At 43.2% G+C, this 109,705-nt stretch overlaps 7 protein-coding genes across 15 annotated transcripts in view; 3 read left to right on the top strand and 4 right to left on the bottom strand.

Moving 5' to 3' along the window:
* Positions 1–4,753: 4,753 nt before the first annotated feature.
* On the top strand, positions 4,754–12,585 carry oxnad1 (oxidoreductase NAD-binding domain containing 1). 2 transcript variants are annotated; one of them, XM_084032526.1, is made up of 8 exons: positions 4,754–4,889; positions 5,388–5,505; positions 6,016–6,082; positions 6,180–6,283; positions 8,234–8,375; positions 9,753–9,998; positions 10,157–10,265; positions 10,457–12,585. In XM_084032526.1, the coding sequence occupies exons 2-8, from the start codon at positions 5,399–5,401 to the stop codon at positions 10,612–10,614; spliced, it is 933 nt and encodes a 310-aa protein (XP_083888652.1). In that variant the 5' UTR covers positions 4,754–4,889; positions 5,388–5,398; the 3' UTR covers positions 10,615–12,585. The 2 variants fall into 2 exon arrangements, with proteins under 2 accessions (XP_083888652.1, XP_083888653.1); XM_084032527.1 differs by lacking the exon at positions 4,754–4,889 and adding an exon at positions 5,801–5,857 and having other exon boundaries at positions 5,458–5,505.
* A 112-nt stretch (positions 12,586–12,697) lies between these two features.
* On the bottom strand, positions 12,698–32,391 carry rftn1a (raftlin, lipid raft linker 1a). Of its 2 annotated transcripts, none has more exons than XM_084032325.1 (10): positions 32,236–32,391; positions 26,620–26,771; positions 20,206–20,389; positions 18,376–18,484; positions 15,970–16,714; positions 15,657–15,860; positions 14,891–15,000; positions 14,590–14,693; positions 14,067–14,142; positions 12,698–13,756 (listed from the first exon to the last, which is right to left on the bottom strand). In XM_084032325.1, the coding sequence occupies exons 2-10, from the start codon at positions 26,765–26,767 to the stop codon at positions 13,316–13,318; spliced, it is 2,121 nt and encodes a 706-aa protein (XP_083888451.1). In that variant the 5' UTR covers positions 26,768–26,771; positions 32,236–32,391; the 3' UTR covers positions 12,698–13,315. The 2 variants fall into 2 exon arrangements, with proteins under 2 accessions (XP_083888451.1, XP_083888450.1); XM_084032324.1 differs by having other exon boundaries at positions 15,967–16,714.
* An 813-nt stretch (positions 32,392–33,204) lies between these two features.
* On the bottom strand, positions 33,205–38,561 carry dazl (deleted in azoospermia-like). 2 transcript variants are annotated; one of them, XM_084032147.1, is made up of 10 exons: positions 38,486–38,561; positions 37,508–37,630; positions 37,158–37,249; positions 36,554–36,605; positions 36,395–36,461; positions 36,137–36,276; positions 35,821–35,901; positions 35,370–35,420; positions 34,879–34,938; positions 33,205–34,343 (listed from the first exon to the last, which is right to left on the bottom strand). In XM_084032147.1, exons 1-9 carry the CDS (start codon positions 38,486–38,488, stop codon positions 34,894–34,896), a joined length of 654 nt encoding a protein of 217 aa, XP_083888273.1. In that variant the 5' UTR covers positions 38,489–38,561; the 3' UTR covers positions 33,205–34,343; positions 34,879–34,893. The 2 variants fall into 2 exon arrangements, with proteins under 2 accessions (XP_083888273.1, XP_083888274.1); XM_084032148.1 differs by lacking the exon at positions 35,370–35,420.
* A 2,353-nt stretch (positions 38,562–40,914) lies between these two features.
* dnah3 (dynein axonemal heavy chain 3) lies at positions 40,915–63,521 on the top strand. The gene is made up of 60 exons (XM_084033069.1): positions 40,915–40,970; positions 41,133–41,172; positions 41,280–41,448; positions 41,545–41,737; positions 42,100–42,295; positions 42,657–42,782; positions 43,695–43,890; positions 43,990–44,169; positions 44,301–44,431; positions 44,521–44,626; positions 44,708–44,886; positions 45,058–45,242; positions 45,434–45,557; positions 45,919–46,072; positions 46,196–46,340; positions 46,477–46,688; positions 46,838–46,929; positions 47,380–47,494; positions 47,654–47,770; positions 48,312–48,491; positions 48,579–48,715; positions 48,901–49,102; positions 49,244–49,336; positions 49,575–49,685; positions 49,778–49,892; positions 49,984–50,182; positions 50,359–50,467; positions 50,605–50,718; positions 51,400–51,576; positions 51,728–51,819; positions 51,899–52,118; positions 52,221–52,355; positions 52,517–52,628; positions 52,774–53,015; positions 53,243–53,343; positions 53,443–53,548; positions 53,670–53,799; positions 53,887–54,114; positions 54,216–54,313; positions 54,400–54,694; positions 54,789–54,968; positions 55,058–55,181; positions 55,280–55,436; positions 55,525–55,668; positions 55,818–56,484; positions 56,569–56,734; positions 56,840–57,056; positions 57,148–57,330; positions 57,501–57,699; positions 57,829–58,342; positions 58,449–60,076; positions 60,156–60,381; positions 60,466–60,710; positions 60,865–60,981; positions 61,127–61,284; positions 61,900–62,067; positions 62,168–62,310; positions 62,414–62,618; positions 62,909–63,046; positions 63,162–63,521. The coding sequence occupies exons 3-60, from the start codon at positions 41,386–41,388 to the stop codon at positions 63,513–63,515; spliced, it is 11,643 nt and encodes a 3,880-aa protein (XP_083889195.1). The 5' UTR covers positions 40,915–40,970; positions 41,133–41,172; positions 41,280–41,385; the 3' UTR covers positions 63,516–63,521.
* A 2,882-nt stretch (positions 63,522–66,403) lies between these two features.
* LOC311027997 (inactive phospholipase C-like protein 2) lies at positions 66,404–87,756 on the top strand. The gene is made up of 12 exons (XM_084032245.1): positions 66,404–67,114; positions 75,982–76,083; positions 76,201–76,350; positions 76,878–77,038; positions 77,388–77,856; positions 77,966–79,189; positions 79,279–79,528; positions 79,627–79,913; positions 80,448–80,651; positions 82,459–82,534; positions 86,174–86,283; positions 86,462–87,756. Exons 1-12 carry the CDS (start codon positions 66,869–66,871, stop codon positions 86,585–86,587), a joined length of 3,405 nt encoding a protein of 1,134 aa, XP_083888371.1. The 5' UTR covers positions 66,404–66,868; the 3' UTR covers positions 86,588–87,756.
* Positions 87,757–89,312: 1,556 nt separating this feature from the next.
* tbc1d5 (TBC1 domain family, member 5) lies at positions 89,313–101,397 on the bottom strand. Of its 4 annotated transcripts, none has more exons than XM_084032997.1 (21): positions 101,285–101,397; positions 100,384–100,441; positions 100,104–100,212; positions 99,832–99,921; positions 99,556–99,630; positions 98,876–98,943; positions 98,679–98,781; positions 98,129–98,217; positions 97,969–98,019; positions 97,750–97,819; positions 97,187–97,359; positions 96,937–97,079; positions 96,003–96,109; positions 94,633–94,718; positions 94,060–94,373; positions 93,845–93,907; positions 92,679–92,887; positions 92,420–92,519; positions 91,775–91,854; positions 91,276–91,650; positions 89,313–90,619 (listed from the first exon to the last, which is right to left on the bottom strand). In XM_084032997.1, the coding sequence occupies exons 1-21, from the start codon at positions 101,382–101,384 to the stop codon at positions 90,332–90,334; spliced, it is 2,751 nt and encodes a 916-aa protein (XP_083889123.1). In that variant the 5' UTR covers positions 101,385–101,397; the 3' UTR covers positions 89,313–90,331. The 4 variants fall into 4 exon arrangements, with proteins under 4 accessions (XP_083889123.1, XP_083889122.1, XP_083889125.1 ...); XM_084032996.1 differs by having other exon boundaries at positions 92,420–92,522; XM_084032999.1 differs by lacking the exon at positions 93,845–93,907 and having other exon boundaries at positions 89,314–90,619.
* A 7,256-nt stretch (positions 101,398–108,653) lies between these two features.
* satb1a (SATB homeobox 1a) overlaps positions 108,654–109,705 on the bottom strand; it is an 11,645-nt gene continuing 10,593 nt past the window's right edge. For all 3 annotated transcript variants that reach the window (XM_084032032.1, XM_084032033.1, XM_084032031.1), the window contains exon 11: positions 108,654–109,705. This exon is cut by the window's right edge and continues 970 nt beyond it. The gene's annotated coding sequence lies outside the window, so the exon portion shown is untranslated.

Below are 109,705 nucleotides of genomic sequence, written 5' to 3' on the forward strand. Positions count from 1 at the left end.
TAATTGATGGCATCTTTTGAAATAAGACAAAACTCAGTGATACCTTTTCTAATAATCTATTTTATACAGTGATATGCAAATAAGTTAATAAGTGGTTATTATAATAACAGGTAAAGTGCTACACTTAGCTCCACCTGGACCAGCTAGTAAAGTGCTACTTACACATGAATGCACCAACATTAATAAAACAACAATGTATTGTTTGTTGTATATGTGATACTCTCACAGGGGCCGTATTACTGCACAGCTGCATTTTTTAATATTGTACTCAAGTTATTTGACAGTTTGAATTTGTATTTAAGTGAATTAGTGGTACAATGTAAATAAAATGCAAATAAAAAAGATGAGATAACGTTTGCGCCAAAAGTTTTATCAGTGCATTGATTTATAACTTCTATAACTACTGTACATGTTTCACATTGGGGTTAACACGCACCACAAGTGGGACAACATTAATCTCAGACTCTCTATTGTGTTGAGGGAATGACGTCTCTGAGATGTGGAATTACGTTAGCAAGTTTTTTCTCGGTGTGCCTTTGAATACCCAAAAGGTTTCTGTGTGGACCAGAGCCAACAAGGAAGACCTGGTCTGAGTCTGAGCAGCAAAGAGAGAGAGAGAGAGAGAGAGAGAGAGAGAGAGAGAGAGAGAGAGAGAGGGAGCGAGAGAGAGAGAGAGACAGACAGACAGACAGAGAGGAGGAGGGAGGAATCAGGGAATGCTTTTTGTCTCCCTCCAACGTTTAGAGTGAAAGTTTTTGTGGCAACAGGAATGTGATCCGTCTCTCTCTCTCTGTGTGTGTGTGTCTCTCTCTCTCTCTCTCTCTCTCTCTCTCTCTCTCTCTCTCTCTCTCTCTCTCTCTCTCTCTCTCTCTCTCTGTCTCTCTCTCTCTCCTTCAGCAGCCGGTGACCTGCATACCTGGGGGACTCCCTCTCCTCACGTATCTTGTCCCAGTCGAAACTCTGCAGAATAATTTCATCACGTATCACGCCTAAACAGAATGCTCCTTCATTGCACTTGATACTCACACACACACACACACACACACACACACACACATGCAGGTTACCATGGATGCAGTTGACACACATATGCACAAATACACACTGCAGATGACTCTTCGGATTAACGTTCTTCATCTAATGATTGTTTTGATCATGAACTAATAGGTCGTATCTTTTCTGATTACTATAATACCTGAAAATGCTAATGATGGTGATGGTTAGTTCTGTCCAGCTAAGATATACTACTTAATGAGAAAAAAGGAGGAGATCCTTACATTTAGGAAGCTGGAACAGGTTCATCTTTACAGTGTTACAGTTACCTAATAAATGAATTAAAAAATTCATAAATAATTGTTCCATCATTTTGACATGCCCTGCTCACCCATAACACACAACAGAGACAACGTCTTCTGGACTAAACATCATAATCTCAGCGCCTCAGAGTTTTAATCTGCCACTGTTCCATATCTCCCAATCTGCTTTCCTCTCCACAAACCACAGTTAGTCTCACTGAAAGTTGAACAATAACTTCCATCAGATAAAGAAAAACCTCCTTGCAGAGATGGTTCAGATAGAGCTGCAGTAAACGCATCTCTCATGGAGTTCTGACGGAAGGATTTCCTCAGGGTGAAATCTGAGCGTTTGCCCACCGAGACTGAGAGGCATGTGGAGAATGCACGACACAAATAAAGTGAAGACGTGGAGTGATATTGAAACAGTGATCGGTATCTATTTCTGTCACAGCACTGGATGACTTTCTTCCATTACAAATGATCAAGCAGTGAGGGAGAAGCAGCCACACACACGGAGGGAGACGTTACAGTTGCTTTAGAATGGAAATTAATACATATAACAAGCAGGTTTGGACCGGCAGGTACACAAATTACTACATTATTTCTGCATTTATGGCTGATAAATGCATGCATGCATTAGTCACAAGTTAAAGGGAGGAACATATAAATAGGAAAATTAAAGCTAATTATGTAAAAAAAATTGTTATATAATATAATAGGATTTATTGTCATATGCACAAAGAAATGTATTTCCCTGTACAATTAAATTATTCTTTTACTGTCCACAGAATACCAACGATGCAACATCAAAGTATAAAACATAGATAAAAATAGTATAAAATCAAAGTAATTTAAAAGGCAGCACGTGAGACATAAAAGAATAACAATAAAACAGAGCAAACATAGACTGGATGATTCATTAAGTACAGAAGTCAAATACTGTAGAGTGTGGAAGCTTTTAACAATGACATGTAAATATTTAAAATCTAATTCTGCATTAAAAACTGTAAAATGATAATCTCAGCAGTGATTTGGTGTTCGAGTGTTCTTGACTGTGTGATTAATGTTGGCCCGTGGGAAGACACTGTTCTTGTGTCGGGTTCTTTTGGCTGCCTTTATATTGTTTGTACCTGGAATTGAATTACCATCAGCACATAGTCATTATTTGGAAATGTCATATCATGTATAAATAGCTTCTGTCTGTATGTTGAAAGGCTGAGACAGATTCAGAGACACTTTAACACAAAGTGACTCACACAACCATGTATTAATATTCATGTTGACTCAGATGAAGAACATTGTCTACGCTTGTGTTTTCTTTTCGTTGTTGCGTGTGTGTGACCACGGCAGTGTGCTGCTCGCATCAAAGCATGTGCTTTGCCAGTCCGGTAAGTAATTGGGACACGATAAACCTGAAAATATCTGCCATTGTGCAGCATTGAGCAACAGGTTGAGCCGAGGCACGCCAACCCTGGGAAAGAGAGCAGGGAGGCAGCCAGTCGGACTGGTAGAGTCAGCTCACAAAAACAGCTCTCCAAGGAAGTGAGCGGCTACTGCATCTAAGGATAGTTACAAGCCGTCTACAACAAACGCTCAAGGGCTCCTTAAACACTAACAGGTACACAGACCAACACACTGCAGCCCACAGCTGATGGCTGACTGGCTCAGGTATTAGTGTGACTAAACAAATAAGCAGAGCTTTTGGGTGGAGCCGGTCAAATTCTGTTCCTGTGAATGTAATGAGTTTCGATGTATTGCATTGTGTGCTTGATTTTGGGGATTGCATTGTTTGTTTTCCTCTGTGCCTTTTTGAGTTATTAAACAATGAGTAAAGCATCTGAAACTCACCACATGAAACCGTCAGGAATGCAGAAAGGAATCCTACAGGGGATATTTTCTTTGTGATTTTTGTCTGACTCTTAAGTACTTTTCTTATAACAGACGGCAAACTGGCAAGCACACAGGTTTATTATTATGTTTATTAGGTACAGGAACTGTAACATTAACCGTTTGTGCAGCCATACCTTAAGTTCACAGAGACTCTGAACAAGTGTAAATTTGTATTGGTGTACAAACACTTTCCACCAACACCAAGCAACATTTAACCTATTAAAATAGAAAAGAAATGACGAAACAAAGAAGCATCTTCAGAGAAATGTGGCATCAAGCTACTTCTCACATAACAGCACGCTTTCTGTTATTTGACCACCAGATGGAGCCAATGTAATTCTTGATCATCTGTTTTCTACACAAAGGCTTGGTGATAATCAGTGAAATTACCATATTATTTGTATATTAGTTGTAAGTGGTACAGAGTTAACACAATCACTTTTGGGTTGTTTTTTTAATACATGTCCATTTTATTGTTTTAACTCCTGAACAAAGAGCTGACAGTTGAAAAAGCATCCAGACTTCATCAGTGCATTTAGACGGACACATTCAATTTCAAGATGAAACCAAATTAACATCATTGAATCACAACAGTAAAATCAAACCAGTGAGCTAAGGGCAATTACTGCAGACTACCTTTAGTAATTTGATTTGGTATTAAAATGAAAATATAGATTGGTACAACTTTCACAAATATGAATTTAAAGTGTAGAAAGGAATTCTGAATTGGGAACTGAGTCGCCAGCAATAAGCTGGAGCTGAGGTGGTTTGAGGATTCGAATTCCAGGTTTTGACAAGCTTGTGATCCATGCAAGTGTCCTGCAGCAGGGAGCTGCTGCAGTTTTCACTTCCTCATAAAAAATCAGCAACAGAGTATTTTCTATCCATCCACACAACATCCCATGATGAGTCGCTGGTCCTGCATGGTGGTCTCAGGGAGAAACTCTGTCAACTCTCATCATCACTGGGTGTCTGGGTGGGAGTGGATTCATCTGCAGACTTTACCTTATTCAAGTTCAATATTGCAGTTTTATTGTATGGTATCAATACAAGTTCAATAGTGTGCCATAAGAATGTGTGCAGAGATATAAACATCCCCACAACTGTTTGCAGTTATAATTCAAACAACGTTAAAGAGGATTTCCTTTAAAGGAACACAACTCATTAAATAACCTAATCACGCAGTGTTTTGAATTGTATTACATATAAATCCCTTTAAGAAATGTGGTGTTCACTTGATTTTATTTTTTTCTTGAAGCAAACAAAGACTGTCCTACATGATGCATAATGCTGCCAAAAGAAAGAGGGTTACGTTGATCCGTGAAATATAAGACAGAGAGATGAAAATTCCCACTGAAAGCCAGAAAACAGTATAATCATTGTATTTAGAATGCAAAAACTCTCCAATATTTGGTGCGGACGATTTAACCTGCTAATAAAACGATTTACCAAGGAAATGTTTTGAGCAATCACTATTTGAAAAGAATGCTATTGTGGCACATGCTCTTATGCACCAACCGTCCAGAAGAGGGCGCTACTGCGAAACACAGAATGCCCCATATAGTAGAAGAAGACGCTGCAGTACAGTTCAAAGTAGAAGAAGACATCAATAGTGTCATGTAATCATAATGACCAAGGTTACTCTGAATATACTGGGGAGAAAATGAATATCACTTGACAAAAACAGACCGTCATCTTATCACGGTAAGAAAAGTAGCTCAGCAGCTCGCTGTTTGCTGACGTGTTACATGACTGTGTCAAATTACCTACCGGCTAGCAAGCCGGCTAGCTGCTTTAGCTAGCGTGCTAACCATCAGCATGACGAAATCACGCACAACAATCACAATAACACCTCGTGTTATTACTTTTTAATCAGTGTGTGACGTTTTAGGATACGCCGTCATCGTATTCCTGTCGTCATCATCCACCAAAAGACGCATCATCATCAGTAACTGCGGTGTTGTGGCACGTTGTGTGATGTAACAGTTGACCAACTAGGTGGCGTTTGGCTGATGTGGTGTGTTGTGGTGCTACGTTACTAGATGATTCCGTGAGTTTGGCGTTGAGTGCCCTCCCACCCAAAGGGGTGAACGCTAACCTGCATTGTTGATGGCCTCAGCTGTTGAGAGGATTTATCGATCAGTGAGAAACCAGTTGGTGATTTGCCAAGTTAACGCCAGATCTTCTCTTCTCTGAAATCAGCCCAGATCGCGATGGGCGTCCACTGTTTCCTGTCCTCCGCCGCCCGAACCTTCAGCCTGCCGCGTCCCGTCGCAGGTCTCCTCTGCCGCCAGCTGCTGGGCCCCAGATCCGTCACAAGGTGCTTCATCCTGAATGTACCGGCACTGTTTACTGTGGTCTGCCGTCATGGCTGCTCGCTCCTCACACACGGTGGACACTGACAAGAAGGAATCTATTGATCTGTTATCAGGGAAATGCTTGTCACTTTATCTTCCATGTATACAAACTTAAAGAAGCTATTACCTGTAACATTATAATAGCCACAGATATTAGATCAGACACAGCTTTTATGTGTTCATATATGGTCTACTGACATGTTTGTTGCCACCCCGTAAAATGTAGTTTTCTAAAAATGAGCTGTTCAATTCTCGCAGCACCACAAAAAGCAACTTTCCTCTGGTATAATGGTCCGACAGCAGAAGTGTCGATGGGCAACAAACCATGAAGGGCCCTTTAAAGTGTGCTGTTACTTGTTGGTCCACCTGCAGTTTCTGAATATTCACTTGTCTGCTGTAAAGCTCTTTTTTCACAACTTTAGAAAATAATTGACATACAAGACAAACACAAAAAATTTTTTTTTCTGTTTTAGAAGAAATATGTCGTCCAAAAGGCAAATGGACCATCTAGAGAGAACAGAGGGCAACTACAGACAAAATGTAAGTTGATCATTTTTAGTTGACTACATTCATCTTTACTGTATCCATGTGCCACTATTTGACAGTATCATTGTGTGTCACTGGTTGCCTAACACAGGATCTGTATCCAGCTCAAGTATGTGGCATCATTAACGAGTCGGAGACGGTGAAACGTTTGAGAATAGCTGTCCACCCAGAATTCAGCTTCAAAGCAGGACAGTGGTAAGTAGACTTTTCACCAACTCGGTAAACATGTTTATCTGGTTAAGGAACACTGTTCGCAGTGTGTTGTGACACCATTGTTGAGGGGCTCAGCTTTGGTACAAGAGATGTATCAATCAACAAAAAAAAACTTGAAACAAAAGTAAATTTATGAATGGCAAATATTTACATATGTAATGCAGTGTGTAAATGACTTATATTGCTGCATGTTCTCTGCTCTTTTCTGGTGTGAGCCCAGGTTTCTATGAGACATGAGGAAGTTACTCCGATGTGTTTTTAAACCAAATTTTGACCAAATTCATACAGTCAGCTTTGGAAGGACCCCTATGTTCTTCCAATCTTGCTGTCCTTAATCCAGTCCCTGGCCAGTTAGCCTCAAAGCAGAAGTAACCATCGTAAAACTTTATTCATGAAATATAAATAAGCAGATTCTGCGAAACAGTCCTGTGGTGTCCTTTCACAGTACCTGTAATGCTCAGAGTTACCACAAGGGGGTAGCATTGTGTTTGATTTGTCCTACCACCGGTCTGCTGGGTTTCTTTCCTCACAGAACATTTACAGTAAAAACAAGCTTACAACCTGACAGTCAGCATACACTCCAGCTCAAGCGAAGAAAATAAGCAGAAATAATTGTTGTTAAGGAATATATCACACCAGCTGAAGGGAACATCATGTTTGTGAATTATTTAGTGTTTTCTCAAATGAGGATGAACCAAATAGTTGGAGCTGCTTAATAAGCTCAAGTCTGCTAATAGATGTGTGTAGGACTGTGTTATGCACTGGGTTTCAGGCTTGCAACTTTGACACAGAGGCTTGTTTTTGACTGCTGCATAACATCGGAACTGCTTTAGCTGTCGAGATAACTTTCAGTGACTCTCTTATAATCCTAATAGCAAGTTAAGTACTTCTATAATGGAGGCAGAGTTTTTATTCTGTCAAGCAGTGTTGCCAATGGTAATTAGTACTCTGCACATGCAGGCTATGTACATGAGCCCATACTGTAGGTGGGCGGGGGTGAGACATAAAACCGACAGCCAGTTGCCCTGCAGCGACTGATAATTAATGTAAATGGATGGAAATCCGGAGTTTCAGTGTTTTTGAGAAACAGGACTTTTTAGTTGCGCGTCTCCAGGTGGGAGAGGAGGAGGAGGAGGAGGAGGAGGAGGAGGAAGAGAAGGAGGTGGGTGGAACATATGTGCGTGTCTTCAGAGCGGATCCATATTTATGATGCCTTCGAGGGTTTTGGAGTCAGTGTTTCTCTCTAGTGTAACAATGGGTCATTGTGTTGTTTGGAACATTAGCCAACTGTTAAGCATTGCTGTTCTCCTGTGGGGCTGCTCTGCTTGTTGATGGACAAATCCATCCATGTTGGGTTTCAGACCGGGACTTTACATTTGTATAAACTAACTAGCATCTGGTTTGTTTTTGTTCAACTTGGTTTCTGGAACAGGCTGCCACCTTCACCGAGGTCAAAGGACAACCATTCGTACTTCATTCACACTTTGACCCTCACCTCGGCACATTGTAACCCTTGAATTAACTGTTGTTTAGAAATCTGAAACGAGAGCTTTATTTCCCAATCAGAATAACACGACTTCTGTGTGAAAACACAAAGAATAACAAATTAAATGACCATTTTTTTTATAATGCCATGAGTTTTTTGCAGTGCAATACAAATAATAAAAATACAATAAATCATACAGTAATTCTAAAACAACACATCCATGGTCAGACTAAGAATAGCCATATTAGAGTAAAGAACAGGAGCTGATTTTCAACAACTGGGAATACATATTTCTTATAACCCCTAATAGTTTTAGTCTCTGCAGGGGTTTAAACATAACGTCACAGATTTTAGTCTAGATATGGGTAATCATGTAAACCTCCACTTGTATTGAATACATTAGTTGACTAATTCCTCTGATAACCATTGGGTGGTCATGGGTATAGGGTGGATTTCTTCATCCCCGGCGTGGAGACGGTGGGAGGGTTCTCCATGTGCTCCAGCCCGGGTTTGCTGCAGAGGGAGGGTGTCATTGAACTGGCCGTCAAATACACCAAACACCCGCCGGCACACTGGATCCACACCGCGGTGAGTAGGGCAGACAAGTACAAAAATACAATGAGTGGTCATTTTCCTTATTGAACGTTCTTATTTAAAGTTACTTTGAAAGATCGCTCCCTGGAAGTTGGAATTTCAAAAGAAGTAGGTTTGATCATCCGTGTGGCTGTCGCGTGGAAGATTACATCGCTGGTGTGTGCATGAGGGAGATAGTGAGGGCACGAGAAAAGAGATGCAGAAAGAGAACTAGTGGAGCGATGCAGGTGTTGAGAAATGGTTCGGGTGTTATAGACTTCGGAAATGAAGACTGCCACATGATCACACCGTTACTCTAAAAAGTGAAGCGTGAAAAGGAATATGGCAAGTCGGGTGATATTTTAAGATTTCTTTATTTGTTGTGGACCTACAGAAGCAGTGTGCACTTACCTGTACTAAAAAAGTTATATTAAAAAAATTGATGACGGATTGAAAGTTTGGTTCATTAAACCAATTCAATCATAATCTGTTTCCTAATTTTCTTTTAGGTGTAGTTAGCAAATATCCGTATGACCCCTGATGTTTTTCAATCATGTGTAATTGCTGCCAAGGGTTAGTTAAAATGACTCAGCAAATGTGCCTGCTTAGTAGGTCTGTATTATAATTGTGATAATGAAGCTTAAAAGAAACTGTGTAGAGCGAGCCGACAGGGTGCATAAAGGTGTGAATACAGAAATAAAGGTAATAAGAATAAATCGTTTCCGTCGACGTGCTCCATATGGTAGCTTTTTTTAACCAAGTAAATATGAACAATGTATCCTGCTTAGCTTTCCCTTCAGTTTCTGTACTCTGCATGTTTGTTTGCAGCTTCTGTGTTTGATGATGGGCCTTAATAAATAGCTTTGAGCTACCACACCTTGTAGAAATAAGTATCAGAAAACAGTGAGATGTGTTTGCGCATTCTGAGACTTACAGCTCTCTGCTCTGGCATCGTTTGATGATCCATTTGTTTGATACCGCGTTCTGACTCCTCTGTAAGCAGGAATAGTGTAGGGACCAAAACAGCAGATTAAGTGTGTGTGTGTGTGTTTGTTTGTGTGTGTGTGTGTGTGTGTGCTCGTGTGTGTATTCGCATATACACAAAAGCAGATGAAGGTGTATTTACTGCTCTTTTCGACTTCAAAAGACCTTCTCTGCACAACTTGTGAAGTCTCTTTTCACCCATAACACCGCTTAGGTTTGTTGTGTGTATGCACGCTGATCTAAAAGTGTCTGTTTCCTGGGGCTCGTTTTCAATGTAGTTAAAGCGATGTTGTATTTTTCATGGAATTTATTTCAAAAGGTGCATTTCTGCTGCAGAGCAAAGAGAGCCGTTTCTGAATTACCCGGTCGCTCTCTCCTGATTGTTCTCCCTCCCCTCCTTCCCATCAGTGCACGGTGGGCTCCCGGGTGGCCATGCGTGTTGGTGGCGACTTCTTTTTCAACCCCTCGCCCTCTGACCCCTCTGTGGATTTGCTGCTGGTGGCCGGCGGTGTCGGGATCAACCCCTTATACTCAATCCTGTTGCACACCACAGACCTGCTGCATCTCAACCGTGCCTCTGGTGGCCGGGACTACAACATAGGCTCTGCCCACCTCTGCTACAGTGCCAAGAACACCCAGGAACTGCTTTTTAAGGTGTGTTCCTGTGCTGCTTTCGACTGTAGGAATGGATTTTCGAGGAAAGGCAATCAGCTGATTATTTAACTGTCCACGAAACAGCATCCATGTGTATGTCTGGAATATATGGGCAAGTGTATGACCTAAAACTCCCCTCCTACCGTCTGTGTTCCCAGAACTCCATCGTCGAGGTGTGTCGGGAGTTCCCTGACAAGCTCTCCTGTGAACTCCACGTCACGCAACAGAGCACAGATGTCGACTCGCACCTCCAGCCATTCATCAACGGTAAGTAATGCCCACACACGCACACACTTCTCTTTGTTTAGCGGGGATGATTAATGAATGACACGTTCTACAACAGTCTGTCCGTGTTGATTTATCTCTGTCGTCATGTAGAACAAGTTCTATCAAAGCACCACATGGGATGCAAAGAAGGACTTTTGATTAATTGATCGACTTCCCTTGTGTCCTCCCAGGCAGCAGAATTACAGAGGAGGAACTGCGGGCTCATGTGGACCCGCAGAGGACTTTGTGTTTCCTGTGTGGACCCCCGCCTATGATCGAGGCACTTTCAAAAACCCTCATGGACTTCGGCCTCCCAAAAGACAGAATCATCTTTGAGAAATGGTGGTAGGACATCTTTGTTGTCCTCCTTTTTGCAGGGGAGGACGTATGGTGAAAATGGAAAGCAAGTGAAATATTCCAGTGATGTGGACAGTAACATGAGGAAATTCATCCTCCCATCACTGCTACTGCAACCTGTGCCTGATCTGCAACAGACCGTTGGGACCACCCACTCTTAAGCAAGCAGCTGACTCACAATAGGCAAGAGATGCGTTTTATTTATTGTAATGTGAAAACAAGGACTGAGCAGACTGTAAAATATGTGCCGAATATTGCAACAAATCTGTATGATATCATAACACAGCTGTTACACATCTTCATGTCGCATCTCATTTCCAGCCAACTGTATATTTATCTGACTGAGGTTCAGCCTGAACAAATTAAAAGGTGACGTTTTAGTCTTTCCCCAGATGTTCACCTCGATGTTAAGGCACTAATGTTCCTATGCAAGCATGTCTTGAAGCAATAATTTGATATTTTTGGAAATACACTACATTTGTTTCATTGGTAGAAAAACAGTGTAAAAAACTACACATTGTGGTTTTACAGTAGAAATGGTCCAGCACACAAGCCTCCGTTCTGAAGGATGAAACGAACAAGATATAACATTTATAAATAGATATATATATTTATAGTGAGCTTGAGGCAGATTTTGTAAACGACTTCTGTAGCAGACGGATGTGAGAGCGATATTAATCTTCTCTTTCCAAGAAATCAAATTACTGCAATTTCCAAAAATGTCAAACTCTTGTTTTAAAAGTTCCCAGGATACAAAAGCTAAGCTTTCATTTTACATAATGTGTTATACTGATTTGTTTTCTTCCATCAAAATACCTCTGATAATTTTTATCATGTGATCTTAGACGTGCTATACTACGTGTATATATAACTCAGAGCTGTTTATTTGTAGAACTGAAGATTTTAGAGTTGCTTGGTTGATGCGTTGGACTGAGGTACATTGGCGTGATTGTTTTTCACAAGCAAACTTCACAAGTGTATTTTTAGAGTTAAAAAAAACCCTCCCACATATTGGCCAGTGTCCCTGCCTCAATCACACAGTTGCATGCATACACGGTTCTATCTCACATACACTTTTACTCAATCACACACATCCACATACCCATAAACGACTCTCATCCCAGGGTGGCGGGAGTATCCCATGGTGCTCTGTGATGGAACCTCTCGGTGGTCTCTGATTGGCTTGGATCACTGAACATCCCTTGGAGATGGTTGGAAGCTTCTTGCTGTCGTCTCTCAGCGGGAGTCACGCTGTCGAGACTCATTTTCGAGTTGTTTTTGCATTTCTTCCTCATACGATGAAAAGGGTTTACGCTGGTAACGTGAGATTTAAAGAAAATAAAAGAAATTGAAAAGATCTTTTTTTGAAACTTTATTGACGGCTTCTTTTATAGAAAGACTCACATGTCACACTACTTAGACACGACACAGGTGGTCCAGGAAATAAGGAATAAATAGTCGATTTCCAATTAACACATTTTTTTTTTTTAAATAAAGGAGCCTTTTAAAGGTCAGTTCTCCAAATTACAAAAAGCCTCTTGTCGTATCGAACCAAACCCATGTTTTTTGTTTGAGATTTCTCCCTCTGATATTTCAATGGATGTGAATGGTTTGTGATGCTCCCAGCATTTTAAAGTAACAGCAACATCCCTGTTAACTCCAGATAATCTACAGTGTTACATAAAATATCTGGGGACATCCCCCCCAAAAAGAGATATCTCTTTCTTTTTTAATGCATGTAATGACCAAAAAAATGAAACAAAATTCCTTTCACCTCCATTGAAGTAAAGACTACTTTTTTAATTTACATGAACTGACCCTTTAATGCTGAGGCCAAATAAAACGTAGCATTTAATATCTCAATGCTGTATAGAGCCTGGCCGATACCAACAGAGTATTTATTTAAAATCTGATAGCTATGTAAATGGCTGATATTCATTTTTCTATAAACCAAATTTAAGGGATCCTTATCAAAACATCTTTGCGTAGGATGTGACCGAGATACTGCATTGAGTGAAATCTTCAAGACTTTAAAAATAAACTCTTCTAAAAGAAACTTCTATCAATGACAAATTGTGTCCATATTATCTCAAAAATATTTGGCATTTCTGTAATGCAATTTCTTAGTTAAGCATTTAAGCTGATGCATCTTTGATCGGCTAAAATTGGCCGATGCATTGCTGATGTATCGGTCAGGCTCTGATGCAGTGTACTACATATTTTGTGTCTATATTTGTGTTTCCCCCTTTTGTCTTAAATTATATACTTTTACATATAAAAATACAGCGAGCCCAGTGAAATCAGTACTCCCTTTAAAAGTCCTATAACAAGACAGTAGTAAAAATACAACAGTGGACAAGAAAATAACACTTAATGCTCGGACTGGAGACTCTCGGTTGTACTCTATTGACCTTGTACAGTTTAATTTCACACAAGGATACATCAAATAGCAACACTGACCCCAAAGCAGAGAACCGCACAAACACCTTTCCCATATATGTGAGCTACAACCTCAAAGACCCGCAGCAGAGTTCATGTCCTAAACACGGCAGACTGAAGCGAAGGGAACGGTACGTGATGAACAGTGTGACTAAATCTGGGTTGCAACTAAAAAAAAGTTATTTTATAAGGCATTTTCTTAAAATAAACTAAACAGGCCGGCTCCCCCCCTCGCCCGCTTTGTGCCCAATGTGTCAACAGACGCCAGAAAACAGCTGCTGTTTGATCCGCTCCTCTGTCTTCACCTCCTCTTTGACCTCCCCGTCATCCCTCTGACACACATCTGTCCATCTCCCCGAGCTTTCCTGCTCGGACGGCGGGATGTTGTCCACGTCGGTTTCCTCTTCCTGTTCCTCGACAGAAGCGCTGCTCCCCGACAGGAGCGAGAAGCCCCTTTGATGCCACGCGTCCTCCTCCCTCTCCTGCCCGCCCGTCTGAAGGCTCGCCCCTTCGCTCCTCCCGCCGTCCCTGCCCTCCCTCCCCTCCCTCCCCTCGGCCTCCTCTTCCTCCTCCGTTGTGTTTCTTCTCAACCTGTCCATCTCCGTCTCCAACAGCGGGAACATGTTCTCCCTCTCTTCCTGCGTCCCCCCGGTGGATTTCTTCTTCGCCTTGCTGCGACCCCTGAGGTTCAGCATCTGAAACCAAACAGACGCGTTTGAGACAGTTCTGCGCTTTGTGCCGTGTCTTTTTCCTTCCATCTCTCCAGACGCCTGCCAAACCGCAACAAAGCCTCTTTCATTGACGCCTCTCTCCTGTAACACTTCAAGTTTGACTCTTTGCCTATTATTAGACTTCTCCTGAGTGTTTTCATGTTTGCTGTACGTCCCATATTTAGCAACACAACTTTTTAATGGCACCTTCTGTGACATAAAGCACGTACCCTAAAGGCACGACAGACAGGAGTGACAGATTGGCTGCGGAGATGGAAGACAAAGGGGAACAAACCTTGAAGTCTTTTCTCTTGCGCTGCAGAACGGGTCTCTGAAGGAAGAGGATTTGCTTAGTCGACAGACTCCCATCGCTGCGGAAAGAAAAGAACAGCACTTTTTTTTTTTTACTATTGTTGTGTTACAATCCGAGGAGCTCTTGCGTTTCTCGACATGTATTGAAATCCAGTTCCACCACGGTTTGGTAAAGTGACAGGTTACAAGACGGCGACGCATCAGCCACCTTTTCTTTTTTTCTTTTTTTTGTTCACAGCTCCCATCATATTTCAAAAGCGGCTTCATGTTGAGATGAGCATACGACTGTGATTTGTCAGATCTGGAACCATCTGTCCCGTGTATCCAAGCTACGCTGTCAGTTCTAATCCCAAAAAGGCAACGTTTCAGACAAAAGAATAGTGTCTCTAAAAATCAACAAAGCAGCAATTAGTCCTCAGGTGATGTTATTTAAAGTGATGGGACATAAAGAGGAAGCAGAGGACAGGTAAGTGTACGGTTGTAACAGTGGGGGTGTAGTTCTGTACCTGTTGGTTTTCACGATCGGCGTGGGTAGCACACACATCAGCCTCCATCCGTACGGAGCCAGAGACTGGAGCAAGGGGATGTAGTCGGTCTTCACCACGACGCCCTGGACACGAGACAGGAAGTCACTCAGACAAATACCGTGCAGGGAAAATCAAAAAGCTCACACATCGCTTTCCTTCATCTCCACTCTAATGTAATGTTTGACAGAAAAACAGTTTAAGCCTTCAGTCACAAAGGATTCCTCAAAGTGCACATCTTCACCAGAGTATTACAAAGAAAAAAAAAGCTCAAAAGACCCACATCAACAACGGTCCACTGCTCCACCACGATGGCGTCATAGGAGGCGTTTGTGGTCTCCTCTGCAGAGCTCTGGAAGATGAACACGCCGTCCGCGGATGAAACCCCGGTTTCTGGAGGATAAATCAGAGACGGGGGTCAGATAAACAGAGGAGGATGTATATGAGTCAGACAGGAGTTACAAGCTCATCTTCACTCTCCAACCTCTCACTATTGATCCCCCTCCGTTCCCTTTGGCTTAAGCCTACTTATTCCATGGGTGACTGAACACTGACTTATGCCATAAACCTGCGGATTTATGGCATGTCACTCCATGCATGTCATCCATTAGCCGGCAGTGGAGGAGAGATCTACAGCGTGAGCGGCTTTTTCCCTCTTGTGAGCAGAACCGGTGAAATGTGAGGACTTTATAGCTAGAATCAATACCATCATGTTATTGGATCAAATGTCTGTGTTTAATGTGAAAGTGCATCGTTCTGGTTTTATGGTGAACAACTTCACTGTTTTGTTTCAGTCTTACTGTTCTCATCCAGGTGCAGCAAGCAGATGTTTTCAGGATAATTACCATTATGAGCTAATCTGTGAGGATGCTGTAATCAATTCCTGACACTTTGTGCCACTTTGTGCTACTGGCACTTGCCTAGATGAAAGTTGCACACCTCATGGTATTTGCATTATTATTTTCTGAGTTTAGATGCTCCTAATTTTTGATGGCATTTCCAAAATCACCTAATCAGCAGTTTTTCATTGCCGTGGCCATGTGACATACCGTTATCGTCCCCGAGGTGGAAAAAGCCGTCGATGAGGTGCGCCCCACTGGTGAAATGCTGAGTCATGTGGTCCAGCCAGTGAGTGTCGACGTCTGTGACTAGCCCCGCCTCCTTTTGCACTTGCAGCGGCACCCTGAGTGAGTAGAACCTCAGAGGCGTGTTCAGCTCCCCTGTGTGGTTGTACAAGGCAAAGAGCTGCATCCCTACAGGAGCAAAAACAAAGAATGAACAATGGGACACCAAATAGAAATTTACATAATGATGATTGTATGTATTTTTTCTTTTACAAACAGGAAACAGATTACTTACTACCTTGCGCTGGCGGTGAAGTTGCATTCTTCTCTTTCTCGGAACTCCTGAACCGAACATGGTTGTTGTTGTTTGTCGTCACTCTGCTTCGCCCGTCCGAGCAGCTGGACTTTCTTTCGTGGTTTCGATCCAGTTCTGGAGAGCTGGGCCAGCTGTCAGAGCTTGAACTTTGTCTCTCTCTCTGGTTGGAAAGGTTCTCGCTGTATTCTTTGACATCTGGCAGGTGCCCCTTCTGCTGTCTGATTATACCTGCAGCTTCTGGAGGGCTGGGACATCGCTGGTTCCCTTGGGTGTCTGCCAGGTTTTGATTGAAGCCCCACTGAAGTGTGTCCACACCGGGTTTGCTGTGATCTTGAGGCCGGTTTGTAGATTCTCGTGACTCCTTAAGGCTGATCTGAAGGGTCTGGATTCGTTCATTGGACCCGCCTCGGTTAAGCTCTAAACTCTTGATCGGCTTCAACTGACTGAAATCCGGTTCTCTTTGCTGATGTGTGTTAGGTTTTACACCTTCGTGATCCAACTCCTGAGATTCAAAGTGGTGATGGTCAGGTTCCTTGTCATTATGAAGCGGTTCAGTAGGATCTGTTGGGCTGCTGTTGGCGCTGAAGGGGTGTCGATGTATGGGCGAAGGGCTGGAATGCAAGGAGGACAGCTCTTCGGGATCCCAGTGCCCCACGTAGGAGGGTCCTCCGCCCGGCTGCTGAAGAAAGCCCACAAACATCACCCCTTGCTCCGCTACGTCCTGGATCTGTAGGTGCGGCAAGCAAACACACACACACAATGAGCCCCATTGGAATCAATTTGAGTGACACCCAAATATAAAAGGACGTCATTCACAGCAGCCGCCTGCAAACAAAGCCTCATTTACACACAAACAAAAGGGCTGACGTACGCAGAGTAGATATTCCCCGCAAAAATAACAACCTACCTAATCATCTGCAAAGATCAAATATTCAAATGACAAAAGGACCTCATTATCTCAACGCACCCGTGTGTGTGCGTGTGTGTCGCTCCCTCCCATGGAGCTGTGCTGGTTAATTGTCAGTTGATATTTGGGCTGACGGTTTGAGACGGGCTCAACGGGAGAGAAATCAGATTGCAAACTACCACCAAACAATAATGAGACGCATCACCCCCCCATCACCCACTACTTTTGACACTTCACTCATCCACACACACACACACACACACACATTTATTAACAGTGTCTCTGTTACCATCCAACACACTCACAGTTACGCAAAGTCGCACAGTTTTATCTGATGAGTATGTCCAGAGACAGATTGGGAGTGGGTGGGATATGCGAGTGCTGGAGAAATCGAAGTATAGAATTTTCCAAACTGAACACACACACACACACACACACACACAGAGCCAGCCTGTCACTCTGCCTGGTACCGCTCCTGGGTTCTTATCTCCAACTCTCTCCGGCAGCTTGTGATCCGATTGGTTATTCATGTCACGCCGCCGAAGCCTATCACATTAAATTCAGTGATGTGCATTTCCATCCAATCAGGTTTCCCTTTGTGCTCTATGGGTGTTCAGATGCAAATCTATTCAATAGAGCACATTTTCATTTCCCATTGTAGGACTGTTGCAGAATTCATGAGCACGGAGACTAAAAGTGAGTTTTACAGCTGATAACTGCCAGTGATGACGCCGCGGTTTGGCGGGGTTTCTTAGGGTTAAGTCTCATTATAGTTTACCATAACTTCTGCGACCTTCCACTCATTATGTCGCTCCTCCTTCTGTTTTCCCAGCTACAGGAATCGTGCGGGGCAGCACAGGGGATGCAACTAGTGGGAATGTAGGATGTTTAAGTGATTTATTTTCCTCCTCCATCTATTTTTTAAAGGCAGGGTTATACCATGTGGCACAGACAGGCAATTATAGGCAGTCGCCTGTAGCCCTTTGAGCCCCATAATGTTCCCTTCACTGTCACAGCAGTGTTCCACCAACGAGAGAGGCACATACACAAACAAGTACGGAGAGCGAGCCGGGGGGAGGGGTGGATTCCACACAGATTGCTTATTTAAAAAGGTCGCCAACCCTGGGCTCACGTTACCTTATAAAACAGAAAAAGGGGGCACTGGTATCAGGGCTGGACCTGCAGATAACCAAAATTGAGGCATTGCAATTTGAATATTTTGTTTTCAGACACAACCCTCTGTTTATTCCTATTTAAATGCATCAGTTATCACTTCTGATCAGGTGCAATGATTACATTATGAATCCCAATGCATAACATTTGTTCGGCTCTATAAAAGACAAGACATTTGTAAATTATTTCAACTTTATGGGCGACCCTGTATAAAAATCATCTATGAGAAATATTCAGTTGTAGTTTCATATTTCCTTGAAGTAATTCTAGCAATGTCGAGAACATTGATTGCAAAATACTGAACTCACCCGTTTGACATAGCTCTGAATCACCTCGGGGTCAGCGGCTTGGTGACCGGCCATGCACACATCTGTCTCCAGACGATGTCTTGTCCACCTGAGTTGGCTTTTCTCTGAACTGCAGGGTGAGAAATGAAAACATTTAAGCAAATATTCAGCACAACGCATCCATCACACGTCACAGTTCAATCCGGCTAATTCAAACCACAAAATATCAAATGTTCCCGTACTGTAACATTACATTTCCTTTAGGGTCATTTCCTGTCCACATCACCGGGGCAGTTCCATCACGCAGTAACATTACAGCCTCAACGACATTCTGGCAGACGTGCTCATGTTCACCAACGCTCATTGACCCAGAATGATCACAGCCGAAACATAATATGAATTCTGGTACAGGTTTGAATTTTCCATTTAAAGTGAGCAGACATTCACCACCATCACAATGGACGCATTAGACGGAGAGAGGGACTGAATTTCCTTCTGCTCCCGCTGCGAGACACCATCATAAAAGGAGGATTCAGATACGCCTCTTCAGATTTGGATTGGGGTCAGTGGGAAGGCCGTGGTAATATATTGTGCTCTGAGGCGTGAGTGACATTCTCAGCTAGATTTGGAACAGTAGATCTGTCAGATTTTGTTTCTTTCATTTTTAGGGTTTTTTGATGAAAGGGGACGGTGGTGATGGGAAGATAAAAGGCGGAGTTACAGGGGGCGGAGGGGGTGAGGAGGACAAAAGAAAAGGGGGGGGACGACCATCACTGAAGAAAACAGATGAAAGGATGGAGAGATGGCTTCTCTCTTTCACTGTGCCGTTCCCCTCTGGCGAGCGCTGATGATGCAATCAGCCATCTCCACGGTGACAGGTGCCAGGAAGCAGCAGGACCACTTGGCAGGAGGGGCATCAAAGGAGCAGCCCGGCACCTGCCTGTGCACTAGAGTGTGTGTGTGTGTGTGTGTGTGTGTGTGTGTGTGTGTGTGTGTGTGTGTGTGTGTGTGTGTGTGTGTGTGTGTGTGTGTGTGTGTGTGCGTACACGCGCATGTAATAAGCTATTCCTTAAATTACCACAACAAACAGTATACAGAACACAGGAGGAACAAAGTAACTCCTTTAATTGCACAGCGTGACAACATATTACGTATGTAACCATGGTTATGTGAGTGAAAAGACTGATCCACAAGTGTCCTCATCTCTATATAACGGAGAGACATTTCTTTTGGAAAACATGATACATGTCCTGAGAAAAAACTGGGGCAAAATGTGATTTTCTTCTTTTTTTTTTTTTTTTACATAATTTAAGACCCAAATAGGAATGAAGCTCCAAATTAATCCACCAACAGGACTAAGGATCTGCGTAGAGTATATGGTTTCTGTTTGGAGCAAATCCGTCAGTAGATGTTGAGAAGGAAGCTCAGCATGTATGTTGTACCGGAGCTCTCCTCATATATGACTTTGAATATTGGAGTTCTCACCAGAGAATAACTGGGTTACAGCAGAGATATCCCGTATGCAGTGTAGTCAGACAGTATAGTATCATGTATGTCAAAAATGAAAGAATTGGGACAGTGAGCTAAAGTTAGACCCTTTTTTTGTGGCTGACTCATCTGCAATTAATTCTCCATCAACAGAAGGAGGCGAGGGGCAGAATGTTGCTTGTGTTAATGGGTCTCAATTGGCTTCATTTCAAAACAATGAAGTTGCAAAAGCTGCTAACAACTCCTGTCTGAATCTGCAAATGAATCCTCCATTTACCTTCATCAATCTGCTACTCATAGTGAAGTTTTATTCTATAAAGATGGCGCTCATGCTGAAGACAAGGGTGTGTTTCATTCGCGTACCTCGGCGTCTCTCGGACGAGCACGGCCCGGTGCAGCTGGCGCTGGATGTGTGCATGATGAGGGCCGCAGGGATGGACAAACGGGTGGACGGCGACCAGGACAAAACCCTGCGTGTAGAGTTCCCTGACCTGAACCGGCAGCTCTCTGACCGAGGAGAGACAGAGCACCGATGACACCGGCACCTCTGGAGGGAGGGGACAGGAAATATATGGGAAATGGTCAAAACATGGACACAACGGTTCAAAAGAGGCAGGTGATAACAGTAGAGAGGTATTTTGAACTGGAGGAAAAAGCTGGAACAAAGAGAGGGAGGGGGAAAAAGGAGAGGGGAAGAAAGGAGGGACAAAGGGAGTGAAGAAACAGAGCATGTTTCATTATGATAATTCCCCGTGAACAACAACACATGGCATCTTCACGCAAAATCTGAAACTAATTACACCAGAACAATTAGCCTCACTGTCACCAGCAGTCTGGCTTTTGGAAAACACATGCAAAGAGACGCATGCATATGCATGCTGGGAAGTGCTCTTTAGAACACACTCTCATCCATATCACAGACCCAGACTAACACGCTTCTCCAGCCTCCGCTCACAGGCAGTTGAATACAGCAAATCGTACACACATACATCAAAAGGTTGGAAAAGACAATGCTATCACATCTGCACGCTAACACAGAGCCGGTTCCCTTATTACCAAAAAACACAATGGAGAGAAACCCGCCTTTGCTTCAGTGGGGAATGGTTTGTTTGCGAGAACCGCCCTCTCGGGGTCGGCGGCATTGTGGTAAAGCCCCCTCTCTGTTCACGGGGCTTTTAAGGGAACACGTGCATGTGTGGCTGTGTGTTTCTGTATCACTGAGCGAAGCCAGGTGTGTGTGAGGGGGGGGGGGGGGGTAAAAAATTAGATGAGAGAAGTGAAGAAAAAAGGAGACAGAAAGAGAGAGGCAGTTAGCAGAGCGTTGCTGGGGAAGGAGAGGGAGAGAGAGAGATGAGGCTGTCTGTTTGTGCCTGAATGCTTGTCATCCTTTCCCATTCAATCTCATTTGCATGGGTCTGGAGAAGAGAAAATAACCTGAATAAATTAACTCGACCCACACACACACACACACACACACACACACACACACACACACACACATACACACACACACACACACACACACACACACACACACACAGAGAGAGACACACACGGGTAAAAAAAGATGTGCAAGCCATCTCATTTTCAATTTGTTCTCCATCATCTGGCATGTTCACACGTACACACACACACACACACACACACACACACACACACACACACGAGAGGTTGGCCTGCATGCGAGGATACAAGCACATGAACACGCTCTCCTCACTCCCATCTCAGCTAAACAATGGTCGAAAAAAAAAAAAATGCGACCATCACATCGTCTTGGCGTGACTGCTTGGAAGCACGAGAGCCTTTCATCGAGCAAACACTTAAACGGGTGTCTGCTGGGACTTATCAAAAAGCAGTACAGTGATGGTTATAATAATAATAATAGGAACAGCTGGAGAGTGGGGCAGGGTGGATAACAACGATCCCGTCACCGTAAACAGTCATTAGCCGTCATTAGCTGTGCACGGCTGGCGCTCACCCACCGACAGTACACGCGGGCAAGGCATCAGCTTATTCAGTGCAAGGCACGCAGAAGCTATTAGGGTGTTATGCAGCGCTTTAGGCTGGGAAGCGACTTCATTTATACTGTCTGACACAGTGGGATTTAAGGGGAGGCTGCAATTCCGGCCCAGAATGGGAACATGGAACGGCTCAGGGCAGAAAGAGCCGAGTGGAGGTTTGACAGTGCCAGCTAGTGAGGGCATGGAGGTGTGAGGGTTCGGAGAGCGCGTGTGTTTGTAGAGTTTAAGTTGATGTGCGATGGAGTGGAGCGTTTCTGTTACTTTGAGGGTCAGAGACGAGGAGAGGAAGGGGACGTAATATGTGTACGTAATGGAGTGGGAGACACAGACACTCAAGGGTGTGTTGTTTAACAGACACGGTTGAACAGCTGTTCATACCCGCTCTGCTATTTCCGTCTCCTCCCCCGAAGCTTTGACCACATCTCACAGTCACTGTTTAAACTGAGCAACGCCTCACTTTTTGACCCTGGAATCGACCAGCATCCGGGGTGTTGGGAGTCATCCCCTTCCCCGTAGCTGCTGGAAGGAATAATTCCTGCGTATGTTGTGGCGTGCATGGGCCATCTTTTCTTTTCCCTGCGTGAGTGAGAGAGAAAGTAAGATTTTTCACTAAGCCAGCTAGGTGATGCACTGGGATTACTACTCACAGCCACCCTCGAGGCTTATCCCTCTGCTTGCTGGGGGTTCACGTTTATTTAAATAGCCTTCTAATGACTTGCAGAGGTTTTTTAGGCGAGGTTATGTGCCAGAACAGTGACTATAAAATAATCAGCTTCCTGGAGCCAGGGAGCTCCCCGCTGTTTTTGGGAATGCACCCGCAGGCTACGGGAGTTGTTGGTCAGCATCTGAGCGTTGTCAAACCGGGGTCTGATTTTCTCAGAAGGCCCCCATGAAGAGAAAATAAAGGTTTGCTGTGGTGGCGCATACAGTAGCATGTACGTGGGGATCTCTGCTGCTGCTGAAACTGTGTAAATGGGTTTGAAGTCACAGTTTCAACAATCTTTACGATAAAAATGAGTTCGCCTGGAGAAAGTGACGAAGATCTCACAAACTGATGGATTCCTGCTTCGCCTGCTCTCTGAGCCGCATACATCACACAGATTCTGAGAGCAAAGATGCACCTCATAAGACAGAGGGGATGTGCGGGGCCTATCACTCTTTGTCAACAGGGGGAATATCTATCATACCATTGAGGTGTGTGTCACGTACGCGCTTAAACTCCAGCACAGACATACTGCCCTGAATATCTCTCGTGAAAATAAAGATGCCCATAGGTAGACGGTAGCAAAACATGCCCTCACACACACACACACACACACACACACACACACTCATACTGAACACCAGGCACATGTTGTAAGTTTTAATGAGCCGGGTGGGTCTCCGTCTCTGCAGGGAGGCGGAAAGTCATCAGCAGAGTTCAGCTCCTCACTGTCTGCTCCGGAGACCGGCGTTAGTCACGCAGCATCACACCTAACTTACTTCCTCTTACACATCCTCAAGATAACCGAGCGCCGCTCGCTCGTTTCTCGCACCTCCTCGCTCCCGAGACATTCCACTCCGCTCCTCGCTCAAGACCTGACTAACGCTCGCCGGCGTCTCTGGTTTTCTTTCTCGCTCTCTCACCCTCTGTTCTCTGTTACAGCTCCCTGAATTTAGTCCCCCTCCCCCTTTTTTACTTTGCTCTACCTCTTTTCTGTTCTTCCTCCTTTTCTTCTGCTCATTATCCGAGCACGGCTTTGGCACAAAGGAGGGTTAAAATGTCACACACACAACGGCTGTTACATTTCATACTGACATGTCAAAGTAACCAATTATTGTTACGTGGGAATAACGAAGATCATAAAGGTGTCAAGGTGCAGCAGATTGGTGATTAGAGAGTAATAAGACAGTGCTGTAGACTGTAGACGGTTCGGACCTGCAAATCAAATAAGCGGTCGATGTGTGTAGCAAAGGCCAAATGCCTGAAACGTTAAGCATATTTCCCCTCATCCTCCCCGTGTTCACCACAGGGTCTCTCTGACCCAGTACGAGTAAATTGAGCTCAGTCACATGGAAATATTTCTCAGCACTCCCGCAGTTCGAGCAAAGCTCATAAAAGAAAAGCTAACGTTATATTATCAGCAAAACACTGTTTCTGGTGAGTTTCACCACGCGCCAGTCAAAGGTCAAGTTACAAACCGCAGTGCACTCCTCTTCGTGCTCAACACTAAGCCTCCTCTTCCTAGGAACACAACATAGTTTAACAAGCAGCCACCTAGTCTCACATATCTCAGAGGGGCAACGACGAAGATATTTGTTTTTCATTACTGTGTCGGAGTCATGAAGTCACGCTGGTGGAGAAATAATATCATTAATGGAAGCCAAATTGAATTAAAGCATGGATTTGACCGTGGGTTTCCTCAATGTCATGGAATGACATACAGATTCCTCTATCTGCCTCCTACACACAAACACACACACACACACATGCGCACACACATACACACACACACACACAAGCACGGACAAACATACAAATACAAATAAATCCCTTCGCTGGGAATGAGGTCTCTCAATCTCCACAAACAATCAGATAATCCTTCAGGAATCCTTCACTTCTCTTGGTCTCTCGATCACAAATGGAGAGGGAGAGAGAGAGGGAGAGAGACAGGCGTACACCCACTCACAACCACACACACACACACACACACACACACACACACACACAATCAATTCACAGTAGCTGCCTTTATCCTAAAATAGAGTATACCCATCTTAAGCAGCTCAGGTGGCATCAGTGAGTTTACCATATAAATGACCTGCCTGTTGGTTGAAAGATAACACTAACTCTGTTGACTAAGTGCTATAAAGTGTTTTATGCGTTCGTGAATGAGCCACCATTGCTGCGTGTGCATGCATGTGCATGTGTGTGTGTGTGTGTGTCTGTGTGCGTGCGTGTGTGCGTGTGTGTGTGGGTGTGCGTGCCACTGCTGCCCGCGCGATTACACAATTTATCTGCTCCTGCCTTTAGCAAAGATAAAGACGAGTAATCCTCACGACTATTGTCTGTTTTGGTCACCACCACTACGCCGGGTTGCCAGATCTCTCTCAGCCTAACCAATTTGCCAAACATAATAGGGCTGGCTGAAAATGAAGCCGACTGGCAAACAGAGCATTGCCCACTTGGCTGTGTCGTTCTGCCTGCTGTCTGTTACAGTGTTGAATTTGGAAACTCCTATAAAAAAAGAAAAAAAGGGAAAAAAAGGGACTTCAGTGAGCTACTTGCACCTGCGTCCACTAGTTGGGTGATGAAGTGTACAGAACAGGCTTGTAGCAACATTAAGCCATAAGCAGAACGAGGTGATTTTTCCCCCATATCCTCTTCTGTTTCTCTTCCTCGCCTCTCTTCTTTTTTTCCCTCGCTCCGTCCCTCCCTTCCATCTCTTCACAGTCCACACCAACACAATGGCAGAATTAGTATTTTTAGAAACCACATGCCTCGAGAGGATTCTCATCAAACAATCTCAAGACGCCGTGAGCATGCACACAAACAAACACACACACACACACACACACACACACCCACGTGATATCAGACACACTATTTTTCACATTCACAAACAAACGTAACAAACATCAGCTTTAGTGTGTTGTCATCGTGCGATGGGAGAGGCCGGGGGCAGGTTGGAGGGCACGGCTACATGCGTGAGCACGATATAGCTGAATCTGAGATATTGAAGAAGTCTTTCAACTCCCCGCAACAGGAGCTGCACAAAGACACAACTTCAGCTTATAAGCCCCCTTTTCGCCCTCCAGATACATACAGTATGTAAGAAAAATACACACACAGTTCCGCAGAGTTGCTGACCTAATCATTTCACTTTAACTGGTGGAAGTCGGAACAGCAACAGCGGCTGTTTCGTGAGCAGAACACACAAACACTGTAGTCGGAGTGGAGGGTGACGACGTAGAGCAGGGGGTGGGGGGGGGACCACACTGAAAAAAGGTGCTCAGAAGATCGCTTATTAATTATGACCGAATGTGAAGACACATTCCTTGGAGCCGATCCCAGCAGGAGTGGAACCGGGACAAACGTGACATGGATTTGAAGGAAAACTGTCTTCTGCATCTGAAGGCCAAGATTTGTTCTTTTCATTTGAGCCGTTTCTGAAATCGCCTCCTCTATCACTCACTCGCTGTACAGCACATAATAAATGCTCAGGAAGGAACCACACTGTGAATGATTTCAGACACTTATTAATGTATGCGTCATCTTAGGAGCACTGCATTGTGGGATTTGTAGCACAAAAGGGCATATATGACATGGATGCAGTTTTATTTGCTTCATTGTTGAAATGAGTGAGGCCGCTTTGGTTTCCCTTTAGGAGCTTAGCATCACATTCGTAATAATCAATCATCTCATCATGGAATATGAAGGAAAAGTTGAACATATGACCATTAATAAAACCGTTATCTGTCCCTGTTGAAGCTGAAAACAACAAAATGCTTAATTTGCTAGATCACCATACTTATTTTCCGCATCTATCATCCTCGTTAGAGAAAGTCATACATGTAGAAATAAGTACCACATGACTATTCCAAATATGCAAGTGTGGGAGAAGTCGAGTCACATGAAGTACTCCTCTGTCTGGCTTTTACAAGCCCAGCCCAAAAAGGACAAAGGAAAGGAACATTGCACAGACATGGGGATATGAACAATATTAAGAGCTCACAGGAGAAATGACTGACAGCACATGGATAATCTCATCCATACCTTCTTTCCCCAACAGGAAATCCAGGAAGTGGTAGGTGTATGCCACACCCACTTTAGTCTCCACCTGAGGCCGACGAAGGGTTGAGTAGATATTGCCCGGGCTTCGCCTCTCTTCTGCCTTCCTCAACTTAGGAAGCCTGCACCCCATGGCTCTGTAAGAGACAGAGGAGAGGACATTAAACGTGTGGAGGGGGAAAAAAAGGAAAAAAGATCGGAGATGAAAAGAGAAACCCAGAGGAGGGCGATAACAAAGACTCGAGTGGGAGACACGAAATTGATAGAGTTTCTAAATATATAGAAGACATTAGCACTTCCAATAGAGTATGTGTGTGATAATCACACACAAGTCTGAATGCAATAGCTCACGTGTAAGCTCCAGCTGTGTGAAATAATGTGTGTATAACTCGCTCACCCGCACTCTCACTCTCACTCTCTCTCTCTCACACACACACACTAAAAGCAATAAAACTATTGAAATATGAAAGTGTTAGCCATTACCTGCTTGGTGGGCTGTGATACGGGCATCTCCTAATCAAATAGGCTGATTGGGAGCGACATGTTTTATCAGAACGAATTAAAGCAGAAATGAGACTGATTTCCTGCCCTGTCAAGCAAAGCCACATGAGACTGGATAGACAGGGAGAGGAGAGGAAAGGAGGGGAGAGGAGAGGAGAGGAGAGGAGAGGAGAGGAGGGGAGGGGAGGGGAGAGGAGAGGAGAGGAGAGAAGAGGAGAGGAGAGGAGAGGAGAGGAGAGGAGAGGAGAGGAGAGAAGAGGAGAGGAGGGGAGAGGAGGGGAGAGGAGGGGAGAGGAGAGGAGAGAAGAGGAGAGGAGAGGAGAGGAGGGGAGAGGAGAGGAGAGAGGAGGAGAGGAGGGGAGGGGAGGGGAGAGGAGAGGAGAGGAGAGGAGAGGAGAGGAGAGGAGAGAGGAGGAGAGGAGAGGAGAGGAGAGGAGAGGAGAGAGGAGGAGAGGAGAGGAGAGGAGAGGACAGCGGACCAATTTATATGTTGATCCATGGGTAGCTTTGAAGCACAAATAAATCTAGGTTATTGTAAGAATCTTCCGGATTGTGTTAGGACAAGTGGATACCCTCAAGGGAAGGTGATTGGAAATACAATTTGGAGCGAGCTTGAACTTTGTACTTTTAAATTCCTCTTGAATTTCAACAGGCAATTTTGACCCGAAGATTTCAGTTGCATAAAACGAAAAACAAGAGGAAGTGAGGTTGTTTTTGGACAAATTAGGTGGGAATTGGAAGTGCAGGAATGACAAATAGGTGGTGTGTAGAGCAGACCGGAGACTAGAAAAGAGATAAGGCGTGGCCAAATATTGTCAAGCTAATCAAATGTGACAGCGTCGGTACCCTCAAACCATCACCGCAGTTACACTTAATATCCCCGTCTGCCACGGCTTGTAAGAGCGACACGGTGAGGTGCGCATCTGCCTGTCTGTGTGTGTGTGTGTGTGTGTGTGTGTGTGTGTGTGTGTGTGTGTGTGTGCATGTCTTCCCCAGAGGCAGGTCCATATCTGCCTCGCTGTATCTGGTTAGGACACATGGAGAATGCCACAGTAACCTCCCAGTGGGGCAAGTACACAGACGTTAACTCGGCTAACGATCCTAACAGACAGACATTAACCCTGGTGTGTGATAGTGTGTGATAGTGTGTGTGTGTGTGTGTGTGTGTGTGTGTGTGTGTGTGTGTGTGTGTGTGTGTGTGTGTGTTTGCACATTTGGTGACTTACAGCTTTGATTGCATGGAACATGCATTCCGAAAGGTTACAAAGTTGCAAACGGCAGCAACGATACACTTTCATACCTCATCTGTCTTGAGACGACTTGCATTTCTCTTTTTACATTTTTGCAAAGAAGAAGCAATTAAGAGTCATTATTCTTTCAATGCTGCATACGCTTTCATAATGAGAACAAATGAGGAGAGACGGAGTGGAGACACTTTGGGAGAAACAATCTTACATAATTCTTCCCTCTCCCCTTCCTCCTACCATCCTCCTCCTCCTCTCCTCTTGACCTGCCTGCTCCCCTCTTAAACACCATTAGCTCCTCAATGTGTCATCGCTCAACTCTCTGCTCGTGTCCGACCCGTGCTTTAATCGCCTCTTTGTCTTCGGCCTCTGCTCTACTTCTGTCCGTCATCATTGATTAGAACATCTCCTTTCTTTCTACTGGCACAATGGCCTTGATTAGTCTGACAGTGATCCAGTCAGTTTGGTAATTCTTGCGTTTTTCGTCCATCCCATCACAAGATCTCCGTCATCCCTTCTGCCCGTCCGCTCATTCTTTCTGGTGACTCAAGGAGTTTTGTGCAGGAAAAGTACTCCCCTGCTGAGATTTGTAAGTCCCATAATACCATTACAATGTCTCCAGACAGATCTGCATGCTCAAATTAGTCATAACCCAAAGAATAAAATGGAAGAGGCTTTGCGGATCCACTCCCAAACATCTTTCCCTCCGGGGGTTGTTTTTGCAGACGCTCTGTCTGCAAGAGGGACGAGGGGCAGGTAAATGTGGGGATGTTTAGCAGGCTTAATCTCTGGCTAGTTAGGAAAAAGGGGGTCAAGGGTGGAGTGTGGGATAGAGAAGAAAAATGTGGTTAAAATATTATAATGATGATGGCTTTTTGACAACAGGATGTGGGGAGCAGCATATAGGGAATGGCGGGAATTTCATTTGCATCCTCATAACAGTGAGTCTTTCCTCAGTTCCATTTCCTCATCCTTTATATTGTTAATAGTTTCCACCCTCATTGCAAATCATCACAATTTTCAAAAACGCTGCTGAAAAAAAAAATGATTACAATTTGGAAAAACTCACTTACTATTGCGCTAGTGGCAGTTGGTTTTATTGCTCTCAAATAAAACCTGGATGGTTCTCGCCTTGGCCTCGACTCGCCTACAGCTTCAGTGTTTGATCCACCATATCATCATCCCTTTCATTGTATGCTGATGGTTCCGTTTCAAAAGAGAAAGGCCTCGCTTTAACCCATGAACTCTGTCTGCGCGGTTAAGCAACAGATCTCTTTAATTGGATGCAGCTTAGAGTGAAACCAAGGTAGTACCGAGACTCCAGTGCCTTCGAGACTCAAGGTTTTTAGCAACATATGAGGCCTTTTTCTCTACATGTTGACTTCAAACAGACTCTCTCACTTGCTCTCGAACAAACACACAGACAGAAAAAATGGCCTTGACAGCGAAAAACATCAATTTAACGGGGAGAGACGGGAGAGAGAGACAGATAAAATAAGTGAAAATGAGAGAACGGCGTGAAGAAGAAGATAGACAGGGACTGGCAGAGGGCTTCTCATTAGAGAATCTCTTGTAACTGAGGGGTTTGAAATGACAGCGGATTTACCCGAGAGCATAATCCGTCTGCGCTATGCCACTGCTCTGCTACCTCCCGTGCCACTCTGGGGGGGGATTCTGCTTTCTAAGAGGCAGCATTCATCCGCTGCAGAGGGAGAGCTAACAGTAAATATAGATAGAACCATTGGGGAGGCCAGAATTCACATTTTTATTCTCTTCCCTCTGAATACTTCAATGACACATACACTGTAGATGATACATATATAATAAAATCCCATTCATCATAATGAAGTACTGTGCTGTCTAGCTACAGGAACAAATGTAAGCAATAATGTTTCTAAATTACCTGTACTGCAATTTCTTGATATTTATCAGTCACTATTTACACAGATACATCTGCAGTAAGCCAATGACCGGCCCACACTGGCCAATTTAAAACCCCAGCTCTTCTCCCAGTACAATTTTCTGTGATCATGATTCAAGTGACCCAATAATTGGGCTTAGCGGAGAAAATGCCACTCTGGAGCACAATGGAAGAAGAAGTGTGGCGTTCAGCAGAATAGTCTGTCTGTGGAGGTCAGAGAAAATAAGTGCAGAAGCACTTTCATGTCTGATGTTAACGAAAAAACAAAACCGGGTGAATGCAGTGGGTTATTCTAAGCCAGCCCCTACATTTCACATCATTGTTGACCTACTGTGTGTAACCTGAGGAAGACTGATGGGTTTGCTGCAAATAATAGAGTATGGTTGTGTTCATTTTTCATCTGATGCACTGAACTGATTTACAGCGAGCATTTTACATGTATTTCCTTCATTGCTTTCCTTCAGTTTCTTTATTACAAGACTTTTTCAGCCTGATTGGAAGCCATCATTTCTACTGTGAGTGCACTGTCTAAGCACAGGGCATTTTTAGCCTATCAGCATTTTGACTGCAAATTAAGTCACTTTTTATATTTGCAAGATTGTTGGACAGAAAAAAAACATGCAGATAACACAGTTGCATTATTGTTAATACATCCTTATCATGCTACATTGGGTGTGTTTCGCTCAATTTCAAAATTAGAGGTGACAGACTGCATCCTGGGGAGTGGACTTCCCTCCCACTGGGTTGGAGCTCCACTCAGTTTCTATGCAAAGATGCTGATGAAGGAGGGGGAGGGGGGGGAGGACAGAATGAGGAGAAAGAGAGGAGAGACAGACAGACAGAAAAGGGGAGGAAGACAGACGCAGGGCAGACTGGGAGCATGTCAAGAGGTGTGATTCCCCGCAAGCAACAAAGTAGTCACCTCAAAAGGTGCTTTAATGAGGCTGCGTGAGGAGGATGAAAACAAATTATGACAGTGATGTTGGGCGCTCGTGCAGCTCCTTGCACGGTCTATTTTCTTTAAAAAAAAAGAACAGTTTACCAACAAAGGATGGCTGTTTGGACTGGGGCATCAATTTATACCCTGAGGTAGGCTCTTAAGGTACTTGAATCCATCATTTAACATTTGAGGACTAAGAGTACCTGAGGACTTCTACACCACTGCCTGTGTGATAAACTGGATGTCACTCACGACTAATGAGTGCTTTTTCAAGTGCTTCAATAGATTTCCAAGCTATATGGTGAGCACCCGTTCATAGCCATGTATCTAATTGATGCCCCCTTGCATTTTGTCGGTGCAGCCTTGCTTGAAATTACATGTTTCTGGTTTTCCCTCTTTGAAGCGTTCAACCTCGACCTCTCCGCACGCACGCGCGGGCGCGCGCGCACAACACGTGGCTAGCTGGTCGCGCCCGTTAACGCCGGTGGGTTAGTGAACGGAAATGATACATGACAGGTCGCTTATGCACAGTCTCTCTCCTCCTGACACGCGCGCGCACACACGCTCCATCCCCCCCCCCCTCGCATCTGCGCTCGAGACATTTACTCCGTCACGCATATCTTGAGTTCACTTCAACCTGTGTGACAGTGAGCAGAGAGCTTATTCATTCCGTTCCGCTGCGGATAACAAATGGCACACACCATCACACAAATCAAACGAGCGGCTGAACGTCTAAACCGAGAGGATTTATCTCTGTCAAGAGTTTTATTTTGAAAGGTTTACCAAGACTTCTCTATGACTCCTGGCCAGACCTTTATTTTAAAGGGCTTTAAAAAAATAATAATAATACAAAATAAATGTGAAATCTAATTCCACAGTGAAAAAACAAGAGACAAGTTATTTGGAAATATTTAGTTCCCGTCGCTCATGTTGTCAATAATAGGCTAAATATCAATTAATTATTATTATTTATTTATGCCAATAGTTGCACTCACCAATCAAGTCGTCCAGGACGCGAAGTGTCGGCTCTGCTGGACTGAACGCTTCCGCGCACTTGAGTCCGTCGATGCGTGTCCCCCCCCTCCGGTCTCTTGGTGTCTCCGCTGTCTGTCCCCGTCACGGCTGCTGGAATGAGACACACATCACGTCAGACGCTGCGATCCAACGGGGGACAAAAACACGAATCGCCCAGAAACTACAAGAATGGTCTCCCGATAAACCCTCCGTCCTACCTCTCCGTCACCAGCATGTGTGAGGAGGAGAGGGAGAGAGAGGGCGCTTTGCACTCCCCCTCCCTCCGCCTCCCCCCGTCGTTTCCCACTCGCTGCTTTCAAACACTTTGGGAAACATTATGAGACATAAAGTGGGCTGTAAATTAATAACCATAATATAATGGTATATTACTTAGACAAGTGAGGATTGAAAAGTACCATAGAGGTGAGCTACTTTCACTGTTTTCAGATAGTCAGTGTTTTGGTTCAGTGCGTAAGTCACGTGGATGAGGAGCTCCCATCGAGGTCATCAAGGTGTTTGCGTTTTAGAAAAGGCCCTCGTTTGGAGAATTCATATTTCATAAGAAGCTATCCAGACTTATCCATAATTCAGAAACGTCTGACTGGGGTGTAGGTGGGCGGGGCTAATGGGTGGTCATGGGCTGGACGGGGCACCCTGGGGAGCTCCAGTCACACCACCAGACTGTGACAAAAACAAAACGCTCTGTGACCAAGAGATGATGGGCTTGTTGCCAGGGAAGAAGGGGGATCCAACCCTGAATGCAGACCAGCAGTCACGAACAGGCTTCTGGAGCTGGAAAAGGAAGGCAACATCATCACCAACCAGGTTTTCAAATATAGATTTCTAAAATTACACAACCAGTGGCAAAAAAAGAAAGAAACCCACAACCTTAAGGATACAATATTTTTATTTTATTCCAAACATAAACATCCAAACCCTGCAAAACACGAACATTTAACCAAACAGTGCAGTGTCCAGGCTCTCTGAACAAAACAATTGTATTAATGCAATCAGATGTCTTCACACAGGAGACGCTGAGTTCAATGCCCCAATATAACTATAGAAAGAAAAAGCGTGACGTGGACCAAATATCAAATGTGCATCTCCATCTATACAAAGCTTTTCTTTTAGTGTATAAAGGTGAGGTAAAAACAAAGTGCACTTACCAAAAAATAATATATAAATATAAAAGCCTCATTGTTGACATGACTGTAAAATATTTTGTGCAAACTGCGACTAGATTAAAACCCAGACAACCAGTATAAAGTGAACCATGTACAGTGAACTTTTTTTTGTTCTCACCAAAGAAACTTATTGACCACCTTATTTTAAATCATGTCCATTCTGAAAGTGGATTAAAACTGCTTTCCACCGGTTTTCCTTCCAAATACAAGTTGATTGACAAGTTATGGGAAAAAAAATCTAAATAAAATGACACCGTGATTGTTCTTGTGTGTGAATCATTTGAGAAACCGCCAGTTACAGGATGGGATGGTTTAGAAAAGGAACAGTGATCAGTGTACCGTAACTTGCGCTGTGAAAACTTGAGTAGTTGACTAAGGCAAGAAATCGGGGACACTGATGACATCTATATTGTGACAAAAATTGCTGTTCATATACTGCATCAATCCACACCCAATTAAGAATAAGAATAGAACACAAAATAAATGGGAGTGCTTGAAATGAATGAAATGACCGAGTTAATGAAATGTCTTAAATCAGAGGAGTGCTGTCAAGAAATATTTACTTATAGATAGTACAGAGAGCCCATGCAGTTGCTAAAATAGCCCAAACCAAACAAACACAAAAAAAACATTCCAAAAGCAAATAACACATAAAATATAAATAGGCACAGAGGGTGAGCTTAAAAGCCTTTTCCACTTTTTTTTTTCTTCGACATGACTAACAAAAGAAAAACTAATACAGTTTAAAGTGGACAGCTCCTGCAGTCTGGTGTTAAAATGGGAGGGGAGAGGAGAAGAGGGCATTCAGGAAACGCTGAGAAGCGTTGGGCTACTTCCAGCCATCCAGAACATCAAGATGTCATCCCGTCTGCATGTTGACTCACTGTAGCCACTGTAGCGTGCATCTTAGGGAGCAGAGGATAAAGCACAAGTTCACAACACTTCCTTCGATTACACACTCAAATCAGGATTAGTCTATTTTAAAGTCGAGCTGAAATGAAAAATGCTTTTTAAAAAAAAACCCTTTAGATCACATACCCGGTCATACTGAGCACCAATTTAATAATATATGCCAACAAAAAAAAAAATCAATTTCCTCATACTTTTATATCTAAATCAAATATCCTTTTCTCCCTGTAAAACAAAATATGACCCATGCTTTCATCAGCTGCTCCCAACCAATAACATCGTAATCAATCTGCAACTTGGGCAGTGCATAGAACTGGAGAAGGTCATGAGCTAATCTTTCAAATGATCAAATCAAATTTATCCCAGCATTATGCCCTGCCTGCCTCGCCTGTTTCACTCAGAAACACGTCACAGTATGAAAGCTCACCTTTGAGGCTGTGTTTCTACAAAAACTATGGTACCAAATTTGTGTAACCATAAAGAACGATTGTGCTGCAGTTAAACAAGGAGGAAAGCAGCCACGTTTATTACCTCAGTAACCGTCGACTACAGCACAGTCATCATAGTCTGGACTCCACAGTCTACAAAGTTCTGGAAACAGACATTAACATAATATTACAAAAAATGTTGTGAGAACAATCAGAGATGGCCAAACCACACAAAACAGCTGCAATAAAACAGGATCTCAAGAGAAAACAACACAAGTTCAGAACAATTATAGGAACTCATTGTTTGTGCACAGTCCATTCTTCAAGATGCAAACACTGGCCAGAGAACCCCACCTAGTGGCCTGTAGGAACATTGAAGTTTGAAGACAATTTGTTTCCAAAAACACAAATGAAAATAGATAAATAAAAAAAATGAACAAATGAAATGTTACAATGAATCCAGTGGATTTTGAAAGTCACCATCAATGGGTTCATCCCATTGACCTCACAATGTTCTCAAATTAGAAGTCATCTGCAATGCTTGGGAACTCAACTATCCTGGCATCTACTGCTATTCCTAATAAATGTATTCACCTGATTGACAGGCCGAGTCCTCCTGTCCTCCATCCAGTAAGGTGGAGCGTACTGTGCGTGGGGGGGAGATGGGTTGGTGGTGAAACAAAGGGCAACAGACAAACCCAGGCTTTACTCAACGATAATGGTGGCACACCACCATGTGTGTGAGGGGCAGGCAGGGACAGGTGGATCCAAGCTAAGCTGAACTGTCCATTTCATATGCAGGAGAATAGATGCAATGCCGAGGAGACTCTGCCTGGTATGCTGTTGACTACTTAGTATCATAATAATAATACTACAATTGATTTATAACGCACTTTTCATTTGAAAATCACAAAGTGCTAGAGAGAAAAATCAGGAGCATAAAATAAAACAAGCATAAAAACAGCTGCTTAAAAATGCAACATTAGTTAAAAGCTTTTCAAAAAAATGAATGAATAAATAAAAAGAAGTGTGTATGTGTGTGTACCTGGTAGGCGTAGGCATTCTGTGCGTAGTTCATTGGCATCTGTGGGATCATGACCCCTCCAAAGTTGGAGTATGGGTACGGCTGCAAAGAAAGGCAGAAACCACAGCACGGAGAAGGATATTTATGTAGCAAACGGTACTAAGCAGATGTTAAAATATATATTGTGTAAGTTTCCTTGCAAGGATTGCAGTACAACAATAAAATGTTTTAGACAGTTGGTACACTGTGTGTTTACTTGGCTTGACAACTTTTCCTTTTATAATTAAATCTGCCTGCCACCTGAAATGACATGGCTGACATCTCGGCTGTGTGTTACCTGATTGTAGGGGCTGCCTCCATTGAGGATCGGCGACGGTTGTGCCATACCCCCTCCCATGGGTGAGCAGCAGGCGCAGTAGAAGTACTGAGTGGGGCTCATCCAGGGAGCCGGGCCAACCAGACGGGATGGCATGGACCCTAGATGAAGAAAAACATGCAGCAACAGTTCAAAAATACATTTGGTGGCAAGATCTCATATTTCGACTGCCAACAGAATGTCAAACTGATTTCTTCTGAAGAGTGCTTAAATACATACGAGAGCTCCTTTCTTTCATGATGGCAGGGCCCAGCTTGAGTTTGCGGCCCTTAAAACTGATCTGTTGCTATGTTTTAAAAAAAACAACAGGAAATATTACTCTCACTTAGGAGATGAAAAATAATAGAACGGCACTCCCACTGTCAGACATGCACTCACCTCAATGATTGACTGAATGTTGACATCTTCACTGAAGTACACAAATCCGTACCTAAGAACACACAAACCAACACACACAAAAACACAATGACTACTGTATATAGCAACACCCAATATAAATAAATATGAAAAAAACTAATTTGATCTCAAACCAATATATAAAATAAGATAATGAATATTCATAAAACTGATATGCAAACAAACCCTTCAGTACCCTACACCCACACACTTCTGCACAAATTAACTGACAAATACAAAGAACAGTCTTAATGGAGGAAATTACTCAATTTCTGTATTGCTTCATTGTGTGTAAAGCTTCATTGGGTTCCTTGAAAGGCGCTATATAAATTGAAGTTATTACCATTATTATTATTATTAGTTCCTCACTGAATAATAAATAAAACACAAAAGCATAGTTGTTCATTTCCTTCGTCTCTTCTAATCCCTTCGTGGGAAAACAATACATCCAATAACCACACATTGAAAATGTAATGATATGCATTTCCATGTATCACTGTAGCAAACGTGCCAATTTAAAAAAGGCACCCAGTGCTGTAAAATATTTGGCATCTACATCTATGCGTCTCCAAACAGCATGACTCACCCTTTGGAGATCCCTCCACGGTATGTGATGATTTTTATTTCCTTAACAGCACCATATCTTCCAAAGAAGTCCTGCATTTCTTTTTCATCCACCTGACGATCAAAATTAATTTCAAAGAGAAAAACGGGATTTTAGTTTCTGTACTTGACTATCTTAACTCCATTATGTATTGTTGAAGAAAAGCAAAGCAGAGCACTCGTTTACAATGTGGTTACACCAGATATAGTTGTATTTCCAAGGCTACCCTCTCTTATTTTAACATTAAGCTGCATGTATTGGGCAGTATATTTCTTGAAATGTGCAGGGTGCAAGCAGGCAGGAGAGCTATTCTTTCTAAATTCTGTTCTTACCTTCATGTCAATGCCCCCAACAAAGAGGGCGTTGGCAGTCAGTTTGCCCTCAGGTAGAATGTAGCCATTTGACAGCTTAAGGGAAGGTGGAGTCTGGCTGCCGCTCCTGGGCTTGTGGATATCCTTACAATAAAACAACGGTCGAGTTATTGAGCTGCATGTTAAAAAATACCACACAACCTGTAAATTCATACTTTTTCCTCCAGAGTCAACACTTCAACTTATATTCATGGCAAAGTACAAACATCTACATCGTCATGGGGCTTGTGATTTCGAAGTCTGATTAACGTTAGCTAACTTAACCACGGAATGTGGGTCAAGATATTAAATCATTTTCTAAAACCAAATTAACCGTGTATTGTTTTAGCTCTAACATCAGCCACACGATTATAACCATCGATGCTATTTGGCTCCAGATGTGTCAACAATTTCTGATGTTGACGATTTATGCTGCCTTGTCGAAAAAGAATTATTGACGAACCACTATCCCCCATAGCAAAATGCTTCCCACCTCAGGCTAACTAGCATAATCGCCATACGACGCAGTTCGACAGAGCATCGACAATAACGGCAGGGAAATAATCTAGTGGTAGTTTACATTGTTATGATGAATGTTAACGTTAAACGGAATAAATCAAATTGACTCCAACAAGCAAACCTTGATCTCTCCGACGGTGGTGGAGCAACAACAAAGCCAATCAAATAGCGTTAAAGTTCGTTGTTGCTATCTTATATTAAATACGGCTTAGCTCAGTTAGGCCCGGCTAATGTTAGCTACCAGCAGCTAGTGCGCCTTTTCTGATTTCAAGGCGATGGTCGCTAATTAGCAAGTTTGCTAACACTGATGCTAGCGTACTGACGTACTTAGCTAGCATGATGATCGCTAAGTCAACAAAATGCCCTAAATTAAACACAGCGATTGAGCGGCTAGTGCTGACAGTACATTGTTACGTACATGCAATTGTCGCTAAAACTTACCATATCTAAAATAATTAAAATTAATAAATTAGCAAGACAGGTACTTCAAAGCGAGCTACGATGCTTCTTCCCGCCCGACAACAGCCACCTGCATCAAACAAAACCACGCCCTGTCCACATGACTAACCTGACTTCCTATCAAACGTTAGATAGATAACTTACCTAAAGTAAAACAAAATCAACTAGATCGCTTTAAACTCTGATCGTTTTATCTTTACCAAATTAAATGTATCACAAAAACGTTGATAAAAGACACATCGATGTCCTGTACATTAGGACGAGTGAAAACTTTTCCTGAGGGAGGTTTATATTCTCCTTGCTATCTATTGCCCCTATCTCTATTGAGTCCTCTATTTTTCGATAAATCATAACCTAAAACCTATATGCATAGAGTGCATTTTCTGATATTGTTGCTAAAGTTTAAGTTCACAGTGACGTTTGAGGAACTTGTTTGGATGTTTAATGTAATTGCACTCTGGAGCCAGCAGGGGGTTCTTGTGCTCTAGTGAAGCAAGGTCACGTGTTCAGGCAGCGCGAAGAAGTATGTGTAATCAGAGAGAGGCACATCGCTTAGTTTGTAAAGTTAATAAAATGTTCTGCAATAAAGCCAGTAGAACTGAAGCTGAAGGCCCCAAGACTGATAACTGATATCGCGTATGGCGACGAGGAGAAAAGCCTAAGCCATGCTAACAATTGTCGTGCTGGCCAGCGTGTGAGAGGCTAGGCTATATTGCTAACGAAAGTGCTGCTAGCTTGGAGAGGGAAAGCCAAAACCAAAAGAGTGAAATAATGCAACATTGGATGTTCACTACAAGGGATTAGTAGCCCGATGAGAGCGTGAGTGACTGGCTGAACTGAGGAAGCTTTCTCATGATTGTAATTATGGTGACACTGACTGATGCAGAGGGACCGCTTAGTTTGTGGCACACATGACAGGATTCAGCTGCTGCGGGAGGACGGATTTCGTTTTGAAAAGGCGCTCAACAGCTGAGACATTGTGGACCTACGTAGCATGAAGAACATGCCAAATGGACACAGCAAGCCTGACACAAAGAAGTGTAACCGGTGTGGCGGAGACAACCACTTGGTTGTCAGAATTGTGGAAAAGTGGGACGCATAAAAACAGCACGGAGAATGAATGCAGCCGTAAAGCAAAATATTAAGTGTTGCTACCAGCAGAAGGGAAATTACAAGACTGAGTAGTGAAGCTTCCAGGTGAACTAATAGTACAACCCACTAAACCCACCCAGCGCCTCGTTTTCTTTTAATTGAATATTACTTTTTAACACATGTAGTTGTACCACAGTATGTGTCGTGACAATTTTTGTTGTGACCATATGACACACAACTGTACACGGTCGACCGGTATCAGGAAACCCCGCCCACCACTCAGTTGAGCTTTTCTGATCTGGTTACTATGGAGACGTTTCCGGATGAGCTCAACACTTTCAGTTTACAGCAATGTGATGGCTTTGACAGGGCGAAAACCCATCCACTGTTAGCTTAAAGTAGTTTTGTCGAGTGCTGCCCACTTTAGACAAGTGATAGAATAGTCCACTTCCAAACTCTGAGGGCTTTTGCTGTTAACGGACACAAGCTTATGTATGCAATCCTGCCGTTATTTGGCGTTACGTTATAGAGCTGCCGATGAACTGACATTAACGGTAGGCTACAACCGCGTTTGTTAACACTTTTGAACTGTTAAGTATTACTGATGAAACGTCTGTGTCATTGATACATTCAAGTTGATTGTATTCTTTTTTTCTTCTTTTCACTGTCAGAAAGCCGAACGAGATGGAACGGCTGAAACAGGTGACGTACACCTAGCTTAAATGTTTGGCTAACCGTTGATTACATTTTCATAGTGAAGTCACCCTCGTGTAGCTAAATACTTTTATTTTACTCAATAGACTTTAGATTTGATGCTGCATTTGATGCCGATGTAAAGCTGTCTCTAGCTAGATCTATGATCCGATTCGAATAGTCTATCTTTATTTTGCATGTGAAAAGTATGCACTCATCTGACTCATCATAATCTGATCTATAGATGGAGGATGACTCTATCTACAATATGAGTCAGATTAGAGAAAATTCTGTTCCCCCACCTTGGCCTGGGACTTGTAATGCAGAACCGTCAGAACTGTATCAAGTAAGAAAATCAGTCACTGTATTGTAAATTATTTAGATAAACCAGTTTTGCTGAGATATTTCCCAAGTTAAACACCTTTGTGCTACCATATGCCACCATACCAGTCAAGTTGTCATTTTACCCCACAGGTAGTCTTGAGGCGCAGTCTTCACCCACCCATCCTCCGGACTAATGGTTTGACACTAGCAGCTCCTTTTAAAGAGCAATGTCACCACCGCACTCCCAGTGAGTCTATTGGAAATAACTACAGTCCCCGGGCCCAGGAATGTAAGATTAATAATCTCAAGCATAGAAGACACACAATCCACCAATCCTTGGCAAAATCAGCAGGCCCATGTATCCTTTCATGTTCATTTAATATCAAACCCTGATGTCTGACTTAAGAGAAGCCTGTCTGCAACTGGAGTGTTCTTTAATTTTTATCAGATTATAATTTAAGATATGAACACTGCTCTGGAAATGTCTCAGAATGGATTTTCATCTTAATCAGACTTTTAGCATCACCTGGAAGGAGACGAGCAAGAACGCAGAGAAGAAGGTTATTATGCTCTTAAAGCAATAAAGCAGCATATTTCTGCAGGACCTTATCATTTAATATGTTCTTTTTATTAAAGCACTTGATCTGATTGTTTTGTGCTTCCACAGGGAAGCATCCTCTCATGCTTCACTCTCACCTCGGCCAAAGCCTAGCTCAAGAAGACTTCACACTCCCAGCAGCCGACCTACAAGTCCCAAAGAACAGCTGGACATAATGTACAGCCAAGAGGAGAAGATGAGGGCCATGCAGACAGAGCCTAACGAGAGAGACCTGGAAGTAAGTAGCAATTCATTCAATTAACGTGTCAGTTACTAATTATAATCCTTGAGTCTCGTTTTACTGACACATTGTTGCTCTCTTTTTCTCACTCAGAGGTATATATACTACATTACCACTGGAGTCCCTAACTCTGCGCTGGCACCCCAGCCACACCAGCAGATGATGAACATCATGCGCCTCCTGCCTCCTGTGACAGAAGATAGTAGTAAATACCTCCATATCATGAGGGAAAACATGAAAGAAGAGGTCCAAAAAGATTATTACTTCAGCCTCAAGGAGAGCATAGGTATGAAACATTTGTCAATGACAGTATAACTTTAATTAGACACTCTAAGCATAAGCCAGTGTCACTTGATTTTATACGTTGATTTTATAGACAGTGTGACCAAAACAAGCACAGAACTCCGCTTCAGCTTTTCTTTATGTCTGCTACTATTCGTACATCTGTTAGCACATTTGTTGCATCATTAAACACAGCATTTGTTTTCTTTCATACATTTGACCATATGGGTTTGAAAAGCCAGCCAATCTAGTTGCTGCCTTTAATTAATTTATCATATCCACTGAGATTAAATGCCCCCTTGCATTTAACATAACATTTGGTCAATCTGTTTGTTGTACTTTGTCTTCCATGTTGTTCCTTGTCAGTGAACTACATTCTGATGGACCCATCTGAGCGTCAGAGACTGTCCATATCCAGCGTCCCCGAGCCCTTTCCCAGGAGAGTTATCCGTGCACCAGTGCCCTGGGCAGCTAGTTACAAGGAGGTCCAAACATGGCAAGGCCAACATCTGTTTACTACCAGTCATATCATGGTCCTGCTGCAGGATGTCTGGCTAAACAGGTAATACAGAAGTGTACTGTAAAGCCCATTCAGTGATGGTTAGATTATATTTTACTTACTCATTTGCATGCCAGAGTCTGAACATCATCTTCATTTATATGCCAGTAATGTGGCAACAGTGTTTATCTAGATACAGAGGAGCTGTTTTGTGTAATCCAAATGTACACGTTCTTCATCCTCCCCATCTTTCAAAAGGCTTTGTAGTTGTCTTTGTAGCTTCTGACTTCTCCCGCACAAGTGTATCTGAATATGTATGCATATGTGTCTTTTTGTTCATATCATATATTTTGTAATGTATTTTTATTTGCAAACAAATGTAATACATGCAAAGTAAAATAAATCAAATCAAATCTTGTTTCAGCTTCTCATCCTTGAGATTTGTTCGACTGGAGGACCTTTTCACTACCAGTCTCCCATTCTTGCCATCTGAGTTCGAAGAGTTTGTCCAGAGACAGTGCCAAACCACAAGAGATGAACTCGTCCAAAAGTGAGTACTGCCAATTTGCCAGACTGTGTCAAAACAGCTAGTCCTTCAGTGAGACGATAGTGTGTAGTCAATCATTGTAGTGTTAACTCTCATTAGCTTGTAGCTCTACAGTGTTCACAACCAAGACAGCTAATCCTGTTGTAGGTGCCGTCTCATATTACCACTTTGTCAGACCCATGTCAGGCTGCCTTTCAAGGGATTCCTTAACACACTGCCTCACTTTAGAATTCCATTGTATCCATTGTTGTGTGTCTGTTGTGTAACCTGCTGGACCATGTAGCAGCCCTGTAAGATGGTTGGCTGCATTACTAAAATATGAGCCACTGTAATTTGTAGAAACTAGAGTCTGTTTAAGTCTGTGACTGGTCTCTTTGTTTATTTCCATGTTCGTAATTTGCACCAATTTAGATTCCATAATTCTTCTGCATTGTCTCAGTCTCCCATGCCAGCCATAATGGATCCAGAGGACATTATGGGTATTCATAGGATTGTGAAATTGGTAACAAGCACCAGGGAATAAATTAAAGATATAATAACAGCAGTAACTAGTGGTAGTCAGTAGAACTTTTATTCTGTCAACACCATTTGAAACAGAAAACTGTGCAGGAAGCGCTGCAGGTATTTTATTATCTCACATGCTCTTGGAAGTGGATTATGATTTCAGCAGAGGGGAGATTTATGACCACTAGTGTTATGTGACGTGAAATGAATATACAGTCTAGACATTTCAACTGGATTTGTGAACTTTTGTGGGAAAAAAAGAAGAAATCTCTTTTAAACAGAAAAAAAAACCCACATTTCTGTATATTCCTGTATCCACATAACGGGTATATTTTGTACCAATTTGATGTTTCAATTCTTCTCATGCTTTGATAATAAACAAATGGCTAGAAGTGAACTCTCTTCTTTCAGGTGGCTGCCTCAGTGTGCTTCACTCTTTGACACCATTGAGGACCTGTGGTTGCCCCTCATACCCCAGAGTGACAAGGTGGTTCCAGGTAGTGTCAAGGAGTTCTTCAGCTGTATGGCTGCTCTCATGTCATTGCAGCTCCGAAGCTTGGTTGTAGAATCATTACAGGACCTGTTACAATTCTTCACTGTTCATGAGGTATGTTGTTCCCTTTTATCCTGAATGCCTTATAATAGCAGTTGGAATTGTGAAAGAGGAGCCCCCAAATGTACTCATAGTGTGTTCTCTGCTCTTCAGACTGGCAATGACTTTGGGCAGGTGTTTGATGAAATGAAGTATGTCCAGTCTCAGGTGCTGCTGGTTAAGTTACAAGTGGATGAGCCTCACATTGACTTTAGTCCGAGCTTTCAGGAATGTTGGGAGCTCATCCACCGAGCCTTCATGGAAATCATCAAGAGTGCTGAGAAGCTTCCAAGGGTACAGTATTCCCTTAGCAACACAAGATTTGGTTATCTAATTACCATCTATTTTCCATTACATAATACATAATGCTGTTTCTGTTTTTATACAACAAACATGTTAATCTGCAACTGAAATGCTTTGGCCAGGTGGAATGTAACCTGTTTCCGGATATAAAGAACTTGTACCTACGCACTGTCAGTCCTGATGAGTCGCTGGTTACAAACCTAATCAACAAAGCTAAAGATGTTTTTCACAAGAACATCGTGGGACCTAAGAAGTAACTACACATCAGCTGAATATATGCCTTTCATTTATTATGATGTACCAGCAAGTGTAAAGCTGTTGATACTACATCTCATTCCACAGGTATTTGAATGTATATCAGAATTACCTCAAGCTCCTGGATCATACAGCAAAGCAAGAGATCTCAGCTTTTCTCAAGGAAAAACACTCACTAGAAGGATTAAGAAAGGTAATCAAACCTTTCCATCTGAACATTTACATTTTCAACTGGCCTAGTGTATTATACCTCTGTCCTTTTTTCAATCCTCAGAAAATTGAGAGCATGAATCACTTGCGGAAGGAGGTGGCCTCACTGCATGTCACGGTGCCTCTGTCCATGTTTTGTCTGTATGCTGGAAAGCTCAATGATGACCTGTGTGACCGTGCTGAGAGACTGAAAGACGAGATCATCATGTTTGAAGTGGAGAAGAATCGAGCGCTTAACAAGGGGTCAGAGGAATTGCTCAGCCTTTTTACATTTTTCTAACTCGAACAGCAGAAAGTTTTAGATTGATTCAACATCAAATGTATTTTCTTTGTTAAGTTTAAACCGCAAATCAGTTATGTTTACTTAAATATTAAAAATGAGAATGAAAACCACAAGCTATCGTTCTTTCCCAGGATCTGCCAGAAGTATGAAGAAATTACTGAGACCGTCAGAGGCACACCAGAAACCACAGAGGAGTTGGTGTCTCTCAACAAGTACATTAAAAAGGCCAGTGATGTCACTATTCACAAGCTGATGGATGAGATTAATGAGGCAACATACCGCCTCAGCTTCCTCGTGGACTATGCCACTCTACCCTGTATGTGAACCCTCTCGCGGTATTTGCAATTATCGTTGAAAGTAACATGTACAAAAATAGCACTAGAGATTCTTTTTTAAAATAATTTTTCCTTTATTTTGTAGCTCAACCTAAGCCCTCTCCACATGTACCAATGTTGGAATAAATTCTATCAATCTTTTTGAGGGGTATTTTTTTCCTTCCTCCTCTAGCTGATGACTTGAGGCTGAACTCCCGGGTTTTCCGATGGCCCAATCAGATTCTGACTGAGCTTGAAAACGGAAAGATGCGTCTGACCACAGTGAAAGAACAGGCAGAGGACTCCCTCGAAGAAAGGTTAATAAACACTTTTCACACTTGATCTGTCAACCACCACAGCTGAATGTGGTGTTTTCCACTTGGTCCCTCCTCAGCTTCGCCAACGACCCAACCCATTCTCATGGGTCCCACAGGAGAATTGTTTGGTTCCAAGGACTGCTGTAAATTCAAATTTAGATTTCAAAGCATCTCTTTCAAGACCTATGTGTGATGTCACACACACATTATGTCCATGTTTTTTACTGTCGATTTTCTTGCATCCCTCCAACAGTAGTCAAGTCAATTACATCTATAAGAAAAACTGCTTTAAGATTCCCAACTTCTTGCTTAATGCTTAAAAAAATGTGCCAACTGCTATACCTTCATTTGATTATATCAGGATATTAGAATTTGATCAGAGGCTGCAGGATGTGGACAAGGAGATACAGACCTTTAAGAAGAAGAAAGTGATGAACATCGAGGAGATGATGAAAAATGTGGAAAATCTCACTCAAATCACTGCCAACCTGGAGGCTGCTGTCACTGAACTAGAGGTAAGACATGTTACTGATCCCACAAATATACATGTGGTTATCCTTTTAATTTCAAAGCATGGATACTCGAGCAAAACATAGAACATGTTAGCTGGCAAATCTTAACCAATGTCAATTCTGCAGGATATCAACAATGAGCAGGCTCTGCTGGAGAAGGAACAAAGCCAGTTCCCGATGCTTCAAACTCTGATAGCTGACAAGCAGCCATTTGAACAGCTCTGGACCACAGCACTTAACTTTCAGAGTATGTCAGAAGAGTGGATGAATGGTAGGTGACTCACACAGGGAAAATACATTTTTAGTTTCTCACAGCTACTGTACTGCATTTTAAAAAAAAATGCACAAATAATAAATGGCACAGAGCAAGTGCACAGCTGTGTTCACATTGATGATTTAACTCCTAGGTCCTTTCCTTCACCTGGATGCTGAGAACATCTCTAATGAGCTGGACGTAATGTGGAGGACCATGCATAAATTGACTAAGTCCTTTTCAAACCTTCCTGGGCCTTGTGGGGTGGCCAAAAGCTTAAAGAGCAAGATAAAGGAGTTCAAGGAGCACCTACCCATCCTGACGACCATCTGTAACCCCGGCATCAAAGACCGCCACTGGGAGACAGTCAGCTGAATTAATGTTTTAGTTTCATTAGATCATGTGATAGAAATCCACTGTCAGATTCAATTAGCGGAGACTAAATGTGCTGCGGCTCTTATGCGCCATGAAGCGAATAGTGATGTGAATAATTTACACCACCTGTCTATCTACAGATTAGCTGCATTGTGGGCTTTGCTGTTAAACCAGATGTGAGTAGCTCACTGCTGAACATGTTGGACCTGGGACTTTCCAAGTTCTCTGAGAAGTAAGACACTTTACTGATATTACAACATGTCATAATACTTGCAGAGAGCAACATTAATGGGACTGTGTGGTAGGAGAAGTGTGTGGGATTTGGTGGAATCTACTGATTAGGTTACACATTGCAACCAATTCAATAGCTACTCTGCTCAGTCCTTCCTTTCGAAGCAGTGGCCTTCAGATTTCCATTTTGAGCTACTGTAGAAACATGGCAGACTCTGTGCAGAGGACCCACTCCCTATGTAGATAGGAAAGGCTAAAACACATTAGTTTCAGGTGATTATACACTAATGAAAATATAGTTATAAATATTATATTACATTTGGATGAATAAATCCCCTAAATTGCCCACACTGGACCTTTTTAAGAGAAATGACATGGCTTGTAAGAAAAAATGACCCACAAATATTCATTGTGATAAGGAGGTGATGGATTTGTTTCACCTCTGCCCTAGGTTGGAAGAGATTGGAGCATCGGCGAGTAAGGAGTACTCTCTGGAAAAATCCATGGAGAAGATGAAAAGTGAATGGGCCGAGCTCCGATTCTCTTTCATGTCCTACAGAGATACAGTACGTCAAACACATACAATCCCACGCTTTCACAATCGACATATCACAAGTGGACTGTCATTGTAACATCTTTAATATTGAAATATTTCAAATTGCCCAGAATTTCCGTGCAAAACATTGACATGTCTTTTATTAAATACATTTAATATTTCATCATAGGGTACCAGTATTGTGTCAGCAGTGGATGACATCCAAGTGCTTCTTGATGACCACATTATTAAGACGCAGACCATGCGAGGTTCACCTTTCATTAAGCCAATGGAGACTGAATGTAAGGTAAGACATGGCACCACAAGTCACTCTTGATCCCCTTTAGGCTTTTAAAAAATATAGATGAAGTCACAGAGCCATCATACATAAAATTAGTTAGTGTAGTTTTGGAAGTTTGTGTGCATCTCTGCCAACTAAAGCCACACTGTGTCTGCGATGAGGTGGCCTGAGCAGATGGAAATTCAAGCACAATTTCATGCCAGAACAAGTAAGAAAATTGCCTGTTCTGCATAAAAACAACCTCAGCTGTGCCACATTATACAGCAGTGGAAGTAGATTTGCCATAAAATTACCATAAAACGCATGGAAAAACTGTTTTAGGAGTACAAGACAATATGCTCGCTACACAGTAGATTTCTGAATCCAAAAATATGTCTATGAACTCTGTTATCTTATTTTCCTTTTGTCGCTACTTGTTTATAATCATTAATTTCTCTAGTATGAGGCTGGCTTTTGTAGTAATTTGTAAACTAAGAAACTATGAGACACAACAGTAGCTTTTGATTGCTTTAATTTTCTTACTCTTGCCATTACTTTTTCTATCTAGCACTGGGAGGACAAGCTGCAGAGTATGCAGGACATCCTAGACTCCATGTTGAAGTGTCAGTCTACGTGGCTCTACCTTGAACCCATCTTCAGCTCTGAGGACATCATTGCCCAGATGCCTGAGGAGGGACGCAAGTTTGCCATCGTGGACAGCCACTGGAAGGACATCATCACTGAAACGGTAACATTCTCTTGAAAGACAAGCACTTGTTTAAGTCTCATGCCCTTTGCTTCACTTCATTGCCACTTTGTGATTTCACTGACCCAGGTTAAGGATACACGTGTGCTGGTGGCTACAGATCAGCCCAACATGCTGGGACGGCTACAGAAGTCCAATGTTTTTCTAGATGACATCCAAAAAGGCCTCAATACCTACCTAGAAAAGAAGAGGCTCTATTTCCCAAGGTTTTGACCACTAGCACTAGCCCTTATAGTACAGTTGAATTACACCTGTACACCAAATTACTCCTCAAACATTAAATATCAACTCACCAAGGAGAACACAAGTTCAACTACAGACATTACAGAACATACATATGACATACAAGAGATTTTTTTTGTTTCATCTCTCTTCAACATCTTATTTCTAGGTTCTTCTTCCTGTCCAACGACGAGTTGCTCGAGATCCTCTCACAGACCAAAGACCCACTGTGTGTGCAGCCCCACCTGAAAAAGTGCTTTGAGGGCATCGCCAAATTGGAGTTCACTGCGAACATGGAGATCACTGGCATGATGAGCTCTGAGAAGGAGACTGTGACCTTCACAGATAAGATCTATCCAGCTCAAGCCAAGGTATAGAACAGAGAGTGTTTTCATACATTGTGTCGGAGCTGTATCATAAATATTTTTACATTAAATTGATATTGATTTTATAGTCTTTGAATTCTTTTCAAATTTTACTTATGAGGTGGACTGTTCCCATTTGATTTTTAGGGTATGGTAGAGAAGTGGCTGCTGCAGGTGGAAAACCTAATGCTCAAGAGTGTTCGACATGTCATCCATGAAGGATTGATGCAGTATTCGGAGGTATTGTGTGTGTGATGAACTTGACTGGCAGTATATGTAGGCTATCAAGGATATACTGGGGACTGGGTTTCAGGATTAGTTTTATTTAACCATCCATCAGTCCTTTGGCGCAGTATTAACATGTGGGATGCAAAAATGAATTAAAAAAATGAAATTCATTACAATTTATGCAGGTTCAGATAAGCGTAAGCAGTATAAATCCTTCTCTCTCCCCTAATATGTTATCTTTTTGCTGTAGTTGCCCAGGAAGAAGTGGGTGTTGCAGTGGCCTGGCCAAGTTGTTATTTGTGCCTCCTCCATTTTTTGGACTACTGAAGTATCTGAAGCCATCCAGACCAACTCACTGCCTGTAAATCCACTGCTAACTTCCACAAAGAAAGACAACTTCTTACATAATGATTACACAGTAGTCTAACCTGTTGACTGATTTTCAAACTAAAGGCCTATGTGGAGAAATGCAACGCTCAGATAGCTGACATTGTGGAGCTGGTGCGTGGGAAGCTGCCAGGAGGGGCAAGGATGACCCTTGGTGCTCTTACTGTTATAGATGTTCACGGTAATATAACTGTTCTTTTTAACAGGATAAAATATGCTCTTGACTAAATTAAGCTTGCAGAAAATCTCATGCTTTTTCTTTTCTCTGCTAGCTCGAGATGTTGTGACAAGACTGGCAGAGGACCGCGTCTCCTCACTGAATGACTTTGCATGGATTTCTCAGCTGCGTTACTTCTGGGAGGATGGAGAAGTGATGCTGCGCATGATCACCACCTGCTTGAAATATGGCTATGAATATCTGGGCAATTCCCCCCGTCTTGTTATTACACCGCTTACTGACCGCTGCTACAGGTAATTCACAGTCTATTTGATCTCTTATTCTTGGCTATGGATGGAGAGCTTCAAAATACAACATCATGCCAAAAATGTTATTCAAACATACTGTAACATCTGAAGTTGTTCAAATGTCTAAAGATGTGACTTTCTTTGATTGTATTATTTGGTGAAATTACTTTGTACTACATCAGAACTCTAATGGGGGCTTTGAAGTTGAACTTGGGGGGAGCTCCTGAGGGTCCTGCAGGAACTGGCAAGACTGAGACCACAAAAGATCTGGCAAAAGCTTTGGCAAAACAGGTACAGCAAAATGGTTTCCAGTAAAAAACCCTGATCTGCATTTTATTTCTGTGTTTTTTTTCGTAAAACCGACATTAAAGCTGTTATTTCACATGATTTTCAACATGAATAAGGTTTTTTATCTCATCTCATCTTAGTGTGTGGTATTCAACTGCTCCGATGGGTTGGACTACAAGGCCATGAGTAAGTTCTTCAAAGGACTGGCACAGTCTGGAGCTTGGGCCTGCTTTGATGAGTTCAATCGTATTGAGGTGAACACACAACCTTTGTTATGCTGGTCAAATTTACATTTACATTTAGGTCATTTAGCAGACGCTTTTGTCCAAAGTGACTTACAATAAGTACATTTGTCAAAAGAATCTGTGAAATCAAATAACTCAAATACCCTAAATAGTAGCCCACGTTTCATGGAAACAAATAGTCCATCAAAATTAGGTTTAGTGTTGTCATTTTGGTTTTATTGTTAAAATGTTAATGATAAACTTAAATGCTGTTTGCCTCTTATATAAAGAATCGGGTTAAGAGTTAAATTATAGATTTGGAGTCAAGTTTGCGCAACAAAATCTATTTTCCTCCACAACAGAAACCTAGTTAAATTTAGATCATTTGCAAAGAACAACCCCACATGCCTGCTTTGTATCTAAGCAATAAGATGGCAGACACGTACGTTGTTTGCCGTTTGAACGAGCTATTTTGTAGTTAACACTCCTACTTGAGATTTTTAGCCTGTAAAAATGTGAAATTTGTAAGTTTGCAAGTGAATTTAATGCTACAAGTCATACCTTAATCGAGATGATACTGATTTTGATGATCTGATGATAAATATTATATATCGCTATTTGTGCATTTCTATGATTGTGTCTGCTTTAAGCAGTTACGTAAATGCGTATTCATTTATGACTTATGTATTTGTGTGTGTGTGTGTGTCACAGGTGGAGGTGCTTTCTGTGGTGGCTCAGCAAATCCTCTGCATACAACAAGCGATTGCCAAGAATTTGAAGACCTTCCTGTTTGAGGAGACAGAGCTGTCACTCAACCCAACCTGCTCTGTGTTCATCACCATGAACCCTGGTTATGCTGGCAGGGCCGAACTCCCTGACAACCTAAAGGTACAGTGAGGAAACTACAGTGCTGCAGCTTAGTCTCAAACGTTATTGAACAGAGCAGAATCTGACGATTAGAAGAAATGGGAAAAGTGCAGTGTAGTAAAAGATGCTAGAACTGGATAATCTGGAGAGAACCTGTCGCTCTTGTCTGTAGGCTCTTTTCCGTACCGTGGCTATGATGGTGCCAGACTATGGTCTCATTGGAGAAATCTCATTATACTCCATGGGCTTCATTGAATCTCGCAGGTATGAAAAAATATTATTAGCAAGTACAATTTTTTCCAAGTTGATTCATTCACCAAGGCTCATCCATCTCAAATTTTAGTCTGGCCCAAAAGATCGTGGCCACCTACCGCCTGTGCTCCGAGCAGCTGTCTTCCCAACACCACTATGATTACGGTATGCGAGCGGTGAAGTCTGTGCTGACTGCAGCGGGGAATCTGAAGCTGAAGTACCCTGAGGAGAACGAGAGTGTGCTGTTGCTTCGAGCGCTGATGGATGTGAACATGGCCAAGTTTCTATCACAGGATGTGCCACTGTTTCGGGTGACACACTTTGTACTAAATTGTAATTGCAAGTGGGGTTATTTTTCTATGTATGCAGCAATCTGCTTACTAATTATTCAATTCTCCCTCTGCTGTCCCCAGGGTATCATCTCTGATTTATTCCCTGGCGTGGTCCTTCCAAAACCAGACTACGATCTTCTCCTGAAGGCTCTTAATGACAACATCACTAAGCTCAACCTCCAGCCTGTCCCATGGTTCATTGGAAAAATAATTCAGGTACCAAGAAGGACTAATGCTTTGTAATACTTACTTTGGCCACTTTATTTCCTGTTGCAGTTTATGTGATTGAATTAAGATGACAGGAAGTAAACATGGACCAAAGCTGTTACCTAGTAATACATAAATGTACTCAGAATTTGATTTGTTTTCATGTAAAGGTGTATGAGATGATGTTGGTACGTCATGGCTTCATGATAGTAGGAGACCCTCTAGGAGGGAAGACTTCTGCATATAAAGTTCTTGCTGCTGCCCTCAGAGACCTTCATAAAGGTAAGTATTTCGCTTGATATTTATCTTCTAGTTTCCATGATGTTTTTAAATCCTGCATGCCAATACCAAAGATATGCTTCTGTTCTTTTAATTATATGCAGTTGTTCTTCATAAGAGTTTATTCCCTCTCATTCCAATTTTTTAGCCAAGTTGATGGAGGAGTTTGCTGTGAATTACTGCATCATTAACCCCAAAGCCATCACCATGGGCCAGCTGTATGGCTGCTTTGATCCAGTCAGCCATGAGTGGTCTGATGGTGTGCTGGCCACCTCCTACAGGGATCAGGCGATCTCCACCTCAGAAAACCGACAGTGGATCATCTTTGATGGGCCCATTGATGCTGTTTGGATCGAGAACATGAATACTGTGCTGGATGATAACAAGAAGGTACTGGCCACTTTGATGCTATCCTCACTGTATTTATTTATTTATTTTGTATACTGCTGCTGTTGAATGCTGGCACGTGATTGGTCAGGCTTTACATTCATTGAAGCATTTTGATCCACATGCTATATCAGCAACTGCTGTATGAGTAATAATGAGCGTTGGTGCAGAAATTCACCTTTGATTTACAACCTTTAAAGAAGACACCCCTGTCTTGTTTGCTCTACTAGCTTTGTCTAATGAGTGGTGAAATCATCCAGATGAGTAGCAAGATGAGTCTGATCTTTGAAACTGCTGACCTGGAGCAAGCCTCTCCGGCTACTGTCAGTAGGTAAGTAACAGTCAGAAGATGCACCAGCACTTCACAGTTTCATTGAAAGCACACTAAATCTACTGTGTTGTGTTTTTTAATGTAACCATCTGCCTGAAGGTGTGGTATGATCTACATGGAACCTCAGCAACTGGGCTGGTCTCCTCTCAGAGATTCCTATATGAACTCACTGCCTGAGACCCTGAGCACTGAACATAGGGGACTGGTGAGATGCAAACATGCTCGTCTTAACTAGCTCATTGATGGCTAGATGTTGTTATTTTCATGTCCTTTAAGATGTCATATGATGTGTCTTATACCTGCTTATTTGATCTTTTGACCCACAGATAGTGGGCCTGTTTGATTGGCTAGTTGAACCCTGTCTGAACTTTATAGACAGGGAGTGTCACTTTGTGGTTCAAACATCTCCCATTCACTTGGCCTACAGTCTAATGAAGTTGTACACCTGCCTAATGGGTTAGTAAGAATCACATTTAAGTGATCATTTGTACATGTTTACATTTGAACTTGTTTGTCAGCGTTAACCTTCCCGTCTTTACCCAGATGAAATTTCTGCGTCAGGAGCCAATGGCACCCAGATGTCCAGCCAGCAGATAACCGCGTGGCTGCAGAGTCTGTTCCTATTCGCCGTTGTATGGACTGTGGGTGGGACCATCAGCGGGGATAGTCGTAAGAAGTTTGATGTCTTCTACCGCAAGCTGATCATGGGCATGGACGATGACCACCCTCGGCCAAAGAGTATCAAGCTCAAAAAAGTTTTCCCTGAGAGAGGTCACAGAATTGTTTTACGAGTGAAGTTACTATACCAAATAAAAACCATTTTTTACAGTTTTTTTTATGTTAGTAATGCATGACGTTTACTTGTTTTGCAGGTACTGTTTATGATTACTACTTTCATAAGGATGGACAAGGACAGTGGTATATATGGACCGATTCAATCACACATGAAGAAATTCCTGTTGGAGCCAATGTGAGTGTGTTTATGCCACCAAGGTTACTGCTGCCAAAGATCCCACTGTGAATGTTGTTTGCTGAAGTTCTGCTTATCCTTTACAGGTGTCAGACCTCATCATCCCAACTATGGAAACAACACGTCAGCTTTTTTTCCTGCGTACCTACCTGGCACATGAAATACCCATGCTGTTTGTTGGGCCAACTGGCACTGGAAAATCTGTCATCAACAAAAGCTTCTTGGTAAACCTGCCTAAAGAGCTGTACACACCGAACTGTATCAACTTCTCTGCCCGAACCTCAGCAAATCAGACCCAAGACATCATCATGGCCAAGCTGGACCGAAGAAGGAAGGGCGTGTTTGGACCTCCTGTGGGAAAGAAATGTATCGTCTATGTTGGTAAAGATAGACACTCATGCAGCATATTTCCACTGTTAATAGTCATTAACTTTTCATGTACACATTTATTATAATTGTTATGTCTTTTACATAGATGATCTAAACATGCCAGCTAAAGAAATGTATGGTGCCCAGCCCCCAATTGAGCTGTTAAGGCAGTGGATTGACCATCATCACTGGTATGACAAGAAGGACACCTCCAGACTAAACATAGTGGACGTGCTGTTTATGTCTGCAATGGGGCCTCCTGGTGGTGGGAAAAACGACATTACAGGTATGTTAATTATATCATAATTATTGAGTTGATATAAGTAATTTCATCGATGCAAACAGCAGCGGAAATTGACATGTTTGAAATTCTAGGCCGCTTCACCCGCCACTTGAATATCATCACAATTGATTCCTTTGATGACGAAACACTGACTAAGATATTCAGCTCCATTGTTGACTGGCACTTCAGCAAGGGCTTTGACGCTTCTTTCTACAGGTAACTTGTCAAATATGTATTAGGATGTCAAACAGTGATAGAATGATTTTGAATTGTCCTTTCCATAAAGATTTACTGTATTTTGTCTTATGTCCAAGGCTTGGAAAGATCATGGTCCAAGCCACCATGGCAGTCTATAAGGACGCCATTGACAGCTTCCTCCCCACCCCGTCTAAGTCGCACTACATTTTCAATCTGCGGGACTTTGCCAGAGTGATACGTGGTGTGCTCTTGGCTCAACATACACACTTGCAGGTGAGAGGGGAGACAATAATGAAATGCTTAAGTTAATTGTTCTGAATTGATGTATCTCTTCTTCATGTGTGATGGTTGTTTATGATAGGATGGAGACAAACTGATCCGCCTGTGGATCCATGAGGTCTATCGTGTTTTCTATGACCGACTCATTGACAACGAGGACAAGGAGATATTCTTTGGCATCGTCAAGGAGAGAACCTCAAACTTCTTTAAGCAGACTGTGGACAAGGTACATATTTGATTAGTGCGCACACTCTCTGAAAAATCAGTTTGAAATCATAATGAACAAATGTGACTGTGGATAAAAAGCCCATTGCAAAATGATCAGTTTAACCAAACTATTAGATCAATAAAAAAATCTCTCCTATTGTTGTCTAGCTCCTGAGCCACCTAATTCCAGATGGCAAGGTAGCGGATGACAGCATCCGTAACTTGTTTTTCGGTGACTATGCAAAGCCTGATTCTGATGTTAAGGCCTATGATGAAATCACAGACTTGTGTGCCTTACAAGAAGTGATGGAGTTCTGCCTGGATGAGTATAACAACTGCAGCAAGGCACCAATGTCCCTTGTAATGTTCAAATTCGCCATTGAGCACGTTTCCCGTATCTGCCGTGTGCTGAAACAAGACAACGGCCACCTTCTGCTCGTCGGCATTGGCGGTTCAGGGCGTCAGAGCGCCACTAAGCTGAGCACCTTCATCAATGATTACATCCTGTTCCAGATTGAGTTGACCAAGAACTACAGCTTGTCAGAGTGGCGTGATGATCTGAAGCGGATCATGCTTAAAGCAGGCATCGAAGGAAAGAGACTGGTGTTCCTGTTCAATGACAGCCAAATTAAGGATGAGGCCATGTTAGAAGACATCGACATGCTGCTTAACACTGGTGATGTGCCGAACCTCTTCGCTGCTGATGAACGTGCTGACATCATAGAGAAAGTGCAGGGAATCGCCCGGCTTGAGAGCAAAAAGCTTGATGCCTCTCCGCTCTCAATGTACAACTTCTTCATAGACCGGGTGAAAGCTAACCTTCACATTGTGCTTGGTAGGCACCGCTACGTGTCCTTTTTATTTTCTTTTTCTTTGATTGATGTCTTATTAAGTAACTGTAAATGATTGTATTCAACAGCCATGAGTCCTATCGGTGATGCATTTAGGAACCGTCTTAGGATGTTCCCCTCCCTTATCAACTGCTGCACCATCGACTGGTTTCACGCATGGCCAAATGATGCTCTGGAGATGGTGGCCCTCAAGTTCCTAGAGGATGTGGAAATGGACAGTGAGATCAGAATGGAGTAAGGTCATAGAAAGGATGAAAAAACTAGTACTCATTGCTGCTGCTTAAGAGTGGCATGTGGCAGTGGTATGCCCACATTGTTTTTCCCCTTCTGTGATGTCAGGGTGGTGGAGATGTGCAAAACCTTCCAAACAAGTGTCGGAGAGATGTCTGACAGGTATTTCTCCAGATTGAGGAGACACAACTATGTCACACCAACCTCCTACCTTGAACTCATCCTGACCTTCAAGACTCTGCTCACTGTCAAGAGAAACGAAGTGGATTCTGCGAGGAGCCGCTATATTGTTGGTCTCCAGAAACTGGAGTTTGCTGCGTCTCAGGTGATACACCCAGTCAAATAATGTTCCCTTGATTTTGACCTGGTTTCTCTCACCAAATGAATGGTTTTGACACATTATACTATGTTCACAGGTGTCAGTGATGCAGGAGGAGCTGACAGCCTTGCAGCCAGAGCTCATTAAGACTTCAGCTGAAACAGATAAGATGATGGTTAAGATAGAGGGGGAAACGGTGGAGGTGGACGCTAAGAAAGAACTTGTGTCTGCTGATGAGAAAGTGGCTAACGAAGCAGCAGCAGCAGCCCAAGCCATTAAGGTATACATATATTTCAGGAGCAATGACATATTTTGTCAGTGCAAAATGTACATAGTTTAGGTAGTGTTCAAATATTTTTTCTAACATATATTTTCCAGTTCTTTTTAAGAAGTACAGTATTTTTGCCTGCATGTATTTGCATATTTTGACACTGATTGTTCCTCTTTCAGGATGAGTGTGAGGAAAAATTGGCAGAAGCTATGCCTGCATTGGAAGCTGCCCTGTCAGCCTTAGACACATTAAAACCTTCAGACATTACATTAGTTAAGGCTATGCAGAACCCACCAGGTCTAGTAAAACTAGTCATGGAGTCCATCTGTGTTATGAAGGGCATCAAACCTGAGAGAAAACCTGATCCTAGTGGCTCAGGTAAGATTACTTTGAAATAATTATTTGTATGTTTTTTCTCATTGACAAAGGTTTATAATGTAATTTTGAATATTCAGCTTAATATAAAATCTGATAATAACATTACATTTTCAAATGAATATGTTGCAGGAAAGATGATTGAGGACTTCTGGGGCCCCTCAAAGAAGCTCCTTGGAGACCTTAAGTTTTTGGAAAGCCTCAAAGCCTATGACAGAGACAACATTCCTGCCCCGTATATCAAGAAAATCAGAGACAAGTTTGTCGACAACCCCGAGTTCCAGCCCAGTATCATTAAAAATGTATCCTCAGCATGTGAGGGTCTCTGTAAATGGGTGCGAGCAATGGAAGTATATGAGCGTGTAGCCAAGGTGGTCGCCCCCAAGAAGGCGAGTCTAAAGCTGGCTGAGGATGAGCTGGATGTTCAAATGGAAATGTTGAACGTGAAAAGAGCTGAGCTGAAAAAAGTGGAGGACAGATTGCAGAGCCTGAATGATGACCTGGATTCCATGATTAACAAGAAGGAAGACCTTGAGAACAACATTGAATTATGTTCTCAGAAGCTGATCAGGGCAGAGAAGCTGATTGGAGGACTGGGTGGGGAGAAGGACAGATGGACAGAAGCTGCAAAGCTACTAGGGATTAGGTATATCAAAAATATGAATGTATGGTTTATCATTCTTCACAGTTAGTGAAGAATTAAGAGTGAAATGTGATATTTATCAGATTGGTATTATGTTCCCTTTCTACAGATACACCAACCTGACAGGTGACATACTCCTCTCTTCGGGAACTGTGTCTTACCTTGGGGCATTTACAGTAGACTACCGTATAGAGTGCCAGGAGCAGTGGCATGTCCTTTGCCAGGAGAAGAAGATCCCCTGCTCTGAGGACTTAACCCTCAGCAACACTCTGGGTAACCAGGTGGCCATCAGGGCATGGCAGATCGCTGGACTGCCAGTGGACTCTTTCTCCACAGACAATGGTATCATCGTGTTTAACTCCCGTCGGTGGCCCTTAATGATTGACCCTCAAGGTCAAGCCAACAAGTGGATCAAGAACATGGAGAAGGCGAATAAACTCTCTGCCATCAAACTGTCTGATGGAAACTATGTGAGAACCTTGGAGAACTGCATCCAGTTTGGAACCCCAGTTCTTTTGGAGAACATCGGAGAGGAACTTGACCCAGTACTTGAACCTGTGTTGCTGAAGCAGACCTTCAAACAACAGGGCGTGGAGTACATGAAAATAGGGGAGAATATTGTGGAATATTCTAAAGACTTTTTGTTCTACATGACCACTGGACTGCGAAACCCTCACTACCTCCCAGAGGTGGCTGTCAAAGTCTGTCTGTTGAACTTCATGATAACACCACAAGGCCTACAGGACCAACTTTTAGGGCTTGTGGCAGCCAAAGAGAAGCCTGACCTGGAAGAGAAGAAGAACCAGCTCATTCTGGAGAGTGCTGCCAACAACAAGCAGCTGAAGGAAATTGAGGATAAGATCTTACAAGTGCTTTCCTCCTCTGAGGGCAACATCCTAGAGAATGAGACCGCCATCCATATCCTGTCGTCCTCCAAAATACTCTCTGAGGAGATCTCGGAGAAACAAAAAATTGCCAGTGTGACCGAGAAAGAGATTGATGACACACGCATGGGTTACCGTCCTGTGGCTGAGCATTCCTCCATTTTGTTCTTCTGTATCTCAGAATTGGCCAACATCGAGCCTATGTACCAATACTCCCTAACCTGGTTCATCAATCTCTACCTGTATTCCATAGCCCAGAGCTTGAAGAGCGATGAAGTAGTGGAAAGGATCAACAACATTGTCGAGCACTTTACCCTCTGCATCTACAACAATGTGTGCCGCTCGCTTTTTGAAAAGGACAAGCTGCTTTTCTCGCTGTTGCTCACTGTAGGCATCATGCAGGGTCAAGGCCAGGTGGACGACCAAGTCTGGCGCTTCCTTTTAACGGGTGGCATTGCTTTGGATAACCCTTACCCCAACCCTGCTCCAGAGTGGCTGTCTGACAAATCGTGGTCTGAAATCGTCAGAGCATCCAAACTACAAAACCTAGGTGGTTTCTTCGATCATGTCCAAGACAATGTCTCAAAATGGAAGAAGCTCTATGATTCAGGAAAGCCCCATAAGGACCAGTTACCTGACCAGTGGAGTCGGGTAGTGGGGATGGACAGAATGGTAGTAATCAGGTGCTTCAGGCCAGATAAGATGGTTCCAGCAGTGCAGGATTTCATAGTGGATAACATAGGACAGGCTTATATTGAACCACCCACGTTCGACCTGGCAGGGAGTTACAAAGACTCCAACTGCTGCTCTCCCCTCATCTTTGTGTTGTCACCAGGATCTGATCCAACTGCAGGTGATCAAAGCATTGTGACCTTTGGATCAGAAGTGACCTGTGCTTTAGTCTGTAATACAGTATTGTTTTCTTTCTTCAGGTCTGCTGAAGTTTGCTGATGACCTAGAAATGGGGGGAAGTAAGACCCAAACCATTTCTCTCGGACAGGGACAAGGACCCATAGCAGCTCAGATGATTGAAAAGGCCATCAAAGAGGGTACCTGGGTGGTGCTGCAGAACTGCCACTTGGCCACCAGCTGGATGCCTGCTCTGGACAGGATCTGTGAGGAAAACATCACCCCAGAGAACACACACTCTAACTTTAGGTAACGCTACGCTACTCTGTGAGTTTAACTTAAACATGGTCTTGCATGGAGAAGACGATAAAGAGTTTTTTTTCTTCTCCCCAGGTTGTGGTTAACCAGTTACCCATCTGACAAGTTCCCAGTCAGTATCTTGCAGAATGGGCTGAAGATGACTAATGAGCCTCCTAAAGGAATAAGAGCCAACCTGTTGCGCTCCTACCTGAGTCACCCCATCTCTGACCCTGATTTCTTTGACAGCTCCAAGAAACAGGTCATTTGGCAGAAGTTCTTGTTTGGTCTCACCTTCTTCCATGCTGTGGTACAGGAGAGGAGGAGCTTTGGACCATTGGGTGAGACCTCTGTTTGACCCTTGTTTTTTTTAATCATTTCTGTAAAGTGTTTTTTATTTTTAAATATATGTAATTGTGTCATAATTTTTTATTGTGTCATAATTTTTTATTTATGTATAAAAAAAACCTGTTGCTTTTGTCCGTTTTGTCTCAGGCTGGAATATTCCCTATGAGTTTAATGAGTCTGACCTGAGGATCAGTATGAGGCAGATCCAGATGTTCCTGGATGAGTATGATGAGGTTCCACTGGAGGCTCTCACATACCTTACAGGTGAAAAATCAACAGTTGTTGACACAGTAGGACATTAATTATATTGCAGATATAAAATGTGCATACAATAAAACATCTCAATAAACATCACAATAATCTGCCAGGAAGTCCAGTATTTGCTTTAATGAACTCTTTTTCTTCTCAGGCGAGTGTAACTACGGTGGCAGGGTGACAGATGACAAAGACAGGCGTCTGCTGATGTCCCTGCTGTCCATCTACTACAGTTGGGACCTGATAGAGCAGGAGGGCTACCACCTGTGTGAGGGAGATCTTTATTATGTCCCGGCTCATGGCCTGCATCAGGTACTGTCTGAGCTCTAGTCAATTTATTGATGACATCAAAGGTTATTGTATGTTATTATTATGCTGGGCACAAACAGGATTTAATAGCATGGCTCAAGACGCATGGAGATGTAAGGTAAAACAGTCTCGGTATGCCCGAGATCAGTCAGCCTGGTAAACAAAGCATGCAAGGGTGAGGTGAAATCACAGTCCAAGGCAAAACAGGCAAGATTTAAAAACACTAGACAACAGACAAGAAAGAATGCACATCAGGGGCGAGACAGAAAAGGGAAACTGGCGGTAAACACACATGGGCAGGAAGTGGAAATTCTGAAACGATAGGAGAGGTAAGTAACAATAAAGCAGGAAGCACAAAGACGGAAATAGAAATGACAATACTGTGATGTGAAGGAGTGTGTCAATTAAAGAAGTACAGGCTTTGCATTTCAAATAAACACAACAGCAGCACATTTCACTGATTGCCCAGTAGAGGATTAATGAGTTACTTTAATGAAACGTCATCATGTCTGGCCTCGGGGGCACCGTGTTGAAGATCGCTGCTGTAACTCAAGTACTTTAATCATCCTATCTGATAAATTAAACTTACTTACTACTTCTTTTCTTTCTTTATTCCAGGTGTATGTTAACTACATTCGCAGTCTTCCAATTTGTGCCGACCCCTGTGTGTTTGGACTTCATAGCAACGCTGACATCACAAAGGATAATCAAGAGACTAATCAGCTCCTGGATGGAGTACTGCTGACTCTGCCCAGGCAGACGGGTGGCGGGGCTAAGTCTCCGCAGGTCTGTTATCTGAAGCACTCAGACTCTCTCAGCTTATGCACTACATGCAAACTTGATGACTTATATTCATGCTTTGTGTTGTTGCCTTTTTGTGTTTTAGGAAGTAGTAGATGAGCTTGCAGAGGACATTCTGTCCAAGCTGCCAGCAGACTTTGACATGCAAATTGTGATGGATAAATACCCAGTCATGTATGAGGAGTCCATGAATACTGTTCTGAGGCAGGAAATAATCCGTTTTAACAGGTAATAACAACTTGTGCTGCTATGAAATTAAATATTCATGTTGGACATGCATTGATCAGACTCAAAATTAGTAATTGATGACATTTATCTCCCCTCTTGACAGACTCACTCAGGTGGTGCGCGTCAGCTTGGTAAACATCTGCAAAGCTTTGAAGGGCCAGATCGTCATGTCTGCCGAACTTGAGAGTGTCTTCAACAGCATGCTCGTGGGCAAGGTGCCCGCTATGTGGGCAGCCAAGTCATACCCCTCTCTCAAGCCAATGGGGAGCTACGTGACTGATCTCTTAGCCCGGCTGCAGTTCCTGCAAGTAAGCATTATGATTGTTGTGAATCAGGCAGCCCTTGAGTGATGGCAATTTATTAGAATATGACTAGTAAGATTAATGAAGCACATACTAAATGGTTCAAGTCCAATAGTATATATTTACAGTCAGGAAAATTGTTAGAATTAGCAGAATTAATATAATATTTAAAATGAATATATTATATTAGGATCATAGTAAAGCAACACTGGCTGTATACAGAATGGATTAAATTGTGTATTTTTAAGAAATATATAAAAGTACCGATGCATTTTCTTGGATGTCTGTCTCAACAGGATTGGATAGATAATGGCCCACCGACAGTCTTCTGGCTCTCTGGCTTCTACTTCACCCAGTCATTTCTTACTGGCGTGGCTCAAAATTTTGCCAGGAAGTACACCATCCCCATAGACTTCATTGGCTTTGAATTTGAGGCATGTAATGTAATTTTTTCTAACCTTTCTCAGTGTTATCGGTCATATTCAGTCATGATAATCAAATCCTAATATGCATATATAGGGTTGATATTCATGCTCAGTTTTCTTTCAGGTAACCCAAGAGGAGACCCATATGGATGAGAAGCCAGAGGATGGGGCCTATGTTAAGGGCCTTTTCATGGAGGGAGCACGTTGGGACAGAGAGAAGATGGTTATTGGAGAGTCCCTCCCCAAGATCCTCTTTGACTCTTTACCCATCATCAAGCTCAAACCGGGAGAAATGGCCAAGTTTAAAAATGAAAACATCTACTTTTGTCCGGTTTACAAAACCAGCGCCCGCAGAGGGACCTTGTCCACCACTGGACACTCCACCAACTACGTCCTGTCCATCACGCTGCCCTCTGACAAGCCACAGAAACACTGGGTTAACCGTGGTGTGGCATGCCTCTGCCAGCTGGATGACTAAGAACTAGCATCACCTTAGGAAATATTTTACTATTAAAAAACTGTATATGCCAAAGAAAGTGTATGTGTTTTTATGTCAGAGTAGCACAGGTGTAAACAGACATGTAGAGGTTTAAAGTGTCGTGTTGTCAGGTGATGCGATAGATTGGTGCATAGAGATAACATGGAGATAAAATCTACAAAACAATTTACTCCTAAAGTTTAAAACTAAACCTCGGTTGACAATATATCCTCTGTGCTACACAACAAACATATTGTGTGCTTATTTTATATTTACAGTGTTTTATACTGACTCAAAGGGACTTGATTGGTAAAAGATAATGAAAAGAGCTGCCTATTTGTATATCGTTCTTTTGTTTCAGAATGGGAGGTGGATTATTACAAAGATGTATTACTTGATAATATAGACAACAATGTCAAAACAACCGAAGTGAAGTGTGTTCTGATGGCAATCACTAGATGGCAGCAAAGTCAAATCAGTATTCCACATGTGTCCAAACCCACAATTAGAATGTCTGCTTCATCCTCAGTGAGATAAAGTCTTGAAGCTTTTATATATGGCTTCGTATAGTCATGCAGCCAAACAGTGCAGATGTGGTCTTAATTGTGAAACAATACCAATGCCAGAATGTGTGGGCAGGAGTGCTTCCATAATGAAACACTAAACATGTCTCATCTCCCGCCCTGAAGAGTGTCGAGATTAATATTTGTATGCAAATCAAGAGTAAAGCCGGTGTGCCTCGCCATCACTTACTGAGGTCTGGCTTGGAGCGGGATTTTCTGTACTGACAAGCAGATTCATGCCTTCATTATGAAATTCCGTACAGATTTAATGTTGTTCTCTGCACACAGGCCGCACAACACACCATGCCGCAAATCATCCCGATGGAATTATAATTCAACCAAACTTCCGGGAAAGAAATGTGCTTACCTTTAAATCCCCAGTGGTATAGTTACTCGACTATCAGTGTAGAGCAGATAATTGGTGAGTGATGCTGCCTGCATGTGTTGATGTCAGCATTGCTTGATGCACTCTGTAGTCGTGGGTTCAAAAGTAATTGATCTGATATCTAAATTCAGCTGATGCATCAAAAGCCACCTCAGTTTATTGTGCATAAAATACTGCAGCATTTAATGTATGTATGTATTAAGTATTGCAGCTCCAAACCGACAAATGCTTCTGACGTCACTTGTGTCATGCGACGCTAGTTGTGCATCTCCAGCATCCCACCTGTACAAAAGGGAACCTCGAAAGTGGTGACCTTGGACTTCAGTCTGATTCCCACGCCGGTTTAATCCGGATCTCAAAACAGTGCGGCGGCCCCTATCTAGTCCCCTCAGGCCTTTAGAAGCTAATGTGTGAATGTCCTCCAGAGAAAAGCACCCTGGAAAGCTTGATGACCATTTCCCTTTAATGAAAATGAGCCCTGCTAGACGGGAACAAGACACAGATGTCCTCCAACATTTTATGAGGGACCTCTGCATCTTCAGTATTACATTACAGAAATGTCTACTTCGGTTATCTCGGCAAGGACAGCCAGCTTTTATTGGAGTCACTAAATTATGTTAATGTTGAGCTGATAATGAAATTAAAAAACATCCTGTCTTTTCCGATAAGTTTCCATTAAACGATGAACTCTATGTGAAACTGGGTTTTCTTAAGGGGGAATTACACAGAAAATGGAGTGAACTATAATCACATAAATCACACAACACATTGTTTTTTTCCCCAGTGATTGTGGCACAGACCTTGATTTGTGCAACTATTGGCGTAACTCTGTTTCAACAAGCAAAAGCATTTCAGCAATTTAGAGCGTGGTGTTTGTCTTGCAGAGTCATGGCAGCATTGCAGTTCAGGGAACAGTAATATACCTAAAGGACCTGGATGCACTGCTCTCTGTGTATACTTTCTGTTGTGAGAAATGTACTTCTATTAGTTACCTTCTGGGCAAAAAATAGAGGTGAATTTGTTCATTTTATTTGGCGTTTACCCTTGAGGAAGGCATCTTGGCATCTATCACTGAGTAATGCAACACAATGTCCCCCAGAATCCTTGAGGAAAATCCATGACCTTGATTTCAATTGAATATGAGGGACAGTTGATGGTGGTCTACTGTGTCTTCAGGTCTCCAAAGGACTGTCTCTAAAGTGCACAGCAGAAAAGAATGCTAATTTGAGTGCAAGTCTAAACTGGGAACAATACCTTGACAATCACTTATATCTCAGAAGGATGATCATGATTTCATGCCAAGTAATTAATAAAGTCTGCAGTTATTAGTGTCAATAAGTGATTCATTTAGTTTAGTTTTTTATTAAGTCTGCAGTTACAAATATAGTTAAGAGGATTTTGATGATCAGATTTGAAGTAATAAATGTTAATAAGTCCTTAATGAAGGGTTTAATTATCAGGACTTAAATTCAAAATATGAATCAGTGACTAATAAAGGTTTTCATCATAAGTATGCAGTTACAAATGTTTAAACGTAGGCTAATTGATTAAATGTTTTAATTGTCAGAAATCTGTTAAGCATGCATTTGTAGATGTTAAAAGTATTTAGTGGGCATAAATCTGTCGTATAAACTAAATAATCTAAACTTTCAAATCAATTACAGAGAGGTTTCTCAACCTGGCAACCCAAAAAGTTGATCTAATTAATGGACTGTAACAAGGATAAGTATAGCCCTGTAGTCAACAGTTGCACCCAAAACCACACTTGGTTGCCTGAGGCAGAGAAGTAAAGCTCCGTCCGCCCACCAGTCTGACGGGCGGGGTGACTGACGATGACGGCCTGATTAGCTCTCACGAACCCGGCGATGAAGACCGGAGCGCGGCGGAGAGACAGACAGGGAGGACAGCGGGAGCCGGTTTGGATGTAGGCGAGACGTCGTCACGGTGTGTGTGTGTGCGTTGTTCCGTAGCGCGGCGTGAACAGGATTTAGATTTGGCCGGCGGCGGAGGAGGAGCACTCAGCCTCCGTAGCAGCATGTGCATTTCCTGAACGCAAGCGCACATCCAGCAGCCAGCGCGGAGATGCGTTGAGTGTCGGCGGCGGACGTCTGGAAGGTGTCGGTCACTGCTGTCGCTCAGCTGTCTCCTGCTGTCAGTGCGTGCGCGCGCGTGTGCGCGTGCGTGCAGGAGGAAGACCTTACGAGAGAGAGAGAGAGAGAGAGAGAGAGAGAGAGAGAGAGAGAGAGAGAGGAGGGGGAAGTTTTCTTTTCGCACGATCGCCTGACTTCACACGATGGCACGCCTGATTCCGCGGCCACCGCTGTCGCGTCCGGGGCCCCGCCGCGTCCAACGCATCTGAGGAATCACCGAGAAAAGACAACAACAACAACAACAAAAGTGTCACCATGGCTGATTTTGGAGAGAACAAGAGCGCCGTCGGTCCACCGGTTGCTGGCTGGAAAGCTGCGTCAGGAGGAGCCGGAGCGAGCCTGGAGACGCACCGAGGAGAGCCGGTGTCGAACGGAAACTGCAGCGTGTCAGACACCGTGAGGAGGGTCCAACACGAGTCCGGCTGCGAGTCCCCGACGTGGGAGAGCGCGGGTTCAGATGCAGCCTCCAAACCGATCCCTCGACGCAGCAGTCTGATCAAGGTAGGCCGTCGTTTCTAGCAGGGTGGGGGGGACACGGAGCATCTTGCTAAGAAACACAAGAGGAAAAACAGTGTAAAATAAAACATGCATGCAAACTGTTGCCCGTCCATGACAGAGCTCAACGAACGTGCAATAAATCCATCGAGATGATGATAAAGTAGGATATCACGGTTACTTTAATTACATGCAAACACATGAATGTTATGCTATACCATGGAATTAAATAAAATCAAACAAAGTCAGTTTAAAAGCACTAGTGAGTTGTACATAAATAGATGTGGTGACCAAATAAACATACCTAAACACAGCCCCCCCTAACACCTGCCTACTACCTGGAAATAAACAGTTAATACTTTTGCTTTGCTTCCTGTCAGCTTCCTCTCCATCTGTGTAACTACCTCATCTCCCTCACATTTCAATGCTGTTGAAGGGATTTAGATACATTTAGACCCCATGCCTCGACTGAGACCTCACTGATCTCCAAATCATTAAAAAAAAAACACTACATTTCAGAGCTTTTCACTCATGTGTCATCTAGGGTTGATATGTGCCGGGGAGGCTTTGATCCATTCACAGACTACACCAGGCAATGTCACTTGTTAGCACTCCATCAGCCGGAGAGGAGGAGGAACTAACAAGTGAAAGCACCTGCTGTCGTCTCAGAAATTGCCTTCCCTCCGCCCCACGTGGGTCACAGTTGAATGCCCTGTTCAATTAACCCCACTGCCTACACTGATCTGAACTCACATGTCAAATTTATTTGCGTAAAACATCCGACGCCGATAGCAAACAGTTAAAGTTGCTGTGGTTATTTCCCCCTCGAAAGGCATTTCAAGTACTTAAAAACTCATCCACTGACTTTGTGCGCTCATGTTTTGAGCCTTGGGCACGTGGAATGTCTTATATCGATCTCTAGTTGCTGCTTGTCTGCAGAGCTACTGCCTGTAAAGACACGATTATTCAAACATGGCTTCATCTGCGTCTGATTGGCTCCCACTCTGCAAGACAGGAAGCTGGCCAGTTGGCCAATTTCCTCACAAGGTTCATGTTGCAATATTGCTATTAAGTCATAAGCAGTTGGAGATGACACATAACTTTCACCTAAACACACACACATACGAATGTTCCTCACTCCCTTAAACACACACACAAACACACACACATACGAATGTTCCTCACTTCCTTGCCCACACACACACACACACACACACACACACACACACACACACACACACACACACATACGAATGTTCCTCACTTCCTTGCCCACACACACACACACACACACAGGCCTGCTCTTGCCTGTCGTCCGTCTGTTACGACATTGCAGTCGGCCTGACACAGAGAATTTAGAAACACTCTGTTTGTTCAGAGAAGTTCTGGCGTGTCATGGCGTTAAAAAAAACAACCCTGCCCTGCATCTAGAACACCGCCTGCACTTCAAAGAGGAGTGTTGCAGGATAGGAACGCTGCACGCGGCATCCCGTGTATCGGAGCATGCATTTCCTTGACTATGTATTTGACTTGTTCATGTTCAGTGGGGGCTGCACGGTGGTGCCTCGCAGCGAGAGGGTCCCGGGTTTGATTCCCGGGTTTGGGCTTGTGTTCCTTCTGTGTGGAGTTTGCATGTTCTCCGGTGTAAGTGTGGGTTCTCTCCGGGTTCTCCAGCTTCCTCCCACAGTCCAAAGACATGCAGGATGGGGACCTGTCTGTCTCTACATGTCAGCCCTGTGATAGACTGGTTACCTGTCTGTCTCTACATGTCAGCCCTGTGATAGACTGGTTACCTGTCTGTCTCTACATGTCAGCCCTGTGATAGACTGGTTACCTGTCTGTCTCTACATGTCGGCCCTGTGATAGACTGGTTACCTGTCTGTCTCTACATGTCGGCCCTGTGATGGACTGGTTACCTGTCTGTCTCTACATGTCAGCCCTGTGATAGACTGGTTACCTGTCTGTCATGTCAGCCCTGTGATAGACTGGTTACCTGTCTGTCTCTGCATGTCAGCCCTGTGATAGACTGGTTACCTGTCTGTCTCTACATGTCAGCCCTGTGATAGACTGGTTACCTGTCTGTCTCTACATGTCAGCCATGTGATAGACTGGTTACCTGTCTGTCTCTACATGTCAGCCCTGTGATGGACTGGTTACCTGTCTGTCTCTACATGTCAGCCCTGTGATAGACTGGTTACCTGTCTGTCTCTACATGTCAGCCATGTGATAGACTGGTTACCTGTCTGTCTCTACATGTCAGCCCTGTGATGGACTGGTTACCTGTCTGTCTCTACATGTCAGCCATGTGATAGACTGGTTACCTGTCTGTCTCTACATGTCAGCCCTGTGATAGACTGGTTACCTGTCTGTCTCTACATGTCAGCCCTGTGATAGACTGGTTACCTGTCTGTCTCTACATGTCAGCCATGTGATAGACTGGTTACCTGTCTGTCTCTACATGTCAGCCCTGTGATAGACTGGTTACCTGTCTGTCTCTACATGTCAGCCATGTGATAGACTGGTTACCTGTCTGTCTCTACATGTCAGCCCTGTGATAGACTGGTTACCTGTCTGTCTCTACATGTCAGCCATGTGATAGACTGGTTACCTGTCTGTCTCTACATGTCAGCCCTGTGATAGACTGGTTACCTGTCTGTCTCTACATGTCGGCCCTGTGATAGACTGGCGTCCTGTCCAGGTGAACCCTGCCTTCTCCCAATGACAGCTGGGATCGGTCCCTCCGTGACCCTGAATACCAGATAAGCGGTAGACGATGGATGGATGGTGTTCAGTGGGCACATTTAATGCTGAGAGCGTCCGGCCCAACGGTGCACACGTACCTCTGTTCTTTCACCATAAACGTGCTTGCGTTTTGAATTCCTAAACACCTGAGGCTTAACATGGACGGAGCTCAGGGGGTTATGACTTCACAACAGTGTGGTCCCGCTGTTTCCCAAACCACCGCTGTGGCTTCACTGAGGATTCCACACAATAAGACTCTGGAGTGGTATGTGTGCAGATAAACAGGAAACTTGACATTCCAGACCACTTTTCAGAGGAGTCATGGGATTTGTGTGCCTTGTGTGTGTGTGTGTGTGTGTGTGTGTGTGTGTGTGTGTGTGTTCCCCTTCGTTCTTGGCTGAGGTAATGAGAATACTCTTGTATTCCATCAGTATGTTCTTCATGCTGCCGGCTGCCCTCTCATTTATTCGGTCTTCCCCCGTGTGCGTGAAGGAGATGCAGAATCAGGTGCCCACACAGTTTGTGTCCCTTTCAAGTTCACCTCGGTGTGTAGATCGCCATCAAGACTCATCGTCTATCTCTCAGTCTCAAAACACACACACGCACACACACACACACACTTGCACAGACCTGCCTTCTAGTAAAACACAGTGAGGCACAACAAATATCTGCTTTCCAGCTCTCTTATTACTCATGCCAATGTACGATATAGAGACTCTGATTTCACACATAGTTTGTGTGCGAGAGAGAAATCGAATGTACCACAGACCACATATCTCAAAAATATCTGCCTCTATATCCAAGAGAAACAAAGCATTTTAACATAACCTACAGGTTTTTTAAAGGAATAGAAGCAAAGCGTTGCCTCAACTCTTAAAGGAGTGATGTTTGTATAAATGTGCTTTCTTGCTGAGAGTTCGATGAGGGTCAACCTGCATCACAGCATCATATCTAACCGACTGATATGAGAGAGTGGTGTCGATCTCCTTATCTCCTCATCTTTCTCTCAGCAAAAAAACAATTCTACTGCTTTAACTTTCTTAAAATGTTGAGACGTGTTATACTGGATGGTTTTAGAGCTTGCACCTTCATCGACATTCATGTCTAATGTATGTGTGTGTGTGCAGTTTTGTGTGTCTGCGCGTGTGTTTATTTCAGACGTAGGGAGCAGCATTAGCCAGTGGCGTGAGTACACAGCTGGGGAGGGTTGTTTTGAGTCAGAGACGCCCCGAGCATCTCCTGTGGTTCAAATCAGCATATTTAGCCGGCTTTAAGCCACTTTAGCCTGCATGAGCATGAACTCTGCCACAGCACAGGGAGTGGATAAACCTCCACCCTGACTGTGATGGAGCCACAGGACATGCTACTGCTCTGAGCTCCACATGCACACTTAACATTCATATACAGCCGCGTGAATAGATATCCTAAATTGTGCCTGTTTGTGAGCATCACTGAAGGTCCAGGACTCAAGTCAAGGCTCCAACCGCCTGCTCTTGGTTTTGGTTGTCCTCCTGTCCTCAGTGAATGCAGCTGTGATGTTTGTCAGCTAAAATCGTGGTTAGCTCTCTGACAAGATGACATTTTCATCTTGTGTGTGTTTGTGTGTGTGTGTGTTTAAAAGTGTTCTTTGACTTGTGTTCGTTCATCGGACTTCAAAGGTTTGAGGTGTAAACGAGCAGCTCTACTTGCCACAAGGGCTGGGGTTTCTAGTCAGACTGAGCAGTTTCTGTAAACGTTCACCACATTTTCAGCCGAACATCATTCCCATCCGCTGAGCTGCTGACAGAATGTCATGACGAAGTGTTTCCTGCTCCCTATTTGACCCAAACATCACACACACACACACACACACACACACACACACACACACACATGTGCAACTGTGTGTAGGTTCTCATCCATTGCTATGGATTGTATGTAGCCTGATTAACCCACATTTAGGTCAGTTTCATCCGAGGGTTAACTCGTTCAGAGCACAAAGCAACAGTTGCTATGGTTACCTGCCACATAATGGCCTTGAGCAGTGATTTAGAGCAGTGTGGTTGATTGGGACTATGCAGTTATATTGGACACCTGCCAGCCAATCAGGAGCAATCATAACGTATTAATGTCATGATAACAACTTTCTGCACACACACACACACACACACACACACACACACACACACACACACACTGCTGGCACCCTGTTGTGGGAGTTCTGGTGAAGTAATGTCTCTGAAGCACAAATAAACCTCAAAACACATCTCCCCTTGTGTGAAATACTAAATCCTGATAGCAGAGTCTTTTTGCACGTTCCATACATCATCTCACAATTCCCAGTAAATCACCTCCTAACCCCCGCTCCGGGGTGAGAGGCACGGGAATAAACTACGCCATTAATCATCGGTCGTCCATCCGCTGTCAAATACACAAGGCTGCAGGGAAGACAGCGCTGCCCCTCTGCCAGGACTCACTCCTCTATTCCTTCGCCTTTTCTCGCCACCATCTCTCCCTTTCTCTGATTTTCTGTCGGTCTTAATTAGTGGACCAAAGACGACACCCACCAGTGACTCTGAGATGCTTTAATTAGTAATACCGTATTTAGCATCTCGCATCCATGTAAACATACGCTGTCATGCATCATACCACACGTACGTGTAAGCCGGCTAATGAAGGCCACGCTGGTGCCTGCAGACAAATACCAAGGGCAGACGCTCTGCAACCGAACGCATCAAGATGGACATTAATCTGCCTTTATGTATTTCCCTCCATCCGCCCTCTAGCTCATTTTTAAACTCTCTCTCTCCCTGTCATCTTGTGGGTTCTTCTCTAATAACTGCATCTAATCTGCTCTGCTACAGTCTCCCCCATTTCTCTCGCCCTCCGTCCGTCCATCTGCGCCTTCAGTCCAATCCGTCTAGATGTGCGATCAGGGACATCAGCTGTTGTCATTTTATTCACTCGGTAAATGAATGAATCACTTGTTGGGCTCACATACGTATCAAACCTAAAACGGTACATACAATTCTTTGTTTGTTTCTTTGTCCTCTGCGTCGTGGCTTCACTTTGTTCTCAGTGGAGTCACAGGAAGTTCTCTGTGACAAGCTGACAAGCGGCAGTTTCCTGTTTTGGAGCACAGTGGTGGTTTTAGAGACTCGCCCTCCTCTCAGAAAAAAAAACCCAGAATAGCGTCTTTGTGATGGAGACATACACTACAATTCTAGATTAAAATCGAGTGGCTTTATTTAAACCACGGGTTATCTGCGCTTGTCTCTTTTTGCTCTGTATGTTTATACTCATATCTGGTTTGACAGTGTCTTTTATTTGCATAGAAACATCTATGAATTCACCACAGTATTTTATTATTATTATTCATGTGTTTATCTACCTGCGGGTTAATCTCTGCCCTCTGGTTTTATCTTGTCAGGATAATTTGTTCAGAGTCTACAGTGACGTCAGTGTGGTTGCGTCTCTCCCTATCAGTAATTTATGTCTGCTAACAAAGGTAAAGGTGCAGGACGGCCTCCACACTTAGATAGTTGGTCAGGCCGCTATGAATATCCTACACCATGAGGTTTATTAGACTTTTGAGGGAAGGAATCCATTGATTCCATACCAGTTTTTTCATTAAGGATGACATGTTTGTTACATAGTGCATGTATGTCCATCTTATTTATGTGTTTCCAGTCTCCTAACTGGGCGACGCATGCACAGCGATTGGTGCAGCCACACAGGGACCATTACCGCTAATGGTACACACACACACACACACACACAGGAAGAGATATAGATTGAGACCAACGTTAATCTCCAGAGGCTGTCACCACACTGCATGAGAGGAAGGAGAGTATGACTGATTAGAGTGGTACTGTACGCTCATGTGTGAAGCTGCACGTGTCTGTGTTTTAGAGTTAAGTCAATAAGTGTTGGCCCCGCGTCTCGTTCTCCGTCACTGGGGAATTTCCTATGAGCTTTCGTTTTCAAAGTCAGTGTTTTTCAAAATAAATGCTGTCGGTGTGGAGCCGTCCATCTATTTGAGGTTAATTTAGTTAATGAGGGCACAAGATTAAGTTGCTTAAGTCAGTGTTTTATTTTGTTGGTATGTTTTTAGAGCCTATAATTGATTGTCATTCCTTTTGCTTCCTGCAGTTTTCAGAGTGAGATTAAAAGGAGGCTTTCTCTCCGTCCACACCCCCTCTCATGCCCTCTCTCATACCCCAATGCACCGGGGGTATTTTTAGAGCTCCGCCTCCTTCCCTCACCACGCTGGCTCAGAAATACTTGTCACCGTTGGAGACACTTCTCCATCCTAATGAGGCAAATCTGTGAGGGTTTGTGAGGGTTCAGTGCCCTCCCTTCATTCTGAGGGAAACCTTTTCATCCTCTCTGAATTATTCTTTCTCTCACATTCATATTCATTATATGAAACACAGCTCAGGATCTTTCTTTCTCTTATCTCTTTTTGCCTTTCATATCCCCCAGATTTCTTTCATATGAAGGGTCCCCTCCTCTCTCTTAAAAGATCCAAGTGCTCTCAAATGATCTCCTATTTGAATGAATATAGTAATTTATTAATGAGTATATATTACCCAGCCTGCCGATCAGTATTCACATAAATTAATTCTGAATATGGAGGATGTTGATCGGTCCACTGGTGATCAATTTGGACTTTTTAAATACTCATACGCCAATTTAGCTTTATGTATTTCAATCAGGAGAGGCAAGCGAATGAAGAAAAGTTAATTGTTTTGTTATTACGGATGATGTGTGATAATGAAATCTTGACACTTGAATTCTGCGGGGAGGTTTGTAATGAAAAGGTGTCTGCCCTGAGCGGCAGCAAGATGAATTCCCCGTGGAGTGCAGATACAGGTGGCGGCTGGTGATTCTGCTGAGACTGGAGGATGATGGGGAGGCAGAGGGCCTGCAAAGCAGCAACATGAACGTACTAAAAACAGAGAGAGAATCATACTTAACAGGAAAGCACAAGGTTGACGATGTAGGTGTGTGGCTGTACTATTGGGTAGATGTGACGATAAAAGGATTAACAGCTTGAAATTATGAATGAACATGCGTGAGAGGAGTAAGATATGTGTGAAATAAACTACAGGCCCAGAAGAATGGACAAAAATATGTGCAATCACACTATTTTTATCCATTTTAACTGCCAACTATTCATTGATTCATTCCAGTGACAAGATTCTGCTTTTCCTTGTCGAACTTTATAATAAGCTGAATATCTTAGAATTTTCGATTGTTTGTCAGACAGTGGATTTGAGGAAACTGTGATTCTGACATTTTCTAGATGAAACCTTTAATCAATTAAAGCTAGAGTTGAATCATTTCAGTTGGATCATTTCTAAAAATCAATAGCGCAGGCCGTCTCTTTTTAGTCAAGAAAAGAATTGGCAGATGAATGTGTCCATCGTAGAACTACATTTTGATTTTAAAGCTTTTATTTTTGTTACATATTGTCTTTTAGATTTTGCTTCCCTGCTTGTAAAACATCAACCTACAGTATTTAAGACATTATTATGCTGAGTATGAGGGCGTTTTGCGTTTCCGATCACTACTTAGGATTGAGTCAACTACAGTTATGTCATCCCGCCTCTCCCACATTAAATTAGCTTCAATTAAGTCTTTTATTGGATTTCATCGGGGCTCTAATACAGCCGTAATTGAATAACTTCACCCACATGTGTGCTCTTATCTGTCCTCGGCGGGGGTGACATCAGATGATGGTGAGCTCAGATAACCTGATTGGCTCTGCCGGCGTCGTTGCGGAGGGGCAAAATTAGAATGCTGCTGCCTGCCGCCTCTGTCTGGCCAGGTATGATTAATGGGGTAATGGTGAAGGGCAAGGGCAAGCGAAGGCTTTTAGCATCAGGAAAAACAATAACAGATTGGGAGGAGGAGGCTCTATGTAGTAGACCAAATAATCTGTGTTTGTATATGGTTATATAAGCTGACATGCCTTTTAATCCTTTTGAGATCCATTCTGGAATGGAATAAAAAAAGGTTTGTCATGCCAAAGCAAAGAATACTCTTCTGAGGGATAACTGTCTGTCGGTCTCTCTCTTTCAACTCATTTGTCTTCTTCTTATTGCCCCCCCGTCCCTCCTCCTCCTCCTCCTCTCCCTCCTCATCAGGATGGGTCACGTGCCGGTCGGGAAAGGAAGAAGACGGTGTCCTTCAGCAGCAGCCTGTCAGAGAAGAAGATCAGCAGTGCTGCGGACTGCATCCACTCAATGGTGGGTCGGCCACAGCGTAACCCCTTTACATACAACGTACATGACATGTGATGTCAATGTATTCTGGTAGATAAGGCTCTACACTGAAAGCCAATGGGTGTCATCTCTTCATCCCAGGTTGAGGGGATTGAGCTGAAGAAAATCCGGACCAACTCGCGTGTTTACCAGCGCTACTACCTGCTGGACGCCGGCCTCCAGGCTCTCTGCTGGGAGCCGTCCAAGAAGGAGTCAGACAAAGCTCGCATCGCTCTGGCCTCCATACGGGAGGTCAGTTTCCAGATGATCAAAGATCAGATGTTTTCAAAGACTGACATTGTGGGCTTCCCCTCAGACAAAGCTAGGCCCCTCCCTCCCCTCCACTTACTTTACTTGCTGATTACGTCATGTGATCCCATGGACAACACATAACCTAATATTGCTATTCCTCTAGTTTGACATTCTTCAGACACCAAATGCATTAAAATGGTCTCTCCTAAGACATTTATTGGTTTCTCACTCAGAGAAAGACTGAATGTTGGGACTTTGAAAATGAATTAACTGTTTTCTACTCTACTCAATGTGTTCAGTGAACTATAGTCCCTTGAGGCTTCTTTGATAAGCTGCTGGTCTAAATCAACCCTCCCTCATTTTATGAATGATCTCACTGATTACTTTAGACTAAGGCAAGGGGAATAATATTGTACATTGTTTATTTTATATACAACCCTGAGCCATATGGAAACGCAGACAGCAATTGATTCATTATTATTCTATTTATTGTGGGTTTTTGCATCAACTGTGGTCTCACATTTTAGGTACGAACAGGTCGCAACACAGAAACCTTCCGCACCAGCGGCGTTTATGAGCAGATTTCTGAGGACTGTGCATTCTCCATCATCTATGGAGAGATGTATGAGAGCTTGGACCTGGTGGCCAACTCTGCTGAAGTGGCTAACATTTGGGTGACGGGCCTCAGGTATGACGCAACAAAGAACTGGGAGCAGTCTTACATCGGAAACACGTGTAATGAAATATGTACCAGAAACACAGCGCACACATCGAATCGTCAAAGAGTCTTCTGATCTTCAGAGATCATAAACATTGGATCAGCAGTATTCACTACATTAAAGACAAATAAAAGGGCTAGCATTCACACATTTCCCTCTCTGTCATGAATGTTTGTTGAACTAATCAAATCGAATAAATGAGAAGGCTGTGTTTTCCCCCCACATTTTATTCAACATAATATCTCCTTGTGGTTCTGGTTTTGTAATATTGTGAGTAAAATATTCTGTCCTCTTGCATCATGTCTGTTTCTCCGCCAGGTACCTGATGCAGTATGGAAAACATGCCCTGGACATGCTCTCCAGCAGTCAGGACAGCCTTCGTCTTGGCTGGCTGGAGCAGTTGTTCTCCTCCGCCGCTGATTCGGACGGACAGGAAGACGTCGAGGAAGGGATCCGCTTGCAGTTGGCCGTGAAGTTGATCCAGAGCGTGAACCCCGGGGTGGGCAGCGGCAAAGTGGAGCGCAGGTTTAAAGAGCTTCAAAGGGTGAGGGAGAGGATGTGCGGGCTCAGTCTGGATAATGAATCTGGAGCGAAAGATCAAGGCGAGAACAGAAGAATAACAGGAAGGAATGAGCGAGTCACCAGGCAGGAGTTCATCGAGGTCTTTCATGACTTTTGCACACGTCCGGAGCTCTACTTTCTGTTGGTGCAGTTCTCTAGCAACAAGGAGTTCCTGGACACCAAGGACCTGATACGGTTCCTCGAGGCTGAGCAAGGCATGGCTCAAGTGGGTAACACAAATGCAGAAAACACGTTCATTCTCAAATGCCTTCCTATTATATGTCATCACACCTGTCCTTCATCTCACTGTCCCCTTCCCTCTCTGTGTCCTCCAGGTGAGCGAGGAGACCAGCCTGAAGCTCATTCGCTCCCACGAGCCGTCGGAGGAGGGCCGGCAGCAGGGGTACCTGTCGCTGGACGGCTTCACCAGCTACCTCACCTCGCCAGAGTGCCACCTCTTCGACAGGGAGCACGACGCCGTGTGCCAGGACATGTCCCAGCCGTTGTCTCACTACTACATCAGCTCCTCGCACAACACCTACCTCATCGAGGACCAGTTCCGAGGTCCGTCCGACATCTCCGGCTACATCCGCGCACTCAAGATGGGTTGCCGATGTGTGGAGGTGGACGTCTGGGACGGCCCCGACGAGGAGCCCGTGGTGTGCACTGGACACACTCTCTCTCCACCCCTGGCCCTGCGTTGTGTGTTGGATGCGATCCAAAGGTTTGCGTTCGTGGCCTCGCAGTACCCGTTAATTATATGTATTGAGAACCACTGTTCACTCCAGCAACAGAAGGTGATGTGGCAACATCTCACGAGGATACTAGGGGACAGTTTGTATACAGATCCCCCATACGAAGGGGAGTCCTACTTACCATCGCCGCATGCCCTGAGGCATCGGATTCTACTCAAGAGTAAAAAGTTGAGGACGGGTCCTGATGTGGAGGACGGGGAGGTCAGTGAGGAGGATGAAGGGGCCGAGATGTGTCAAAGGATGAAGGCCGCTAACAGTGGAGGGGCGGCGTCTGGAGGAAACGAGAAGGACGTGGTGCAGAAAAGTGTCTCCTTCACAGCCGTCGCTCAGCCCAACCCCCTTCATATCCTCCCCAAACGTTTCAACCTCTCGAAGGAACTCTCCGACCTCGTGACTCTCTGCCACTCGATCCGCTTCGTTGACTTCCCCACATCCTCCAAAAGCCAAAAACCTTGGGAACTGTGTTCCTTCCACGAGTCTCTGGCCATGCGCCTCGCTGGCGACAGCCCCGGTGACTTTGTCAACCACAACAAGCGTTTCCTGTCGCGGGTGCACCCCAACCCCATGCGTATCGACTCGAGCAATATGAACCCTCAGGACCTGTGGAAGTGCGGTTGCCAGATTGTGTCTATGAATTTCCAGACGGCAGGGCTGATGATGGACCTGAACACAGCCTGGTTCAGGCAGAACGGAAACTGTGGTTACGTTCTGCGGCCCGCCATCATGCGGCAGGAGGTGTCTTATTTCAGCGCAGACACCAGAGACACGGTGCCTGGTGTGTCTCCACAGCTGCTCCATGTTAAGGTGTGGTGGATTAATGACCCCAAATAAATGTGAACATTCTTTTAAACCGGGAAAATAATCTTCTTAATGAATGACGTTCCTTCTCCCAGGTGATAAGCGGCCAGAACCTGCCCAAGCCGAGGGGTTCGGGAGCCAAAGGAAACGTGGTGGACCCCTACGTGTACGTTGAGATCCACGGCATCCCAGCTGACTGCACAGAGCGCCACACCAGAACGGTGACACAGAACGGGGACAACCCCGTCTTCGACGAGAGCTTCGAGTTCCAGATCAACCTGCCGGAGCTCGCCATGGTTCGCTTTGTGGTGCTGGATGACGACTTCATAGGGGATGAGTTCATAGGTCGGTGTCATGGAGTTTGTAAGAGTGGATCAGACTGTTTGAGTGTTATATTTCTTTATAATTCTTCTAAATGAAATGTGATCTCCGTACTACCACAGGTCAGTACACCATCCCTCTGGAGTGTCTTCAGCCGGGCTACAGACATGTCCCGCTCCAGTCTCTGACAGGGGAAGAACTTCCCCACGCCAAACTCTTTGTCCATGTGGCCCTCACCAATCGGAGGGGAGGGGGAAAGCCTCACAAAAGGGGACTGTCCGTGCGGAAGGCCCGCAAGGGGAGGGACTACACGGCTTTGAGGGACTTGGGGGTCCGGGCTGTGGACGAGGTTTTCAAGATGGCTGCTCCTCCGCTGAGAGAAGCCACTGACCTGAGGGAAAATATGCAGGTGAGGAAGAGTGAATATTTGCCCAAAATATACCAGTTCCAGCTCCTCAATTGTGATGATTTGCTGCTTTGAATATCTCTGGGTTTTGGGCTTAAGGTCAGACAAAACAAACAATATGAAGATGTTGCTGCAACCCCCAAATTAGCACCTTTCCTTTTCATTGTAAGTGGATGGGGAGTTAACAAAAGACTGCGACTGAATTTTCGGCAGCTGTTGCAAAAAGCTGACCTAACCTTTATGAGAGAGCAATTTGGTCTAGCTCTGTTGCAGGAGTGGATTTTGATTACGTGTGTGTGTGTGTGTGTGTGTGTGTGTGTGTGTGTGTGTGTGTGTGTGTGTGTGTGTGTGTGTGTGTGTGTGTGTGTGTGTGTGTGTAGGCAAATCAAATGGAACATAGTGTGGAGAAAAAAATTTGATAATTTAAATGTGATATCTTTCTGTGTGTCTGTACTGTTTTAAATAACAAAAGAGGAAAAGTGTAAAACTTTCTGTTTAAATAACAGTTGTTTTATCTGTCTTTTTTTTCCCCACCAGAACTCTGTAGCAGTGTTCAGGGAGCTGTGTGGGGTGTCTGCGGTGGCTAACCTCATGCAGTGCGTGCTAGCTCTGGGCGCCAGGGTGTCAGGACCAGACGGGGCACCTCTACTACTGTTTGACCTCCGGGACCACTACCCCATGCTGGAGCCCCAGGGGCCCCTGCCCGACGTCCTTCGCCGGGTCATCTCCACCTATGAAATGGTGAGCAATGAAGAGCGCTATACATTACTTCTGGTTTTGCACCAGATGGAGGAGTCTCACATCGCTGACATGCATTAAAAGGAAGGGAAGAGCAGATAAAAAGCAGCAATTGTCACTAATGATGCATTGCTATGTAGCAGACAACATTCCCATTTGTTCTTGCTGTCACACGGCTCATAAACACATCAGCGGCGTCCTCACCTTGGCCTGTAGCCGCAGTGTGTATTAGTGTACATCCGCCCCAAATACACTTCTGTCGACCAAGCAGAAAGTTATTTAACAGACTTAATTTATTTAATGATGTCTAAAAATAAATCCAGCCTCCCCTCTGGAAATAAATACAAAGAAAGAGGGACAGAGGGAACAAAGAGGTCAGAGCGGTCAATTGGTCCGTTAGTCAGCTCATTAAATAGTCAATAAAGAAGGATTTGTTTGGATGCTCAGCTGCTTGGATATAATGTCAGGCGTCCTCACTTTCATATCTCACTCTCAACACATTCCCTTTTAGTCTCTATGGCCGTCTTTCAGCCTCCTTCTCTCACGTATTCACCCCTCTCAGTGTCCGCCTCCTCTTTCTCCCCCTCCGGGTCTTGTTGCACTGTGGCTGACCACCTATATGTGGTTTCCATACAGCTGTGGTCCAGCACTTGAGCCTGTCTTGCCATGTTAAAACGTTGCTGCGGTAAACGACATTACATCCCTTTCCTGCCGTCTGTCTGGCTACGGCAATTGTTTTGTAAATTGATATTTACTCAAAGTGCACTTGTTTGTGTTTAATATTAGATATTCCCCAGGAGTCTCTTGGGTAGGATGATGGACAGTCAGGATGAATTGCCAATTTAGAGATACTGTCCAGAGAGCATCATGTGATGTGATGTGATGTGATGTGTGTGTGTGTGTGTGTGTGTGTGTGTGTGTGTGTGTGTGTGTGTGTGTGTGTGTGTGTGTGTGTGTGTGTGTGTGTTTGTAGCCAGGGACAGGCTGTAGTACAGACATATAGATCTGTTTCCTATTTAGTTATGATTCAGGCTTCAGTGAATAAACTTTGACACTTTAATTTAACTAGGGTTGTTTGTCATTGCTATGCAAGAGGCAGCAGCGCATACCTGTGACTGTCTGTGTGCATGAACGTGTAGGTAAAAATGTTTGTCTGTGTGTGTATGTTTGGCCACTTTTATTTCCAGCCAAGCAGAGCAGAGTTGAAAAAGCTTGCTGAATACCATTACCATAGATCTGAATGTTGTTCGCTTAAATGGATTCCTCACCTCAATCCTGATGCCGGGAGGGGAGAGGCAAATAAGACAGGAAATAGGGATGAGTGTGTGTGTGTGTGTGTGTGTGTGTGTGTGTGTGTGTGTGTGTGGGCCTCTTGAATTGGATCCGGTCAAATTGATGTCCTGTGTTTAATCCCTTATTTGTTGAACAGTGTTTTTTTTCCCACAGAGGATCACATCCTAGCAGGGTTTGTGAGAGGAGGTGCAGAATTAATCAGGCAGAAGCTACTCATGTCATGTCCTCATGTATTTGTGAGTGTGTTTGTGTGTCTGAGCCTTCACATGCTTGCAGGTCTCCACTGTCCAATTTGTGCTTAACAGCCTACAGTGTAAAGTTGCTGTTTTTTAATTGTAAATGTTCACCTCTCATGTAATTTACACCAATTTAACGTGTAATATATTGTGTCCCTTTGCAGCAGACAGTAAAACAGACTGTGTACTACCTTACAAAAAAATAAAAGGCTAAATTAGTGAATGGTTTATGGTGCACTGAGGCTGTGTGAGTCACACTGATGGATGTTTCCTGTCTGCAGATGGTCCAGGCGAGCAGAGCAGTGGCCGAGCTCTCTGATGGAATCCACGACAGGATCCTGCAGATCCAGACAATGGGTGTGTAGGCGTGTGGGAGTGTGTTTGTGTCGTTGTGCTTGTGTCAGTGTGTGTGTGGAACGTCTGTTATGATGTGTGTGCAGAAGCGATGCCCATGTTCCCCGTCCACTCATGACAACTCCCACACAGCCTCTTCGACGGTGCCGTTATCAACACTGCAGCAGCTGCTTTTGCCATCAACTTAACTCTCTTTTCATTTCCTTTTCCGTTACGCTCTCCCCCTTCCCTCACTCTGTCTCCTCTCTGCTTCTTCTATCATCTATTCTTACTTATTGTTTTTTTATTTTTCCTTCCATTTCCTCTTCCTCTATCCCTGCACCTCTTTTCTTCTTGGATGTATTCTCTTTTCTTGTCTTTCTTAATATTTCCTTCCATTTTCTTTCCCTTTCTCTCACCTTCACCCCATCCTGTTCCTCACATCTTGTGTCTTCTTTCCTCTCGTTCTTCCCTTTATTTACCTCTCCCCATTTAATTTCCTCTCCTCTTCTTGTATCGCATTTCCTTTCTTTTCCTTTTCCTTCCTCTTATGCTCTTCCTCTCCCACCATATTTTTTCCTATTCCATCTGCAGACATTTGGCAACTCAACAGTGTCACACAACATTCCATATAAACATGTCTTTATTACTTTTATCTATATATATTTAGCTGCAGCTCCCGCCATCGATCATCCTTCAGTGCCCTTCGTCTAAGCGAAGGGCACTGCATCTGACCTGCTGGTATAATTTCTCTGATCTTTGGCAGAGGTTTGTTTACTTCAGCAGAGCCCCCTGGATGATCTGACATCAGTCAGCCAGACTTTCGTCAGAGTGGCAATAAACAACCCACCAATGCTCACCCACCCCCTCCCTCCCCACAATCCAGTCTTCAGCTTTCCCCCCGGGAGACGCTGTGATTGACATTTGGAAGTGTTAACCAGTCGCTTGGGGAGAAGAAAATAAACACATTGGCATTATTTATTTGATTCCCCAGGTGCTGGATTTAAAAAACAGCTGCAGTTACAGGGGTAAAAAAAAAAAAAAAAAAACTGTTAACACCTATATTTAAGTATCTGTGGGTTTCATGAGAAGTTTTTTTTTTTATTTAATATGTATTTCATAGCAACAAATACAATAAACATTAGAGAATATTAGGTTTCCGGGGCAACAGTGTCTGCTGCTGAGAAACAACCATGTTATAATTTTCAACTTTATTTCACATGTGATCACTTGTAGTATTATCAGTAAACGGAGCGGTGTTTAAAAGTGGGATATTTAAGTAAGTTCATCTGATAAGGAGCTGCAGCAGAGCCCAAGGCCTGGTCTCATGAACAGAGCTCTTCCTGTGTGTAGACTGTACAGAGTAAAGATGACGATCAGGTGATCCCAAGGCGGACTTCCTCCCCCAGTCTTGGAAGAGGGAGTGGGCAGCGAGAAGGCATAAACGGGTCTCTCCGAGGGAGCCGTGGGACGGCTGGTGGCAAAGAGTATGTCTGGACGTTACATCAGAGCAGAGAGTTGTAAAGGAGAGGGCTAGATAGAAGACGGATGGCAGACATGGATAGCTAGAGGCGATGCTGAGAGGAAGACACAAGAACACCAAGGAGAGAGTCTCAGAATGTGTTGGTGTGTAAACAGGGACATTTCATCCACATTTAAAACAAATATTCTTTTGATCTTTGTGCTAAATACTCATGCAAACATTCACAATGTTCCACTTCCTGGAAATATATTTTGCTGTAATATATATTCAGTTTTCAAAATAAAGATACATAACCAAGAAACAGTTTTGAACAAGTTTCCCTTAAGTGTGGACAAGACTGAAAGAAGCATTTTTGTAGTTGAAAATAAACTTGTTAGTGCCCCCTGTTGGACAAACTATGAAAGAGTTATTTCATTTTGTGAATCATATGCTGTGCCGTATGCCTTCACACCCACCAGATCTCAACCACCACCACCTTCACCAAATATGGGGTAATGTGAGTCAGATCGGTGTTTGATTTCCCATCACAACTGCTCACAGTACAGATAGAGGACAGGAAGTGAAGGTGATGCACTTCCTGCCACGTCCTGTTTGGTCGGCCCCAAAGGTTATTTGGGCTTCTGGGTCCGGGGCGCTGTTTCTGTGTGTGTTTGTGTATGCACACTGTCCGAGTATTGGCTCGGAAATCAGGTTCCCTCCATTGGCTTCACAGGGAAATAGACGCGCACTCATTACATTGGCACGTAGGCTTCGAGTTGCCTAGCAACCGCGCAGTAAAGGTTATTATTCAGGCAACTTCTGTAGTTGTGTGTGTACGCGGCGCGGTGACGTGTGTGCAGGTGTGTCAGACGTTTGGTGAGGCGTTATGTGTGAGGAATTGTTAAATTTGCATTCAATCGGTTTACTCTTTTCTGTGTGTGTGTGTGTGTGTGTGTGTGTGTGTGTGTGTGTGTGTATGTGTGTGTGTGTGTGTAACATCTGGGCTCTGGTTGATGGCTCGCAGTGATGTGTGCCCTGTGTTAACCCACTTCCGGGTTTCCATGGTAACAGTGGGACAGTGGCCCGGGGCAGTCAGAGGGAGCCAGACACACACACACACAACACAACTCATTGCACATACAGCCGCCGGCCAGACTCTTATGATGCTCTCTCTCTCTCTGTATCTCTGATTTTCCATTTACTAACATTCCTTTGCATGTGTCATTGCTCGTTCTCTCTTTCTTCTCCCCTTGTGAGAGAGAGATTAATTAGAAGTATGTAACAATTAATTGAGGGTGGCAACATAGAAAGACTTTGGCGATTAGGCCTGATTAATGTGAAGCATCTTTATTAGGTGCAGGAGGATGATAGAAACTAACAGGCTGATTGGTTTTGAGGAATTCAGGCGAAAGGATGATTGGTCAGATATGGTGACGTCCTTTTTTTGTGAATGAAGGCAAAAGGTGAGAGACATCTTTCATACTGAGCCTTATGCAAAGCTTCATATAATCAGTGTATGTGCTGTAGTGTGAGAGCCCCCTACTCAATCTCATATACTCCCCACAAGAGACTAAATACTGGATTAAATTAGACACACTGCGTTGATGTGTTTTGTCATTCAGAATATCAGCGGCCGTGATGTATATTGTTCTCGTGGTGTAATATGGGGGGACGTCAAAATTAAATCTAAATCATCCCTGTGTCCTGGACAATTACAGTTCTCTTGTGCAACAATGACGTTTGTACTGTAACTTTATTTTAATTGAGAAAAGCCTCTAAAGTCTGTGGGAGAAGCAAAACATTTAGTGACCCAGTTGTTTTGGGCGTTTGGAGAGAGATTAAAAGTCTGGGTTAGGGGACATAATATCAGGGTAAACCAATCAGAGGTAGAGTAGGGTGGCAGATGCTTTCGCCAGCCTAGTGGGAAAAAAAGACAGGAGTCCTTCTCTGGGGACCAAGAATGTGTTTCAGTCTGCACCAAAGTGGTGGACCGAGCTACTGACATCACCATTTATAGAAGCACGCTGCTAGCATGGCTGAGAGCATTGCCTGTTATCAGTACAAATACAGCTTCCTATTATGTACGGTGCTTACATCTACACAGGAATCATGAATGAAGTTTGATGTTTGCATTTGTTTTACATAAACGGCCTCTGACGCATCACTCAACCTGCTGTGGTTGTGTGTATTTCCGGCTCTAGCCATGGAGTTTCATGAGAAGCTGCAGAGTCTGGCGACGAAGGAGGGGTTGAGGGGTCGCAAGGTCAGTCGCGCGCTGGAGAGTTTCAGCTGGAACATCACCATCCTTAAGGTCAGCAACACGCATTCATACGCTCACACAAACCCAAACAGCCTTCGGGGTAGACCATTAGAACATGTTTTTGGCCTCCAGCTAGTTACTCATCTTTTTACTCTCTTTTAAATCCCCCCTCCCTCCACTTCTACCCTCGGTCCCTGTCTCTCCTTGCTACCCTGTTATTTTCTCTCAGGGTCAGGCCGACCTGCTGAAGCACGCCAAAGCTGAAGTCCAGGAGAACATGAAGCAGGTCCACGATGCTGCTTTGACTGGAAACCTCACCAAGCAGAGTCTAGGACTGAGAAGGGTCCGCTCCTAAATGCGACGAGGCCACGATGACTTGCCCACCGTGAGTGCTAGAGGACGCTCGGCATATCAAGCAAATGAAAGAGGACCAAAATGACCAATCGTAGCTGCTGTGGTAAAAACCCTTTTCATGTTGTTAAAATTGTTCCGAGGTCTTTTCTCTGCGTTGCTGTCCGACTTTCATAATGCTACGGGAGAGCTATAGCAAGTACTGTGTTGAGTTGATGAATGTCTTGATAAAAAGTCTTGAAAATGCAGCGACTGTCCACCCACCTGTTGCTGAGAAACACTGGAGAGCAGCAGGAGTCAGAGCAAAGTCGTGAAATGACACTGTGGAATATGAATGTAGTTAGAATCGAAGCCACGTTTGTTTTGTCTGTGCTGCATTTAATTGTAAATACAACAAATGTCTATCAAACTATTCTTATGTGCAATGTGTCTTGAAGAGGGAGGGGAAGTTGTCGTGTTTCTGCACAGTGTGAGATGACTCAAAGCTCAGCAAAAAAAAACGTTAAAATGTTTTTTTGTTTTTTTTAAACTGCCACCTCCACATTGAGCAGCTTGTACTTCACAAAGCCATCATCTAGCAGTGCCAAGCAAGGATTCAATTCAACATTGGGTTAGGGTATGTATAAATGCAACATGCTTTCTCTGTTATATAAAACATATAATTGGAGATAAGCAGGATGTTTAAGGTATTTTAACAGTTTATCTCTTGGACCAGTGCAGCCCCTTTAAATCACCAGCTTATTCCCAAGAAGCATTTTTAGGGCCTGGATTAATGCTCTTCATCCAACTTGATGTCCTTATCTGTCTTGCCACAAAATCACTTTACCCTCTAAATGTTGTGTCATACAGTTCTATATTTTTGTATTTTCCTGAAGCGCTTGTGCTAATTAAACCACTGTTACCCACCGTAATGATCAACTCTAGATGTGTCAATGTCTCTAGAGATAAAATACTGTTATGTTGAAAGTACTTACTTTGTGTGCAAAACACTGTACAGTATTTTACTATGTAATTTCAATCCTATTGCTGTAAAGAATATTTTACATAAGTTATTGATCGTGAATGATTCCAGGTATCCTGCAGAAGACGATGTTCGACCTGTTCAGCTCTGTAAAAGGTTGCAATTCATGGCCTTCCTTCACAGGAATGGAAATAAACTAGTTTTGAAATGACTGACAATCGTGTGTTTGTTACTGTTTGTACTTTGATATCCAATCATGTATGCTGAGACATGAAGCAAGTTCTGTAGGTGTGAATGTGAGTGTGAATGGTTGTCTGTCTATGTGTCAGTCCTGTGATAGGCTGGCACCCAAAGTCAGCCCCCCCCCCCCCCCCCCCCCCCCCAACTTTTCACAGCATACTATACTTAACGTACTACTTTACTCAGATGAGGACCTAACACTTGTTCTATTTTTAGCTCTTACTTTATCGGCAATGATACGTTGTGGTTTCTTTGTTTCCTTCTTTTGGCAAATGTACTTATTGTAAGTCGCTTTGGACAAAAGCGTCTGCTAAATGTAAATGTACTGTTAAATATTTTCAAATTTTCATGAGCTACTATACTATTTTTTATGACACTTATATATATATATATATGCGTATAATGCATTTTTCAACTGAAGCTGTTATTGAACCTAAGGATTATCCTATCTTAAATGTGGACAAATTATGATTTTTGTCGACTGACTTTTTTTCATAAATTTTCACCATACTATAGTACGACTTTTTTTTTTCCGGAAAATTTGACTTTGGCTCTTTTTGACAGTTTTTTACTCACTACACTCCAACTATGCTTGGCATATCATACCAGGGATTCTTATGACTTATTAATCATTTTTTACAATATTTTATGAATTTTATCGAGTGGCTTTTTTTCATGAATTTTCGACATACTATAGTATGACTTTTTTTCCGAAAAAATTTGACTTTGGCTCTTTTTGACAGTTTTTTACTCACTACACTCCAACTATGCTTGACATACGATACCAGGGATTTTTATGACTTTTTAATCATTTTTTACAATATTTTATGAATTTACTTTTTTCATTAATTTTCACCATACTATAGTATGACTTTTTTTTTTTTTTTTAGAAAAATTTGACGATGGCTTTTTATGACTGTTTTGGACTCACTACACTATGCTTGATATACGATACAAGGGATTTTTATGACTTTTTAATGGCATATTATATTAATAACATTGTTATGACATACTATGCTGTAACATTTTCTGTGGTACTTTTTATTATAAACAATATATATTTTATAAGATATCTACATTGTGACATTTTAATTACATTTTTATGACTCTTTTATTGTCGACTATAATGACATTTTATTGCATATTATAAAATAAAAACATTTACGCCAATTTTATGGCACAATGAGATTTGTTAACCCTTTTTATGACATGATAGTAAACTATGACATTTTTATGACATACCATTTTTTTATGGTAAATTACTTTGTTTTTAATGTAATGCTATAGTTTGATTTTTTAATTATTTTTTCATTTCATGACTGATATATGACTCGATCCATCCATGAATCTATAAATAACCACGAGCGTGTCCCTTGAGTGGTAGAAGATCTTATTGTAATCTTTGGCATTGTCACATACTCTGACTTCTCCAAAACGCGGAATTGTTTTCTCAAATGCTGTTTCCAATGTCATGGTTGATTACAACCTCAACACTTCCACATTTCTCTTCGACAGTGGAACTGAAATGATGTAATATAACAATATTTCTCAGGCAACGGTTTACATCTATGTCTGAAAATCAAACACAGCATTATCAAACAGGCACAATAACTTCAGTTTAGCAAGAGCAATGTAGTTTTAATGGGCTTGAGTAAATTCTGCTGAATGGGCAGCTAGAGGGACATTCTTCGTGTGCGCTGCTTTACATGTTTCCACAGGACACAAGAACAACTCAGTTATTATGTGAGAAATGAAAATAGTCAACTGCCACATTAAAATGTCCCCATTGGAATCAATTAAAAAAAAAGGGGGAGGGGAAAAGACATTTTATAATTTAATAACTTTCATCCAGGAAACTAAACAAAAAGGGTTAAAACATATTTCTTAAAAATGCTAACAAAAAGAATAAGATCACAGAGTTAGGTTTTGTTTGGTTGAGAGAAGAATCATGGTCAGAGGCACTGGTTTGGGAGGGGGAGAAAGCTACCCTCGACAACTGGACATCATCCTTTCCTTTGAGTATCAGAGACGAGAGCTTTCTCTGAAAATGACATAAACAGACATAATAACACAGGCAGAGGTATGGCCAGATCTCCACATTCAGAAGATTCAGAGTATCACACTCCCAATTACAGTAAGCTGGAGAGGAGCGAGTCCTCCCGTATGGAAAATTGCAGTTTGAGGTCCAACTCTTCAGAGTAATCTTGTAGTGACAGGGTAAGCAGTTCAATGGCGCCCTCTTTGTGTAGAGCAGGGTGCTACAGTTAAATATCTTGAGTAACAGGACCCAACAAAATGAATGAGACAGGCATAAGGTATATGAGATAGCATAGAGCATCAGCATAGACAGGACTGAAGTGGCACAGATGACAGGTAAAGAGACAGAGTATAAGGTATTTGTGACTGCAAGTGTCACAGTCCACATGTGCAATTTTTTAGCCGACAGCAGCTCCAGCGGCACTCCACCAGAAACTGTTGATTCCACCCTCTGATCCCAAGTCAGTTTTTAAACTTTATTTCTCAGGTGTAAGAGGCCAACTGGCTTGTTCACAGGTCGTTGGGGTTGACGATGGTGAAGTCAGAGTCCTTGCTGTGGGTGGAGCCCTCGTCTGGGCTGGAAGAGCCCGAGGTGATGCCGGCCATTAGCGGGTCATGGAAGATCCCAGCTGCACCCTCAGGCTCCATTCGCACCAAGCCGCGGCCCCGCCGGATCGGAGGGGTGCGCTCAGCTCCAGCCTTCTCCGCTCCTCCCTCGGCAGCCAGCAGGTCTCCATCCTGGCACACGAGGATGTAGTCATCCCAGTTCTTGCCCTCGGAGCCGAGGCAAGATGCCATCTGCACACGAGAGATGGTTAAATGTATCGGTGTATATTTATTGTGTTAGCAAAAATTCTATCCTCTTACTTTAAATTTTGGCCGATGCTATTGTTACACAGGTGTCAGTAGCCATCAATGCTATTTGCACCAACTTTTGTTGCCTAAACTTAACCAAGTAGTTTTGTTGCCCAAACCAAACCGTGTGATTTTGTTGCCTAAATCTAACAAAGTAGATTTTTTATTTATTTATTTTTTTGCCTAAACTTAGCCAAACTGTGACTAAAAACAAGGAGTCAGCTAATAGTTTGTCTCATCTTTGCTCATAGGGTGAAAGTCCCATGATTGACCCAAACATCCACAACAAAAACTCCTCCACCATCACACTCTGTTACCGTTTATACTACTAGGAGGCAGGAGATTAGCTGGCCTGGTGTAAACAGTTGACATGGGTGCAAATAGACACTGGGTTAAATGATTTACCCATTGTATTCTAGTGCAGCATGTGGATGCAGAAGGTGTGTACATAAATCAAGGCTCTAACTACTACTGCTTATTTGGCACCAAAGTTCAATGCATTCAAATGCAACAAAACCCTGTTTTATTTTGTTGTAATACTGATGGAGGTGCAGAGCTCTAATTCCAGCAGCCTAAAAGAGGACTGATCGGCAATTAACCTGTTGCTCAGGTGGGGTCACTGGCTGCTCCTCCTCTTTCTTCTCCTTCCTCTCCTCCTTCTTCTCCTCCTCCTCCTTCTCCTCCTCCTTCTCCTCCTCCTCCTTCTTCTCCTCCTCCTCCTCTTCCTTCTCCTCCTCCTCCTTCTTCTCCTCCTCCTCCTCCTCCGTGCTCAGGCTCCCATCCACATCAGAGTTCCGGCTTCGCCTGCTGTTTCCTTGTTGTTGGCGCTCACCACGGTGAATGTTGGCACTCAGAGCAGTTTCAGCGGCTGCTGTGGAGGTGTAGTGATCGTCAGCAATGGCGATCTCCTCGTTCTCCTCGGCCTCCAGCTGGCTTTGGTTGAAGCGCAGCGCCCCCTTAAGGATGTCTTTGATCTGACAGGATGCAGGGCAACACGCCAATGTTACAGAAACAGACAAAAAGAGAAGAAGACACGCTTATAAAAGAGTACAACTACAAAAACAAATCACAGACACTAATGCACTTGCTCAGACCCACCTGTTTGAGTCCAGCCAGTGACACCAGGACTTCATCCTCCTTCTCCAGGTGTTCTTGGAGAATCACTTCCTGGATTTTACCTGTGGAGACATAATATGAGGTAACCCATAAGCTATACAACAACTGACAAAATTCCCTAATCAGATGGATGAATTATTGTAAAAAAATGGAAACACATTTTAAACATTGAGCTGGAACCCCCCCAAAACACTTATTTGCTACTTAATAAACACAGCAGCACAGTACTGCATCTTAAATGTCATCAGAAGTCCCGTGATAGAGCAGAAACTGTAGCATCCAAAAATGTGCACTGAGTTCTTGCTTATAAGCCAGAGCAACCACGGATACAAACACCAAAATAAACAAATACGTTGCAAAAAATCTTATAAAAAGACAAAATATGAGAAAAATGAGCACAACACAGGGATTTGTACCCATGAAATAAAATTCTTCAGACAAACTTAAATGTTATATGTAAATATGATTATTTAAATAATGTGCTGGATTTACTTATTTAAGACACTAACACACAACGTCTCCTTTAAAAAAAAAAAGTGCATAGTATTTGAATCAATGTTTGAGATGGAGATAATATGGAGACTTGACCATTTGTTGCTGGTGTACGTTTCTAGGTGTTGTACTCACAGATGTGAGTGTTCATCATCTTGGCACAGTATTTGCTCATGGCCTCCAGGTCGTTGATCTGGCCCTGCAGGAACGACACCTGGGCCTCCAGGTCCCCCTCCTGCTGTAAAAGCAGATGCAAGCAAAAAGGAACTTGGTAAGCGAAGAGACAAGGAACCCACTGAGGAGGGATTAGGGTTGTAATTGTGAGAGATGAAGATGAAGAAGTGAGACAAACAGAGAATAAAACATGCAGACGGTGTGCCTGGGAACAGCTCACCGACTCCTTCTTGCCCAGGGTCTTGCTGTGGGAGCGAGAGCGAGTGATGTTGAAAAACGTCTCTTTCTTGGTGGCGGAGAGGGGCGGAGATGAAGTGCTGACATCACTCCCTCTGGAAGTAGGAAGAGGCGGGGAGGAGATGGATTGAGCCCGCCCACCAGAGAGGCTTTCTATGCTGGGAGAGGCGCTGACTGTGCTGGAGCTTCGGCCTGAAAAAGGGACAGAAAGAGGGAGGACAGAAGACAAAATATGAACACAATATGAATGTGAACAACTTACAATCAAAAATACTAACATATCATCTCAAATTGTTACATACGTTTGCATCAGTCCAACACTGCTTGAGCATGGACGTTCATTCCCGACATTGGGATTAGTGTGTGTCATAAAATAATTTCATTTTAAATTAAGGAGTAGAAGGGACAATAATATCGTGCAATAATTGGAATGATCCGTTAACTTTAAAAGTATAAAGGCAAAATTGTTACATATAAAAAGTTAGAATAAATGCATTACATTTGCATTTAAATGATGCATTAATTTTAAAATCAGATGGCTGAATTCATTTCTTTTTAAACTGAAAAAAAAAAAAAAGATTTAAAGATGTGTAATTTTATGTTGACGAGTCAGGTGGAGTCAGAGCTCCTGCTGCTGGTCTGTGAATGATGTTCATTAATGAATCGTTTAATGCAAATGTATTATAATTTTAAAATATATATATATATTTTTTGCATGTATTAATTGCGTATAACTGTTCAAAGCCCCCGTAGAAGAAGAAGAAACAACGCTTCTTTGCATTTTCTTTGTAAAGGCAGGCGACAGGCAAAATGTGCAAACACGTGACACAACAACAACATTCACAGAAACCGACTTAAAACAAAGCATGCACACATTCAAAGCAATGCTGGCAGCAGACTCCACAACAAGTTTTATAATATCAATTTACTTTCCACTGATGTGGCAAACTGTGATCTCCCTCTGCTGGTCAAAGTTGACTATTGCATGCTCTTGATTGGAATGTTAATTTTGTGCAATGTGTACCTTATTAGCTGCTAGTTAAGCAGCTGGAACAATGAATGACAAGCTTGTGTGCAGACATGCATTAGCAGGGTCACGAAGAATGGACAGGGGGGAGTCACACAAGCAGTTGCTATGGTAGCAATTACCTTGTGTGTCAGTGTGAGTCTGAGCTTGGAGGGAGACCTGAGAGATTCCACCTGAAACTACATCTAACAGACAGGGGATTCAAAGCTGATGCTGCAACACCCATAACAACCGACGTTTGCAGATAATCTGCACTGGTGTTAATCTGTACATGCAGGTAATCCACAAATTGCATAACAGCCCACAAAAATGCGACTGTGCGCGTCACGGAGCTCACCTTTGCTGAGGTGGACAGGCATGCTCTCGGATTTGAGCAGGCGGTAGTGCTGAGTGTGGGCGTGGCTTTGGGTCTGCGGTGGGCCGTGGCTGGATGTGGGCTCGGCCAGAGGGTGAGGCGCGGTGGGCGCGGGTGCCGTTGCGGGGGAAGTTGATGAGGAGGAGGAAGAGGAGGAGTGTACCTCGCTGTTGATCGGCGAGATGCCGCCAGACCCGCCCGATATTGCTGGAGCGATAAGCTTCCTGCCAAAGCTCAGCAGGCTGCTGGAGACCTTGTTGATGTTAAGGGGCGCCGCTTTTGTACCTGGACCAGAGCTGGAAAGACAAAAGTACATTGACACGAAGAAGAAGAAACCACTTTACACGTTTTCCAACAGACAAAAAGCAAACATGTGAAATTGATCCCTTTTGCATTTAGGAGCTAGTTGCTGTCACCCTAAAGTCACAGAGCACTCTTCATGCTTGTGCTAACAAGACCATTTGTCAAATCAGCTCCTACTTGCAACTAGTTTGCTGTGAAATCTGCTACGACCTTTGATCTTAGAGAGAAGAACAATTGTGTGTGTGTTTTTACCGCGTCCTGTTCATCAGGTCAGCTCCTCTTGTATTGTAGTAATCCAGGTTCTGCTGGAACTGGTAGTTGACCGGTCGTGGATAGTTCTACAAAAGGAGGGACAGAATAAACATTTTGATATATTTGTTAGTACATTTAGAAAAAGGTCTCTCTGGTGTGTGTGTGTGTCTGAGATAAACAGATTAAACAGCTCAGCCTAACCTGAGTGCACGCATCACCACATAAACAAGCATAAACAAAATGAGTGCCTCGATATTTCTGAGTCAGTACATGAGCAACGGGCTTTCTCCCCCCCCCCCCTTCAATAGGGATGATGCCGTCTCCCCCCTGGGTGTTACTGTGAAGTAGACGTGCTGCGACACGGCTGTTCACCTGGGGGACACACTGTCACGTCGGATCAGCACCTTCCTGGACCTTTCATCCCAGGAGAGTAGTGAGGAGTGTACAGTATGGGTCAGTGAACTCAGAGGGGGAACAGAAGACTGTTTGAACCAGGACCAAGTATTAGTGAAGTGTGTGTGTGTGTGTGTGTGTGTGTGTGTGTGTGTGTGTGTGTGTGTGTGTGTGTGTGTGTGTGTGTGTGTGTGTGTGTGTGTGTGAGAGAGAGAGAGAGAGAGAGAGAGAGAGAGAGAGAGAGAGAGAGAGAGAGATCCACAGCGAAGCAAGTGTGTGAATGTTTTCTAGGTAGCAGTGTTACTGTTGATGTTTCAATGTCATCCTGCAGAAGATGTTTCTTCAAATGTGCTGGTCCCTGTGCTTCGTATACCAAAGGCATTATGGGTAAAATAGACAGTATTAGTGACATGTGACTATCCCAAACTTTATCTCCAGTAGTATTTAAATGTTGCAGATTGCACAAAATGTAACACGCACATACGACTTCCCCTTTCTTGTTAACCATAATGAACTGGTCCATTGCCTGCAGCTGTGCCTCATGTATCTACAGTAAGTGCGTTAAAATCACTCTCATATGTCACCGCTCAAGTGTGACACTGAAAGCCAATTTTAACTTCACTTTTCACACTCAAGCATTTTTCACACGGCAATAACATATTTTGGTCTACGCTAAACTAATATAACCCACAGTTTTTGTGTGCGTGGGTAAGTGTTCACTTCTGCAACAAGAGAGATGGTTCCGTTAGAGCAGTATCTCTTCTGTGATAATGACTGAATAGTTCTCAATTTCTCTTCTCCATTTGAACTTGTGACTGGTCCGGCATAAGAAAGTGTTTAGTACATCACATAGGGACTTTCAGGGAAATGGAAAAGCAACAAAACCACAGCCTTTGATCTCAGAAACCAAATCAACACGTACAGTAATGACAGTGCAATAATATTCATTACTTATGTTCGTGAGGTCGTTTGCTTACTTTGGGATCTCGGAGAAAAAGAGCCTTTTGCAGCAGGGAGTTAATGTCTCCTAACGGAGGGTAGTGCATTAGCAGGCCCAGGCAGGTTTGGAAGTTACTAGCAATGACTGAAACAGACAGAGCAACAAATGCAATATTAGTGACGCTGTGCGACGATTAGAAATCTAACCTCAGAATTCATTCAAAAATAAAGCATGTTATTGGATTGGCATTCAGAATTCTGCAGAATTTCAGAATTAGTTTATAAATCTGAGAGCTCTCTGCCCTGCATGAACACGATAAACGGACACTCGCGTATTAATGAATGCACCCAGACTTCCTCAAACATGATTGCATATAGGTTCAAATGGGTGCCATACCACAAAACTTGGCAGGCGAGTGATCACACGACTGCATCACACTTCATCCAGCGTACAATCAAGTGTCAAAAATGATTTTCTCCAAAGCGTTCTCATCCTCTGATAAACAACTTCCTGTTCCAAGGACACTTATAGTAACACTGTACTTAACACTCTAATTAACAGCACTGCAGTTCTAATGATTAACAACATCACTATCTGTTGTGTTTGCAACTGAGAACTTTGTTTTTCAGTTTTCCTTTCAAAAGGTATGCTTGGATACGAGATGGAAGATAGTTTTCTGAAATGCTGCATGCAGCTTCCTTGGCATCGGTTCTATAGCAGCAGAGATTCAAAGTCTTACTTTAAGACAGTTAAGCAGAGACGACCGGGGATGTTTGTCAACATTAGAGCTGAAACCCCATCTAGTGTGGCGGCTAAGACCTACCGTATTCTATTTAAAGCAATATGACTCCATCTGATTAAATGAGGTGGAGTAAATCGCATTCTTCCAGTTAAGTGTTTCTTATGAAATTACCCGCTGCAAAGGCAACACATGGCGTTATTGGATTATTTCAGTGATAAATGGAGCATACGAGCATCTCGGATGTACAGCAGCATGGCCACAAAGATGTAGTCCACCAGGTCCAGAGTGATGCTGTCAGCAAACAGGGCGTCCCAGACCACCAGAAGGTCCTGGAGCGGGAACTCGCGGCCGAACAGCAGGCGTACCCACCGTCTGCAGGACAGGCAAACATATGGAGAGAGAGAGAGAGAAACAAGGTATTTGTGTACAGCTGAGGGTCCAAATATTAGAAGCACCGAACTACAGGTTTAAATACTGACATGCCGTAGATTTGTGGGGCGATCTCCAGGCGGTTGACGTGCATGTGTAGTTCAATGTCGTGCTTCTTCACCAGCTGGTCCTGGATGCGGTTGACTTTGGTCACTATGGCAACGGACGGCCCCGAGTCCTGGGGCCGTGCGAACGGGATGCTCGTCAGCATCTCCTCCTTACCCTGGACAGTAATTATTATGTAATGTATGCATAGTGATGAATCGGTTTAACATATTATAGGGACTAATGGAATGAGAAGCATCAGTCAGAGCGAGCTGTTGGATGAAGAGCTGCTGCCGACAAGTCGCACTCTTCCAACTTCTCTACGACCAAGTCAAGGTCAAGTGTTGGCTGTAACATTCCATCGCACTTGCAGTTGCCCTGGCAACCACGGTTGTATCCTCAAACTAACCAGGACTGAAACCCTATTAATAGCGTTTTGTCAGCATACAAAGAATAACGTGTCGGGTCTTCTCTGCAGTCATTAGGGCAATCAGCGGATATCGTGTTGGAACGCACAACCAATTATTGTAATTACGATGTCAAAAGCAGTTCTTCAGATCACACTGACCTTCCTCACTTCCCTCTCATAGCTGGAGAACCACGGCTCTGCCGTCTCCATCAGCTGTGAGAACAAGGCGCTGTAGAGGGAAGATGGAGAGGGAGAGATAAATGACGAGCAAACAAAGAGGCGACAACAGACATGTCAGCCAATTCAAGTGATTTGAAAAGTAATAACATTTCCGAATATAAACACTCGTTTCTCATCCGATATTAGGAGTGAACTCACTAGGCATCGTGCTCAAGAAACTCTGGGTTCAACAGACACTTCATCTCCTCACTGTGAGAAACAGGGAAAAAATGATTTGATGCCAAATGTATGCAGAAATAGTTTTGGCTACTGAAGTACAGGCAGGTCTAAAAGGTGTTTATGGAAATGAGGAACTGACCTGGGGCTGGCCGTCTCGCTGGCGTGCTGGAAGGCTTGATGGTCACAGTGCAGCACAAACACTATGGGGGCCAGCAACTCGTGCATCCCCTACAGACGGGGGAGAAGGGAGCGTAAGACATGAAAAGGGCAGCGAAGAGAGAAAATGATGGTTCATTTATGGTCAGTCTTTCTTTAATAGTGATGCACGAGGTTTCTAATCCGCGATGACAGCTTTAATCTAGATATCGTTAGCCACTGCCCGGCCGTGTGTCACTTCCAGTTTGCAGAGAAGATGCTTTACTGGGCGTCTACTTATTCACTGGCACCGGTTACAGACAGACGCTGATCATGATTAGGTTACAAAGGCATTTTGCTGTTTTGTCTGAGCTCACTGGGCGCTGAGAAGCCCACACACAGATATACAGACCGCCAACATGATGGATCCGTAAGAAAACATTTACTTCAATCATCAGGTTCGTTTTTTTTGATTCTTCAAATATACAAATGGTAATTTTGTGGGTAGTATTCGTTTAAGTTCTGTGAATGAGCTGACAATGCATTAATCCTACCTGTTTATACAACAATTGTTCATTTTCTCTGGCAAAACAGAAGAGAATGTCCGTCAGCTTGGTCCTCACATCGTCATCCTGGAAGTAACGGATCTCAGGGAACCTGACACACACAGAAAGACATGCTTCATGTTGACACCAGAGAGATTTTCAAAAAGGATAGTAATACAAATAAACAGAACGATGGTGATACTGACGTTCTCAACACATCCTGTTTGATCATCCCCTTCAGCTCTTTATCTTGGAAGAACTTGTTCCACAAGCTCTGAAAAGGAGAATAAAAGATAAGATATGTATGAAGATATATATATATGGAATTGTATCCTTGTCTGCAGACAGTTTCACATTTTTCCCCATTTACCTGTGTAATTTACTTACTTATTACCAGCAATTTATTTGAATTAATCAACAGGAAGTGTACCAATTGAACACCGTCTCTATTTCCTCTATAATTAGTACCAAATTACATATTCCTTTCCAGAAAACATCTGAGGAACCTTCCTACACGCCAATAATGGCTCTTGTTTACTATTATTATCACCGTGGCTTTCTGGGTGCATGTCATCACCAAATCAGAAATTACGAGTGTAAAATGAATTGGGGGGATGAAAAATGAACGTATGAAACTAAATTCGTTTTTTTTTTCAATCATTTAAGAAACGTTATTAATTGCCTAATCCAAAATCAATTCATAATTCATAATTACTTAAAAATATATGCTAATGAACCAACATTAATGAATTCCCGAAATAGTGTAATTATTGCAACACAGTCTGGAGGGAAAGCATTGGGGTCACATTTTGCATGCAAATATGGAGCAAATGACGAACAGAGAGAGAAAGAGACGAAGCACAGTCGCACACAATCAGACACTCACTCCTTCATCCTGGGACAGCGGGTTGTTGACAACCAGATCCTGCTGGCCTGCAGCCTTGCGAGGGTTAGTGATGTGCTGTGACGAGGAAAAACACCACAAATATGTCAATAACATTCACAGATCAGACATCAGTTGCACAGTCAGAAATACACAGGCATATGGTGAACTAAAGGAGCAGTTAGAAGGTCTATTTGGTTTTAAAAAAATAAGAAAATGTATTTCTGACCACCATAAAAAAAAAAAAATCAAGGAGATTTAAATCAGAGGCAGGCTAACCATCTCTTTGATCTTCTCATACTGGGCCCGGAGCTCCCTGGTCTTGTTGATCCACTGGCCCTTGTCTTCTGGAAGAGCATCCAGGTACAGCTGCGGACACACATGTTCTTATAAGTCACACACATGCAGACACTTCACACTTTCAAAACTCCACCGTTTCCAACAAAGAAGGTACGCAAGCTGCCAAAACGGCTGTCTTAAATGAGCCAGGGAAAGTGCCAAAGCCACTTTAATGAAACTGGATAGGACTGCTTGATCCACTTGGCAGTTACCTTCCAACATACGCTCCGAAAGCGGCTGCTCCTCAGTCGACCGTTGATGCCTGCCTGCCGGATCTTGGCCAGGTAATTACTGTTGAGGAACAAGTCGTCCCATTCTTTCCTGTGACGAGGCGGGGAGGCAGAGGACGAGGAGATTTATGAGCTTCTCAACCTAAATTGGGCACGGTATTCCATCTAATGTGTCACCCAGCTGTAAAGCAGGAGGGCCGAGCAGCGGGCTGGGCCAAGGGTTTATGGTACACCCACACGGGAAAATAGTGGAAACACTCACCTGTACGAAAGGAAGGTTGACTGAGACTGTGAGTAAGTGCTGCTGTCAAGAGAGCCTCCTGTTAATGCAGACACAGACACAACCACAAGGGGGAGACGTAAACACCAGTGCAACGGAGTGAAACTAGAAATAAATAATAAATCTTAAAAAAAAAAAAAAAAAAACCTAACCTAAAAGCATAACCTTTGACATCTACCATAATAAAAGGAACAAATCTATCTACTGCTGTCAAATGACCAATCAGTTATTTTGGGGGTTTATTTCTCGAGTCATGTGCTGCAGCAACAAAGGGCCAGAAGCAGAGAACATGACGACGGAGAGTAAAGCACCATACTGCTCTTCGTCTTTATTGGCGGTAATGAGCCTAATTTGGCCTGCAGGTGAACATGCATTCAAGTCAGAGAGCTGTCTATCAACATTAGTTACAGGAGTAGATCATTCCACAGGGACACTCAGCATGAATATTCATCAGTTCCACAACATGCCAGCCCCCAACATCTTCTCTCCCTCTCCCTCTCAGACGTAAACATAAAAAGACAAAAACACCCTCAGCCCGCGGCCGTTGCCTGCCATGTCTGACTCACACTGAGCTCCAAATTCCTTTTTTATCATCTCGTATATCTAGAACTTGAGGTTATCGTGACTCTCTCTTTTACTCTGTGCCTCATCTCCTGGTCAGATCCTTTGTATCCATCGCTCCTCTTAGTGTAAGACTTGGTTTCATACTGGCTGGTGTTCTTTTATGAAGTGGTTTAACAAAACCAGCCGGGCACCAAATTAAGCACAGTCCCGACATGACAGAAACCCCAGAACGATTTGAGTCTCGGCACTAAGATGGCTTTGCCACACGTTGTGTTTGAGAATTAAATCCTATTGTAGTCTACTGTGAGAACTGACGTACTGCTGCGGTTCTTGTTGAAGTTATTCAGCGGGTCGAAGCCCGTCTCCTGCTGCTCGTCAGTCTGGAGCGGGTGGCGGGTCTCGAAATTGGGGTGCTGCATATCCGCAACCCAGCCGGACCTGAAGAAAGTAAAAGAAGACCAGAGAGAAATCAAGAAAAAAGGAAGAAAGAAATTGGAAATAAATCACAGGTTAGAGCAACAGAACAGCTAGCAGGTCAGTTGGATCAAGACTGTGGGCCTACCCTCAGTCAAAGCTTAGAAAAATACACACATTCTAAGTGATAAAACACAATAGCGTCTACTGATAGGGAAACTGACCTTTGATCGGGGCTTTGCTGACAGGCATCTGTTCTTAAAGAAAACGCTGCACCTTTAAACCGGGTGTCCAATCAGTTGATAGTAAATATAGTCAATTGAAGCATTCAATTTTAAAATCAATTGCACTTCCTGCATGGAGAAGCATCATTTTAGGCAAGGATGATATTGGAGGGAAGGAAGAACTGCAAACTATTCAGATTGTATTTCCCTAGGTAGCCAGAATGGGGTGATTATGAATTAAAGCTGATGAACCTGCTTTAAGTTCCATTGTGTAAATAAAGTAAACAACAGGACAAAAATAACAGACCTTCCTTCACTTGTGTTGCAAACTTTTTTAAGACCAACATAAAAATAGGTGCAACTTCTCTACACTATGTTTTGGTTGGGCCTCAGTAGCTTGCATGCAATGCATCATGGTACATGTAGACACTGCTGCCACGGCTCAGAGAGCAGGAGAACTACGCTTTCTCTGTCAAATTTGAAAAAGGACATAGCTTCATTGGACTACATTTACCTTTAATACGGATTGGACGAAGGGTTGCATGCAAAGTCTATCTACTGCACTCACTAAAGTCCAACTGCTACTGACAATTAAATGCTGGTAAAGTGTTTCATCTGGACTTACTGTCACAGCTGTGATTCTCCTCTGCCAAGACTCAGAAGAAAAGGATGACTATGCAAGAAGAAGAAACAATGATTGAATTAAACATGTTCAGCACAAAGGGAAATAAAGAACCTGCTTGTTAAGGGGAGAAAAGATATTTGGTGTTCTCTAAGGCCTGTGCATGTCTTCTCAAAACAAAACTAAGAAAACAGGCAGTAGAAAAAGAGAAGTAATATCACGTACAAGCTATCCACTAGACTTCCACTATGGGATGCCTTTAAACACGGATCAATGGGGTGGTGGTAATAGTCCTTACATAATCCTTTGATATCCAATTCAATGTATACCATAGTTATGAAGATAATACTGATATATCATGAAGATATGACATATCTTCATAAATAGGTATCAGTGAATAAAACTAATCACTTTGTGATGATCACAAACAGAAGTTTCTGTTTATTAAAACACACACTGATTACTGTCAGTGAAGAATGCCTCACTTCAGCTACCTGATGCCATAGTACAGAAAATAATAGGGAAATTACTCAAATTAAAATCACTATTAGTTGCAGTCCTAATATGTCTATTAAAGCTAGGTTTTTAAACCAAATACATTTGCCTCATAGTTGTTAAAATTCTCATTACATATTATATAGCTACCAATAAATCAAATGCTCTGGAAAACATGTTTTCCATTATCTCTGGCTGTTGCAGGACCATAAGAAGCTCGTCCAAATATCTGCTGTTTGTTGCAGACGGAAGAGTTGCATCAGAAATATTGTGCAACGTGAGGGGTAAATGTGTCAATATATAATGATTATAGCACAAACCGTCCAACTGGGCAGCAGACAAAGCAGGATCATTCATCTAAAAATCAATATTGTAATACTTTGAAGCAGGTAAACTCTGAGCCAATGCTTCTCTCTGCCAATAATCCCAGCTATCAGAAAAGTTTAACTTTCTCTGCGAGACGTCGCTTTCTAGGTTAAACAATTCTTCCTCCGTTCTTTATCCGGCTTGGGATTATTCCACGTTTATGAATATGGTTAGCCTAATACTCAGGCCTACAGAATAGCACGCTTCCACAGTGCATTATGTCTCCCTTTCGCTTTATTAATTGTAGAAATAACACAACAAAAGGCATCTCTTAAACCTATTAACCATGTGAATGGGACACCGCTCGATAAATCAGCTCCACACGCCATCAAAATTGAAATAATTTTATATCCATAATGTATGTGCCTGTTTTCTTAGGAAACATCTGTTCTCCTCAAAGACTAATGCTCTCCTTTAGTCTGAGAAGTTTTTCTTTCTCCCTTCCTTCATAAAAAGGATATTATCCCATTTAAATATCGTAACTAATCCACAACTATAGTTAGGGAACGACGGAGGAAGGAAGGAGGTATCTCCAATAATGGCCTGTTGTCTTACTTTACTTTAAAAGATGCTCATGAATGATTTATCAAACTATCCAGAGCAACTACAAACACAACACAAGTCCCCTCGCACAGAATATCAATTCACATCACTGACTAAATGTGCATTTCACAAAGTGTCAAAAGATATTTTGAGGAACATTTTTCCCTGCAGGCCTACAAACACATCCAGCGCTTTGTCCATTCTTTTCCAAAAATAAAACATTTCTAAACTTTCCGAAGAGGCCTCCTCAGATCTCTCACTGCTCCTTTTGGTTTGTGAGGTGGTTTTGTCTTATGTGTGCAAGTCTTTGTGAGTGACTGGAAGATGATGCGGGTGAAAGAGTCCAGGCCTCGTGGTGTTTAGCACAGTCTCGCCCAAAGCGAGTCTTCTCCAAGCCTTCTGCCGCCTCCATTACTGCTTCAGAGTCGAACGTAAAACGACATCCTTACTTTTACTACATAATAATCAAGGCAAATTAGCTTCTGCATAATTTAATGCACAGCACCTGGAGACATCTCAATAATTCAACCACGAATCTTTCATGAAATAATCAAATCAATACATAATGAAATGCATAAATAAATCAGCAGACAAATAACACTGCGTCCATCTGTTCTGAAGTAGAAGATACGGTCCCGGGATTCACAACAGCAGCCAGCGAAGCTCAACCCGGACTGTAGGCGCCGCATCACCTTGTTACAAATGTATCACCTCAACATGTCAGAGTAGCAACACCGATGATTTGGATTGTGTAAAAGCACACAGGAAGCTCTGAGCGCCGTCCTTCAAGAATCTTCAGCGTGTGCTCCAAAACATTTCACTTCCCTTTACTTCAACACACATTTAAACCGATAGCAACCACAAAGATCACTGGATTTGATCCTAAAACCTTCACCGTCTTCACACTTCAACGACCAGATATGCATCATATTCTCTTAAGTTATGAGAATATTTCAGAGCCACAGAAAAGCTGAACAACAAGAGGGTTCACATCAATACAGCGGCCGAGTTGATGCGTTCGCATTCAGCTCTTCTTCGGACTGCAGCGGCAGGATTTGTTCATGCGTCAGCTGTGCAACCACATGCTTACAGATCCCACATTCAAGCTGAGCTGACACAAAGAAACGCTTCACCCGGCCTCAAACTCATTGGCCTTAAAAGGAATATAGGCTAAACTTTTCTGAAACTCAACCAGGATTAAACTGTTTCAAATGTTTGGCGCCTGCAGAATTTCCATTCAAGATGTCCGACTGAATTACTGCTCCACTGAAATGAAAAGTATTTACTAATAACATTAATCACAATGTGAACCAGGCCACTAGTCTTCATTTCCCTCAACCAAAGTCAGAGCTGCCTAATGTAAAATAGATAAAATAATTAGTACAAAGGCTCTTAATAGAAGGAATATTCAAAGAGGATTCTGCAGACGGTGATGAGCTGTGACAGGCAGCTACTGTCGGAGTCAAACACCCCGGCTAAATAAACTCACATGCCTCTACTTCAGCACACAGAAAAGGCCCAGGAGCCTTCACAGTCACATGCTCCATGAAAAGCTGGGAACATGCTTGACCTTAACCTTGGCAAAATACCACAAACTTGCTCGGTCTTGCCTGATTCGATTACGAAAAACATGACAAGGGATTAACCCAGACAAATACTTATCTGCACACGCAAAACTAGAGCAGTGGCTCCTAATCTGGGAGTCTTCGGGTCTTGACATGTTTGGAAATATTTTAACAACAGAACAATGTTGTTGCTATTGGTTGTTTTGATTCGTTTAGCCTGTTTCCTGAATATTTTCCTCCATGATGTTATCTGTCACTGTTAGATGGAACTATTTACTGGATGCCCATCTTGACCTGGGCTCCCTGAAAGAAGAGATGTTTCAATGGGACCTTTCTGGTTAAATGAAGAGTCATGAGATAAATGAAGGGGTTGTAATGAAATCAACGAGATGTTTCAGACTTTAAATCTTAGTTTGTGCGTTTTTCCCCCCTTGTGCACTCCTGAATGAGAGACTCTGAAACAAGTAAACACTGCTCTCCACTCACTGAATTATGCAACCGGTGAGTGACCATAAGTATTTATTCTAACAAGTCACAAGCCAAAAAAGGTTAGGAAGACCTGCAGTGCAAGAAGAACAAGGGGGGACGTTTCAACATGCAGGAACACTCAGTAATCTGCAGGAACAGACTGTGAAATCCAGCGTCACTAATTTCCCCACCACTGACTGACCTACAACCCATTTCCTCTCACTATACTTAACACCCGACGCAACAGACAGGTTCCTTTAACCTATGAGGCCCTCCTTTCTAGAGGCTCAACAACACAGCTCTTGTTTTTGGTCTCTAGTCGAGAGGATTTAGCCTATAATCCCAAATAGCCTGCAGACATTTAGCCTATACAGTCCCTGCACGCATAGTTGTAGTGAACTGGTTCTTGTCAGCGTGAAGAGTTGTGTGAAACCGCATTTGACCGTGCAGGCGGGGGCAGTGCCGGATGTCACCGAACCTGCGCTGCCCTGAGCCCAGTGCCAGGCAGGCTGGGCCAGCCCGAGGGAGTGGGGGAAAGGCGCACCACGCTAGCACACCTGCCGCAAACAGGAAGTGCTTTTCTGCCGTTTTGACACCATAAAAAAAACATAGCGAGCACTGACAGCGCATCTATGATTTGACTTTTAACGCAGGCAGTGTGCGTCTTTGGTGCAGAAGGGTTGTCGATGCATGCAGGCAGGGCAACGCGCCAAACTAACCGCTAAGCTAGCTCGTATCTCACGTCGGCTAACGATGCTAAATGCGGGCGAAACGAGTTAAAGAAGCTTAACTACGACACGCTGTAGTTGGCGTTGTTGACTGAATGTTATTAGAAATTAAAGGAAGCAGGTGTGGTAATATGACGTTAGCCTGGTAGTTAGCAGGTTGTAGTCGACCCGATGCAACACGGCCCTGTCTTTACTTCCGACACGCTGCTGCTGTTAGCCACGAGACAAACTCAAAACACACACACTCGTATGCGGGTAACTAATGCCTCAGCGCGGCCACAAGCCCGCTGCGGGGTCCCAGTGCGGTTCAGATACCTGTTCGGATCATGCAGGATTCCTCATTCTGCCGTCCCGGACTGTCTCTGCTGATTTGTAAACAGTAGCGGGTCAGGCGGATGTGCTGAAGACCAGCTGACTGGTCATGTGACCTCCCGGGTTTCGCTCTTGAGACTTTGGTAAACAGTAACTCAAATATACCTGTAGACAACATCGACAAAAACGCAGCTTTTGTGTGGGAAGAAATACAAAAATAAAATCAAGGTAGTAATAAATGGTAAGTATGTCATGCTTTGATGCTTTAAAACGCCGTTAACTTTTGGGTTGCCAGGTTGTGGAGACTATCCTCCTCCAGTAGGACACCTGCTTATTTATCAGCCAATAATGGAATTTGATAGAATTTCCCAATTCTGTTTTATGTCAAGGGTCCAACAACCATGGGAGGAGTTTACCTGATGAACAAAGTGTTGCACCGGAGAAGGTTACAAACCAACTAATTATGGTTTTTCTTTCTAACCTGGCAACCCAAAAGTTATTATTAAATGTGATAACCGATCTATGAAGCATAATGCCATAGTAAATGACTTATACTTCTGATAAAGCTACAATCTAGCTATGGAGATTTCAGGGCGAAGGTCTGAAATCATAAATCAGACTGAAGACTCAATTCATCATGAAGGCAAATTAAGACAGTTTTATGGGGACTTTTATGGTCAAGTTTATCTGTAGAGTGCTTTTATTGAGCATCTGTATCACAAAGTAGGCTACTTCCCACAGACAAAAGGGAGGACACAAAAACAAACTAAACCAAGGCAGCCGGATGGTCGTGATGCAAGAAAGGCAGTAGTGTGAAAATATATAGGTCGCATTAAATAGCATTAATGAGTCAAATGTGTGCATTGGTGGTGGTGTGTGTGTGTGTGTGTGTTTGTGTGGTGGTGGGGTTTAACACAAAGCAGTCATAATGACCATCATTTCCATTACCATCACCATCATCATCATCATCATCTTCGCCGTCATCACAGGCATGGCATTTCAAGAGTGCCATTATCATCATTATTATGGCTAATATTGCTAATGACGAGGGCTCCATGGCCTCTTGTTGGCCCTGACTTAGGTATCGTCATGGAAACAGATGACAGAAAAAGATCATAGCTTTATTGAATTACTCTATAAAGCTATTCTGGCCAAATGGGGTTTGAATGTTGCACGCACTCATTATAGTGGGGGAGTAGCAATGTGAAGACTCCTGAGGAGAGACAGATGAGAGTCAGGGCCAGAGAGGGAGACCGTTGAGAAAAAACAGTTGAAACGGATAAGATAAAATAATAAAACAAGACAGAAGAGAAAACAGTGGCAGCACTTATGGGGCATGTGATTGTACAGAGACACAGATCCACTGGTACAGAGGGCTCTGGTGATCAGCACAGACGAATATTGTCTGCTGGCTGAACAATGAAACCAATTCACCAACAAAGACAATTATATGAGGAAATAATCTAACTCTACAACTCCAGTACAGACAGTGGACATCAGAACCAATCATTTATCTTTAATGGGTCTTATACAGCAGGCCTCTGCTTGTCCTAAAATAGCAGTCTGATGAATGAGCTTCATCTCTTATTTACTTGTTTCATTCCATAGCCTGTCCTCAAATCCAACCCTGTACATTACGGACACATTCCCACTAAATATTTTCACAGTACAAATGTTCTTGCTGATATTCTGCTACTTAAACAACCAAAAATAGCATTATGCCTCCCAGCTATCTCAGCCTCTGTGTGTCATTGCAGAGTCTTGAACCTAAATCCTTGTCATATGTCACTGTGAGAAAAGTTGCCACTGTATTTGATTATATACACTCAATTAAATAGAAGTTGGTATTATAAATTAAAAGTCTCAAAACACACATCTCACTGTTTGTGAAATAAATATTTCCAACCGTAAGATCAGATGCTCCCAACAGATTGAATTAATGCACATACAGTACAATTATGAATGAGTCTTTTATATATTTATATATATACAAATGAAAGTGCTATCATTTAATTTAAACATTTCATGTACACACTGCACTGCTTCTGTCTTATATTTCTAGTCCACAGTCTTTCTTTCATGAAGGAACATTAAACATAGTGCACTCCATACAGCACACTTCGTGCATCTGCTACAGCATATAAATACAATATGACAAGCACAAGATGTGTAAATATAACACTCCCCCCCAAATAACATAGCTACTTGAGGAAAGATGTATCAATTCATGCATCGATAGAAACACTTTATGTAAACTAGGAGGGTTCAGGAGCAAATTGGATCTCTACACAACTTTGTGATTAAAGTTGAAAATAGGAACAAAAATGGACTCATTTGCAATCGAGACATTTTAGATGTCTGTGTTGATCCGTTTGGTAACTCGTTGTTTCTCCTATTGATTTATTACACACTGCAGTAAAAATGCAGAGGATGCCCCGCCATTTATGAAAGGGTTAATTCCAAACGTTACATACCATTTACACATTCAGTTAATTTCTTTTAAAACAGAATCCAGAAACGTCATATTTAATACAATGCGACAAACAAACAACGTAAAGATACAATAACAGTGAAGATTCCTGAAGGAAACAGTTTTAAATGACTGATCCAAAACACGATGCACTATTAAACAAACGTAGAAAAACAAAAACCATGGAAAACAGATTGGCAGTGCCACTTTCTACAAGGCATTACTGGCGTGAACATTTCTCAATCTTAAGATTAGTCAACCAACTATAATGACTCTTCCCTAAACAGTGATAATCTGAGACTCTTTTACCGGGTCCCATTCGCCCAGACACATATATCTACACGGACACAATGCGTAACAGTATCTGCACATACACAGTTATGTTCTGTCTCGAGTGCAGCAGGGATGCTCAGTTAATGGGACGGCTCTCTAAGCTTTCTAATGTAGGTGTACCGTGTGGGTATGAACACCGGCATCCTTCTAAGCTGTGGTATAAACATATACAATAAGTCCGCTTTGAGTCTTTCCACAGC

Source organism: Eutrigla gurnardus, assembly GCF_963514095.1.
Source record: "Eutrigla gurnardus genome assembly, chromosome: 17".
In the NCBI taxonomy this organism is placed as follows: domain Eukaryota; kingdom Metazoa; phylum Chordata; class Actinopteri; order Perciformes; family Triglidae; genus Eutrigla; species Eutrigla gurnardus.

Bases quoted from the DNA above. Each gene is read 5' to 3' on its own strand.
- oxnad1 (XM_084032526.1), top strand. From the start codon at position 5,399: ATGGGCGTCCACTGTTTCCTGTCCTCCGCCGCCCGAACCTTCAGCCTG. The intron at 6,083-6,179 runs GTAAGTTGATCA...TGCCTAACACAG, and splicing joins AGGGCAACTACAGACAAAAT to GATCTGTATCCAGCTCAAGT. The intron at 9,999-10,156 runs GTGTGTTCCTGT...CTGTGTTCCCAG, and splicing joins CCCAGGAACTGCTTTTTAAG to AACTCCATCGTCGAGGTGTG.
- rftn1a (XM_084032324.1), bottom strand. From the start codon at position 26,767: ATGGGGTGCAGGCTTCCTAAGTTGAGGAAGGCAGAAGAGAGGCGAAGC. The intron at 16,715-18,375 runs GTGAGTTCAGTA...CCGCACCTACAG, and splicing joins TTCAGAGCTATGTCAAACGG to ATCCAGGACGTAGCGGAGCA. The intron at 13,757-14,066 runs GTTTGTTCCCCT...GTTTGGTTTCAG, and splicing joins GCAAGAGAAAAGACTTCAAG to ATGCTGAACCTCAGGGGTCG.
- dazl (XM_084032147.1), bottom strand. The intron at 36,462-36,553 runs GTGAGTGCATGT...TTTAAAACATAG, and splicing joins ACATTCAGTCAATCATTGAG to CAACAGATCAGTTTTAAGGG. The intron at 35,902-36,136 runs GTAACACACAGC...CTTTCTTTGCAG, and splicing joins GAGGCAGCCCCTACAATCAG to CCGTACCCATACTCCAACTT.
- dnah3 (XM_084033069.1), top strand. From the start codon at position 41,386: ATGTACAGCCAAGAGGAGAAGATGAGGGCCATGCAGACAGAGCCTAAC. The intron at 47,495-47,653 runs GTACGTCAAACA...ATTTCATCATAG, and splicing joins TCATGTCCTACAGAGATACA to GGTACCAGTATTGTGTCAGC. The intron at 53,344-53,442 runs GTAAGTAACAGT...ATCTGCCTGAAG, and splicing joins TCTCCGGCTACTGTCAGTAG to GTGTGGTATGATCTACATGG.
- LOC311027997 (XM_084032245.1), top strand. From the start codon at position 66,869: ATGGCTGATTTTGGAGAGAACAAGAGCGCCGTCGGTCCACCGGTTGCT. The intron at 77,039-77,387 runs GTATGACGCAAC...TTTCTCCGCCAG, and splicing joins ATTTGGGTGACGGGCCTCAG to GTACCTGATGCAGTATGGAA. The intron at 79,529-79,626 runs GTCGGTGTCATG...GTACTACCACAG, and splicing joins CATAGGGGATGAGTTCATAG to GTCAGTACACCATCCCTCTG.
- tbc1d5 (XM_084032996.1), bottom strand. From the start codon at position 101,384: ATGCAGCACCCCAATTTCGAGACCCGCCACCCGCTCCAGACTGACGAG. The intron at 97,820-97,968 runs GTGAGTTCACTC...TTCCCTCTACAG, and splicing joins TTTCTTGAGCACGATGCCTA to CGCCTTGTTCTCACAGCTGA. The intron at 90,620-91,275 runs GTTAATTGCCGA...TCTCGTGTGCAG, and splicing joins TGACCCCACCTGAGCAACAG to ATGGCATCTTGCCTCGGCTC.